Source organism: Oryctolagus cuniculus, chromosome 20 (genome assembly GCF_964237555.1).
Source record: "Oryctolagus cuniculus chromosome 20, mOryCun1.1, whole genome shotgun sequence".
Taxonomy (NCBI): domain Eukaryota; kingdom Metazoa; phylum Chordata; class Mammalia; order Lagomorpha; family Leporidae; genus Oryctolagus; species Oryctolagus cuniculus.
In genome coordinates this window covers 45,349,180-45,471,075 of record NC_091451.1, presented here as the reverse complement: position 1 = coordinate 45,471,075, position 121,896 = coordinate 45,349,180, and the positions used below count along the sequence as shown (strand labels likewise).

Here is a 121,896-nt window from a genome sequence, read left to right as displayed (position 1 = left end):
TCAGAAACCGTGGGATACGGAGTCACGGGCTCTCGGAGACACACAATGGGACGCTAAGCTGAGAAAAAGTGAGCAGTGGACAGCGTGGCCGCCCTGCGTGGCTGCGGATGGGCAGTCACGTGGTCTTCAACCTGACACTGACCTCCGGAGCCCTCCAGGAACACGGCGGAAAAGGGTCAGGGTAATTCCATTAACCAAAAACTCTGTTAAAAACTGAGCCAACTTCACGAAGATAAACAAGTGGTATATTCAAGATAGTTTTAATATTAATTTTTTGTGAATTAGAAATATCACTCTTAAATGATGAAAATTATCAGTGGAGTAACTATTCCCCCAATTGCAGAATTACATTATTTATACATATAATACAGAGTTCATTGCATTGGAAACCACAGTATTAAAATAAAGTCAACACATAAAAAGGGCGCCTGCACAGCGCGAGGGCCGTGAGTCCGTCACACCCAAATGCAAAGTCTTTTTCTATCAGCGCTAAACTATTTTAAGTGCAAACAATTTTTTAAAATCTATGATTGCAGCATCCGTCTTCCTGAATTCACACATTTAGGTCAGAAAGTGACAGCTCCGCACGCGCGCTGGGCTGTCCTGACCACTCAGGTATAAAAAGAAGCAGTGCAAAACCAAACAGGGCCAAGGCCTATCTCTAACCGCAGAACCGCGGGGCCCGCTTGTCTGGGACAGTCTGTGTTACACTGTGTGCACAGGCCTGTACTCCACACATACGTGACATTTAATTACATTGAGTTTTAGGGTAAAAAGCAAGAATACGCCATTTCTTATTTTCACTGCAGCTCCGAAAGCCCGGTCTGAAAGGGAAGCAGGTTCTCCGGCGCGCGGCGCCGGCTCCGCCGCCGTCGCTCCGGCAAGGCCGCGTCCGGGGAGTGTGCGAGCTGCAGCGGGGTCTCTACACTACAGTTCCACCTGGAGAACTGGCCTGGCTTGGGGATGACAATAAGCCCTGCGAACAAAGCAGTTTCCATTAATCCAGCAAGACACTGGGCAGCCCTGCCGCCACAGCTCACCCTGCTGCAGACTCCGGCGTCCACAGGCATCACCCAGAGGCATCGCCGCGGGGCGCCCCCAGCCCTGGAGCCTCAGCACCACGCAGGAGAAAAGGCAGGGCAGCCTGGTGTTGGGGGCAGCCTGGGTCCTCTGGAATTTCACTGGCCCAGGGTGTGGACAGCGCACCCCGCCCCTCGGAGCCAGGGCTGCCCTGCCAAGGACAGCGTCCAGTGGCTTTTTAAAAGGCATTTTCCTCCTGGGCTTCTTGCTTTCTGTGTGGCCACGTGAAGGTGGCAGCCTCTGGCCGTAGCTCTCCGGTGCACAGGGTCCAGGCCGGGGCACGGGGAGTCCCTGAGGCTGGATGTGGGGAGAGAGGGTGGGACCAGGACGATTCAGATGGCTGTGCATCTGTCACAACAGGTGGGACCTGTCCCCTCAGGGCCCGAGCTTAGACAAGCCTAAGGCTCAACCCCTTCCAGAGCCCAGAGCAGTCACACTGTGCGCACTTCTCGCTGGGAGGCACGGGTCGCAGCAGTCTGGTGTCCGTGCCTTAGTGCAGTGGTCAGCACATAAGCTGTCCTGAGAGGGCTTCGACCGGAGTGTGTGCACTGTCCACCGCGGAGCCTGCCGGGGCCGCGACCTGAAATCGACCTGCACCTCGCTGCTTCTCCGGGGGCTTGTGCACACTTCCCACCTCGCAGCTGGACTCTCACCAGGACAAGGCCAGGAAGCAGGCAGCTGCGGTGGGATCTGTGGGAGCTCTTTTTCCTCTGGGACCCATGACAGGCAAAACCGCATCCTGACTTCTGTGGCCTGGAGTCTGTGCACCTGCGCTCCCGCCAAGTCACAGGCCCGGGACGGGGAGGGGAGGCAGCGCGGGCAGCGCGGGCAGCCAGGGCCCCGAGGCGGACGCCCCCTGGGAGGCTCTGCCTTTCCAACCGTCCAGAAGCAGACTCAGATCTACCAAATGAGGAGCCCCTCCTGTTCCCACCAGGGGCAGGAGGTGCTCTGTTTCTCCCTGCGACCCAGCCTGGGGACAGCCAGAGAGGCGCCCCTCCGCCACGGGGCTTCCCGTCACAGGTGGTGGCCGCAGGCTGAGGGGGGGCCCGCTGTCGGGGGCCGGGAGGGAACGCAAGCTGCACCCTGAACAGCTTTTCCAAAGATGAAGTAATTGTAGTATCTCCACCGAACACGTTCCACATCAGCAACAGGAAAGTTACTAAGGTGTCTCTGCAAAGCTTTGCCGAGTAACTGACACGGACAGCGACCCCGACCGGCCCCACCCTGGGGGCTCCGTGGCGCACGTCGTTCGTGACTGCTGTGGTGAACAGCAAGGATCTAAGGCACAGAGGTGGCTTGAAGTCGGGGTGGGGGGGACCTGCTCTAGTGGTGAGCAGCTCCCCTCCCCTGGTCTGCCGGCCCACCCTCAGGGTGGAGGGAACATACCCTCCGGGGACAGCCGGGTGCTGGAGGCCGCCTCATCGCCCACCATCCTGGGGATGTTCAAGGGCCTCTCTGGTCACGTGGCTGTAAAGCAGTAACATGCCAGCTCGCCCTGGACAGGTCTCCTGCAGACAGACGGACAAAGCTCTCATGGGAAGCCCCGGTGCTGGCCGGCCCCGAGGCCCTCCCGGTGCAAGCCGTGTGCCAGGCGCACCCCTGCATTAAGAACCCTGGCCCTGGCTGCGCTTTCCTGAACCGCCAACCCGCGATAATCCCAGCACTCTCGCTGCACAAAAGTCCCAGTGAAAGCGCCAAAGGGCAGCTGGCCAGAGCTGCTGCTGCTGCTGAACTCCGAGGCGCAGAGGGGCCTGGTGCGGGAAGCAGACGGGGTGCGGCCCAAGCTCGGCTGTGCCGCCCGCCCTGCGCTGCCACCCTGGCTCCTGCTGGGCAGCTGGCCGTGCCCTTTCGCTAGCCTGGACACACATGCTCCCCAGGAGGCCCTGGACTTGGCCCAGCGGCGATGTCCTTTCAGCCCCTGGGCAACAGCAGAGGGAAGGGTCCCAGTGCCCCGGGCGCACGGGAAGTGTGCACACTCCTGTGTGAGCCCTCGGCTGGGGGCAGGAGGAACAGACCCCACTGCCTCTTCCTACAGCCCTTCTACCCTGAGTCACTTCCAGGAGGACCCTGTCCATGCTGTCCTCACCGGAAGAATTCGGACACAGGAGGGGAGAGAGGCCTGTGGCTTGGTGGGGGGGGGACCCCACCAATTCAGACGCCACCACTTATTTCCATGGGCAGCGGTACGTGGAAGAATGGTGAGCTACCTGCTTTTGTGAAGGTACAAACTCGTTATTTCTATAAGATCAACATGTTTTTTCTCTAAGCAAAATGAATGCCTTGCTGTCTACCTAGGGATCTGCAGGGCGAGCAAAATACACCCCATCCCCACGGGTCAGGCAGAACCGGGCGCAGAGCGACCTGAACACAATTCAGCATGGGGGGGAGGTGCTGCAGACCACAGGGAAGCTTCTGGAACCCACCCCTGGAGAGGGCTCGGAGGAAGTGACACGTGGGAGCGCCGTGGGCAGCTCAGCGCAGCCCTGTCATCACCTGTGACTTTGAAGGTCTCGGGGATGGGGGCCCGGGCCCTGTGGAGAGGGAGGGACCACAGTCCTCAGCAGACGACAGAGACGGCCTGCTCGGCCGGTGTCTGGGCCAGGGCGGCCGCCACAGCCATCTCAAGCCTCAGGCAAAGCGTTCCCAACTAAAACCACAGCAGCCGCCCAGGCCCAGGAAGAGAGCTCAGCAGAGGCCCGCTGGAGCCCTCTGCCCTCTCCCGCTGCTGGCTGGGGCTGGAGGTCAGCTCCGGTCCTGCCCCCCCGCCTCAGCACAGGTGCGGCCACGGTGCCCGTGACACTCACGGCCATCAGGGAGCTGCTGCTGTGGGGCTCAGAACCGGCCCTAAGAGGTAGCAATTCCGTGGCTTCTAGTTCTGCAAACACGTACAAGCCTCAACGTCACAGCGTTGAAAGCTTTTCTTTTTGGTTCACTGAGACTTTTTAAAGCTCAGATGTGAAAATGATTACTGAGAGTTATCTACATTTACAATTCACTCGCATGTTTATTTAATGTCAATATACAGAGGACAGCCTCAAAAAGTACGTCAGAATACCAAGTACGTAGTGAACCTCTTCAGCTGTGACAGTGACAAGGGAACAGCTAAAACAAAGCAGTGAAACAGAAACATGATCTTAAGTTTATAAAGCAACAACACTGACATTTTTAAAGCTTCATTAATTATTGCAAGAGTTAAAAATTTACCAATATTTCATGTTAGGAAGGCTCTTTATGAAATTTATTCAAGTTAAGATGAAAATTTTAAAAAGGAAATAAATACATGTGGATTTTTCTTTTGATTTCCACTGCAAGTTAATATTCATACAATTTCATACAGTGTTTTTACCTAAGGTAACAGTCTTCAATGAGCTCTGCATATTATGCAGGGGGTTTCTCTTTTACACTTTTAGACTGAGAGACAACAACTCGACTAGGACCCGAGGTGGATGCAGCAGGCGCAGCGTGGGTGAGCAGGGCGCCGGCGCGGCTCCTCGTGAGCCCGGTCCCGAAGGCGACGGGTGAGCGCATGTGCCTTTCAGCGGTCACCAGTCTGGGTCATGACCTGAGGTCCCCATCAGCCCTGGGTGCGGGGCACTCTGGACAGGGAAAGGCCTTGCCAGCTCTGCCCTGTGGCCGCTCCCTGCCGTGGCCCAGGGTAACCCTCAGTGTCTCAGGGCGCCCCGTAGGCCTACACAGGCGTGCAGTCCCGCTGCTGCGGGCTGACCTCAACACCGGGCGCAGCCACTGCCACGAGCCACTTGCTTGCTTCCCTGCATTCCCTGGCGTGGGAGGCCCCTCAGCCAAGCCCTCACCCACAGAAAAGACACATCTTCCCCCGCAGAAGCCTCGGGTGCAGCCTGCTTCCAGCTCTTCTGCAGGAACAGGACGCGGCGCTTGTGTCTACCGCTGGCGGTCAGCTCCCCCCGCTCCTCACACTGAGCTCGCTCAGCAAAGACGGCCTCTCCCAGGCAGGCTGCAAGGGGGCCTCGCACTCAGCTGCAGGTGCGTGGCAGGACTGAGGGTAAATCTAATACTTAAAAAGTCCAGATGCGCCACAGGAGTGGGGTGGGGGGAGGGGCCACAGGAGTGGGGTGGGGGGAGGGGCTGCCTGCTGTGGGGCTGGAAGAAGGCAGAGCTTTGCCCCTCCTGGTACTGGAGCGTCTGAGACCACCATCAGCTGCGCAGTTCCCTCAGTCCCAGGCCCACGGCTCCAAGGACACTTCCGAACTGCTGCAAGATTCAAGCAGCACACAGCTCAGGCTCTGTGCCACCACGTACGCACGTAACGTCAGAGCCCGAATGCTCCAGTATTTTTAAGGTGTCTGCCTGCTCCCTCTTACACAACCCCTCCTTTAGCCTCTCGGGGAGGGCTGGCCTGCCTGCTGGAAATGACCGCGTGGAGCTGGCCTCTGGACCTACCGGAAGGTCTAAAAGTGGCGAGCCGGGGCAGGGCAAGCCGAGGGGCCCCCAGCACCTCGGCCCAGGACGACCGTCAGGCGGTACTGCACTTGACTGCTGTCTGAGCCTTCCAGGTACGCGGCTCAGCACACAACGGCCAAGCAGTGCTGACCAAGGAACGACGGCCTCCTCTTCCAATTGCTGGGTTTTATTTATTCCAAGGCTTAGGTCAGAGAAAGATATTCTCACCCATATTCAATTCTGAGCTGAAAAACTCACAGGGAAGCTCAAAGTTCAGTGAGAAAATTGTGAAGGTGTTCCCCCCGGTTCTCCTGGCAGTCACTGGAGGTGGCGTGGCACTGACTGTACCTCACACATCCGCGGTCAGGAGCCAGCGTGGCTGCCCTGCCCGCCCCACCCCTCCCAGGTCTGTGGGAGCCAGGACTCAGCAGCACATCCAAGCAGGGGCCCGCCCGCCCCTCTCTGCAGGGCCCTCTTCTCTCCGGCTGCCGGGCACCTTAGTTCTGGTCTTGGAGAACACCTTGCACTCTGTCCTCCTGCCTGCAGAAGTGCTCTGCCGGCTGTCAAAGAAAGGAGGCAGCAGTCAGAGGGGCAGAGCGGATGCTGCATGTGGCCCTGCAGGGTCCCAGCCCTCCGCTGGCGCCGAGCCGTGGGGACGGGGACAGCGAGGGGCCCCAGAGAGATCTCTCACACACCAGCATCAACTGGAATAGACTGGACAAACCTCCAGACTGTGACATGATCATGGTTTGTAACCTGGAGGCGGGGGTTGTACGCACCCACATCCTCCCAGCTCCCCCCACCGCCCTGTCCTCACACCCCCGAGATCCCTCCCGAGACAGCAGGGCAGCGGGCGGCTACGGGACAGAAGCCCGCGAGCACCCTGTGGGCTGTGCTGCCCCCACGAGCGCACCCTGAGGAGCGTCACCTTCAGAATGAGGGTCACCAGCAGCGTCCCCGTGACTCTACTTACCTGGGGTCAGCCACCTCCTGTTCAGGTCAAATACAAAGTCCCGAATTTTGAAACTGCATACTCAATGCCTCAGAAGCATTTGAAATATGATTTCTAAAACCATGTAGCTGCCTAGAGCGCACATGCAGTGTTCACTCCTCCTCTCTCCGCCTGACACCCAATCTGGCACCCCAGGTTGAGTCAGTCCACAAAGATGACCATGTCTGCTACCTTCGACCGGTTACCCTTTGGGCCACACTTCGAAGGCGGGCAGGGTAGGACACTGAAGTTCTCCAAGAGGCACCTGGGAGGCCGCAGTGCTCTCCCAAGGCAGCACGCCGGGGGCTAGACCGTGGGGACCGGACCCGCACGACCGGAGGCGCGAAGCTGCTGCTCCGTCTACAGGAGTCAGTCAGTCAGTCACCAGGTCTCTGCATTCACGCTGGAACCAGCACACGCTATTCTATTTGATTACGAAGGTGTGCGGAACAGAAAACAAGCCTAAATGCCCAAGTATGTTAGCAAAGAATTACCATCTTGACAAAAAACACATAGCTCAAGGACCCACCTCACCCACTGTGCAAACTGGGATTCGAAAAGCCCCTCCGCGGCTGACAGCGATCCTGAGGGAACCAGCCCAGTCCTGCAGCACAGCCTCCCGGGGGCAGAGGAGGCCACGCGGCCCCACTCCTGAACGGCCGCAGGCCCCGGGGCCCTGCAGAGGTGCCGGGCAGCATCAGCGTCCCAGGAGTAATGGCAGAGTCACAACTGCCTTCCAGGAAGAGGGGACAGCAAAGCCTGCCCTGCGCGTCCCCTGTGGGGGACTGAACCCAAGCAGGTGCCTGTCGGGCAGCGCTGCCACAGGCTGCAGTCACATGTCTTGCTGAGCCAAACAAAAACAAAACCAAACAAAGCAAAATACAAAGAACCCTCCTCTTCTCTCACTGGGGAAAAAAAAAAGTATGTAAAGTGCATCTGAGGTCAAAGGTCTTGGCTCATGCGGCAAGAGGCACTTCTGACAACAGCTGTTGGCGACCTCAGCCCACAGTTCACTCTCTGTCCAGACTCTGGGTCATGTGAAGACTTTAGTGCACAGAATCTCAATCAAAGTTCTACAAACTGCTTCTTTGAAAAAAGATGTTTATTAAACAATTTTAATTGTCATAAAATGACTAAAATGGGTTTTAAAAATTAAGGCTCTTCTCCTTCTGTGGATTGCCAGAACAATGTAAAAATAATATCAATCAACCCTGAACGCTTTGTCCCTAACGTTAAATTTCATAGACTCCTAAACAGTTTTATGATTAAGATAAAAAAGTGGACTATAAATGGCAACAGCCCCTTGTACTGAACACACACTCTGATCAGGTGTACAATACTCTAATGGAGTAGTTAAGCAAAAGTATTCCAGTTAAAGCATCGATTTTAATTGTAGCATTTTAAAGTCATCGTTTCCCAACACTGTCATGATTTTCCTACACCTGAAATAGTCTGACACAGGAGTGCTGGCCTTGGGACTCTACGCTCCCAAGAGGATGACTGACCTGGCTGGCAACTCGCTTGATTATATTTTTAAATGCTCTCAGGTGAATTATCAAATGATTCGGAATTACATGGCATGCAGTATCCAAAATTATGGCTCTGATGCATTTGGATTTACATCAAGAATCAGAAGTGTCATTCACATTCATTGTACACCCCACCCCCCCTCGAGAAAAAACAGTTACTACCTATTCAAGTCTAGATCCGGTGCAGCATTAAGGATTAAAACTTACCACTTTCCCAGGCCTTCCCCACGTGCAAACAAATCCCTCCTGACAAGCAGTGACTATACAGTCTTCAAGGAAAATCAATACCGTCAGTCTTTCATGCGCTATCTTTTTACAGATCAGTGGCTCTAACAAAGGGACGTCTTCCATTCGAGGACACAGGGGCGTTCCCAGAGTTTTAGCAGGGTCTGTTTTTGTTTTAGTAACTAGATTCAGTTTGTCACTACTCTTGCTAGAAATGTGTCCCATGCTATGGTTTCGCTTGTGATCTTTCTCGTGGTGCCTCTCCTTCCGGTCGTGTAGTGAGAGTGTCGCAAACTTGCTGACCCCAGAAGCAATGGCGCCATCCATGACGCTGCTTTTGCTGCCAGCATTGGAGACTGCTGAGTGGGGAAGGCTGTTGGACCGCGGCAGAGGAGGGGGCATGGAGTTTCCGGGCGTGGTGACACTGTTCCCATTGCTTCCAGCAGGAGGACTTGTGGCATTCATGACATTCGTGTGTGTCCTTGCTCGCGAAAGGGGTTGGTGAGGGAAAAGGATGTCTTCTGTGAGGTCCCACAAGCACAGCTGTGTGTCCTGGCCCACTGAACCAAACCGGTATGTGACACTTACGGGGCGGCTGTCTGTAGAGTTCCGTTTGGACAGCCGGGACTGTGTACTATTTGCTCGATCTCTGCCAAAATGGAGAAGGTCTTGGAAGTCCTCGTCACTGCCACTGAACTCCATAGGGTCACTTTCTTCCACACTAGTGGTATAGGGGTCAAAGGCCACCACACTGACCCAGGACTTGTGCCCATGGCCTCTAGCTATTACTCGGCAGTCTACAAAAGACCAGACTGTCACCAAGTCGTCCTCTCCACCCGTCACAATGTACTTGCCGTCCGGGCTCCAGCACACACACAGCAAGCCCCCAAAGTAGCTTTTCATCGTACCGTGCAGCTCCACCGAGTCAAAGTTGAATACCCGCAGGAACCCGTCCTGGCTCACGCACGCTAAGAACTTGCCATCTGGGGAGAAAGCAAACTCATTGAGGGCCCCCTCGCCCACCGTCCACTTAAGGAGAGGGTTCCTCGTGGATTTGCTCTTGCAAGTGTGCACGGCAAAGCTCTCTCCCTGCTTCAGGAGCTGGTAGTGAGGGCCAGTGGTGCCACAAGTGTGCTCCACGTTATACAAGTACATGTTCCCACTCGAATGAGCCACTAGGAAAAGGCTTTCCGAGCCGGGGACCCACTTGACACAGGTTACTCGTGACTTGTCTATTAGTCTCTGTGAAGACAAAGGAGAACAAGTTATCACAACAGAGAAGTCTGAAAGTCGGCTCTCCACCAAGAAAACGAGTCTGCTTCTCAGTGAGCCGGGAGGAGTCCGTCCAGGCATGCCACATCTACCCTGCGGTCAGCCACGCCGGGAGGGCACCAGGCTCTGGACAGCGTGTGCCTGAACCGCACTTGGCTCAGCCTCTGACCTGACTTCACAGAGGAAGTCGGCCTTCTGGCAGTAGGTGCCTGCTCGTGCCAGACACTGTCCCAGAGCTGGGCTGCACCTCCTCTCTGAATCAGTGGCTTACTGCTCTGGGCCTGGCACCTCTCTACGGTGACCTCAGGCAGTGCGCCATGCCTCCCAACCGGAAAGCTGTGCCTCCCGGGTTTCTCGGCACTCACTGTCACTGCGAGTCAGGTGCACACCGCACCCGCTCCTGCCGCGCCTGCCTGAGGTGGGGTCAGCTCTGGCCAGTGCCAGCAGCATCCGGGGCTCCAGAGCAGCCTTCCCGGGCTCAGCCTCGGCACGTGTACTGGCTGTCCTCTCTTGACCGAGGTGGTGTTTAGACATAACCAGGTGATTAGCTCAAGATTATGCCATCATCACTAGCATTCTACCCTGTGCTCAGTCCTAGTCCACTGTCCTAGTTGTTTCTCTAAAAGGCATTTATCAGCAGTCTTGCCTTTAAAACAAAAGAATGAATGGCAAAAAGTAAAAAAATCCCAAAAGGCACACAGTACCCTTCCTGCTTGTGCCAGGGAGGTCTAGCATGGCTGCTTCCCAGAGGGTCCCTCTCTGGTGGCTTGGATTCAAAGTCACATCAGCAGAAGTCACCCAGAAGTTCCCAAGACTCACAAGTTCAACCTCAGAACAGCGCCTAAGGGAGCCCAGCACTCTCTACAGACTTGCGTTTCAGAGGGGCACAGGGCACACTGGGGGGCCTTGCCTAGAAACACTGCTGCCTTCTGCCCAGCTGGCTTTGTGTCTGCTGTATCTTTTTAAGAATATTACAGAAATTACTTGATTTTCAAAAGCAGGGCTACAAAAGAAGAAATGAATGAGCCACACATACTCACTGCATGAAAACTAGCTCTCGGAGGCTAACCAGCAAGTCCAGGCAGGAAGAACAGGGCCCTAATCCCTGGAAAGCAGGTAAGCTGAGGGGGCTCAGGGTGCTGCAGCAGGACTCAGTGCTCACTGTCACCTAACGGCAGGCCTGGAGCTCTTAAATTAACAGGTACCACCCTTGGGGACACAGCCAACATTTGCATCCTCTGCCTCTTTCCCTTCCTGCCTGGTGACCTACCTATAAAAGGCACCTGACCTATGTCACTGCCAACAACCTAGAAACCCAGCAGGACTCTGGCAGGATCTCTGTAAGAACTGCTCAATCCCTCTGACAAGAGATCAGGGGGTAGTCTACACGGCTTGACCAGGGCTTCTGTGGCTGGGGTTCAGGGCTATGTTGACGGTGGGTTCTGCATGGGAGCTGTCGGGCTGCCCCAGCATGTCTGCTCACACAAACGTGGCTATGCCTGAGGGCACCCACAGCGGCCTTGCCAGGTGGGCCTGCACAAGCTGCCTCACGCTGGGATGCCAGGCTGCTGTCCGTACCCTGGAAGAGGCTCTCTCAACGCCTGCCCCTAACCTCTCACCAGATTCAAATCCAAGATCACTTCACTGTTACTCTCATGGGCACAAAATTTTAAACACATACTTGGGAATGGCGCTGTGGCTCACTCGGTTAATCCTCTGCCTGCGGCGCCGGCATCCCCTATGGGCACTGGGTTCTAGTCCCGGTTGCTCCTCTTCCAGGCCAGCTCTCTGCTGTGGCCTGGGAAGGCAGTGGAGGATGGCCCAGGTGCTTGGGCCCTGCACCCGCACAGGAGACCGGGAGGAGGCACCTGGCTCCTGGCTTCGGGCTGGCGTAGCTCCAGCCATAGTGGCCATTTAGGGGGTGAACCAACGGAAAAGGAAGACTTTTCTCTCTGTCTCTCTCACTGTTAAAAACAAAAAAAAACAAAAAACAAAACAAAAAAAACACACACACACACTCCTCTGCATTTTGGACTCTGTCCCAAGTCCCTGTTAATCAGCTTCCTGGCTCTCTCTAGGTGTCTTCATGGGTACAAAGCCAAACACAGATACAAGCTTATTGAACCTTCTTTTTTCAGACTGTGCAAGTCTCACTTCTGCTTCCTCATTCAGTGACACACCTCGCACATCTGCCTGCTGGGCACAGAGACAGCTCCTCATGCTTTGTCATCTCTGCAGAGATTCAAGAATGTGAACATCCTGTAGACCAACGTCAAAGAGCTGAATAACCCTGTACAAAGGGCAGCTCTCACTCATGAACAGTACACCTGGAGCATAAATCCCCCATGGAAGAGCTGGGTTAAAGGTATGTTTAGTTTTTGAGATACTGCCAAATTGCCTCCCACATAGAATACAATTTGTATTTCCAGCAGGGTTAACAGTGCCTCCTATAGGAAGGTAGATTCAACTATGTTGTTACTTCAAGGAAAAGAGGCTCAGATAGGTCAAAAAGTTGCCTGAAACCCCGTTCTCTCCGTGTTGAGCGTGCACCATATGCCAAGAACCGACACACACCAGTTCAAGCAGACAAGACTTCCTCCACAGAAGGGGGTGTGTCCGAGACATTTATGGAATCTGATGGCAGTAAGTGCTGTGGAGGACAAACCAACCAGGGAGACAAGAGAAAACCAAGTGCCGGGGAAGGGTTTAGTGGTTCCAACCTCAAAGACGATGGCTGGGAAAGGTCTCTTTGGTACTGGGCACAGCTGAGCCAAGACTCCATGGAAGGGTGGCAGAGAGCAGGCTGAGGGGATGTCCGCGAAGCGAGGCAGGAGTGAACCAAGCCCACAGAGACGCAGCAGGGTGCCAGGGGATGGGGACGATGGTGCCAATGGAAACCAGCACCGGTCCCTGGATCCCAAGGTGGGCGACTGTCCTGTCACCACACACAAGTCAGCCAGGTCTGGAGACCAGCTGCCAGAGCCACTCACAAGGCGGCCTCTCGGGAAGAGGGTGCCAGCCAGCCTTGCTTGGCTGCCAAGGTCAGGGTGGGAGGTGCAACTCCACTGATACCCACTGGATTTCAGATGTGATGGGACAGTGCTTGGGTTGGGTCAAACAGAAGAGGAAGAAAGTGTTTTACTCCTTTTTTTCATTTTTTGACAGGCAGAGTAGACAGTGAGAGAGAGAGACAGAGAGAAAGGTCTTCCTTTGCCGTTGGTTTACCCTCCAATGGCCGCCGTGCTGCGGCCGGTGCATCGCGCTGATCTGATGGCAGGAGCCAGGTACTTATCCTGGTCTCCCATGGGGTGCAGGGCCCAAGCACTTGGGCCATCCTCCACTGCACTCCTGGGCCACAGCAGAGAGCTGGCCTGGAAGAGGGGCAACCAGGACAGAATCCGGTGCCCCGACCAGGACTAGAACCCGGTGTGCCGGTGCCGCCAGTGGAGGATTAGCCTATTGAGCCACGGCGCTGGCCCTTTTTCTCACTAAAATCAACACAACAAGCAGGAAAAAATTACTCTGGAGGGGGTCAATACACATTTATAATGCATGTGTAAATTTAAACAAAAATACTAAAACAACTCGAGAACCACAGCAGCTGCTGGAAAAGCCATAGTGCAACCACAGGCAGAGGACAGTGGCCCAAGGTTCTGCGCAGGCCCAGGCCCTGCGGAGATCTGCACTCCCTCAGGAAGTGTCTGGAAAGAGCGATCAGATAGATCTATATATGTAGACTTCCTTCGAAGAAAAACAGCAACAAGCAAACAAACTAAATGCACGCCCACTCTTCTGTACTAGCGCTCCCAGAATGCCGCAAACCAGGGTCCTGCTCTCGCCCACTTTTGGGACCCCGAGGCAGCAGGAGCTGTTCTGGGGAGACACAGTCTACCCTGTCACCACCTGAGGAGTCAGGGCCATCTCCTCCCCAGCCTGCCCTTCAGTCAAGACGTTCTCCAACGCCATGGAGATGGAGCCCTACCTGGTGTGTCTGGCATGTCCTCACACCTGCGAGGGGGCAGAGTTCAGGACAAAGCCACAAGAAGTTCTTGTTAGACTTTATAATCATCAGTCTAGACACTCTTGGAATTCTACAAAGAGGCTAAGGCTGTATTCATGACAGCACAGGAATTACCCCAATATAGTTCTTGTCCACAGATACATGAGCAGGCTATTCAAAGTTCATGAAAAATTCAATTACCTTTAATTCCATTTTTCCACGAGCTTTTGAAGCCCCTCACATAACCACTAGGGACAAGAAATAAACTCCTTGCTGCTCTGGAGTGACTCTCACAGGCAGACGTGGGCAGGAGTGACTCTCCCAGCAGCTCTGGGAAGGTAGGTTCTGTGGTCTGGGTGCTTGTTGGATGAGCTATATGCCGTAATCCTCTCAATAAAGGCCTGTTAGACATTTTCAAGGGCAAAATATGTACAGAATGCTACAAATAGAAACCTCAAATCTACTCTGAAAGATCAGAGAAAGAACAGACTCAAGGGAGCTAAAGACATAATTTCCCAGAAGAGGCCAAAGAGGAGTGGTTATTCCTCCTGTCTTCCCATCTGGAGCAGGCGTAGCTGCAAGGATCTGCAGTGACTGGGGACAGGCCCAGGGAACAGGAAGAGAGCAGAGCTCAACTCCTCAGGGGCCAGACTCCGTGCAGAAGTCGTCTCTAACGCAGGGTGAATCCTCCTTACACAAAAGAACCAAGATCACAAAGGCTGATGGGGAGCACTGGGATTCACAAGGGACGTCTCCCGTCCTCCACGGACTCCATGGAATTCTCCATTGTCTGTTTCTATCTAAAATTTTCATATTCTTTTAACTGATGGGGTAAATCCCATCTTTTTTTTTTTTTTTTAAGTTTATTTTCACCTACTTGAAAGGCAGATGAGAGAGAGAGAGAGAGAATGAATCTTCATCCATCTGCTGGTTCACTCCCCCAAATACCTGCAAAAACAAAGGCTGTGCTAGGCTAACGCCAGGAGCCAGGAATTCCATCCAGGTCCCCATGTGGGTGGCAGGGGCCACTTTCTACTGTCTCTTAGGATGCAGTATCCAAAAACTGGGTCAGAAGTGGAGATGGTGGGACATGAACCAGCACTGCCATCTGGGATGCAGGCGTTTCAGGCAGCAGCTTAACCACTGCACCACATCCACTGCCCACCTTTCAAAATACACTATTCCCAGATTACAGATCTTCATGCACTTCTTTCTCATGTCGATTTCTAGACTTTGTAATTCCATTTCCCTTTTTTTTTTTTTTTGACAGGCAGAGTGGACAGTGACAAAGACCGACAGAGAGAAAGGTCTTCCTTTGCTGTTGGTACACCCTCCAATGGCCACCGCGGCCGGCGCGCTGCGGCCGGCACACCGCGCTGATCCGATGGCAGGAACCAGGTGCTTATCCTGGTCTCCATGGGGTGCAGGACCCAAGCACTTGGGCCATCCTTCACTGCACTCCCTGGCCACAACAGAGAGCTGGCCTGGAAGAGGGGCAACCGGGACAGAATCCGGCGCCCCGACCAGGATTAGAATCCGGTGTGCCGGCGCCGCAAGGCGGAGGATTAGCCTAGTGAGCTGTGGCGCCGGCTGTAATTCCATTTCAACAATCCAAACATTTATTAAACTCTCACCAACCAGAAAAGAGACTAAGGTCAGAATAATTACTACTGGGGATGCATATACCTGTGTGCCCATACATGTAACAGCAGATGACAGAAGTGTTACGGAAAGAAAGACCGTCACAGAGCAGCAAGCGGCCTGATGCTTGCTGCCTTACACAGGGTGATTCTCTGCCTTGATCTTATCTTCCCGTCCTGCTGGGCTCTCACTTCGCAAGGACACCCTTCCTTCCAGCCACAGCCCTCACAGCCCCTGGAAGGCTGCCTCTTGAGGACCTTTACTAAAATGGGCCTGAATGGACCCTCATCAGGTGCTCAGGTGGGTACCGACCTTACCTATTTCCCAACTGAGGACGTAAGAGGAGTGAAGGCCCACCTCTCACTACCACAGAGGGAAGAGCTGGTTTGTGAACCCCCAGGTGCTGGGCTCAAGGTTTTCTGTTCATAGGCCTGGACTGTGAATCTGTGAATTTCACGGACATGAACTGATTGCTGGTGTAGATGCTGGGTGCAGTGGTGAAAACAACCCACATCTCATACAGGAGAGTAAGGGCTCCAGTCCTGGCTCTGCTTCCAACTGCAGCCTCCTGTTACCACAGACCCTGGGAGGCAGCGGCTGACAGCTCAAGTACTTGAGTCCCTGCCATCTACGTGGGACACCCTGACTGACTTCCTGATTCTCGGCATCAGCCTGACTCAGTCCCAGCTGCTGTGGGCACCAGAGGAGTGTACCAACAGATGGAAGATTTCTGTCTCTCTCTGACTCTCAAGGAAGGAACGGAGGGAAGGAAATAACTGATGTTCTAGAATTCCTGCGGAGGCAACAGGATGCAACGCCAGAATCCTGGAGTACAAGCAGGGTTGCACCCCAGTGTTCTCCATTCTCACTACACACGCTCCACCAGACCTTTTCCTCTCATCTCAGGGATGTGACTACTGTTCACAAGGTGACAACTCCCAAATCTTTATCCCTCATTTTGAGGTCCAGATCCATACATCCAACTAGCCAGAAGCCTCTTAAACTTAACAAGTACCAGTGGAAGCTCTGATCTGCGTACCCCCTGCCATTCCATGACACCTGCTCCTCTCCCAGTCTCACTCCATGCAGGAGGTAAAGGCTAAAGACCCAAGATTTACTAATGCATCGCTCTAATTCAGACTAGGCGAAACAACCAGGGTAATATTCACAAACACAAACTGCCTGCCTTGAGCCCCTGCTCCCTTCTATGGGATCCCATAACTCGGGCTGAAAAGCAGTCCCAGATCAGTCCTCAGTGGCCTGGACCCCCACCTCACACCCTCACTGCACACCACCCACTGTGATCTGGCCACACTGTTACGTGATGTGTGGCCACTCACCAAGTTGTTTTCTATAGCTTAAAAGGCTTTCCTTACCTTCCTCCAACTCCTACGCACCCTTCAAGACCCAGATCAATTGTCACTTTCGGAAAGCATTTCTTGAACTTCCCCCGCTTAACTGAACTTAAAAAAAAGTACGATATTTGAAAAATACGAAAGAGCACAGTTAATACATACTCCTGTTACTCTGTTCAGATCGCTCTAATAACACACCCTGCACTCTATCTGTCCATCCTTACTCAACTATGAGGTCCTGGGAACTGAGAGCCAATGTGGCAACCACACATGGTAGGGCTTACCGCCCACAACCAGTGTGAGTTTTTGGAATTAATTTCTGGTACTAACTCTATCACCCACTTGCTACCTGATCTGGACAATTCACTGACCTACTCTGTGGCTATTCCCTGGTCTGTAAGATGGGGACAACTGCCCCTCTTCCTGTACCGCAACCACGTGTCAAAGCACTCTGGGCCTCTACATCTCAGGCCAGTGCAAGCACACCTGCTGACGCTTCAACCACCACTCCTGGCTCTCTACAAAGCCAACTCTGGTGCCCACTGTTTGCTCTGACACCGACTCAACTCTGAGGACAATACGTCTCTGAGGACAATGGCAAGGGCATTTCTTCACAGTGAGGGGCAACCGACTTCAGCCTGAATCTATGAATGTCAACCTGGCATTGAACCACACACATTTTGAATAGCCAGCTTTTCAAATAAAATGTACAAAGAGACTAAGGTAACTCAGGTGGAAGTATGAGGAGGAGCTGCTTTCTAGCCTACAAGTCCCAGGCACACAGGCAGGATGGGTCTGGTGACGCAACCTGAGGGGCCTCATGGTCTGCGTGCCTCTACCCTCCCCCACCAAGACACAAACTCTTTTCGTTGTGTAAGGGCATCTGTGCTATCCTCTCCAGGAGCTCCCTGCACAGCTGGCTCACTGACAGCCTTGCACGTGGTTCCTACCCCTCCTCCTCCAACCACACTCTCCTCCACCTAAACACAAAACTCCACGTGGACTTCAAATCCACAATTTCTGTAAACAGTGCAGAGAAGGCCGTTTGTCTCCACCAACACTTAAAAAGGAAGGAAATCACGCACTTACTTAGAAATCACTTCTTTGGGTGATACTAAGTAAAAATCTAGGTAAACAGTATTTTCTGTTTAAGATTTTCTTTTAGTGGAAAACGGGATTAAATACTTTTTCCCTATAATCTGTCAGTCCAGACAGCAAGTTCTGTTTCCAGGCAGCCCAGATGAAACTAGAAAGGATGGCAGGGTTCAGAAGACTCCATCAAACGCAACGTCAGTGCCAAACAGGAGCACCTTGGATGAACGCTGGAGACCAAATACCACCATGACTGCAAAAATCAGTCTTAACTGAGTTTGACAAGTTTGATATTCTTCCCCAAAAAAGGTTGTTTCTTAAAAACCAGACTCTACGATGTGCTTCTGTTCTACCTTAATGACGTTAAAGCCATGCAACAGTTCAAAACCACTGTTCTTTCTGAACGGGGTCTCATAGAACCCGACCCATGCATATGAGGGCCGAAGTCACAGGAGAGACTAGAATCCAGGGCTTCTCATTCAGGAAACCCGCTTTATCCTTCCCAATCGCAGGGAAGTTGTACTGAGAGAGGAGCAGGAACATCAAATATGTGATGGCGACAGCTGGGGAGAAAAGCCGCTCCAATCACTGTTGCAAATACTAATCCCTTTGGCAAATTCTGTCTGGCGCGTTTAAGTTCTGACATGTTCCTGAACTGATGGCTATCTCAGGTTCCTTCCAGAATGAAACCGAAGAAACTGGAAACCTTAACACATACTACAGCTGGCAAAATCTATGTCATGTGATCCAGTTTTAAGTGCCAGGATTTCTAACTATGCCCAAGGTGATTTTACAGCGAATATTTCCCAGAGTTAGAGAACTGCTGCTTAGTCAAATGCCTGTCGAACCGCGCGTGCACAACCACAAGAAAGCTTCAGCTGCAACCGCAGCAGCCTATAGAAATTGTCAGATTCTTAGTCTGCACGGAATTATTCTGGTGACGTGAACACTGGGAATTCTATAGTTTTAATTAAATTACGAGTATCAAGTTATAATCATTTCTACCTGTTACAGAAGGGTTTTAAATCCCCAGTATGGATACCTGCACACACTCCATAAAAATGCATGGAACAGTCACCCCAAGGGAGAACAGGCAGAGGTCACTACTAATCCACCACATTGAAACTGGGGCTAACACTACACAGGACAGCCGAGCAAATAAAACATGGGCTTAGCTTGAAGCACAAAACAAGGTCCACTATCCTTGGTAAGAATGTATAAATTCTTAAAGGGATTCTTTAACAGCTGAGACAGGGTGCTACTTACTTCCTCATTAAATAGTTTGCTAGTTTCTTTTTTGATTGGGTCTATAAGCTGGACTTGGCCTGCGGAAAAGCCCACTAGGAGAGAGACACTTTCTGCTGTGGCTGTGAGGTGGTTGAAGTCATGACAAGTAGGCTGTGTTCCTTTGTATATCCTTTTATCTATTGGTTTACTCAAGTCAGCAGCCTGGAGGAGAAAGAGAAAAATACATACGGTAAACAGTACATTGACATAGGAGAAATCTAAGTTATACTATTTTATACTCCATTATGATGTTCAATCTTAAAAACAATGTTATTTAAAAAATTTCAGTTATGACTTAACATTTGTCTCACATATTACAAAAACACTTTCACATACCTTAGCCAATTAGATGTTGCTATACTATGTTTATAACTGTTAAAAATCACAGCTTATCTCCTGTGACAAAGACTTCTGGTTTTAGGGGTCGGGGAATCTCAGATACTACATTCGGTATTTTCAGGATGCATTCCAAGCACTTTCCTAACAGAGGAACTCTACACGGAACAGGTCCGCTCTCAGACACGGCTGTGACACCTACACGCCCACGGGTGAGCTACCTGCAGCCCAGTGTTCCAGTGTGGCCGCCAGACCAGCAGCAGCAGAGCAGCACCACCTGGAGACTTGGGAAGCAGATTCTCAAGCCGCACCACAGACCCTGTGTCTCAGAAACTACGGGCTGGGCCCAACAAGCTGCAGTTTAAAAGCCTTCCAGGTGAGTCTGACGACCACTGCTGGGCCAACCGTACACAGGCGGTTCCCTCTCCGGGCCACAATCCCTCTTCTGTGTTAGCTTTCAGGGAACTTCCACTTACTGAGCCTACACTCAAGTGCTTTGCACGCACATTTAATCTTCACAGTAATCTGTCAGTGCAGACAGTATTTCCCCCAATTTACCAGTGAGCAAATACATTTGGAGAAGTTAACTTGGCCACTGTCGGCAATACCTATTTAGTAACTGGCATTTGAAACCCAGTTCTGTTTGCCCATAAAGGGAATGGGGAGAAACACATACCCGCACACCCCAAAGTCAAAAGTAAGTAATTTCTGACTTGGGTTAAAAATAATCTGGGGGGATGGGCACTTGGCGCAGCAGTTACCTTGCTGTTTGGGATACCTGCATCCTGTACTGAAGTACTGGGTTTGAGTCCTGGCTCCACACCTGACCCCCACTTCCTGCGAATGAACACCCTGAGGGGAGCAGGTGATGGCTCAAGTGCTTGGGCCCCTGCCACCCACATGGGAGACTCGAATGAAGCTCCTGGTTCTGGCTTTGGCCTGGCCCAGCTCTAGCTGTTGTGGTCATTTTGAGAGTGAACCAATGGATGGAAGATTCTCTCTCTCTCTGCCCCCTCCCCTCCATCCATGTCTCTTTCTCTGTTGCTCTGCCTTTCAAATAAATAAATCCTTTAAAATGAGTAAATAAAAAATAAAAAAACACATGGCTCTGCAACTTAAAAAATAAAAATTATTTTCAACATGTCCCCTCCTTTGAGCAAGAAAGATTCCCTTCCTCATGACTAATGAACATTTTGGGCTGCTACTGTTAAGTAAGGGGAACCCACCCCCTCCTGCTTGCGTGTGAAGACCACGCGTGGAGACAGTTCCCATCAGTGATTATGCCAAGACATCCTCTCTGCCCTGGGTGCCACGGTGGGGTTCACCCTCTAGTTCTCTATGACCACCCCTCCATGAAGTTCTGAAGATTTCTTTCTTCCAAAGAGGCCTGTGACATTGTGCCAAGTGTTCTAATAGTTGATTTTCAAACAAATATACATACTGAGTAGAAGAAAGGACCTCAAGATTACAAGCATCTCTGAGCAAACTCAAGCCCGGAGCACTTGGCCCAGGGCACAGGAATGAGGTTACACGCCATGCGGACACTCTCCCAGCCTCACCTCAGTCAAAATGGAGATGAGAATCTCTGTTCTACCAACCTCATGGGATTGTCTGGAGGATGAAATAAGAGAATATATACATGAAAGAGCCGTGAAAAGTGTAATATAAAGTATGACACAAAACAAAGGGGCGTCCTGACTTTGGGCCTGGGCAGGGTGAAGGCTGAAGCAGAGGAGCCATGAACCATGCACAGGCTGCCCGCGGCAGTGGCTCCTCCTTGAGCGTAAGGCAGGGAGAGGGGATTCTAGGCTAGCTGAACAACATAAGCAAGACATCTCAGAACAAAGAAGATACCAGGTCATGTAAAAAGGAGCTAAAAACATAAAATACGATACAACTGGCAGCTAGAGCATAAAAATCCAATTTGAAATATGAACGATTAGGCCAACGCCGCAGCTCACTAGGCTAATCCTCCGCCTGTGGTGCCGGCACCCCGGGTTCTAGTCCCGGTCGGGGCACTGGTTCTGTCCCGGTTGCTCCTCTTCTAGTCCAGCTCTCTGCTGTGGCCCGGGAGGGCAGCGGAGGATGGCCCAAGTGCTTGGGCCCTGCACCTGCATGGGAGACCAGGAGAAGCACCTGGCTCTTGGCTTGGATTGGTACTGCGCGCCGGCTGTAGCAGCCATTTGGGAGGTGAACCAACGGAAGGAAGACCTTTCTCTCTCTCTCTCTCTCTCTCTCTCACTGTCTAACTCTGCCTGTCAAAAAAAAAAAAAAAAAAAAAAAAAAAAAAAAAAAAAAGAATATGAACAATTGGTTATGTGATCACTGTACAACTCTTGAGACTTTTTAAAAACAAGTTTGTTTATAGGAATTTTCTACTAAAGAATGTTCCTAAACTTATGCCCTGAATTATAAAAATCAATTCAAAAGCTAACTAGAAAATTTTAAAGAACATTTCAATGCAAATTAAATAAACAAAAAATATACACTATAGAGAAATAAACACCTGGGTTTTTTTCAAGCATTGCTAACATTTTGAGTTAAATGTTCAGATCCTTACAACAGCTACATTAGCCTGACTCCTTGGTATCTTATTTTACATCCTTGACCCCAACATGGAACATGCCTGAAGAGATGTTGTGTTCTTTTTTTTTTTTTTAAAGATTTATTTATTTATTTGAAAGGCAGAGTTACAGAGAGGCAGAGGCAGAGAGAAAGAAAGGTCTTCCACCCACTGGTTCATTTTCTAAATGGCTGCGGCAGCAGGAGCTGGGCCCATCCAAAGCCAGGAGCTGGAGCTTCCTCCTGGTCTTCCACGCAGGTACAGGGGCCCAAGGACTTGGGCCATCTTCTACTGCTTTCCCAGGCCATAGCAGAGAGCTGGATCAGAAGTGGAGCAGCCAGAACTCAAACTGGTACCCAAATGGGATGCCAGCACTGCAGGCAGTGGCATTACCTACCATGCCACAGTGCCTGGCCCCAAGATGTCAAGTATTTTAAATGACAATTGGAATATTATTTTTACCCTTAAACTGGGTAAACATTCCAAAAAATCTTCCTTACTAATTTGCTTAGCAAACTTTCTCCCCAGATCCCTGCTCTCCCAGTGTACCAGGCCATGAGCAGTTTGCAAGCTGCAAACATGCTTGTGTGTAGGACAGAAATTGAGAATAAGAATTTAGGAACTTTTATAGCAATGAAAAATTCTAAATCTATTGAACCTAATAATAACAAAGTTAAGAGTTTGTGGTTTTTTTTTTTTTTTTCAGTTTCCCTTATTAGTAATCCTTTCTTATATTCCAAAAGCAAATCCAAACAGAGTAGAAATTTTAAAATACTGGTTCTTCAACACAACTATGAGTAGCACTGTCTTAGAAGACACAAAAGCACACCTGGGGGCCAGTGTTGTGGTTTAGTGAGTTAAACGGTTACCTGCAGTGCCAGCACCCTATATGGGTACCAGTTCAAATCCCAGCTGCTCCACTTCTGATCCAGCTCCTTGTTAACATGCCTGAGAGAGCAGATGAGGATGGCCCAAGTCCTTGGGCCACTGCATCCATGTAGGAGACCTGGATGAAGCTCTTGGCTTTGGCGTGGCCCAGACTTTGGCTATGGCAGCCATCTGGGGAGTGAACCAGCCAATGGAAGATCTCTCCCTCTCTGTTTTTTTTTTTTTTTTTTTGGACAGGCAGAGTTAGACAGTGAGAAAGAGAGAGAGACAGACAGAGAGAAAGGTCTTCCTTTTTCCATTGGTTCACCCCACAAATGGCCGCTACTGCCGGCGCGCTGCTCCGATCTGAAAACAGGAGCCAGATGCTTCTCCTGGTCTCCCGTGGGGTGCAGGGCCCAAGCACTTGGGCCATCCTCCATTGCCTTCCCGGGCCACTGCAGAGAGCTGGACTGGAAGAGGAGCAACCGGGACTAGAACCCGGGGTGCCGGCACCGCAGGCGGAGGATTAGCCAAGTGAGCCACGGCACCGGCCCTCCCTCTCTGTTCGTTCCCCTCTCTTTGTAATTCTACCTTTCAAATAAATAAATAAATAAACCTTAAAAAATAATAAGAGAAGCTGACATGGCCCAAAGATCAGTTAGGTTCCCTCCTAGCAATCCTCCCTCCCCAGTCCTACCACGGCCCTGAACACACCCAGAAGCACAGAAATCCAGCCAGGCAACATATCACCTCCATCAGGTGAGGCTAACTGAGAGGCCTGAGGTGACCGTGAGGGCCACATCCATAAAAACTGTATTTTTTTTTTTTTTTGACAGGCAGAGTGGACAGTGAGAGAGAGAGACAGAGAGAAAGGTCTTCCTTTGCCGTTGGTTCACCCTCCAATGGCCGCCGCGGCCAGCGCGATGCGGCCGGCGCACCGCGCTGATCCGATGGCAGGAGCCAGGAGCCAGGTGCTTTTCCTGGTCTCCCATGGGGTGCAGGGCCCAAGCACCTGGGCCATCCTCCACTGCACTCCCGGGCCACAGCAGAGGGCTGGCCTGGAAGAGGGGCAACCGGGACAGAATCCGGCGCCCCAACCGGGACTAGAACCCGGTGTGCCGGCGCCGCTAGGCGGAGGATTAGCCTAGTGAGCCGCGGCGCCGGCCTAAAAACTGTATTTTCAAAAACCCACGGACACCACCAGCCGTGCCTGAGCTTCTGGGGTCCCACCAGTCCCACACAGAGAAAAGTCAGGCTTTCCTTTCAACCAGAATCATCCTTTCTCACTCCTTTGGTCCTCTTTCCTCTACAGCCCATCACTAAGTTCCTCCTCCATGCACTGATGGCAGACGAGACTGCCAACATGTAGTCTGAGTTCACACAACTCTCTAGTAGCATTTCCAACTATGTGCCCCATGGAGGCAGATGGCTCCCAGTTAAGAGAAAGTCTGGTGGACGGAGAAGGAGCCCAGACTCTGGGTCCAGGCAAACACAGGTTCAAAACCTGCCTTCCCTCTAGGTACCCAGGTGGGCTTGGGCAAGGGGCTTTTTCCTCACTGTGCTTCAGGGAATAGTCTCTCACCCCCCTCCCCGGCAGAGCACTGGTGAGGGCTGCAGATGATGGATGGAAAGCACAGTGCGTACAGAGTTACACAAATGGCAGCTATGGTTATTAATTTATTCTAGTCACAGCCAACCTCTGATCCAAATGCTTCTGTGGCTTCCTAATTTGCAGCATATCAACCAAAGTATCAAGGAGGACCTAGTCTCCCAGCTCTCCACAGCGCTGTCCATCCTCCCCAGCGGCAATACCAACTTCAGTCTATTTAACACTTCCTGTGCACCTGGCCTACCCCAGGAACTTGACAATCATCACCCCACTTCATCTCATCCTTCCAAGTAGATACATCTTAACCACATTTCACAGATGAGGACAACGGGAAGGAGTCCAGGTCAGGAGCCTGCTCTCCCCCACCCCGCTCCCTCCGCACCACGCAGCCTCGCCTTGGTCCAGGCACACTGTCCTTTTTTCTTCACTGCGTCACTCTCTAGGCCGGGGGATCTCTGTCTCCTTTCTGAGTAATCTCACCCATACATTCAAGCCCCACAACCTCCAGCAAGTATTTTCCCAACTGCCATTCTTTGTGCTGGCTCCTTTATCTCGACTGTCAAGCATGGCACTCATTCTACAATGTTTAGTACTTAATCACTTACATGATTTTAGAGTTGTTTTATGTCCATTATCAGCAATTAATAGTAAAGTAACAACAAAAAGTCCTTTAAGCAGAAGTTTTTGTTAACCGGTTATCACTGTACTGTTCTACAAAATTAGCTTTTTCTCTTCAGCTTTCTAGTGGATTTTGCATACTTTGGAACTTTAAAAATGCTTTGTATCCTACTAATTGCCAATTATATAATCTTAAACAATATATTTTATTTATTTATTTGAGAGGCAGAGAGACAGCATGCTCCTAACTGCTGGTACACTCCCCCAGTCCCACAGTGGCTGGGGCTGGGATGGGCCATGCAGAAGTCCAGAGCCAGGAAATCAATCCAAGACTTTTTTTTTTTTTTTTTTTTTTGGATAGGCAGAGTGGACAGTGAGAGAGAGACAGAGAGAAAGGTCTTCCTTTTGCCGTTGGTTCACCCTCCAATGGCCGCCGCGGCCAGCGCACCGCGCTGATCGGGAGGCAGGAGCCAGGTTTTTCTCCTGGTCTCCCATGGGGTGCAGGGCCCAAGCACTTGGGCCATCCTCCACTGTACTCCCAGGCCACAGTAGAGAGCTGGCCTGGAAGAGGGGCAACCGGGACAGAATCCGGCGCCCCGACCGGGATTAGAATCCAGTGTGCCAGCGCTGCAAGGCGGAGGATTAGACTAGTGAGCCTCGGTGCCAGCCAAATCCAAGACTTCTACGTGATCCAAGACTTCTACATGGGTGGCAGTGGCAGTGGCAGGAACCCAATTACTTTAGCCATCACCACTGCCTCCCAAGGTACCCACTGGCAAGAAGCTGGAGTCAGGAATAGAACCCAGGCTCTCTAGGGCTGTGGGTATCTTAACCACCAAGTCAAACTCCTATCCTTAAACATGAATTTATGGCAAAATCAACTAATTAAAAATCTTACCAATTTTTAACAATTAGATTACATGTGGTTTCCAGCCTCAGCAGAGTATCCAGCATGTCACAGGTGCTCAATATTAGTTGAATGAAGCAAACCATGGCTGTTCCTGAGGTTTGTCACTGGCAAGATCCACTTTTATCATTATGGTCATGAGTTTATAGGTAAGGAGTCACTGATTACAAAAACTTGCCAGTGGTTCATCCTGCTTATTAGGTTCTCAATTTAATAGAAAAAGTTAAACGATGGTTTAGAAAGCTGTATAACACAAACAGAACTGGTTCGCAAAACCTCAATCAATAAGTAAACATTTTTAAATGTCATGCTTTATTTTTCTTGGATTTCTGACCTTAAAATCCCTAAAATTCTCATGATGAATACTGTTAAAACAGCGAGTTAGCGAGGTTGGTTTAGCATGGCACTGATAGGACTCTAGGTCTTGATCTTTCCAGCACCACACAATCTGCCAAAGAAACCCTCCAGCTCACACGCCCTCACCCCCAGCTTCACCTGTGGACCCTGCCCCACAGGAATGCAGAGGAAGAGCGTGAGATGAGAGGGCAGTCCCGCTCCCAAGGTTCAGTGGGGCTCAGCAGGGCGTCCGGAAGCCTGTAGGTCCCAGGCAACAGCCATGCCATATCACATGGGCCTGTGCCAAGCTCTCTTTGTTGGGAGCCTGCTACCTGATACTCCTGAATGCCCAGAAGCATCTGTGGAATGAAAAATATTTCAAGCCTATTTTGAAACATAAATGTCAAATCATGATTTTAGACAAGATTTTAAATAAATGTACTAGGGGGAGTGGTGGACTTTATGTTCACCTTCCCCATGCCATAAACCCCATCTGAGCAACACTGCAGACAGAAAAGAGTAAAACGTCCTTTTGCTGGCATACTCAACAGCTGCTGGAGCTCATCTCTCTACACCTGAAATCACTCTCACGACCCTCCGGAGTCCACTACCCCATATTCAGCACCCCAGTCCTTGCCCCACCTTTACTCCTGTCCATTCAGGTCCCCCTTAAATGGTACCCCCTGCCCGGATCTGGACTGACCTCCCCCCTAGTTGGAGCCCAGTCTAGCTCAGCCTCCCTGACCTTGCACCAGTCTCCTTCCACCCATTTCTACCCACGTCCAAGTCATCCCACACGTGCTGCCAGATTCATCATCAGGAAGCCACTGGTCTGTGAGGCAAGCAGCTCAACGCTCAGGATTCGTTCCCAGTGTGGGCTCACACTGCTGCCCCTCACACAGGCTCCCTCCACAGGAGCCTGGCTGCCACCTTTGCCAACACACACTGTGCATGGCCTTTCCTTGCAGTCTTCTCTTTGCCTATCAAACTGTCCAACCCCCAACATCCACACATCTGCTCACCACAGCACAAACGTCACTCCCCTGCCCAACCTCACCCATCTATGAGCGATAGTCTTCCACTCGCACTTCACTGAGTGTCTGCCACAGCCACGTGAATTAGCTGGAATATGGTAACTATCTTCCATACATTGTCCAAGTTTAGCTCCTTTTTAAAACCAAGAACCAAGTCAGGAGCTGCTGAGTCACCAACAGCCCGAACAGATTACTCAAAAATAGGTGGAGCAGTACTGGTGGCATCAAAGGTCGCCCAGATGCCGTTCTGAAAATCAGCAGAGAACTGAAGCAGCTCCCCACTCTCACTCCTCCTGAACACATCTCAGACAACCACAACAGGAGTGACCAAGGGACTACTTCCCAGGCCACAAAGGATCACTTATCTGAAAAGAAAAGTAACAAAGGGGGCCTACGTTTAAACTGGACATTCTAGGGTGGAGGTTTAGCCTAGTGGTTAAGGTGCCCACACCCCATACAGAATCTGGGTTCAAGTCCTTACTCTATTTCCTGCTAATGTGACCCTGGGAGGCAGCAATAAAGGACCAAGTATTTGTGTCCTTGCCATCCATGTAACAGACCCAGACAGAGTTCCTGGCTCCCCGCTTCAGCCTGGCCCAGTGCTACCATTTGGGATGTCATCAGTGAAAGGCTGATCTCTCACTGTCTCTACCTTTCAAACAAACAAAACCTGAGATACAAAATAAACTACATTACCAAGATTGTTTCAAAGTTTATCTTGAGGGAAACTTTTAACCCAGGCAGGCTTGGGGCTTCCAGTGCCAGTTAGGGATTAGTTCACACCCATGGCCTGGGGCTGTACCACACCTGTTGAAAACAAGGAAACCCTGTGCCTTCCAAGCAAAAGGCATGAATGATATGGAACACTGACCTCTCAGAACCAAGACAGATTTGTTTGTTGAACAAAGCTCAATGTACAATTTAACCAAAATTTTCTTCAACATAGTAAGAAATAACTAGGTCCAATGACAAAAGACCACAAGGTGGTTTTCAAACATCTTCACTGCCCACACTTGACAGGCAGCAAACAGTTCATGCCAGAAACAACAAGCTGGACAGCATTGCACAGATGCTGATTCTGCAGCCCAACCTGCCTGCTCCTGAAGGAGAAACACCCGCACGTCCTCCTCCTCCAAAACAGCCACACGGCTGTCATGAACGGTAGGCAAAGAGCCCATGGCTTGTTCTGTGATGGCAGAACCTGGTCAGGCAAGGAATCACTTAGCCCAACAGTAACAACCTGTCAGCCAATTGTACAGTTCCAACGTTTCAAGGACAGGAACTTCTTTGCATGCTTTGCCACTCTCCGTGCGACGGCTCAGCCCAGGTATCCTTGAATACCTGCCTTAGGACACCATGCAAAAATGGGGGTGGGGTGTAGGGGGTAACAGAAACCAAAAAAGACCTGCAGCCAAATACAAAATCAAATCTATCGTTCTTTGGCTGCACACAATCCTAACCAACAACTAACTGCCTTCTTGGATGCTTGTATGTGAAAGAAAACATCACGCCCCAGCAAATACTGGCATGTCACTTTACAGCTTACAAAGCACCTTTGCGCTTCAGTTCTTTCAGCCTCCACAATAAACCTGTGCTGTCAGTCTTACTGCCACTCTCACTTTATATACAGGAAACAGACATGCTGTCAAGAGGAACCAAGCAGTAGTCTGCCATCTTAATCCCAACCCGGGGCTCGCTCTTTTGCACTATCAGGGGAAGCTCACGAGATGGCATCTGAGGCAGCACCTGGATCTAAAATTCTACCACTGTGGACTCCATGTTCCTGTGCTTACTGAAGTGGGAGTAAGACAGTCCAGCCCTGCTCAGCTGGGCCCAGATTCCAGATCTACCTTCTCAATGAACACATCTCACTTGACTGTTCCATTAAATTAGAGCACTAGAGGAGTGATTGGTGCAATCGTTTAGGAGGCTACCTGTGCTGCCCACATTCGTATCTGAGTGCCTAGGTTCAAGTCCCCACTCCATGTCTGATCCAGCTTCCTACTAATGTGCACCCTGGGAGGGGGCAGATGATGGCTCAAGTACCTGGGGCCCTACACTCATGTGGGAGACCAGGATGGGGTTCTGGGATCCTGGCTCTGGCCTGACCCAGCCCTGGCTATTGGAACTGTCTGAGGAGTTAACAAGTAGATGAAGGATCCTTCTCTGTCTGTTTTTCAAATATAGTGAAAATAAGCAAATAATTTGAACAAAATAAAATATGCCAACATATGTAAAGTCGCCAGCATAATGTCTGGCACTTGAGAAAAGTTAGTTCCTCTTCTGAACACAGAAGGACTTGATGCTTATCTTACAGGCTTTGAAAATTCTCATTCATTAATACCTTCAAAGAAACATAAATGAAGACAATCAGGAATATTTTTTCTGCCCTGAATTTCCTGGAGAAAGACAACAGCAGAAGTCAAGTTTCAGCATGTTTTCCTTCCAACATAATTTTCCAAAACAAACAGTAATTTCCTTGCCTTAGTTTCCATGTTTCCTCCATTCTCACAAATACACACTTTTGTAGGCACAGCCCACACTTGTCTGGCAACACAGACCGCATCCCCTTTACTAAGCCCACAGAACTGGGGTCACCTGCTGGCTCTCTCCAATGGCCTCTCACCCTGGAATGAGCGCCTTCCCCCCACATTTCAGAGTGCCTCTGGCATGCACAGCAGCAGAGGCGGAGCAGAGAACTACACGGAGGAGACGACAGGACAGCGCGTCACCACCGGCCTTTCAGAACAGGGGCAAATACTGCGATGCAAGACGTGTGGAGGGTTACCTTTATGTCCCCTGCAAGTGGGAAAGGGGCACAGCCACAAACCGGTACAAGGTGCAATGCTGAAGCTTGGCTTCTCAGAGGCCCACACCAGCGCCTTCCTCCACAACTGCTTTGACCGTGAGTGGCTGCGCGGGGAGGCCGACGTGATGCAACAGCATCTCCTCCCTTGGCCCAGCACTGTTGGTCAAGGCATCCACTACAACTAACAAGCTCCTGTTGCTAGCACATGTCATTTTTTCTCAAGGCAGCCTGTCACTTAGAAATCGTTAGCTATGTCAAGTCTGCTACTCCTCCCTCAGAGCAGGTTTCAGGAATGTACTCGGCAAGATGCTGACCCTGCTCAGGACAGCTCAGCTTCACAAGGCGAGGCACCAGGCTGTCACGGAGCTTCACTCAGGCTAATGAAATACTGATTTCTTCATTAAGAAGAACTATGAATAAACATTAGGTGAATTCAATTTGCACACATCCTAACACCAGACCTCATCACATTAAAATGCTGACATATTCAAATGACCTATTTTTTATTAAACTCCTCTGTTAAATATGCATAGAAATATGCATTCCTATTCCAAAGGGAATACCAACATCTCAAATGGAGAAAAAGGAAAGATGCTTTCCATTCTGCAAAAGACACTCCCTGCAAATTCTTAGAAAATAATTTTTAAAGTTCCTACTGAAAACAGCAGGGGAAGGGAAATTCCATGTCCTCCTGAGAGTGCGAGACAACGCTGGTAAAGACCGCTACAGAGCAGGGGCGGCTCCTATAGCTGCCTATCACTACACTGTGGTTCTCTGCCCTGTGAACAATCTGTGGACTTATTATATTTGGCAGGGCACGTAAATGATTCTTAGATTTTCCTATTCAAGTTGCTGAGTAACAGAAGCAGTAATCTGCAGAGCAGCTCTCATTCTAAGTGAAAAATGTGCCAAATCCACACCAGGCTTCAACCTTCCAACATTCTTCACCCTACACAGAAAGCAAGGCTCAGGAAGATCTGGGGATGTGCTCAAGGAACGCACTTCCAACCACATCAAGTTGTCACTTTCTTTTCAATCATCCAACTCCAGTTGGAATAATGAACTACTGAATGTTAACATGAAATTTCAAATGACCCAGTATACTGCTGTGTTTTCAAACAGGAAGAAGAAAGCTAGTGTCAGAGAATATTAAACGTATCTTACACATTAATGGAGATCAGCTACTAAAACAAGTGGCCAAAATCTGGCCTCTGTAACTCCCTCTCTAATCCAGCCAGGCATCAGCTGAAGGAAGCAGCTCAAATCAAAGAGGACCACAAGGGTCTGATGATTCTAAAGACTGCTGTGAGGAGAAGCCTAGCTCTCCCCTAGGCACTTGCACTCATGGATATTTGTCACATAAATCGATCTCACCAACTAGTCTAAATTTTTTAGGGCATAAATCTTCTAAGCCACCTCAGAAACAGGCACACAAACAGGTCTGATTTTTTTTTTTCCAGATTAGCAAAAGCCTGTTTTAGACACTTTAGTTATCAGGCCCTGGCAGATCTCTAGTAACCAAATAGGAAGCAGCTGCAAAATGCGGACTGGGAAGGCCGCACCTGTGACTGCCTGGCTGTCACGGGGTAACAAGAACAGTCTTCGGCCGGCGCCGCGGCTCACTAGGCTAATCCTACGCTTGCGGCGCCAGCACACTGGGTTCTAGTCCCGGTCAGGGCGCCGGATTCTGTCCCGGTTGCCCCTCTTCCAGGCCAGCTCTCTGCTGTGACCCAGGAGTGCATTGGAGGGCCCAAGTGCTTGGGCCCTGCACCCCATGGGAGACCAGGAGAGGCACCTGGCTCCTGGCTTCGGATCAGTGTGGTGCGCCGGCCGCAGCGGCCATTGGAGGGTGAACCAACGGCAAAGGAAGACCTTTCTCTGTCTCTCTCGCCCTTCAGAAAGGGCAATTTGGCAACACACAGAAATACTTTTTTTTTTTTAGTTTTTAAAATTAGTTTCAATTATATTTTAATTCTTACCAATCATACTGTTTTACTTTCTTTCAAACATTTATTTATTTATTTGAAAGGCAGAGTTACAGAGAGAGAGAGAGAGAGAGAGAGAGTGTGTGTGTCTTCCATCTGCTGGTTCACTCTCCAGATGGCTGCAACAGCCAGAGCTAAGACGATCCGAAGCCAGGAGCCAGGAGCTTCTACCAGGTCTCCCATGTGAATGCAGGCGCCCAAGGACTTGGGCCATCTTCTGCTGCTTTCCCAGGCAGAGAGCTGGATTGGAAGTGGAGCAGCCAGAACTTGAACTGGTACCCATTTGGGATGCCGGCACTGTAGGCAGTGGCTTTAACTGCTACACCACGGCATCAGCTCCTTAATTTATTTTCTTTAAGATTTATTTGAAGGCTGGGCCAGGGCTCACTAGGCTAATCCTCAGCCTATGGCACCGGCACCCAGGTTCCAGTCCCAGTTGGGGCACTGGATTCTGTCCCGGTTGCTCCTCTTCCAGTCCAGCTCTCTGCTGTGGCCCAGGAAGGCAGGGGAGGATGCCCAAGTGCTTGGGCCCTGCATCCGCATGGGAGACCAGGAGGAAGCACCTGGCTCCTGGCTTCAGATTGGTGCAGTGCACCAGCCGTAGCAGCCATTTGGGGGGTGAACCAATGGAAGGAAGACCTTTCTCTCTGTCTCTCTGTCTCTCTCTCACTAACTCTGTAAAAAAAAAAAAAAAAAAAAAAAAAAAAAAAAAAAAAAAAAAAAAAGAAGAAGAAGAAGAAGAAGATTTGAAAGGCAGAGAGAGATAGAGAAAAATATCTTTCATCCGCAAATGGCTGCAAAGGCTGGAGTTGGGCTGATCTGAAGCCAGGAGCCAAGAGCTTTTCCTGGGTCTCCCACGTGAATGCAGGCTCTCAAGGACTTGGGCCACCTTCCACTGCTTTCCCAGGCGCATTAGCAGGGAGCTGGATCAGAAATGGAGCACCAGGGTCTCGAATCATATGGAATATGGAATATTTTCCAAGTGTGTAAACTATTGTAATAGCCAAACTAGCCCAACCCAAATGTTTTCCTACAAGAGGTAAGATAAACAATAGGTCATACACATAACACTACTCATGGAATGCATGCACTGGAAAAACATGGGTGAACATCCAAAACTAATCTTGAGTGAAAGAAGTCACATACAAAAGAAATATATGCTAAGTAATCCTATTTATATGAAGTTCAAAAATAACGACAACTAACTTGTGATGTTGTAAGTGAAGTCAATGGTTACTCTTGTAGGGCGAGGGGAATGGGCCACAGGGGAGGTTTCTGGAGTGGTCAGGAATGTTGCTCCTGGCTCTGTGGTTGACCCAGATCTACACTTAAATTTTAGTGGTATGCTTTCAAAATTAGTTAGCAAAAATATACACAAAATAATCAACATTTATATTCTATATATTTAAAAAAAAAAACAAAATATTATGTGGCCATTTAAGATGAAGATGTTTATAAGTACAAAAATGTTATTTTATTAAGTGAAAAAATATAAAATAATAAATAGGATTCTAGGGGCAGACCTTGAGGTGTGGGGGATTGAACTGCCTTTTAGGATGTCTACATCCTGTATCAGAGTGCCAGAACAAGTCCCAGCTACACTGCTTCTGATCCAGCTCCCTGTAAATGTACTTGGAAAGGAAGTGGATGATGGCCTAAGTACTTGGGTCCTTGCCACTTACATGGAAGACCAAGACGGAGTTCTGGGCTACTGTCTTGGCCCAGCTCCGGCTAATGTGGCCATCTGAGGAATAAACAAGTGGATAGAAGGGTGTGTGTGTGTGTGTCCCTCTCTCTGTCACTCTGCCTTTCAAATAAATAATTAAAAAAAAAAAAAAAAAGGAATTCTGGCCGGCGCCGCGGCTCACTAGGCTAATCCTCCGCCTGTGGCACCGGCACCCCGGGGTTCTAGTCCGGGTCAGGGCACCAGATTCTGTCCCGGTTGCCCCTCTTCCAGGCCAGCTCTCTGCTGTGGCCAGGGAGTGCAGTGGAGGATGGCCCAAGTGCTTGGGCCCTGCACCCCATGGGAGACCAGGAGAAGCACCTGGCTCCTGGCTTTGGATCAGCGCGGTGCGCCGGCCGCGGCAGCCATTGGAGGGTGAACCAATGGCAAAGGAAGACCTTTCTCTCTGTCTCTCCAGCCGTTGTGGCCAACTGGTGAGTGAACCATCGGATGGAAGACCTACCTCTCTCTTTCTCTGCCTTTTCTCTCTCTGTGTAACCCTTCCTTCCTTCCTTTTTCTTTCTTTCTGACAGGCAGAGTGGATAGTGAGAGAGAGACAGAGAAAGGTCTTCCTTTTGCCGTTGGTTCACCCTCCAATGGCCGCCACGGCCAGCGCGCTGTGGCCGGCGCACCGCGCTAATCCGAAGCCAGGAGCCAGGTGCTTCTCCTGGTCTCCCATGGGGTGCAGGGCCCAAGCACTTGGGCCATCCTCCACTGCACTCCCGGGCTACAGCAGAGAGCTGGCCTGGAAGAGGGGCAACCGGGACAGAATCCGGCGCCCCGACTGGGACTAGAACCCGGTGTGCCGGCACCGCAAGGCGGAGGATTAGCCTAGTGAGCTGTGGCGCCGGCACCGCGGCGCCGGCATAACTCTTTCAAATAAAAAAATAAATCTTAAAAAAAAAAAAAAAGAGGCAAATGCATGAGTAGCAATTATTTATCACCAGCAGGTGATGATATATTTTGAACAGGCCAAATTCTAACTTTCACACCAATCAGGGCTATTGGAGTCTATATTCATGTTTCCTGTCATCAGTGATGTCACTCAAGGAGATGAGAAAGGCCAGAAAAATTCTTTCAAGAAACTAATTGTTCAGGGGACAGCTAAGGACAACATGGCTGGTCCTATTGTTTTATTCTTCAACAGTTCACTGTGTGCTCCTAATTTGCTATAGTGGCAAATAAAGATAAGTTTTTCAGAACCCTCTTTGAAATCCAATCTGTTCTCAGTTCACATCCCTATATTTCCACTAATGTAGATCTAAAACAAGAAAATTTTCTCACAAGAACTGAGCTGAGAATTTACAATCCATTTTATGTTCTTCTAGAGATTCTAGTAAAATTGTGTTCCAAATTATCCTTAATCTAGACGAGACAGCTAAAAGGGTTACATGGTGGAATTTGTTTTCAGGTAATCAGTAGTACTTTAGCATTTGAAAGTTAAAATTTTGAAGACCTGAAAAAAAAAAAAATACTAGGCTAAACGGGGAAGGCACTATATCTGGTCTCAATGAGGGAAAGCACTGTATTTAAAATGTAGGTTAGCAGGCCAACTCAGAACTGAGTAAGACACTCCACACTGAAGACTAAAAATGCCCCAGTCTAAAAGTTAACACTTGTCAGCCAATGCACATTTACAAAGCTATTCACAAGAAGCAGATTAAAGAAACAATCTATGTCCCTGTGTGGCTACTTCTGTAATTATCCACAAATACCGGGCAGAGGCTGTGGCACAGGAGCAGCTGCTGGGGTGCCTGCCAGCGTCCCATATCCACGTCCTGTCTCCGCGTCCCATCTAGCTTCCTGTGAATGCGCCCCGGGAAGCAGCTACCCATGGAGGAGACTAGGATTGAGTCCTCAGTTCCTGGTTTAGCGTGGCTCAGCCTGGCTGTTGTGGGCATTTGGAGAGTAAACAGCAGGTGAAAGATCTCTTTCTCTCTTATTCTGCTTTTCCAATTTAAAAAAGGCTTTATGGGGTCTGGTGTTGTCATGTAGTGGGCCAGCCACTGCCTCAGCTCACATCGCATATGGGCGCTGGTTTATGTCCCTGTGGCATCACTTTCCATCCAGCTCCCTGCTAATGCATCTGGAAAAGCAGCACAAGATGGCCCAAGCGTGTGGGTCAGTCCCCACCACCCACGGGGGAGACCCAAATGAAGCTGTTGGCTCCTGGCTTCAGCCAACAGACCATTCCAGCCTTTTGGGGAATGAACCAGCAGATGGAAGATCTCTCTCTGTGTGTCTCCTTCTCTCTGACTTTTTCAAATAAATATTTTTAAAATACTAGATATTATCACTATTAAGTAACATGAATTTACATCAGCTAAATTCACTCAAATGAAGAACTACGAGCATTTTGTTCCTTTTAAGGCATTTTAAAAATAAATTAAATTTTCTATTTACCTGCCTTTCCAGAAATACATATAAATATGAGGTGGGTATTTTTATGTGAGAAGGGGGGAAGGTCAAAGTCAAGACAGCAAAATTGCTTTTTCCAACCAATTGAGATTTTACTAAAAATGATACAGCATTAGTTTTTTTTTTTTTTTTTTTTTTGTTTTTGTTTTTGTTTTTTTTGACAGGCAGAGTAGACAGTGAGAGAGAGAGAGACAGAGAGAAAGGTCTTCCTTTGCCGTTGGTTCACCCTCCAATGGCCGCCGCGGCCAGCGCACCACGCTGATCCAATGGCAGGAGCCAGACCAGGTACTTCTCCTGGTCTCCCATGGGGTGCAGGGCCCAAGCACTTGGGCCATCCTCCACTGCACTCCCGGGCCACAGCAGAGAGCTGGCCTGGAAGAGGGGCAACCGGGACAGAATCTGGCACCCTGACCGGGACTAGAACCTGGTGTGCCAGCGCCGCTAGGTGGAAGATTAGCCTAGTGAGCCGCGGCGCCGGCCGATTTTATTTATTTGAAAGACAGAGTTACAGAGACAGAGACAGAGACAGAGAGAGAGAGAGATCTTTCAGCAGCTGGTTCACTCCCCAAATGGCTGCAACTACCAGGGCTGGGCCAAGCCGAAGCCAGGAGCCAGGAGCTTCTTCCAGGTTTCCTATGTGGGTGCAGGAACCCAAGTACTTGGGCCATCTTCCACCGTCCTCCCAGGTACATCAGCAGGAAGCTGTATCGGAAATGGAACAGCTGGGAATTGAACTGGTGCCCATATGGGATGCTGGCACTGCAGGTGGCCACATGCCAGCCTCAGAACTTTTTTTTTTTTTAAGATTTATTATTTTACTTGAAAGAGTTACCAAGAGAGGAGAGACAGACATCTTCCATCCACTAGTTCACTCCCCAGATGGCTGCAACAGATAGGGCCAGGCAAGGCCAACGCTAAGGAGCCAGGAACTTCTTCTGGGTCTCTCATGTGGGTGCAGGGGTCCAAGCTCCTGGCTCCTGGCTTTGGATCAGTGTAGCTCCAGCCATTGTGGCCATCTGGGGAGTAAACCAGCGGATAGAAGAGTCCCCTCTCTCTCTCTGCTTCTCTGTAACTCTGCTTTTCAAATAAATAAATAAAACCTAAAAAAAAAAAAAAAAAAAGCTACAGGGTTGCTGCTTAGTGGATGAGGCTAAGCATACGATGGGAGAAACCTAGACATGTAGGTATCAACAGCCATTTGTTGCATGAGCACATGACAGCCACACACTCAGTTATTCTCTGGAAGTATGGGTTCACAGAAAAAGCAAAGCAGGTGCTAGAAAGAGCATAGGCTCTGGGATCTGAGAGACCCAGCTGCAACCTGGCAGAGCTTCTGCAGTCTCACACGGCCACTGGCCACTGTGCAGCCATGGCAAGTCGCCGCAGTCCTCAGAGGCTCCCCTTTCCCGTCTATAAATAATATGGGAAACACCACTTCCTCTCTGCCAAGTGTCTGGGAGGTCCTATGAGACGACACATTTGAAAGCCTGGTCAAAACCAAGAGCCCAGAAAGTCTTCCAGACAGGTGGCAGGGATGCAAGCACTGGGCCATCTGCTGCCTTCTCAGGCCCCCTGGTGCCTCAGCAAGAGGCTGGGTCGAAAGCAGAGTATCCAGGACTTGAAACGGCACTTCGATATGGAATGCAGAGAATCCAAGCAGCGAGTGGCTTAGCCTGCTACACCACATACCTGCCTCCAAAATTTGCTTTTTAAAGGGAGCAAAGAAAATACAAGGATAATTTTAAAAGTTTGTGAAAAATTAAATGATGATTTAAGTACAAAAATATCAGAAATTCAGGCACACGAGAGTCTTCAATACATTCACCTGGTGTATATTATGAAAAAGTATGCATGAAATTCAAACATTTGCACCATGAACTTTAAAAAAAAAAAAAAGATTTATTTATTTATTTGAAAGGCAGAGTTACAAAGAGACAGACAGCACGAGGGGCTCTTCCATCCTGATTCCCTCCTCAAATGGCTGCCAACAGCTGGAACTGGGCCAATCCAAAGCCAGGAGCCAGGAGCTTCTTCTGGTGCTTCCATGTGAGTACAAGGGCCCAAGGACTTGGGTCATCTTCAACTGTTTTCCCAGGCCATTGCAAAGAGCTGGATTGGAACCGGAGCAGCAGGAATGTGAACTGTTGCCCATATGGGATGCCGGCACTGCGGGTGGCAGCTTCGCCCACTACACCACAGCACTGGTCCCATCATGAACTTTTTGAAGTACCCTTATAGCTGATTCTGGGTTTAACTACAGGCTGTCACAATTAACGCTGGTTAATTTTGAAGAGAAAAAGAGGGCTATTTGGGGTACATGGCACGAGAGAACTTTTACTGCATGTCCTTTGAATTTTGAACCACGTGAATGCATTACTATTTAAAAATTAAGACCGGGGCCGGTGCTGTGGCATAGCGGGTAAAGCCGCCGCCTGAGGTGCCAGCATCCCATATGGGCGCCAGTTCGAGTTCCGGCTGCTCCAATTCTGATCCAGCTCTCTGCTGTGGCCTGGGAAAACACTGGAGGACGGACCAAGTCCTTGGGCCCCAGCATCCACTTAGGAGATCCAGAAGAAGCTCCTGGCTTCAGATCGGTGCAGCTCCGGCCGTTGCAGCCAGCTGGGGAGTGAACAGTGAATGGAAGACCTCTCTCTCTCTTGGTGTGCCTCTCCTTCTTCTCTCTGTGTAACTCTTTCAGGTAAAATAAATAAATCTTTTTTTTTAAAAAAAGGAAATATTGACAGGTATTTGACAGAACTGAATAAAATGCAATAAATAAATAGAATAAAAATTAAGATCTACAAGAAGTCCTAATACCTACGTCCTAAATCAGACTTTCCAAGTTACTTGTGATAGTTCCTATCCAAGCAACAATATTAATTGAACTCTGCTATATGCACCAGGCATCATTTCAAACTCTGAGATCTGAGCAATTAAGATGGATAAATCCCTCATCGTATAGCATTTAGAAGGAACATAGCCGTTAAACAAGTAATCAGACCAATCAGTCAGGAAAATAGAGCACAGTGACAGGTGGTAAGGTGACGGCAATGGCTTTCTGGGGAGGGGTACCAAATGCAAAGGAGCCAGCCTGTGGGAAAGACCTCGCAAGAGAGATGAGACTGCACACCCCTCACAGGCAGAGGGAGAGCACTCCTTCAAGGACTAGAATGGAGGCAGGAAGGGGGTGCGGGCAGCAAATCACACTGGGGATTAGAAGGGTGAAATACTGGTCCTTGGTAAGGAATTTAGATCTTTTTCTAAGTGATAAGAAAAAACTTTTGAGAGTTTTAAGGAGTAGGGAGATACGATCTGACCTACACGGTCTCACAGATCTCTCTGGCTGCCATCAGAACAGACTATAGGCCGCAGGACAGAGGCAGGGCCCAGCTAGAAAGCACTCCAATCAGCCTGGCGGCAGAGGACTTTCTCCAACTACAGTGGTGACTGCGGAGGTTATCAGATTCTAGGTGCTTTAAGGCAGAGCCAACAGAGCTTGGGCCCCAGCATCCCAGCTACTACGGGATCTGGAAGATGAACTAGTGAACAGAAAACCTCTCCAGGCCAGTGCACAGTGGGTTAAGTCATGGCCTGCAGTGCCAGCATCTCATATGGGCACAGATTCAAGTCCTGGCTGCTCTACTTCTGATCCAGCTCCTAGCTTATAAGCGCCTAGGAAAGCAGAAGATGGCCTAAGTGCTCGGGCCCCTACACCCATGTGGGAGACCCAAAAGAAGCTCCTGTCTCCTGGCTTCAACTTGGTCCAGCCCTGGATTTTTTTTTTTTTTTTTTTTTAAGATTTTCTTTATTTATTTGAGAGGCTGTTACAGACAGAGGGAGAGACAGAAAGAGGGGTCTTCCATCCACTGGTTTACTTCCCAAATGTCTGCAATGGCCAGAGCTGAGCTGACCCCAAGCCAGGAGCCAAGAGCTTCTTCCGGGTCTCCCACATGGGTGCAGGGACCTCAAGCACTAGGATAATCCTCTACTGCTTTCCCAGGCCATAGCAGAGATCTGGATCAGAAGAGGAGCAGCTGAAACTAGAACCGGCACCCATATGGGATGCCAACGCTGTAGGCAGAGGATTAACCTACTGCGCCACAGCGCTGGTCCCAAGCCCTGGGTTTGTTGTGGCCATTTGGTGAGTGAACCAGTGGATGGAAGACCTGTCTCTCTCTCTCTCTCCATTTCACCTTCTTTCTGTAACACATTTATCAGAAACTGATAAATAAGGCAGTCATAAAAATTGTAATGACAGACAACATGAACAGTATCACAAGCTTGATCAAATACATAGGTCATCCTGAACCCAACAAATGAAAAACATATATTCTTTTTTTTTTTTTTTTTTTTTTTTTTTGACAGGAGGAGTGCACAGTGAGAGAAGCAGACACAGAGAAAGGTCTTCCTTTGCCGTTGGTTCACCCTCCAATGGCCGCCGCAGCCGGCGCACTGCAGCCAGCGCACTACGCTGATCTGAAGCCAGGAGCCAGGTGCTTCTCCTGGTCTCCCATGGGGTGCAGGGCCCAAGTACTTGAGCCATCCTCCACTGCACTCCCGGGCCACAGCAGAGAGCTGGCCTGGAAGAGGGGCAACCGGGACAGAATCCGGTGCCCCGACCGGGACTAGAACCCGGTGTACCAGCGCCACAGGTGGAGGATTAGCCTACTGAGCTGCGGTGCCGGCCAAAAAATATATATTCTTCTAAAAATACACAGAGCATTTTAAGTCACAAAGTCTTACTACATTTCAATAGCAGATACCATAAAAATATAGTCTTTGGGCCAGCACTGGGGCACAGTGAGTTAAGCCCTGGCTTGCAATGCTGGAATCCCATTTCAAAGTACCTGTTTGAGTCCTGGCTGCCCTGCTTCCAGTCGAGATCCCTGGTAACAAGCCTGGAAAAACAGCGGGAAGATGGCCCAGGTATTTGGGCCCCTGTCACCCATATGAGACACAAAATTCTGGGCTCCTGGCTTTGGCCTGGACCAGCTCCTGCCATTGCAGCCATCTGGGGAGTGAATCAACAGATGGAAGATGCTGCCTAACACAGCACAGTGCGCTGGCACCCCTACAGTAGACCACACCCTGCAGAGGAAGAGAGCCACAGCTCCCACGGGGGATGGCCACCCCCATGAGTGCAGACAGACAGTCCAGAGACAAAAGGCGGAAGAGCAAGAGAAGGAACTGACAAAAGTCATTATCAAAGATGTATGGAGTCCGCAACGTGGTGCAGTGGGTTAAGCCACTGGCCTGCAGTGCCGGCATCCCATATAGACGCAAGTTTGAGTCTCGGCTGCTCCACTTCTGGTCCAGCTCCCCGCTAATGGCCTGGGAAAGTGAAGGATGGCCCAAGTGCTTGGGCCCCTGATCCCATGTGGGAGATCTGGATGAAGTTCCTGGCTTTGGCCTGGCCCTGTCCAAGACACTGTGGACATTTGGGGAGTGAACCAGTGGATGCAAGATCTTCTCTCTCTCTCTCTCTGCAACTCTGCCTTTCAAATAAATAAATGACACCTTCCAAAAAAAAGGAAGATGTACAGCTGGCAATGACAGAGAGCCTTGCTGAACATATGCAGTACATTTTAATGGCCATAACAAACTGACTTGTGCTTTTTCATGAATACCCACTGGACTAATTTACCGCACAACATAATTTTTACTTTGGGGTGGAGAAAAGCATAAACAAACAATTTTAGGAACAAAAGAGAAATATAACTTAAGATACGAGGCAGACAGTGGAAGTGAGAAAAGCAAAGAGAACAGCACTGAGTCATTAAGGTAGAACAGAAGGAACCAGCAAAGGAGGTGAAGCAGTGAGTGACCGGAGAGATGAGCCAGAAAGGTAGAAGGCAGGTCGGATTAAGGGGTCACGACAGGAGTGGAGTCTGGCACGACGGTTAAGACGCTGTTTGGGATGCTGCATCCCATATCAGAGTGCCTGCGTTTGAGTCCAACTCCACTTTCATTTGAGCTTGCTGCTAACGTGTACCCTGGGAGGCAGCAGATGATGGCTCAAGTACTCGGATCCCTACCACCTATGTGAGAAACCTGGATGGAGTTACCAGTTCCTGGCTTTGGTCTGCTCAGCCAAGCTGCTGCAGGTATTTGGGGAGTGAACCAGCAGATGGAAAATATCTGTGTCTCTCTCTGCCTCTCAAATAATAATGATAAGTAAAAAACAACAACAAATTGTAAAGATGCCAAGCAATATTTCTTTTTGTTAAAAAAAATATTTATTTTATTTATTTGAAAGACAAGAGTTACAGAGAGAGGTAGAGCCAGAGAGAAAGGTCTTCCATCTGCTGGTTCACTTCCCAGATGGCCACAATGGCTGGAGCTGCGCCGATCTGAAGCCAGGAGCCAGGAGCTTCTTCCGGGTATCCCACATGGGTGTAAGGGCCCAAGGACTTGGGCCATCTTCTACTGCTATCCAAGGCCATAAGCAGAGAGCTGGATCGAAAGAGGAGTAGCCGGGACTAGAACCGGAGCCCATATGGGATGCCGGCGCTTCAGGCCAGGGCTTACTGCACCACAGCACTGGCCCCCAACCAAACAGTATTTCAATAAAGACAATTGATCACATCGAAATGCTGCTGAGAGGTCAAGGAAGCTGTGGGATGGTGGTATCCATTGGATCTGGTGACATAAAGTTTAACAACCAGTCCTGAGAATCACGGCACTTGGAGTCGTGGTCATATTGTAGAAGGACAACTGTTCCTATCTGCATTCACGAGTGTGGAGCTGAAAACACTCCAGCAATGAGAAGTCTCAGAGTGGCACTGTAGGAGAGCAAGTGGACCAGGCGACCAACGCTGTGGCACAGCGGAATACGCTGCTGCTTGCAGCGCCGGCATCCCATATGGGTGTTGGTTTGAGTCCTGGCTACTCCACTTCCAATCCAGCCATTTGGAGAGTGATCCAGCAGATAGAAGATCTCCCTCTGTGGTTCTCCTTCTCTCTATCTGTAACTCTGCCTTTCAAATAAATAAATAAATCTTTAAAAAAAAAATGAACAAAGGAAGTAAACAGTTCAAAGAAGATACAGGGGCTGGGGGCCAGTGCTGTATCACAGCGGGTAAAGCTGCCTCTTGTGCTGCCGGCGTCCCATATTGGGGCTGGTTCGAGTCCCGGCTGCTCCATTTCCAGTCCAGCTCTCTGCTATGGCCTGGGAAAGCAGTAGAGGATGTCCCAGGTGCTTGGACCCCTGTAGCCACATGAAAGACCCAGAAGAAGCTCCTGGCTTCGGATTGGCGCAGCTCCGGACGTTGCAGCCAAATGGGGAGTGAACCAGCAAATGGCGGACCTATCTCTCTCTCCCTCTCTTTTTTAAAGAAAAGAAAACACAGGGGCTGGCATCGTAGCGCAGCAGGTTAATCCTCTGCCTGTGATGTATGCATCCCAAATGAGCACCTGTTTGAGTCCCAGCTGCTCTATTTCCAATCCAGCTCCCTACTAATGCATCTGGGAAAACAGTGAAAGATGGCACCAGTGCCTGAGCCCCTGCTACCTGTGTGGGAGACCTAGAAGAACCCCAGGCTCCTGGTTTTTCCCTGGCTCATCTCTAGCCGTTTGGGGAATAATGAACCAGTAGATAGAGGATGCCTATCTCTGTCTCTCCCTCTAACTCTGCCTTTCAAATAAATAAATAAATAAATAAATAAATAAATCTTTTAAAAAACAAAGAAATACATCTTGTTCTTAAATATACAGAATGATGCTCACCCTCACTCATCATCAGGGACAAACAAAACTTGCACTAATATCTCATATTTCAGAACAGATGCAAAAATCTGACAACACACTGTTGGCAACGTGGTACTACTGCAGGTCCTCTCATGTTTGTGGAAGTACAATAGTACAAACCCTATGGAGGGCAAGTTGGCAATATCTATCAAAAACACACACAATTGCCCTTTGACCCAGAAGCACCTCCCAGGGAAATTTACCCTATAGAAACACACCTGCCTCCGTACAAAGGTTATTCACTCTAGCATCAGTTAAAATTTTTTTTCAAGTCACAAATAATCAGGCGTCAAGTGGTTATATAAGCTAAGGTAGGTCCACAGCATGGAGTACAAAGCAATTACAGGCATAAAGAAATTCTCTTTTAGAATATGAAAGACCCTGTGTATATATATATATATATCTAAATACAACTTCATATATCTCATTAGGAAGAAAAACCAATACAAAACACCACAAATTTTATGTTCCCTTAATTCCTTCAACTTCCTATTCAAATAACATCTAATTGTAACAGAAGGTTGAGTCAAAAACAAATAAAATGATTATCAAATGTTGGAACCATGTAAATGTTTTTTACATAATTAAAATACAAAATAAAAAAATCAATCTCTCATGCTCTAAAATTAGATTATGGTAATAGTTGAACAACTCTGTAAATTGACTAAAGATCACTGGAACTCTACACTTAATACAGATGGCAAGAAGGAAAACAACTTGGGTTAAGTTTAAAAGGCAGTGAAAGAGAAAACTAGCAAAAACAATGCCCCCCAACTTCAGTGTGTACACAAATGACCTGGGGATCCTCTTGGAACGCAGAATTTAGTTTAATAATTCTCGAGTGGGACCGGTATTCCTCATTTCCAACAAGCTCCTTGCTGCTGGTGCTTTATGGACCACACTCTGAGGACTGAGACAACTTCAACAGTGAGCAGAGCTCTGCTCTCAGAACTAGGTGAGGGGCCGGTGCTGTAGCAAAGTGGGTAAAGTCGCCACCTGCAGTGCCAGCATCCCAAATGGATGCCGGTTCTAGTCCCGGCTGTTCCACTTCTGATCCAGCTTTCTGCTGTGGCCTGGAAAAGCAGTAGAAGATGGCCCAGGTCCTTGGGCCTCTGCACCCACATGGGAGGCCCAGAAGAAGCTCCTGGCTCCTGGCTCCTGATCAGTACAGCTCCAGCCATTGCAGTCAATTGGGGAGTGAAGCAGCAGATGGAAGACCTACCTCTCTCTTTCTCTGCCTCTCCTTCTCTCTGTGTTTAACTCTGACTTTCAAATAAATAAATAAATCTTAAAAAGAAGTAGTAGTAGGTGAGACATTAGGCAGGCAGCGCTGGGGTTGTAAAGCCACCACCTGCAACACCTGCATCCAATAGGGGTACCAATTTGAGTCCTGGATGCTCTACTTCTTATCCAGCTCCTTGTTAATATGTCCGGGAAAAGCAGCACAAGATGGGCCAAGTGCTTGGGCCCTTGCACCCCTGTGGGAGACCCAGAAGAAAAAACTGGCTCCTGGCTTCCATGCAACCCAGCCCCAGCCACTGAGGCCATTTGGAGAGTGAGCTAGTTGATGAAGATCGCTCTATCTCTCCCTCTCTCTGTAACTGTGCCTTTCAAATAATAATAATAATAAAAAAGTGTAATGTGGCAATGAACCCATGGAGAGAGAGTAAGGGTCAAAAGGGTCTCCCTCTTTTAGATGAGGAAAATAACATGACTGTAGGGAGAGAGAATTTGAGGGTGTAGGAGAGAGGGAAGGGAGAGAGGCAAAGTGAGATGCAATTATTAGGCTAGGAGGGGAGGTGGCCTCAGGAAGAACAGCCAGTGCTTCCGTAACTAAGGAGGTGAGGCAGAGTCCACCAGCGCTGATGCTAGAAACAGAGGTGATATGAGCACAGGAATTTGTAGTTCTCTTCTGACTGCCTTCATGTTCCCAGTGAAATAAAAAGTCAAGTCATCAACTAAGAGTAAGGCACGCCAGGGAAGGAGATTGCTGAAGGCTTAAGGACAGAGATGTTAAATTGTTTAGAAAGATGGAGAGTCAGTACGGTGGGCCTCCTAGTGGGTGCCACCCAACCCTTTAAGGGGCATGGTCATGGATTTAAAGGAAGGCCAGTCAGCACAGCTGTGCGAGGGGCTTCAGCCACACCCAGCAGTGCAAGTGCAGATGTGCAGCAGCAAAAGATTTGGATTAGCAAGTGCTGGGACGCAGGTGTGTGGTTGCCAGGGCATGAGGATGAGGGGGATACCACAGAAAGTGACAATGAGGCAGGAGCTAGAGATGGCTGAGAAAGGGAGGGAAGTGATATCTCACAAGGTAATGCACTCTGATGACCTGAGTCCCAAAGGCAGCTGATTTACTAATGCAGCACATTGTCTAATACTACCAAAAGAAAAAAACTACAAAAAATGTTTTTGGGGGCCAGCACTATGGCGTGGCGGGTAAAGCTGTCACCTGCAGTGCCAACATCCCATATGGGTGCTGGTTTGAGTGCTGGCTGTTCACTTACGATCCAGCTCTCTGCTGTGGCCTGAGAAAGCAGTGGAAGATGGCCCAAGTCCTTGGGGCCCTGCACCCGTGTGGGAGACCCGGAAGAAGCTCCCAGCTCCTGGCTTCGGATCGGCGCAGCTTCAGCTGTTGTGACCATTTGGTGAGTAAACCAGCGGATGGAAGAGCCCTCTCTCTCTGCCTCTGCCTCTTGTAACTCTGGCTTTCAAATAAATAAGCAAAATCTTTTTTAAAAAAAATCATATTGGGGTCGGTGTTGTGGCACAGCAGGTTGAACTGCAGTGGCGACCCCAGCATTGCAGCTTCAGTCCTGGCTACTCCACTGCCAGTCCCACTCTCTGCTGATGTACTTGGGAAAACAGCAGCCACACGACAGACCTGGGTCAAGCTCCAGGCTCCTGGCTTCGGCCAAGCACAGCCCCATATATTGTGGTCATCTCGGGAGTGAACTAGTGGATGGAAGATCTCTCTCCATAACTCTCTCAAAACAATAAATAAATCCTTTAAAAAAAAAAAAGGCAAAAAACAATGAAAAGCAGGTACTAGATAAATCTTCACACAACGAGTGGGTGTGAAACCATCGCATCTCCTTGGGTGCATGATAATCTCTTCAAAGTCAGGGCCCGTGTCTTATACTTCTGTGATGTCCCATAGCCTGGTACTATGCTTTTCTCTCTGTCACTCAGTCTCCAATATTTATTAAATAAAACATTAAGGCGAGCCAGGGCCTCCTGAGCAGAGGTAAGGTGAGCAGAGCGAGCACCCACACACTTCTGCAGAGCAGAACAGCAGCAAACACAAAGATGCGCCAGATGGGAAGCAACTAGGCAAAGCGCGGCAGGTGACAGCAGTAAGCCACAAGGCGGTGCAGCGTTACCCTGTTCCTGGGAACCAAAGCCAGGCACGCACACAGGAGGCACAGGTGTCTTAACTGGCATCTTACTGCTAAACACCCGCCCAATTCTTATTTTTATTTAAACATAAAAAACTTATAAAGTCCCTCCTCATGAATGATTGCTTCTTTCTTTTTCTCTACTCCTACAAGTATAGCAAAGACTGAATTACCATACTTCTAGTACAATATATTTACTTTTCAAAAAATCCAAGGGAGGTATATGGTGCAGTGGTTAAGATACAGCTGGCGCTCTGGTGCAGTGGGTTAATCCTCCGCCTGCGGTGCTGGCAACCCATATGGGTGCTGGTTCAAGTCCTGGCTGTTCCACTTTTGATTGAGCTCTCTGCTATGGCCTGAGAAAGCAATAGAAGATAGCCAAAGCACTTGGGCCCTTGCACCCACGTGGGAGACATGGAAGAAGCTCCTGGTTCCTGGCTTTGGATCAGCTCAGCTCCAGCTACTGCAGGCATTTGGGGAGTGAACCCGCAGATGGAAGACCTTTCTCTGTCTCTGCCTCTCACTGTCTGTAACTCTACCTCTCAAATAAATAAATAAAATCTTAAAAAAGAAGAAAAATAACAACACTGTTTGGGACTCCTACATTTTAGATCACAGTGCCTGGGTTCTGATTCCAGCTTCCTGCTAATGCCCACCCTGAGAGGCAGCAGGCGATGGCTCAAGTCCCTGGGTCCCTGCCACCCACATGGGAGACCTGGCTGGAGTTCCAGGCTGCTGGCTTTGACCTAGCCCAGCTCTGGCTGTTACAGACATTTGGAGAGTAAAGCAGTGAACAGAAGATCTCTGTCACTCTCTCTGCCTTTCAAATAAAGTGAAAATAAATAAAAATTTTAAACACTAAAAATAAATCCTTATTACAAAATAGAATTGACGAAGTATTACCCAATTTACCTATTGGTAGAGAAGCTGTGACATTAATAAAAATGCTAAAAGAGCAATTGCCAAATGAAGTTCAATCAGAAATTAAGATAAAGCATTTCTGAAGCTAGAAATAAGAAGGCAACAAGTTTGAAAAGTTTCAACAATTGATCTATACACATTTCAGGGCAAATCATCCATTTGAGACACAATATTCTCTTCTTTTTATGCAAAGAAATCCTCCCCTGGCCCTTTACTCCTTCATTCCACTGGCTATTAATCACTTAAGCCAAAGCCACACGTAGAGGACATGCCTTCTACTTTAAATCACATTGTCAACGCAAAAACACAAACTTTTTAAAGACAGGTAGTGTCTTTTTAAAAAGAGTATTAATTTATTTGAAAGGCAGAAGGACAGAGTGCACATCCACTAGTTTACTCTCCAAAGGCCTGAAACAGCCAAGGCTAGGAATCCAACCTAAGTCTCCCACGTGGGTGGCAGGGACCCAGGTACTTGAGTCATCACCTGCTGTCCCCCAGGGTGGACCTTAGCAGGAAGCTGGAATCAAGAGCAGAGCTGGGACTTGAACCCACATACTCTGACATGGGATATAGACACAACAAGTAGCTTCCCACCACTTGCACCAAACACCTGCCTCAGTAAATGTTTCTAATTCGCTTTTTTTTTTTTTTTTTTGACAGGCAGGGTTAGACAGTGAGAGAGAGAGACAGAGAAAAAGGTCTTCCTTCTGTTGGTTCACCCCCTAAATGGCTGCTACGGCTGGCGCGCCGCGCCAATCCAAAGCCAGGAGACAGGTGCTTCCTCCTGGTCTCCCATGCAGGTGCAGGGCCCAAGCACTTGGGCCATTCTCCACTGCCTTCCTGGGCCACAGCAGAAAGCTGGACTGGAAGAGGAGCAACCAGGACAGAATCCGGTGCCCCAACTGGGACTAGAACCCAGGGTGCTGGTGCCGCAGGCGGAGGATTAGCCTAGTGAGCCACGGTGCCGGCCTCTAATTCACTTTCACATCACTTGTGATAGATAATAGTGCCTTGGACACAAAAGTACTTCAAACCGTCCATGGAAAAATAGAATTAAAAGATAAGGGGCCGGGGCCAGTGCTGTGGCATAGCAGGTAAAGCCGCTGCCTGCCTTGCCGGCATCCCATATGGATGCCAGTTCTAGTCCTGGCTGTTCCACTTCCAATCCAGCTCTATGCTATGGCCTGGGAAAGCAGTATAAGTCCTTGGGCCCCTGCACCTGTATGGGAGACCCAGAAGAAGCTCCTGGCTCCTGGCTTCAGATCGGCACAGCTCTGGCGATTCTGGCCATCTGGGAGTGAACCAGCAGATGGAAGACCTCTTTCTCTCTGCCTCTCTGTAACTCTGCCTTTCAAAAAAATAAATAAATCTTTTTTTAAAAAAAAGATAAATTTTCTGGGCCAGTGTTGTGGCATAGTGGGCAAAGCCACTGAGGGCAGTTCCAGAATCCCATATTGGCTTCTGCCTTCAGATCTGCCAGGCTCCAGCCAATTAGGCCATATGGGGAGTGAACCAGCGGATGGAAGACCTCTCTCTTTCTGCCTTGCCTCTCTGTAACTCTGCCTTTCAAATGAGTAAATAAATATTAAAAAATAAATAAATAAAAGAATTCAATCCAGGTCTCCTACACAGGTGACAGGGGCCCAAGTACTTGGGCCATTAGCTACTGCCTTTCCAGGAGCATTAGCAGGAAGCTGGATCAGAAGTGAAACAGCTGGGACTTAACACAGTACTGTGATATGTGATGGGAGCATCCTAGGTGGTGGCTTAACCCGCTGTGCCACAGTGCTTTCCCCTCTCCACTCTCCCTACTTCCAGAAACGGTTTCCACTGGTTTAACTCTGAATGCCTGCAACAAAACTTGGCTGGATCCAAAGCCAGGAGTCAGGAATTGAATCCAGGTGGCCATGTAGCTGGCAGGGAACCAATTACTTGAGCTGTCACTGCTGCCTCCCAGGGTCTGCATCAGCAGGGGTCAGGAAAGGAGCCAAGTCTGGATGTTTTAACCACAGAGCCAACTGCCCACCCTCCATGAAATTTTTTTTTTTTTTTTTTTTTTTTTTGACAGGCAGAGTGGATAGTGAGAGAGACAGACAGAGAGAAAGGTCTTCCTTTGCCGCTGGTTCACCCTCCAATGGCCGCCACAGCCAGTGCGCTGCGGCCGGCGCACCGCGCTGATCCGATGGCAGGAGCCAGGTTCTTATCCTGGTCTCCCATGGGGTGCAGGGCCCAAGCACTTGGGCCATCCTCCACTGCACTCCCTGGCCACAGCAGAGAGCTGGCCTGGAAGAGGGGCAACCGGGACAGAATCCAGTGCCCCGACCGGGACTAGAAGCCGGTGTGCCGGCGCCGCAAGGCAGAGGATTAGCCTAGTGAGCCGCGGCGCCAGCACCTCCATGAAATTTTAAGACCTTTCATATGAGTTACCAATAAATGCTTGATGAATGAGAATGTATTTATTTATTTATTGATTGATTGACAGGCAGAGTGGACAGTGAGAGAGAAACAGAGAGAAAGGTCTTCCTTTGCCGTTGGTTCACCCTCCAATGGCCGCCGCGGCCGGCGCACCACGCTGATCCGATGGTAGGAGCCAGGTATTTATCCTGGTCTCCCATGGGGTACAGGGCCCAAGCACTTGGGCCATCCTCTACTGCACTCCCGGGCCACAGCAGAGAGCTGGCCTGGAAGAGGGGCAACCGGGACAGAATCCGGCGCCCCGACGGGGACTAGAACCCGGTGTGCCAGCACAGCAAGGCGGAGGATTGGCCTAGTGAGCCGCGGCGCCGGCCAAATGTCCTGAAAATTAAAACTGGTTACATTTACCAATTAAGGCTGTTACTGCTTTTAATGCCTTCTCCTGAATTACCAAACAGGGCCATATTTTGTATTTCTATACCAACAAAAAGCAAATAAAATTATTCTCTAAGATAGCAAATAGCAGACTGTAAAAATCTTTACATTTATTATTTTTAAAGATTTATTTATTTATTTGAAGGCAGAGTCACATAGAGGCAGAGGCAGAGAGAGAGAGAAAGAGAGAGAGAGAAAGGTCTTCCATCTGCTGGTTCACTCCCCAATTTGCTGCAACAGCTGGAGCTGCGCCGATTCGAAGCCAGGAGCCAGGAGCTTCTTCTGGGTCTCCCACACAGGTGCAGGGGCCCAAGGACTTGGGCCATCTATTGTTTTCCCAGGCCATAGCATAGAGCTGGATTGGAAGCGAAACAGCTGGGACTCAGACCAGTGCCCATTTGAGATACTGGCACTGCAGGTGGTGGCTTTACCTGCTACGCCACAGCACCAGCTCCCTCCTAAAAACAAAGTCCTTTAGCCGGCAGCCAAACTAGTCAGTGATACAATCTTCCATGCTTTGACTCTTTTTTTTTTTTTTTTTTTTTTTTTTTTTTTTTTTTTTGACAGGCAGAGTGGACAGTGAGAGAGAGAGACAGGTGAGAAAGGTCTTCCTTTGCCGTTGGTTCACCCTCCAATGGCCGCCGTGGCCGGCGCACCGCGCTGATCCGATGGCAGGAGCCAGGAGCCAGGTGCTTTTCCTGGTCTCCCATGGGGTGCAGGGCCCAAGCACTTGGGCCATCCTCCACTGTACTCCCTGGCCACAGCAGAGGGCTGGCCTGGAAGAGGGGCAACCGGGACAGAATCCGGCACCCCAACCGGGACTAGAACCCGGTGTGCCGGCGCCGCTAGGCGGAGGATTAGCCTAGTGAGCCGCGGCGCCGGCCCATGCTTTGACTCTTGCTTGTTTTCTACCAAAGCACAGTATCACTTAATTCACTAGACTAACTCAGTGATGAGTGCAAGAGACAATTCTTCAAGGGCAGAGACCTTGTCTACAACCAGCATCTAGAAGAGCACTTCATATCTGATCACACATTCCATAAATATGTGCGGAAAGAATATTCACGACTGTCTTACAGATTTCACTGACATGGGTGCTTCGTACTACTGTTCATTCACATCTACAAGACTCTTTCAGAATCTCATCACCACCCTCCTTCAAGATCAAGAGAAGCAAGGCAGATGTAGGAAAGTAGCTCTGCTTTAAAAGACAGAGTAAGATGTTACTTCTCAGGGCCAGCACTGTGGTGCTGAGTTAAAGCGCCGCCCACAGAGCTGGCATTCCGTATGAGCACTGCAAGTCCCAGCTGCTCTACTTCCAACCCAGCTCCCTGCTGATGTACCTGGGAAAGCAGCAGAAGACGGCTCAAGGGGCCGGTGCATTGGCGCAGCGGGTAAACGCCCTGGCCTGAAGTGCCGGCATCCCATATGGGTGCCAGTTTTAGTCCCAGCTGCTCCTCTTCCAGTCCAGCTCTCTGCTGTGGCCTGGGATAGCAGTGGAAGATGGCCCAAGTCCTGCACCGGCGTGGGAGACCCGGAAGAAGCTCCTGGCTCCGGATCGGCACAGCTCCGGCCGTTGCGGCCATCTGTGGAGTGAACCAACAGATGGAAGACCTTTCTCTCTGTAACTCTGTCTCAAATAAATAAATAAATCTTAAAAAAAAAAAAAAAAGGATTAAGGTGTTTTTCTCTCCAGTATGTGAATCTAAAGTAAAATAAATAAATCTTATCAATATTTCTGAAGTCAGTAAGTAGCCCTTAATGGAAAAGAAACACAGGTTTACGTCATTTAGCAATCCCATGTATATAGTAAATTAAGCACAAGATTTCCAAAGTAAATCTGATATAAAAATCTTGAAGACCTGTAGGCCCCTTCTAAATGATCATCAGGGAGCAGGGAGAATTACAATGGGGAGAAGGGTGTGAACTTGACCTCTGACGCAGTCGAGTATCTAACACTAGTCTGTGGGGGAACCCTAAAAGGCATCCAGCTGATCCCCATACAAAGCAGGAATTCCTCCAGCATCACCGAAAGGTGGCCCTGCCATTTTTGACAGAGACAAACATTTTCCCTCAATAGAAAGCTCATTCTTTCCCAACTCAACCCATTCCCTTCCTGTGTAATTCTGGCCCTAAAAATGTTTCCCCTTTTATCTACTCATCTTCTGACCTTTAACTTCATGTCAGCATGGCAAGTATAAAGTTTTTCTGGTCTAGAATTCGGAAATCACAGTATTTCCCATCTTGCTTTCCCTAACACCCCACCCCTCCAATTTGAATTCAAGTAGGCAACAAATCCAAGACATAAACATATTCCCCCAACAGAAAAATTACTTTAATTTCATTAAAAAGTTATTGAGATGGACCCAGCATTGCACTGTAGCAGGTAAAGCCACCTGTGACACCAGAATCCCTAACTCTTGTATTTTTTTAATCATTTTTTTAAAGGGGAGACAGAGAGAAAGGTCTTCCTTCCAACGGTCCACTCCCCAAATGGCTGCCACGCCCGGAACTACACCAATCCAAAGCCAGGATCCAGGAGCTTCTTCCCGGTTTCCCATACGGGTGCAGGGGCCCAAAGACTTGGCCATCTTCTGCTGCTTTCCCAGGCCATAGCAGAGAGCTGGATTGGAAGAGGAGCAGCAGGGACTAGAACCGGTGCCCATAGGAGATGCCAGCACCAAGGCGGAGGATTAACCAAGCGAGCCACAGCGCTGGTCCTCTCTCACCCTTTTAAATAAATAAACAAAATCCTAGGAAAAAAATATTGCGCACAAAATCATACAATCTTTAGCACTGAAAAGGTCTTAGGACCATCTAAATACAAGAGCTCTTCAAAGTTTGTGAAAAATGAAATTAAAAGACATGTTTATTTTAGTTCAAGAAATAGAAATCCATGCATACTTTTTCCATAAAATGCAGTTTCTATGAACTTTTTAAAGACTCTCACCTACTGTAGGAATTGTTTCAGTAACAACTCTAGGCAGTACATTTCTGGCCTGGAATCTTCAGATAGAATGTTAGAGGATAAGCTCCTTTGGCTTAGATATTAAGCAATTCTGAGCACAGACATTTCTATAAAAAGTGTTTGTTAGTCAGTACATGGATCCCATAGGTAACGTGATTTCATAACACTAGGTTCAAAGCAATCTGTGGGGGCTGGTGCTGTGGTGGAACAGGTAAAGCCGCCACCTGTAGTTGCAGGTATCCCATGTGGGCGACGGTTCGAGTCTCGGCTGTTCCACTTCCAATCCAGCTCTCTCCTGTGGCCTGGGAAAGCAGTAGAAGACAGCCCAAGTCCTTGGGCCCCTGCACCCGCGTGGGAAGATCCAGAGGAAGCTCCTGGCTTCAGATCAGTACAGCTCTGGCCACTGCAGCCAACTGGGGAGTGAACCAGTGGATGGAAGATCTCTCTCTCTCTCTGGGCAACTCTGACTTTCAAATAAATAAATAAATAATTTTTTTAAAGAAGTAATCTGTGCCATTTGGTTATTTTCCAATACTACTTCTCTTTTTTTTAAGATTTTATTTATTTATTTGAGAGCTAGAGTTACAGACAGTGAGAGGGAGAGACAGAGAGAGAGAGGTCTTCCATCCGTTGGTTCACTCCCCAAACGGCCACAATGGCCGGAGCTGAGTTGATCGGAAGCCAGGAGCCAGAAGCCTCTTTCAGGCGTGGGTGCAGGGGCCCAAGCACTTGGGCCATCTTCCACTGCTGTCCCTGGCCATTAGCAGAGAGCTGGATCAAAGAGGAACAGCCGGGACTAGAATAGGCACGTATATGGGATGCCAGTGCCGCAGGCAGAGGATTAACCTACTTCACCACGGCTCCAGCCCTACTTCATTGTCCCTTGCTACACAATTTCCCAACTTTAAGAAAGCTAAATTTGGGCCAGCGCTGTGGCTCACTTGGCTAATCCTCCGCCTGCGGCACCAGCACCCCAGGTTCTAGTCCCAGTTGGGGCACCAGATTCTGTCCTGGTTGCTCCTCTTCCAGTCCAGCTCTCTGCTGTGGCCCGGGAAGGCAGCGGAGGATGGCCCAAGTGCTTGGGTCCCTGCACCCGCATGGGAGACCGAGAGGAAGTACCCGGCTCCTGGCTTCGGATCTGCGTAGCGCTGGCCGTAGCGGCCATTAGAGGAGTGAACCAAAGGAAGGAAGACCTTTCTATCTGGCTCTCTCTCTCACTGTCTAACTCTGCCTGGCAAAAAAAAAATAATAATAATAAATAAATAAAAAACAAAGAAAGCTAAATCTGTTATCTACCAACAGTAGTTCTAAATGATTTAAAAAGATACAAGCAACTGAGGCTGGCATGGTGTAGCAGGTATGGCTGCTGCCTGTGACATCTGCCACCTGCAACATTAGCATCCCAAACAGGCAGGAGCTAGTTGGAGAACCCTCCAGCTCCACTTCCGATCCAGCTCTCTGTTGATCTGCTGGGAAAGCAACGGAGGATGGCTCAAGTGCTTAGGTCCTGTATCCACGCAGGAGATCCAGAAGCAGCTTTGGGCTCCTGGATTCAGCCTGGTCCAGCCTCAGCCATTGTAGCCATTTGGGAAGTGAACCAGTAGATGGAAGATCTCCCTCCAACCCCCACCCATCTCTTCCTCTCTCTGTGTAACTCTTTCAAATAAATAAATACATCTTTAATTTAAAAAAAAAAATGAGCTACTAAAAACCACCCACGTTACTTTTGTGCTCAAAATTGAAAAGGCTTTTTAGCTTCTGAATATCTTTCTAAAGTTTGGGAGAGATGGTTTTATTTAATCATTCACTCAACACATGTAAGGGCTCAACTCCACTGAGCACTGGGAAAGCAGACAGCAGGAAAGACACCGTCCTTATTTTAAGAGGGCTTTGTGTGTGTGTGTGGGGGGGGGGGGGGGGGGTGCTGTGGTGCAATGGTTAAAACCCTGGCCTGCAGCACTGGCATCCCACTGGGTCCTGGCTCCTGGCTTCAGATTGGCTCAGCTCAGGCAGTTGTGGCCATTTGGGGAGTAAACCAGGGGATGGAAGACACACCTCTCTCTCTCTCTATCTTTCAAATAAATAAAATCTTTACCAAAAGAGAAAGAGAGAGAACTATTTTAAAAAAAAAAGGGGTGGGCACTTTGTGGGGCTGACACTGTGGCATAGCAGGTAAAGCTGCCACCTGCAGTGCAGGTATCCCATCTGGGTGCTAGTTTGAGTCCCAGCCGTTCCACTTATGATCCAGCTCTCTGCTATGGCCTGGGAAAGCAGTAGAAGTTGGCCCACGTCCTCTGCGTGGGAGGCCTGGAAGAAGCTCCTGGCTTCCGATCCGCCCAGCTCTGGCCGTTTGGGGAGTGAACCAATGGATGGAAGACCTCTTTCTCTCTGCCTCTGTGTAACTCTGCCTTTTGAATAAATAAATCTTTTTTTTTTTTTTAAGAAAAGAGGGCTTTGTTTATAGAAGAGATAGATTATCACACAGAGAATTTACAAATTGGGAAAAGTGCTAGGAAAGCAAAGTACAGGCTGCTCTGAGAACTTGTAAAAGGGGAAAACTGACCTATCTTGGGAATTCAAAGAAGGATTTGCTGAAGAAGTGATGGTTAAGCTGAAATCTGAAAGGGGAACATTCCCATTTATGTAAAAACAGATCTCCATAAAATGAGATTGTTCCTATAAACCCAGCTACCTTTAGCATCTCTATCCAAAAACAGGCGTGGGGAATCTTTTCTTCTGCCAAAGGCCATGTGGATATTTATAACAGCATTCACAGGCCACACTAAAATAATCAACTTAAAACTTAGCCTGCCATGGGGAGGGTGTTGTGGCACAACTGGTTAAGCTCCCACCTCCAGCACTGGCACAGGATCACTGGTTTGAGTCCCTGTTGCTCTGCTCCGCACTCAGCTCCCTGCTGATGTGCCTGGGAAGGCAGCAGAGGATGGCCCAACGACTGGGTTCCTACACCCATGCGAGAAGCCCCAGTTGCTATGACAATCTGGGGAGTGAATCAGCAGATAGAAAATATTTCTCTCTCTGTAACTCTACCTTTCAAATAAATAAATAAATCCTAAAAAGGAGAGGAGAGGAGAGGAGAGGAGAGGAGAGGAGAGGAGAGGAAAAGGAAAAGGAAAAGGAAAAGGAAAAGGAAAAGGAAAAGGAAAAGGAAAAGGAAAAGGAAAAGGAAAAGGAAAAGGAAGAAAGGAGAAAGAAATCAGCCTGCTACAGATCCCCTGGCCCTTGGGTCCCGCCTGCGGTCGCCCTGGCAGGCCCAGACCCAGTGATTTGGCAGACGCTTTCATCCACCGCCCAGGACTGCCACGACGATGCAGTGAAATAAAGTGCGGCAAAACGCTGAGGTAAATTTTGAAGTGCTTTGCTTATCAGGTATCTCTGTGACCAAAAAGCGAGATCCGTTTCTTCCTTTTTTTTTTTTTTTAATTTTTTTTAAAATTTATTTATTTATTTTTTGACAGGCAGAGTGGACAGTGAGAGAGACAGACAGAGAGAAAGGTCTTCCTTTGCCGTTGGTTCACCCTCCAATGGCCACCGCGGCCGGCGCGCTGCGGCCGGCGCACCGCGCTGATCTGATGGCAGGAGCCAGGAGCCAGGTACTTCTCCTGGTCTCCCATGGGGTGCAGGGCCCAAGCACCTGGGCCATCCTCCACTGCACTCCCGGGCCACAGCAGTGAGCTGGCCTGGAAGAGGGGCAACCGGGACAGAATCCGGCGCCCTGACCGGGACTAGAACCCGGTGTGCTGGCGCCGCAAGGCGGAGGATTAGCCTAGTGAGCCGCGGCGCCAGCCACTGTTTCTTCCTTATAATCAGTTGAGGCGCCAGCATTGTGGTGGAGTGGGTTAGGCTGCTGCCTGTGATGACAGCATCCCATGAGCGCTGGTTCTAGTCCCGGCTGCTCTACTTCCAATCCAGCTCCCTGTTAATGCACCTGGTTAATCAGTGGACCATTGTCCAAATGTCTGGGCCCCTGCCACCCATGTGGGAGACGCAGATGGAATTCCAGGCTCCTGGCTTCAGCCTGTATCAGCCCCAGTTGTTGCAATCACTCTGGAAGTGAAGCGGCGGGTCGAAGATTGGTCGATCTCTCTCTCCGTAACTCTGCCTTTCAAATAAAACAATCTTAAAAACAAAACAAAACCTCAGTGTACTTCATTTTCCTTACTATGGGAAAAAAAATTATGATACAACTTTGCATCCCCTCAAAAGCCTTAGTTTTCTCTGAAAAAGGTGAAACTACTTAAACTCTAATGTCTGTTCTAGTTCTCGACAAGCCCTATCAACATCCTAACAGTGCTACAGGCAGGGGCTCGGCGTAGCAGCTGAGATGCCAGCTGGGGTGTGGCATCCAGCACTGGAGCTGCTGCACCTGAAGCCCAGTCCCATCCCAACCCCAGCTCTCTGCCTCGCAGATACTGGAAGGCAGCTCCCTGTCACAGACACGGGAGGCCTGGATTTTGTTCCCAGCCCAGGCTGTTGCAGGCATTTGGGGAGTACACCAGCAGATGGGGAGTTTTCTGTCTCTCTAACAAATCAGACAAATAAATGGGACAATACTGTATTCTTCAGGGTAGGTGTCAGACTACTCCCTCATCTATGCCTTCTCCCCAGGACTCCATGCTTCTTTTTTGTTTTTGTTTTTGTTTTTTTGACAGGCAGAGTAGATAGTGAGAGAGAGAGACAGAGAGAAAGGTCTTCCTTTGCCGCTGGTTCACCCTCCAATGGCTGTTGTGACCGGCGCACCGCGCTGATCTGATGGCAGGAGCCAGGTACTTATCCTGGTCTCCCATGGGGTGCAGGGCCCAAGCACTTGGGCCATCCTCCACTGCACTCCCGGGCCACAGCATATATCAGCATATAGTGCACAGCTCAAGATTTAAGTTCTTTAAAGATCCATTTTCCATTCACCTTCCATGTGGATTTAAGTTACATTTACTCATCCAAATTAGACCTTCTGAAGGATCCCAATAATTGTTATAAAATTATATACCTTGAAGAAAATAACTTAAAAAGTTGAAATGGCCAACTGTCAAAAATACATTTATGACTATTAACTCTCAAAAATAAATTTTGGCTTTCTAATTAAGAATAAATTATTTGGGCCAGTGCTGTGGCAATGTGGGCTAATCTGACACCTGCAGTGCAAGCATCCCATTTGGGTGCCAAGTTCAAGCCGTTCCATTTCCGATCCACTCCTGCCAACGCACCTGGGAAAGAGCAGAAGATGGCCCAAGATCTCCCCTGAGCACATGCGGGAGATCCAGACACAGCTCCTGGCTCTGGTCTGGCCCTGCCCTGGCCATTAGGGTCATTTGGGTAGTGGACCAGCAGATGGAGGACTTCCTTCTCTCTCTGCCTCTGCCTCTCTCCCTCTATGTAACTCTGCTTTTCAAATAAACAAACAACTCTTTAAAAAATGAATTATTTGGGGCCGGTGCTGTGGTGTAGAGGGTAAAGTTGCCGCCTACTGTGTTGGCATCCCATGTGAGTGCCGGTTCTAGTCCTGGCTGCTCCATTTCCAATCCAGCTCTGGCCTGGAAAAGCAGTAGAAGATGGCCCAAGTCCTTGGGCCCCTGCACCCATGTGGGAGACTGGGAAGAAGCTCCTGGCTCCTGCCTTCAGAGTGGTGCAGCTCCAGCCATTGCGGCCATCTCGGGAGTGAATCAGTGGATGAACGACCTCTCTTTCTCTCTCTCTCTCTGCCTCTGTCTCTCTGTAACTCTGCCTTTCAAATAAATAAATAAATCTTGAAAAAAAAAATGAATTATTTGTTGTATTTAAAAATTGGAAATTGGCCGGCGCTGCGGCTCACTAGGCTAATCCTCCGCCTTGCGGCGCCAGCACACCGGCTTCTAGTCCCGGTCGGGGCGCCGGATTCTGTCCTGGTTGCCCCTCTTCCAGGCCAGCTCTCTGCTGTGGCCCGGGAGTGCAGTGGAGGATGGCCCAAGTGCTTGGGCCCTGCACCCCATGGGAGACCAGGATAAATACCTGGCTCCTGCCATCGGATCAGCGCGGTGCGCCGGCCGCAGCAGCCATTGGAGGGTGAACCAGCGGCAAAGGAAGACCTTTCTCTCTGTCTCTCTCTCTCACTGTCCACTCTGCCTGTCAAAAATAAATAAATAAATAAATAAAAATTGGAAATTAGAGTCACAAAATCAATCACTTACATGGAAAACAAAAACTTTAAAATTACAATGGCTAGAAGAGTTGAAATGTCTGCCAAACAATGGAAAAGCATCTGTACGTTACTATCACTTAGGAGTCGGCACAGTGGCGTAGTAGGTTAAGCCTCAGCCTACAGCACCACCATCATTGGTTCAAGTCCCGGCTGCTCCACTTTCCAATCCAACTCCCTGCTGATGGCCTGGGAAAGCAGTGGAAGATGGCCCAAGTGCTTAGACCGCTGCACTCAAGTAGGAAACCGGGAAGAAGCTCCAGACTCCCAGCTTCAGCCTGGCCCAGCCCTGGCCACTGCAGCCATGTGGGGAATGAACCAGCAGATGGAGGACCTCTCTCTCTTTCTCTCTCCCTCTCTTTGTGCTCTCTTTGTCAGTAACTCTTTCAAATAAATAAATAAATTTTTTTTCAAAAAAGTTACTCCCACCTCCCACATAAAAGTAAGAATTTACAAAAAAAAAAAAAAAAAACAGGTAAAGTGCTCAAACTATGCATATGAGGGCAACTTATGTATTTCAGATTTGTCTGGGGTTTTGTATTAGAAGTTACTAAAAATAACTTGTTTAAAATAATTCCTTTGAAGCTTTGAAAAGCTCTCTTAGTTTCACCCTTCAGTGAAGAGTGTCCCAATTTAAAAAAGGAGCACTAATATAACGATAATTTCAGGTGTGAAGACCTGTTATTATGGTGCCATCCAGGGATACCAGATCCAGATAAGGTTTGCCATTAAAATCCTTCATCAATACTAATCTTTCAAAGAAATTTCTTTTCAAATAATGTCTGCACTAGCACTGCTAGTGTCAATGAACTTGGTTTTAAGCACATCGCCCTTTCATATAAATACAGCTGTTAATAACCTAAAATCCTTAATTTATCTCCAGAGAAAGCACTGATCCTTGCAGTCCTAGCATGGATGTCAAGATGGCAGCTTCCTGTTGGACATCACTCTTCACGCCTGTTTAACTATAGCTTACATCTGCTAGTGTTTCAGGGCTCTCGAGCTCATTGCAGTGAGCTTATTATTAATTATAACACACACACACTGCAATAGTTCCTTTTTAAAGAGGGGCAGTAGAAACTAAGTAACTTACCAAGGTCACCCGACAAGCTAAGTTGGTGACAATGTTGAGAACAGGAGGAAAACTTGGGCTACCACACCTCAGACTTCCGGCCGAAAGCGGAGGGGGACCGCATACCCCACCGTCAAACCCAGCAGTGCACTAGCAAAGGCTCGCCCCAAGGGAAGGGACAACCTGCTCCATTTAGACAGGGCTGTCAGCTTCCCAGCCCCGGTAAGCAGGAAGAAACACGACCCTGGGTCCGGGTCTGTGAAATCACAGGGCCCGTCCGCTCGTGCCTGTGGCAGGCGCCGTTTCCACACTCACTGCACGTGTACAAACGGTGCTTTACCACGGTCTCCTCGCCCCGCCAGGAGCCAAGTCGAAGGCCACCTCTCAGGGAGGACAGTTACTCACACAGAGAAAGAAAAGCCCTCGCAAATCGCTGCTCTTAAAGAGATCGCTGTAAAGGAAGATCACAGACTCCAGAGTCCCTGCTGAGCCGCCCCAGGAGACGGGTCCTTCACAGCAGCTTTCAGGCACCTCCCTGCCCGTGCGGGACACAGTCCGACTTGTTGGACCAGGCTAATCCGGGCAGGCTCACACAGAGCCCCGCTGCACCAGCTCCGGCCACCGAGAACACCGATTCCAGCCCGCAACCGCGGCGCTCGGCCCAGCCCACCCCACGAGGGGCAGGACGACCCCTCCCCAGCAATCGGCCGGGAGGCCGCCCGGGGCGGGGCGGTGACAGCCGAGCTCCGCGGACGTTTTTGGAAACGGCGGTCGGGAAGTGTCAGTGCGGCCGCAGGTGGAGCAGCCCTGCGTGCCCAGAAGGTCCTTTCCGACCCGCTCCAGGCTGACAGACCCCTCCCCGAGCCCCGGCGGGACTCCCACCCCTCCGGGGAAGCCAGGCGGGCGGGCCGGCCACCTCGCCCCGCAGGCCCGCTCCTGGCCGTGTCAGCGCCCGGCGGACCCCGCCGGAGCCGAGGCGGCCGGCTCCCAGGCCTCCCAGCCGGAACCCCGCACGCCCGGCGCCGGCCCCCGGCCCCCACGCCCTCGGAGCGCCGACGCCACCACCCTGCCCACTCCCGAGCCCCCTTTCCTCGGGAGTCCCTCAGCGGAGTTGCCGGCCCACTCCAAAGTAAGAGCGACGGCCACCCCTGCCGGTCACCCCGGCCCCGCTGTCACCGCCCTGCCCCCGGCCTCCGCCCACGCCGCCGGCGGGCCCCGGTGACGCCCGGGTCGGTACCTTGCGGACCCCCTTGTAGATATAGAAGTAGAGCTCCCGGCCCACATTGAAGCAGAGGCGGTCGCCGTTGCCAGACTGGTCGTTGAGGTTTACGAAGGAGACGCGCACAGGGTTGGATCCCTGCGAGTTGAAGGGCACCCGGTTGGGCCGGCTGTACTCCGAGTGCGGCAGCAGCTTGTACAGACCTTCCCGGGTGGTGAATTGGGTCTTAATCTCGTTCATCTCCTTCCCTCCTCCCTCCGTCGCCATCTTGGAAAGCAGCGTTCATCCTGCCCTAAGTGCCCGGATCACGCCCACCGCGCAGGCGCCGTCCCCGGCGTTCGCTCTCCTCCCCCCGCCTCTCCCCTCTGGCCCCGCCCACCCGCGGGCCAGCCCCACGGAGGCGGGCCGAGGGGACGGGGCGGGCTTGTTTACGGCCCGACTGCGCACGCGCGCTGCCCCGGCGGCTCCACGCGGCGGGGCGTGCGCCGGCTCCTCCCCCGGGCGTCGTCTCGCGGCGCCGCGGCTGCGTCCTGGGGTCGCGGGCTCGGGGTGCCGAGGCGCTGGCGGGGCTGCGGGTGCCGCGGGAGCGCCGGTAAGGGAGAGCCGCGGCGGGAGTGAGTGAGGGCGGCCTCCTCGGCTGCTTCCGGCCCTGCGGCGCTGAGGGGAGGGCGCCGCGCCCCGAGGGGTCGGCTCGTGAGGAAGCCGCGGGCGGCGGGGGTGGCGCTCTCGCCGCGGGCTGGGGGCTGTCCCGCCCCGCGGGCCCGGAGGACCCTCGCGACCGGCCCGTGCCGCGGCCCGGAGCCCCTGCGGCGGAGTCGTGCGGGGGAGGACGGTGTGTGTGGACTGGCCGTCTGAGGCGTGAGGCGCGCGGGGCAGCGCGGGGAGCCGGATCATTCCTGTTGCTTCGTAGCTGCTTAGGCGCCCTCAACGAGATGAGCGGAATTGAGTTTAGAAATGCCCCACGCGGACCCGCGAAGTCCAGGTGTGCGAGGGTCGCGGTGACCGCGGACAGCCGCTGGCGTGCGCTAACGCGCTTCTAGGGTGACGTTCTGATGGCATTCCGGGGCAGAGCCAGTGCTTGCCGCACCGAGAATGACCAGTTCCTGCGTGCTGACGTCGTCGGGGGGTCACCAAGGAAGGGGGTTCCCCCTGGGGGGGAGTCAGAGCCGCCAGCCGGGGTTCACCCTGGGGAGGGGGGAGTCAGAGCCGCCAGCCGGGGTTCACCCTGGGGAGGGGGTAGTGTCAGAGCCGCCAGCCGGGGTTCACCCTGGGGAGGGGGGAGTCAGAGCCGCCAGCCGGGGTTCACCCTGGGGAGGGGGGAGTCAGAGCCGCCAGCCGGGGGTTCACCCTGGGGAGGGGGGAGTCAGAGCCGCCAGCCGGGGTTCACCCTGGGGAGGGGGGAGTCAGAGCCGCCAGCCGGGGGTTCATCCCTGGGGAGGGTGTCAGAGCCGCCAGCCGGGGTTCACCCTGGGGAGGGGGGAGAGGAGTGTCAGAGCCGCCAGCCGGGGTTCACCCCTGGGGAGGGGGGAGTCAGAGCCGCCAGCCGGGGTTCACCCTGGGGAGGGGGAGTCAGAGCCGCCAGCCGGGGTTCACCCTGGGGAGGGGGGAGGGTGTCAGAGCCGCCAGCCGGGGGTTCACCCTGGGGAGGGGGAGGAGTGTCAGAGCCGCCAGCCGGGGTTCACCCCTGGAGAGGGGGAGGAGTGTCAGAGCTGCCAGCCGGGGGTTCACCCTGGGGGGGGGGGTGTCAGAGCCGCCAGCCGGGGTTCACCCTGGGGAGGGGGGTGAGGAGTGTCAGAGCCGCCAGCCCCACCCCACCCCCACCCCCGTGATGGAACAGTGCGGCTGACCTAACCTGCTGAGCCTTTCAAAGCGCTGAAATCCTGCCGGGCTAACAGGTATCTGAAATACTTAAACATTTTTGATAGAATTGTTCTGATGTCTTTTGCCTTTCCCTGAAACTCAGGGCTCAGAACTCTATTTTAAGATGTATTCTGTGCCTAGCATGAGTTTGCCCCAATCTCTGGTAACTGAGTTGTTTTACATAAAAATTGTACACATATAATTGGTCATCTTGAGGGATCATGACATCCTGAATAAAAAAACGCTGTTTCCTAGTTAGCAAGGGGGAGAAGTACAATAACACATTTTTTTTTTTTTTGGTGGGAGAAAAACCTCAGCAAACAAAACAAAAACTTTTTAAATCCTCGATTAACTGCACCATTCTGTTATCCCTAATAGCAGTATAACTAAAGCGTTCTATCAAGGCTTTATTTTATATAGTCAGCATTTTCTGTTGTGATCATAGTAATAGTGGGCTGTTCATTTTTCTCATCCATACAGATGAATAATTTCTGTTTTAGTACTTTTAGTTTCCTCCACACGCATACACACTCAAGGATTCAGTAAAGCCCAAATCTTCGTAGCTGGGTCCATCCTAAAGTTCATTTCTGATTTCCATTTTTTTTTCTTTTCTTTTTTAAAAGATAGATTTGTTTATTTGAAAGTCTGAGTTAGAGAGGAGGAGAGATTCCATTCGCTGGTTCACTCCTCAAATGGCTGCAGCGGCCAGGACTGTGCCACACCAGAGCCAGAAGCCCAGAACTTCTCCAGGTCTCCCACTAGGTGCAGGGGCCCAAGCACATGGACGTCTTCTGCTGCTTTCCAGGTGCATTGTCTGGGAGCTGGATTGGGAGCAGAGCAATCAAGCCAGGATGCCAGCACTTCAGGTTTAGCTTAACCCGCTGCCCCATGGCACTGGCCCCTGATTTTCATTTTCAACCCGGATGTTTTTAAATGAAGCTGCACTTCAAATTCATCAGTCTCTAAACTTATCAGTTCCTTTTCCATTTCAAACTTGAATCATTATAGTAATTTCATAAGTATTTCCTTAATGTCCATTTGTTCTCTCAACTACCAAATCAGTTCTCTTAAAACAGTGCTTTAGACATTACATTCTCTGGTCCAAAAACATTTCATGACTTGTAGTATCTGCATTTTTTTTTAATTTATTTATTTATTTTTTTGAAAGTTATAGAAAGAGGGAGAGACAGAGCCTCTGTTCACTGGTTCACTCCACAAATGGCTACAACAACTGGGGCTGGGCCAGGCTGAAGCCAGGAGCTTTATCCAGATCTCTGATGTGGGTGACAGGAACTCAAGCACTTGGCCCATCTTCTGCTTTCCCAGGTGCATTAGCGGGAAGCTGAATTGGAAGTGGAGCAGCTGGGACTGAAACTGGCTCCCATATGGGATGCCAGCATCGCAGGTGGCAGCTTAACCGGCTCTGCCACAGCACTGGCCCCAGTATCTGTGTTTTTTAAGTCATGCACCAGCAGCCTGTACTTTAAAGGTTGCCTAAATCTTTATTCTAGTCATACTGTTCTGCTATCACTCTTAACTTTGTGACTTTGTCCCTTCTTCCTTTTTTCCTTCATAGCTTAGTTTTTTGTTTTTTGATTTTTTTTTTAGTTTTATTGCACAGAGGCAAACAGATCTCTATCAGCTGGTTTGCTCCCCAGATACCCGTAACAACCTGAAACACAGTCCTGGCTTGCCACATGGGCAGCAGGGATCCAAGTACTTGACCCATCTTCTGCTGCCTCCCAGAGTCCAAATTACAAGGAAGCTGGAATCAGCAGAGCTAGGACTTGAACCAGGCACTCTGATACAGGATGCAAGGATCTCACGCAGCAACTTAATGCACCAAATTCCACCCCAGAAAGTGACATTTCATCAAAAACTTCAAAGAAGTAAGGAAGTATGCCATTGGAAAAGCTAAGAAAAGAATAGACCAAGGAGGGGCTGGCACTGTGGCGTAGTGGGTTAAGCCGCCGCCTACAGTGCTGGCATCCTATGTGGGCGCTGTTCGAGTCCTAGCTGCTCTACTTCCTTTCCAGCTCTCTGCTATGGCCTGGGAAAGCAGTAGAAGATGGCCCAAATCATGGGCCCCTGCATCCATGTGGGAGACCCAGAAGAAGCTCCTGGCTCCTGGCTTTGGATCAGTGTAGCTCCGGCTGTTGCAGATGGAAGACCTCTCTCTCTCTCTGCCTCTCCTTCTCTCTCTGTGTAACTCTTTCAAATAAATAAATAAATATTAAAAAAAAAAAAAAAGAGAGAGAGAGATTAATGAATCTTAGACATACTCTGAAGATAAAGCCACTAGGATTTGCCAGCAGACTGGATGTGGCTTTTGGGACAAATGAGAAAGTCAGAAATAATGTAGACATAAGCAGCTAGAGGATGGAAAAGCCATTAACTCAGATAACGGAGGCTGGGGATGGTCGAGAATTCAGCTTGAACACACTGGATATGAAGTATCAGGCATTCGGAGGAAATGTCCAGGAGGCTGTTGGAGAAGCAAGTCTCGAGAGTTCAGAGCTGCTGACGGGTATTTGGCACTCATCAGCAGATAGGTGGTATTTAAGGCCTGGTTGCTGTCAGCCGAAGAGTGAGTGAGGATAAGAAGCAGGACTGAGGACTGGACACTGGGGCAGTCCAAGAGCCTGGCCAGAAGAGTAGGACGATTTACTGATAACCTGAAGCATCCTGCTTTTTTTTTTTTTTTAATTTTTTTGCAACAATATGGATATTTCAGGCCAAAATTACCTTTTTCAGATTCAAAGTAATCCAGTAAGATACTCAAAACTTTTAACTTTGAGGAAAGTTTTGCTACAGTAACCCTGAGAAAGAAAATAGGCATAAATGGGTATCCTTAAGAACCACATTTGAAATACTTGCTGACTCAGTAAGTAAAGTAACCAATTTTAGATTTATCTTGTTGGACAAGCTTATTCTATTATTACAGATCTATTTATTGTACAACCATTATGGGATTTGAAAAGAAATTTGGAAGACATTATATAATATACTGTCCCTAATATAGCATTCCTACTTTGTACAATGTTAAAATTGATACACCATTGGGATTGCTAATTTTTTTTTTTTTTTCAGATTTATCTGTTTGAAAGGCAGAGTAGTAGAACACAGAGAAAAAAACAGATCTTCTGTCTGCTGATTCACTCCCTAGATGACCAGGCCAAAGACAGGAACCTGGAACTCCGTTCAGGTCTCCCACATATGTGGCAGGAGCCCAAGCACTTGAACCATCGTCTGTTGCTTTCCCAGGTGCATTAGCAGGGAGTTGGATTGGAAATGAAACAGCTGGGACTTCAACTGGCACTCTAGGATTCCAGCATTGCAGGCAGTGGTTTAACCTGCTGTATCAGTTATGTTTTGTTTTGTTTTTGGCAGGCACAGTTAGAAAGAGACAGAGAGAAAGGTCTTCCTTTTCCATAGGTTCACCCCCCAAATTGCCACTACAGCCAGCGCACTGCAGCTGGCGCGCTGCACCAATCCGAAGCCAGGAGCCAGATGCTTCCTCCTGGTTTCCCATGGGGGTGCAGGGCCCAAGCACTTGGGCCATCTTCCACTGCCTTCCCAGGCCACAGCAGAGAGCTGGACTGGAAGAGGAGCAACCGGGACAGAATCGGCGCCCCGACCGGGACTAGAACCCGGGGTGCCGGCACCGCAGACGGAGGATTAGCCAAGTAAGCCTTGGCACCAGCAGTTATGTTTTTAAATACAAATTCATGTTGTGCAAAGTATCTTATTTCTATAATCTTTTAAATATTTATTTTATTTATTTATTTGAAAGGAATAGTTAGAGGTCTTCCATATGCTGGTTCACTCCCCAAATGGCAGCAATGGCTAGAGCTGGGCTGATCCAAAGCCAGGAGCCAGGAGCTTCTTCCAGGTCTCCCATATGTATTCAGGGGCCCAAGCACTTGGGCCATCCTCTGCTGCCTTCCCAGGCACACTAGCAGGGAGCTGGACTGGAAGTGGAGCATTTGGCACTCAAACCGGTGCCCGCATGGGATGCTGGCACTGTAGGTGGTGGCTTTACCTACTATGGCTCAGCACTTGCCCATTCTGTAATCATATTAAGTGGATGCTGCACTTTTAATACCTCACATGTATCTTGAAATATAAATGCTTTTATAGAGTCTTGGAGATCTTCAAAGTCAGCACATTTAGTAAGCCCCTACTCTGTCTGTGGTCATTGTGCTAAGAACTTCCATGTACTTTCATTTTCATAATACAACCTTCCAACAAAGGTCCATTATCCCTTTCTTACAGAGGAGATAACTAAGAATGAAACGAATGAGTGGCCGGCGCTGTGGCTCACTTGGTTAATCCTCTGTGGTGCCAGCATCCCATATGGGCGCTGGGTTCTAGTCCCAGTTGCTCCTCTTCCAGTCCAGCTCTCTGCTGTGGCCTGGGAGGGCAGCGGAGGATGGCCCAAGTGCTTGTACCCACATGGGAGACCGGGAGGAAGTACCTGGCTCCTGGCTTTGGATCAGCGCAGCGCCGGCCGTGGCAGCCATTTGGGGAATGAACCAACAGAAGGAAGACCTTTCTGTCTCTCTCTCACTGTCTATCACTCTACCTGTCAAAAAAAAAAAAAAAAAAAAAAAAAAAAAAAGAAACTAATGAAGTGACTTATTCAAGTTACTATTCTAGAGCTAGGGATGAGGAGAAACAATTTGAATTTGGGCCTCAAAAGAGAAATATATTAGAGTAAATATATTAAAAGTCTCATGTTCTACTGACTGAGTTAGCTGGGCATCTAAAATGTGTTTATTTAAGCTAAACTTGAAGTATTAAGAATAGCAATTTAGGGGCCGGCGCTGTGGCGTAGCAGGTAGAGCTGCCACCTGCAGTGCTGGCATCCTAATTAAAAAAAAAAAAAAGAATAGCAATTTAAGTTTGAAGCAAACATGTATTTTTTGAAAATTGAAAGATTTTTGAAAACTTAAAATTAGAAAAGTCTGGAGACAGAGCTATGGCATATTGAGTTGATCCTCTGCCTGCAGCACCAGCATCCCATATAGACACTGGTTTGTGTCCAGGCTGCTGCTTGTCCAGCTCTCTGTTTATGGCCTGGGAAAGCCGTGGAGGATGGCCCAAGTGCTTGGGCCCCTGCACCCATGTGGGAGACCTGGAGGAAGCTCCTGGCTCCTGGCTTTGGATAGGCTCAGCTCCATTCGTTGCGGGCTTTTGGGGAGTGAACCAGTGGATGGAGGACCTCTCTCTCTGTCTCCTTGTCTCTCTGTAACTCTTTTTTTTTGTTTGTTTGCTTGTTTGTTTTGACAGGCAGAGTGGATAGTGAGAGAGACAGAGAGAAAGGTCTTCCTTTTCTGTTGGTTCACCCCACAATGGCCGCTGCGGCCGGCGCACTGCGCTGATCCGATGGCAGGAGCCAGGTGCTTCTCCTGGTCTCCCATGCGGGTGCAGAGCCCAAGCACTTGGGCCATCCTCCACTGCCTTCCCAAGCCACAGCAGAGAGCTGGACTGGAAGAGGAGCAACCGGGACAGAATCCGGCGCCCCGACCGGGACTAGAACCCGGGGTGCCAGAGCCACAGGCGGAGGAAAAGTCAGTCCACAGAATGGGAGAAAATACTTGCAAATCATATATCTGATAAACAACTTACATCTAGAGCTAATATTACTCTTGCAACTCAAAAGACAATTTTAAAACAGGCAAAGCCACAACACATATACAATTGGAACAATACAGTGATTGGCATGGCACCCGTCCAAGGATGACATACAAATTGATAAAGCATTCCACATTTTTCTGTGACTAGGATGGCCAGGCAGAGCCCAGGGTACAATCTAGCTGGAGAGGGGTAGACAGGAAAAACAATGAAGACTATTAATGGATATTATTTCTCCAAAGGAGATAAGCAAATGGCCAGTAAGCACGTGAACAGATAGATGTTCAGTATCATTAGCCTTCAGGGACATGGGAGTCAAAACCATAATTAAATGATACTGCTTAGGCCGGTGCCGCGGCTCACTAGGCTAATCCTCCGCCTAGCGGCGCCGGCACACCGGGTTCTAGTCCCGGTTGGGGCGCCGGATTCTGTCCCGGTTGCCCCTCTTCCAGGCCAGCTCTCTGCTGTGGCCCGGGAGTGCAGTGGAGGATGGCCCAGGTGCTTGGGCCCTGCACCCCATGGGAGACCAGGAAAAGCACCTGGCTCCTGGCTCCTGCCATCGGATCAGCGCGGTGCGCCGGCCGCAGCACGCCGGCCGCGGCGGCCATTGGAGGGTGAACCAACGGCAAAGGAAGACCTTTCTCTCTGTCTCTCTCTCTCACTGTCCACTCTGCCTGTCAAAAAAAAAAAAAAAAAAAATGATACTGCTTAGACACTGGGATGAGTATCATCAAAAAAAGTAATAACAAGTGTTGGTGAGGATGTGGAGAAATCTGAACTCATATACTACTGAGGGGAATGAAAAATGGTACAGCCACTTTGGGTAATAGTCTGTTTCTTAAAAAGTTAAACAGTTATCATATGACCCAACAGTGTATACCCAAGAGAAATCGAAATATGTCCACATAAAAACATGCATGGGGGTTAGGTTTGGGGTACAGCAGGTTGAGCCACTGCCTACAGCACCAGCATCCCACACGGCACCAGTTTAAATCTCAGCTGTGCCACTTCTGATCCAGCTCCCTGCTAATGTGCCTGAGAAAGCAGCAGCAGATGGCCCTGGAACTGGTGCTGTGGCGCAGTGGGTTAAAGCCCTTGCCTGAAGTGCTGGCATCCCATTTGGGTGCCGATTCTAGTCCCGGCTGCTTCTCTTCTGATCCAGCTCTCTGCTGTGGCCTGGGAAGGCAGTAGAAGATGGTCCAAGACCTTGGGCCCCTGCACCTGCGTGGGAGACCTGGAAGAAGCTCCTGGTTTTGGATCAACGCAGCTCTGGCCATTGCAGCCATTTGGGGAGTGAACCAGCGGGTGGAAGACCTCTTTCTCTCTGTCTCTACTTCTCACTGTAACTCTGTCTTTTAAATAAGTAAAAATAAATCGTAAAAAAACAAAACAAAACAAAACAAAACAAAAAAAAAACACAGATGGCCCAGATTTGGGACCCTGCACCTATGTGGGAAACCCAGATGGAGTTCCAGGCTGCTGGTTTCAGCCTGGCCCAGCCCCAACCATTGTGGCCATTTGGGGAATGAACCAGTAGATGTAAGATTTTCTTTCTCTCTCTCTCTCTCTCTCTTTCTCTCCCTCACTAACTCTGTGACTGTCATAGAAATAAATCTTAAGGTATACAGGAATGTTTATAGCAACTTTATTCATAATAGCCCAAAATTGGAAACATATCAAATGCCCATCAACTGATAAATATATGAACAAAATGTGGTATAGTCCATACAATGAAATACTCAGCCATAATGAAAAGGAATGAAGTGTAAACAAGAAGTAGATCAGTGGTTACCTGGGGATGGTGAAATAGTAGGAAAAGAGGGTTGACTGCTCATGGGTACAGGGTCTTTTGGGGGATGATAGTTGCATAATTCTGAATCTACTAAAGACCACTGAATTGTAATTTCAGTAATAGATGCCAAGTATATGCTGTTGAAACAAGACCATGGGCCAGCAGTGTGGCACAGCAGGTTAAGCTCCTGCTTGTAACGCCATCATCCCGTATTAGAGTACCTGACTTGAATCCTGGTTGCTCCACTTCCTATCCAGCTCTCTGCTAACGTGCCTGCTGAGGCAGCAGAAGATGGCCCGAGTACTTCTGGATGCCTGCAACCTCTGGGAAAGCACTGGAGTTCTGGCTCCTGGCTTTGCCAGATCTAGACTTGGCTGGCTGTTATGGCCATTGGGGTAGTAAACCAGTGGATGAAAGAGACTCTCATTCTCTCTCTGTGCCTCTTTATATCACACTGCCTTTCAAATAAGAAATTTTTTTAGATTTATTTTATTTATTTGAAAGAGTTACAGAGAGAGAGAGAGAAAGAGGCCTTCCATCTGCTGGTTCACTCCCCAAATGGCCGCAATGGTCGGAGCTGAGCTCATCTGAAGCCAGAAGCTACTTTCTTCTCTACCACCTGGGTGCAGGGGCCCAAGCACTCAGGCCATCCTCTGCTGCTTTCCCAGGTGCATTAGCAGGGAGCTGAATCTGAAGTGGGGCAAGCTGGGACTCAAACTGGTGCACCTGTGGGATGCCAGCACTGTAGACTGGGGCTTTAACCTGCTGTGCCACAGTGCCAGCCCCATCAAATAAGTATTTTTAAAAAATAAAAACAAGAATAAACTATAGTGGTCCACTTTTCAAACAGCTTATCGATGTAAGACATGAGGGGACTTCAAAAAGTTGGGGGGAGGGAGTCGGTGCTGTGGTGCAGCGGGTTAATGCCCTGGCCTGAAGTGCCGGCATCCCATATGGGCGCAGGTTCTAGTCCCGGCTGCTCCTCTTCCAATCCAGCTCTCTGCTATGGCCTGGGAAAGCAGTAGAAGATGGCCCAAGTCCTTGGGCCCCTGCACCCATGTGGGAGACCCGGAAGAAGCTCCTGGCTCCTGGCTTCAGATCAGCACAGCTCCAGCCGTTGTGGAGTGAACCATCGGATGGAAAACATCTCTCTCTCTCTGCCTCTCCTCTTTCTGTGTAACTCTGACTTTCAGATAAATAAATAAATCTTTAAAAAAAAAAGTTGGTGTCGAGTGGGAGGGAAGTTATGCGGGGGGGGGGGGGGGCATTGTAATCCATAAGCTGTGCTTTGGAAATTTATATTCCAAATTTATATTCATTAAAATTTAAAATTTCCAAATTTATAGTCATTAAATAAAAGTTAAAAAAAAAGTTGGTGGAAGTTTTTCATCTTTTTTTTTTTTTTTAATTTTTTGACAGGCAGAGTGGACAGTGAGAGAGACAGAGAGAAAGGTCTTCCTTTGCCATTGGTTCACCCTCCAATGGCCGCCGCGGCCGGCGCACTGTGCTGATCTGATGGCAGGAGCCAGGTGCTTCTCCTGGTCTCCCATGGGGTGCAGGGCCCAAGCACCTGGGCCATCCTCCACTGCACTCCCTGGCCACAGCAGAGAGCTGGCCTGGAAGAGGGGCAACCAGGACAGAATCCAGCGCCCCGACCGGGACTAGAACCCGGTGTGCCGGCGCTGCAAGGCAGGGGATTAGCCTAGTGAGTTGCGGCACCGGCCTCATCTTTTCATTAATTCCATTATTTCATGAACTGATTGAAGCTACCTTATACTTATTATGGTGGTTTAAACTTTACATGATAAATGGAGTACTTAAGTATTTCTTTTGCTTGAAGAAATTACTGAAATACTAAAATACTGAGAAGCAGGAGGGCTTGGGAATCACTACAAAACTTGAATCTTTCTCATTTCTCATGTTCCACCATTAGGCGTGTCTTCATATCTCTGAAATCATTCTCTTCGAAACTGATTTCTACACTGTGCTGCTGGAGAAGTCTCTTCTATCTGTAGGAGGCCCTGCTCCATCAGTGCTTTACCCTTTCTCCTGGGCAAATCCCCACACCATTGCCTCTGCCCACCCAGTACAATCCCGCGGGGCAAGAGGAGTAGCAGCACAAAGGAAGCCGTGATTGGTTCTGCCCAAGAGGTTAGCAGTGACGCTGGTGGTTGTCAACAGAATTGCTCTTTCCAAAAAACACCACTGTCCACTCTCTCCAGTCCCAGCTTTGAAAGATAGCTGTCCCCTACCCCCTCAAATAAATATGACTCTGAGTATTTCTTGCCTTAATTTTCTTAATTTCAGAGACAGTTCCCATTGGCTTCACTCCCTACACACTAGCAACAGCCAAGACTGGGTCCAGTCAAAACCAGCAACACAGTCCATGTCTCCCACATGAATGACAGAAATCCAAATACCCACCTATCATTGCTGCCTCCCAGGGACTGCATTAGCAAGAAGCTGGAATCAGATGCCAGAGGCAGTTATTGAACGCAGGCACCCTGGTGTGGGATCCAGGCATCTTAACCCGTATCAATAGCTAAACCAAACGCTCACTCACTGTGTTGCTGTTGTCTTAGATTGTAGATAGAAGACTGAAATGTGGGTTCCACACCATAGTGATGAAGGAAAAAATAGGCGGAAGATAAAAGGAAGTTGTCACGAGACTTGTCAAAGACACAAAACTAGTTGAACTGAGTGTTTCAGAACTGAATCCAAATGAGGACTTCACTTTTTTTAATTAATTAACAGATAGAATTACAGACAGAGAAAGATCTTCCTTCCATTAGTTCACTCCCCAAATGGCTGCAACAGCCAGAGCTACGCCGATCTGAAGCCAGGAGCCAGGTGCCGCCTCCTGGTCTCCCATGCGGGTGCAGGGGCCAAGCACTTGAGCCATCCTCTACTGCTTTCCCAGGCCACAGCAGAGAGCTGGACTGGAAGAGGAGCAGCCGGGACTAGAACCAGTGCCCATATGGGATGCCAGCACCGCAGGTGGAGGATTAACCTAGTGTGCCACGGCACCAGCCCCGAAGACTTCACTTTTTGTAGGCAGAACTTGTGCTAGCTCTGTCTTTCATTGTTAAGCTCCTCTACTAAGAGGTGAAACAAAAAGCTTATCTAAGCAGCTCAATAAACATTGTGGATTTTGTCTTTGAAGCACTTACAGGAAGGATGTTCCAGCTGGATAGCCTCAGTAACAATTTCTAACTCGTTCTGAGAGCCTTCAACAGGAAATTGAAAAAAGAGGCTGTATGCTGGATATGAAGAAAAAAAGTGTTACTTGTGTGATAGAAGTACTTCTCAGTTACGATCTGGGGTACCTCATCAACATTAGTGGGCTGTTGAGAAGCAGCCAGCAAAGCTGACTGATTGCTTTTCCCCTCCGCTCCCCTCCCCTCCCCTCCCCTCCCCTCCCCTCCCCTCCCCTCCCCTCTCCCCTCCTCTCGCCTCCTCTCCCCTCCTCTCTCCTCTCCTCTCCTCTCCTCTCCTCTCCTCTCCTCTCCTCTCCTCTCCTCTCCTCTTCTTTTTTTCAGATTTATTTATTTATTTGAAAGCCAGAATTACAGAAAGAGAAGGAAAAGCAGAGAGATCTTCCAGCCTCTGGTTCACTCTCCAAATGGCCACAATGTCTGGGACTGGGCCAGGATGAAACCAGGAGTTTCATCTGGGTCTCCCAAGTGTGTGCAGGGCCCCAAATAGTTGAACCATATTCTGCTGCTTTCCTAAGCACGTTAGCACAGAGCTGGATCCGAAGTGGAAGAGCCAGGACTTGAACCAGCATTCATATGCTGGCATCGCACGGTTAGGCAGGTTAACCTAACTGCCACAGTGCTGGCCCCAGAGCTACATACACAGCTGTACAGCAGTAACTGGAGGCCTGTGATGGGAAGGAAGAGAGACTGGTTAATTTAAAAAATCCATTTTAGGGGGCAAGTGTTGTGGCACAGTGAGAGTTAAGCTACAACTTGGGATGCCTTCATTCCATATTAGAATGCCTGGGATCAAGTCGCACCTCTACTTCCAGTCCAGCTTCCTGCGAATGCCCACCCTGGGAGGCAGCAGATGATGGCTCAAATACTTGGAGCCGTGCCTTCCAAGTGTGAGACCCAGATGGAGTTTTCTGGCTCCTGGGTTCAGCCTGGCCCAACCCGGGCTGTTGCAAGCATGTGGGGAATGAAGCAGCAAATGGAAGATCTGTCTCTCTGCCTTTCAAATAAATAAGTAAACTTTATGGGTTTCTCTATAAGAAAAAGTATTGTAGGAAGTATTGCTTGGGAAAATATATAGTTTATAATATTACAAGGATGTCATTGGGACCGATGCTATAGCATAGGTTAAACCTCCTGCAGTGCTGGCATCATATATGGGTGCCAATTCGAGTCCCAGCTGCTCACTTCTGATCCAGCTCCCTGCTAATGTGCCTGGGAAAGCAAGGGAAGATGGCCCAGGTGCTTGGTCCCCTGCACTCCCATGGGAGACCCAGAAGAAGCTCTAGGCTCCTGGCTTCTGATTGGCCCAGCTGCAGCCATTGTGGATATTTTGAGGGTGAACCAGCAGATAGAAGCGCGCGCTCGCTCTCTCTCTCTCTCTCTCTCTCTCTGCCTTTCAAATAAATAAATCTTTATAAAATAAAAAAATATAAGGATGTAGTCAAGGATGGGATCAAGAGAATTCTCTGAAAGTTATTTCATAAAGAGAGTGCCTGTTGTCTACCCTGGAAAACTGGGTATAATTGACAGGATGGGCTATTCTCTTTAGACTAAGAATCCCCTTGAGTATGACTAAGCGCACAGTAAATACTCAACACAAACTGAATTGAATTTCTACGTTTTTTCCTCTTCCCTTTTCCTCATATTTTTGCCTCTTCCTGTGCTATTTCGGTTTCCACATGTCTCCTTACTGATCTCTGATACTTGCAGGGCCTTATATAAGAAAAAGGGTGCAGAACAGAGAGGAGACAGGGTATGCACTTAGACCGAATTTATTCAAAGAAAATAAATCTGCGGAGGGGGGGTCACCAACTGCCAATTGCACACAGACTGAACATGTGGCAGAGGGTCCAGCCCCCAGGGGCTGAGATTTTATGTCTTAGGTGGGCTGGGGCTAAGGGTGGTGGTGAATTTCTCCAGACAGGTTTTTCAAGTTTGGCCCACCAGCCTCCGAACTGGGAAAGAGTTCAGGGGGGTGGGACTGGTGCTGTAGCTTAGCAGGTAAAGCTGCTGCCTGCAGTGCCAGCATCCTATAAGGGCACCAGTTCGACTCCCAGCTGCTCCGCTTCTAATCCTGCTCTCTGCTATGGCCTGGGAAAGCAGTAGAAGGTGGCCCAAGTCCTTGGGCTCCTGCACCCATGTGGGAGACCCAGAAGAAGCTCCAGGCTCTCCTGGCTGTGGGTTGGCCCAGCTCCAGTTTATTGAGTCCATCTAGGGAGTGAACCAGCAGATAAAAGACCTCTCTCTCTCTCTCTCCCCACCCTTCTATAACTCTGCCTTTCAAATAAATCTTTAAAAAAATGCAGGGGTGGGTGGGTGGGAACAATAGGGTGTAGACTGAATTGGAATTCAGGGACAAGGGATAAATTCTGATTTTATCTGTCTTTTGGGGTAATGAGTGAAAATTATTGATGCTCATGTCCTTCTTCCATCAATCCTGACTGAGTAGAAGTAAGGAGATGAGGTGCTGGTTCCTTTCTGGCTATTCCTGCTGATAAGGGACGTGGCTGTGCGGCAAGGATGTATACTTGGGACCGGGTCGATTGAAGAGGGAGAGCAGTTTTGTGTTGCTCCTGAAAGATGGCTTGAGATAATAGTAGTCATTTGTTCCTGCAAGAACCTTTGGAATAAGTTAATTACACATGGTAGATTTAGGAGACTATGATTATGAGGATAAAAGGAGATATTAGGGACACTGCCCATGGTGGAAAGATGGCCAAAACGAGGCAGAGTTAGAATTATTTGGAGAGGCCAGCGCCGCAGCTCAATAAGCTAATCCTCTGCCTTGTGGCGCCGGCACACCGGGTTCTAGTCCCGGTCGGGGCGCCAGATTCTGTCCCGATTGCCCCTCTTCCAGGCCAGCTCTCTGCTGTGGCCCGGGAGTGCAGTGGAGGATGGCCCAAGTGCTTGGGCCCTGCACCCCATGGGAGACCAGGAGAAGCACCTGGCTCCTGCCATCGGATCAGCGCCGTGCGCCGGCCGCAGCGCGCTGGCCGTGGCAGCCATTGGAGGGTGAACCAACAAAAAAGGAAGAGCTTTCTCTCTCTCTCTCTCTCTCTCTCTCTCTCTCACTATCCACTCTGCCTGTCAAAAAAAAAAAAAAAAAATTTGGAAAAATCTGTTGAATTCAGGAATTGTCAGGGACATGAGATGGTTCTGACATTGTGGAGAGTTGCATCAATCTGGTGGTGGGTCCTGTGGGAGTAGACTTACTAGTTTTAATGAAGTGAAATGTACCCGGGGGTGTGTATGTCCCTTGAATTTGGCAGTAGTGGGGGTGGTCTATCACCTGGCCTATTCCATTTTGGCTTTAGAGCAGCTTCATTTTGAGATAAACCCAGGCACCAGGTTGAAAGGTAGGAGTATAGTCGGAAGGTAGAGAGTGATTTGGGCAGATGAATGTGTGCATAGGTCCATAAGTGAGCACGCATTTCAGTAAGAAGAAAGTGAGAGGAGGAGGAATAGCTTCAGAATTTTGTAGGGGAGGAAAGTTAGGTGAAAGAAGAGGCCTTCCATAGAGAATTCCTTTTTTTCTTTTTTCTTTTTTCTTTTTTTTTTTTTTTTTTTTTTGACAGGCAGAGTGGACAGTGAGAGAGAGAGAGAGAGAGAGAAAGGTCTTCCTTTTCCGTTGGTTCACCCTCCAATGGCCGCCGCGGCTGGTGCGCTGCGGCCGGCGCATCACACTGATCCGAAGACAGGAGCCAGGTGCTTTTCCTGGTCTCCCATGCAGGTGCAGGGCCCAAGCATTTGGGCCATCCTCCACTGCACACCCGGGCCATAGCAGAGAGCTGGCCTGGACGAGGGGCAACCAGGACAGAATCCGGCACCCCGACTGGGACTAGAACCCGGTGTGCCAGCGCCGCAAGGCGGAGGATTAGCCTGTTGAGCCACGGCGCCGGCTGAGAATTCCTTTTTTTAAAAAACAAATTTTTAAAAGATTTATTTGAAAGTCAGAATTATACAGAGAGAGAAGGAGCAGCAGAGAGAGAGAGGTCTTCCATCTGCTGGTTCACTCCCCAAATGGCTGCAATGGCCGGAGCTGGGCCGATCCAAAGCCAGGAACTAGGAGCTTCTTCTGGGTCTCCCATGTGGGTGCAGGGGCCCAAGGACTTGGGCCATCTTCTACTGCTCTCCCAGGCCATAGCAGAGAGCTGGATCGGAAGTGGAGCAGCCAGGACTTGAGCTGGTGCCCCTATGGGCTTACCAGCTAAGCCACAGTGCTGGCGTCCATAGAGAATTTCGAACAGGCTAAGTATTAGCAGTTTCTGGGGAAGAGTTTTTTTTTGTTTTTTTTGTTTGTTTGTTTGTTTTTGTTTTTTTGACAGGCAGACAGAGACAGAGAGAAAGGTCTTCCTTCTGTTGGTTCACCCCCTAAATGGCTGCTACGGCTGGCATGTTGCGCCAATCCGAAGCCAGGAGCCAGGTGCTTCCTCCTGGTCTCCCATGCGGGTGCAGGGCCCAAGCACTTGGACCATCCTCCACTGTACTCCCTGGCCACAGAAGAGAGCTGGACTGGAAGAGGAGCAAACGGGACAGAATCCAGTGCCCCAACTGGGACTAGAACCGGGGTGCCGGCGCCACAGGCGGAGGATTAGCCAAGTGAGCCACAGCGCTGGCCAAGAGTTCTACTTCTTAACAGAGCTAAAGGAAAGAGTTTTACCCAGTCTAAGTGGACCTGGGCAGAAAGTTTAGTTAGAGCCTGTTTTAAAATTCCATTCATTTGTTCTACTTTTCCTGAAGAGGGAGGTCGACAGAGAATGTGAAATGCCGGCCGGCGCCGCGGCTCACTAGGCTAATCCTCCGCCTAGCGGCGCCGGCACACCAGGTTCTAGTCCTGGTTGGGGCGCCGGATTCTGTCCCGGTTGCCCCTCTTCCAGGCCAGCTCTCTGCTGTGGCCAGGGAGTGCAGTGGAGGATGGCCCAGGTGCTTGGGCCCTGCACCCCATGGGAGACCAGGAAAAGCACCTGGCTCCTGGCTCCTGCCATCAGATCAGCGCGGTGCTGGCCTTAGCGGCCATTGGAGGGTGAACCAACGGCAAAGGAAGACCTTTCTCTCTGTCTCTCTCTCTCACTATCCACTCTGCCTGTCAAAAAATAAAAAAATAAAAAAAAAAAAAAAAAAAAAAAAGAATGTGAAATGCCATGAGAGAAGAAGACAGGCAGATAACCATTTGAGTAATCTGAGAGGTATACTCTGGTCCGTTATCTGAATGGAAGCCAGTGATCTAAATCTTGCGATAATATCGTTTAAAAGTATATGACGGGCTCTTCTGAGTGCGCCGGCGCGGCTGACTGTACACAATTGGTGACATGAGTGACACAGAAGATGACGATACTCCTCAGCTTTCTTCCCACGCCTTAGCAGCTCTCCAGGAATTTTATGCTGAGCAGAAGCAACAAGCTGACCCAGGTGCACATGATAAATATAACATTGGAATAATAGAAGAGAACTGGCAACTGAGCCAGTTTTGGTATAGTCCGGAAACTGCCCTACGACTCGCACAGGAAGTGATTACAGCTGCTGGAGAAGGTGGCAGAATCGCCTGTGTGAGCGCCCCCAGTGTTTACCAGAAGCTCCGAGAGCTGCACAGAGAAGACTTTTCCATATGCATCTTTGAATATGACAAAAGGTTTGCCATATATGGAGAGGACTTTATCTTCTATGATTACAATAATCCACTGGATCTACCTGAACACATCCCTACACATAGCTTTGACGTCGTGGTGGCGGATCCTCCATATCTTTCTGAGGAGTGTCTCAGGAAGACATCAGAAACCATCAAGTACTTGACCAAGGCCAAGATTTTGCTGTGCACAGGGGCCGTCATGGAAGAACAGGCCACACAGCTCCTGGGGGTGAAGATGTGCAAGTTCATTCCACGGCACACCCGAAACCTGGCAAATGAGTTCCGCTGTTACATGAATTTCGATTCTGGGCTGGACTGCGGCCTCTAACTGGCAGAGTGACACAATACGGTAAAGGCCCCGGGTGACATTTCCACGTCGTTGTATTTTCTCAGTCGATTAAAAAGTTACAACCTCCTCCCTTCCCCTCCAACTTCCCTGGCCTAATTGTCAAAATAAGGGACGCTGCCCCTCATTGTTTCCCTAAGGAGGCATCCCTGGCGCTGGACTGTCTTCTCCGAACTTGAGTTCATGGAATTGGAGTTGGAAGAAATCTGAGAACCTGTCTAATCCACTCTCTTCGTTTAACATAAGAAGTACAGCTTCTTGGCCACCCAGGGCCTCCTGAATTAGACAGGACCTTGGCCTCTGCCTCAGGCCAGAGGTTCCTGTACCAGGGGCTCCTTCTGACTGTCCAGCATCCTGAGACTTGCGAGGGCCCCCAGCCCGCGCCAGCCCCCAGGAGCAGTGCCGAGTCTCCCTGACACCGACGAGTGCATGAGTGCCTTGGGTTTCTCTCTGCTTCCCAGGTCTGTGGGGCTGACGGCCGTGTGGCTCTGAGTCAGCTGAGAAAGTAGAAGCACCACCACCTGTACACCAAATGCCATAGCCAAAAACAGGGGACTGGGCGCAGGCTACATTGTCACTGCTCGGCACGTCCGTACCACGTCCGTACCCCAGAGCGGGCAGAAGGAAGGAACGAGGGTTCGCTGCAGCCTGGGGCATCGGGCCCTGGGAGAAGAGCCATCCCCAGAGATCTTGCATGGAGAATGGATTCGTGGGTGGCAGGGGTCGGGCTGGGGCAGGGCTGACGGGGACGGGTTCTGTGGTGCTGCAATGCCCGTGTCTTGTGTGTGGTGGCTGTTTCACAGATCCACACGCATGACAGCAGTGCCTGCCCAGCTGGCGAGGGCTGCACCAGTGCCGGTTCCCTGCTCTGCCATTCCCTAAGATGCACCCTCAGGCAAAACTGGGCCAAGGGAGCAACAGCCCGTCCTGTAAACACTGGCAATGTCTTGGAAATCTGCAATCATTTTAAAGTAAAATCTTCCTCAGAACTTAATGTCCCAGGGCCTGCTTCGTAGCATGACGTAGCATGATGCTACCTGTGACACCAGCATCCCAATGGGTGCCAGTTGGTGTCCCAGCTGCTCCACTTCCAATGCAGCACCCTGCTAATTCACTAGGGAAAAGCAGCAGAAAATGGCTCAAGTGCTGGGGCCCCTGCACCCATTTTGCAGACCCAGATGAAGCGCCTGGCTCCTGGTTTCAGCCTGGCTCAGACCTGGCCATTGCTGCCATCTGGGGAGTGAACAAGCAGATGTCGGCTCTGTCTGTCTCTCTCTGTGTGTGTCTCTCTCTCTTCCCTCTCTCTTTCAAATAAATAAGTGAATCTTAAAAAAAAAAAAAAAGTATATGACGGTGGCGAAACCTTTTTTGTTAGTAGTAGGGAAAACTTCCACCTACCCTGAGGTGTCCACCGTAAGGAAAAGGTAACATGTTCACCTAACTGGTCAGTTTGCCAGTCCTCCTCTGGGAGCGATCCATGGGCCTTGTGAGTGGGGAATGGGGGTGGCCTAATATTAGAGTTGGGGTTAGCAATTTGACAGATGCTACATGTCTGAGATAAGCTATGCATAGTTTCTTGTATGGTGGGAGTTAGGTGTACATATGATCTCAGAAAGTGAAAAAGAGAGTTTGGGTTTGAGTGATTGAATGGAGGTTTTTTAGGAAGGTAACTTGGAGAGAAGAAAGGAGCATTCGTTTTTCATCTAGAAACCACCATGAGTCCTTCCTTGTTGGAACGGAGAGATTTCTAAGGCTGAATATGCAGGAGGTAAATGAAAGAGAAAAGATGGGATTGTCTCCCTGCGAGCCACTGCTGTGGCTGTCAGATCAGCCTGGTTGTTAACTTCAGATAGGTGGTGTTTATCTTTGGTGGCCTTTGCAGTGAATAATAGCAGGTTCTGTCGACAACTGGGCAGCATCAAGGAGAGCTTTAATCTGCTTGCCATTATTATAAGGGTTCCTCGGGCTGTCATAAAACTCCTTTATTGCCATATCTGGACATTGGAATGGATGATATTATAGGCTTATCGGGAATCTGTGTCTATATTAACTGTCTTTCCTTTGGCTAAGGTTCAGGCTCAAGTCAAGGCTAACAGTTCGGCCACGTGGCAGGTAGTGCCTTGAGGTAGGGGCCTAGCCGCTGTGACCCCACGTGGGGAAGAAGAGTGTCCTCATGGTACCCCTCAGTTCAAGAGAGGGCACTGCCCGTTTTCAGGCTAGAGGAATTGCGTTAGCGCCTGCTGTCACGAGAAGTCCCAGGAAGGTGACAGAAGTGGAAAGTAGCTGAGTTCTTTGGAGATACCCTATAACCTTTTCAGCTAGAAGATTTAAGACTAGTGCTACGTTGGAGACAGGTCTTGGGAGGGGCTCCAGAGGAGAAGATCATGAACATGTTGAAGAAAGATGCTGGGTGAAAGGTTAATAGAGGCCAGATCTGCCTGGAGGGATTCAGGGACAAGGGATGAATTCCAATTTTGTCTCTCTTTTAGGTAATGAGTGAGGATGGCTGAGGCTATGTCCTTGTTCCATCACCTTACACCTGTCACATCTGTGCTTTCACACCTCTGTAGAGGTGGCATTCCCTTTCCCCTCTGTTCATTACAAGGGATATGAAGCTGCTAATCCTTGAAGTCTTTTTTTCTTCTTCTAAGACTTATTGTTTATTTGAAAGAGTGACAGGGAGTGACAGAGGGAAAGTGATCTTCCATCCACTAGTTCACTCCCCAGATGGCTACAACTACCCAGCCAAAACCAACAGCTGCGACTCCAGCTGAGTCTCCCCCATGGGTGGCAGGGGCCCAAGCCCTTCAGCCATCTCTTACTGATTCCCAAGACACATTAGCAGGGTGCTGGGTCAGAAACGGAGCAGCTAGGACTCCCGTGTATGGGATGCCCATGTCACAAGCACCAGTTTTGCCCACTGCACCACAGCGCTGGTCTCTCTGAAGACTTCACTCTGCTTGGGACGCACTTTGTTCATCCCTCAGGTTTCCGCTCAAGGCTGCTTTCTGAGAGAGCCTTTCCTTGATACCCACGTTTCTGCTGTCCCCTTACTCGTCCTGTTGTCCCCTTACTCTTGTCCTGCTGTCCCCTTACTCTCGTCCTGTTGTCCCCTTACTCTCCTGTTGTCCCCTTACTCTCGTCCTGTTGTCCCCTTACTCTCGTCCTGCTGTCACCTTACTCTTGTCCTGTTGTCCCCTTACTCTCCTGTTGTCCCCTTACTCTCGTCCTGTTGTCACCTTACTCTTGTCCTGCTGTCCCCTTACTCTCGTCCTGCTGTCCCCTTACTCTCGTCCTGTTGTCACCTTACTCTTGTCCTGCTGTCCCCTTACTCTCGTCCTGTTGTCCCCTTACTCTCGTCCTGCTGTCACCTTACTCTCGTCCTGCTGTCCCCTTACTCTCGTCCTGCTGTCACCTTACTCTCGTCCTGCTGTCACCTACTCTCGTCCTGCTGTCACCTTACTCTCGTCCTGCTGTCTCTTCCTTTGTAGCACATCACAGTTTCTACAGTTTCTAGTAATGGTCACATTACGCGTACACACACTTGTATGTTAAACAACATCTACCTCCCAAGAAGACCGTAAGCTCTTGGAGAACAGGGATCCTATCTTTGTTGGTCAGCATTTTGTATGTCGGTTGGAGCCTAACATTTACTAGTTTCTCAGTATATACTTGCCCAGTGAATGACTCACCACCTTTGAGAAACATTCTCTAGCTCTTAGCACCCATGTTTTACTACCTAACTTTATTATGACATTTATTACAGCGCTGTGTCATCTCACTAGATTGTTAGCTACACAAGATTGCAGTTCAGGCCTGGAATCATGCTCATTCAGGCTTTCTTTTCTCATACCTTATCCCTGAGGTTAACTGTCTTAGAGTCACATTACTTGTGCATTCAGGTAGCTGTTTCTACCTTCCTAAGGGGTTTCAGCCCCCTGTTTATTTTATGTATTTGGCTTTCAGATACATTTCTGTTTGTTCAATCACTTCTGTAGCCCCAGTTCTTTGCACTTCCCTCTTCCCCAGAAACAACAAAAACAAAACATTGTCCTGTCCTTGGAGAATAATCTTTATTTGGAATCACATTTCAGTTCGGTAAAGTAGAATATTGAATTTACTGAAGAGGTTTTCACAGCACAAGGATCACCAGTGGGATACTTATTATGGTTCTAGTGTGTTGGGATGAGGAAGGATTGTGGATTTTGGGGCAGACATTTGGTATGGTGGCTAAGATAGCTCTTGGGATGCCTACGTTTCATGTAGGAATACCTGGGCGTGAGTCCCAGCCCTGCTTACAATTTCAGCTTCCTGCTAACGCGCATCCTGGAAAGCAGCAGATGATAACTGAAATGTTTGGCTCCCTGCAACTCTTGGGAGATCCAGACTGAGTTCCAGCCTACTTGCTTCAGCCTGGCCCAGTCTCCGCTGTTGCAGAGTAAACCAGCAGAGGGAACATTTCTCTCTGTGTCTGTCTGCCTTTCAAATAAAATGGAGGGGGGGAGGGGCTATGAATTTGGCCATTGAATGATTTTTTTAAAACTGTGTTTCCCAACTAGGACATACTTCATACATAGTTAGAGCTCCATAACTGTTTACTAGATTCAATATGTGTCCTCAAAAAGAGTATTTGACACTTGATCTTAGCCAGAAGACCAAGAAACAATTAAGCAATTGACCTAAGATCACATGACATGGAGGCCAGCACTGTAGCGTAACGAGTAAAGCAGCCACCTGTAGTGCTGAATCCCACATGGGCACCAGTTCAAGTCCTGGCTGCTCCCCTTCCATCCAGTTCTCTGCTATGGCCTGAGAAAGCAGTAGAAGATGGTCCAAGTCCTTGGGACCCTTCACCCATGTGGGAGACCTGGAAGAAGCTCCTGGCTCCTGGCTTTTTTAGATCGACGCAGCTCCGGCCGTTGCAGCCATCTGGGGAGTAAACCAGTGGATGGAAGACCTCCCCCTCCCCACCTCTGCCTCTCTGTAACAACTCTGCCTTTCAATTAAGTAAATAAATCTTTAATATATATATATATATATATATATACACACACACATGACATGAATTCTCTTCATGATCCCATTTGTAAAACTGTTGGAAATGCTAACCAATACAATAGACAAGTTTAACATGAAATTATTATTTGAATAAATGTAAATATAAAAGCCACAAAGTTCCATATAAAGAAATATATCTGTGATCTTGAAATGAGGAAGGCTTTTCTGAATATACCTCAAAATTCAGAGGTAATATTTTTATTTTATATATCACATTGCACAAAACACTTTTTTTTAAAGATTTTATTTATTTATTTGAGTGTTACAGACAGTGAGAGAGACTGACAGAGAGAAAGGTCTTCTTCCGTTGGATCTCTCCCCAAATGGCCGCAACGTCCGGAGCTGCACCAATCCGAAACCAGGAGCTAGGAGCTTCCTCTGGGTCTCCCATGTAGCTGCGGGGGCCCAAGCACTTGGGCCATCCTCCGCTGCCTTCCCGGGCCACAGCAGAGAGCTGGACTGGAAGAGGAGAAGCCGGGTCTAGAAGCGGCACCCATGTGGGAAGCCAGCGCTGCAGGTAGAGGATTACCCCAGTGCTCCCTGGTGCTGGCCCCACAAAACACTTTTAAAAGACAGCAGGGGCTGGCATTGTGGCATGGTGGGTTAAGCCACTGCCTGTCAGGTCCTGGCTGCTCCACTTCCAGTCCAACTCCCTGCTCATGTTCCTGGGAAGGCAGTAGAAGATGGGCTCCTGCACCCACATGGGAGACCCAAGTGAAACTCCTGGCTTCTGGCCCGGCCCAGCCCTGGCCATTACAACCATTGGTGAGTGAAAATTTCTCTCTTCTTTTTCTATGTCCTTCTCTCTGTGTAACTCTGCTTTTCAAAGAAACTAAAAACAAAACAAAACAAAAGGACAACAAACTTGGAAGCAATTAATTAACACAGACAGCAGGGGAATAACATCCATGGTAATAACCCTCTTTTCGCTCAATTGAAAATAATGGGGGGGGGGGGGCAGCACTGTGGCACAATATGTTACGCCTCCGCCTGCGGCTCTGGGCCCATATGAGCGCCACTTCTAGTCCTGGCTGCTCCTCTTCCAGTCCAGCTCTCTGCTGTGGCCTGCAGTGGAAGATGGCCCATGTCCTTGGGCCCCTGCACCCATTTTGGGGAGAAGGAAGAAGCTCCTGGCTCCTGGCTCCTGGCTTCGGATAGGCGCAGCACCAGCTGTTGCAGCCATTTGTGGAGTGAACCAGCAGAAGGAACACCTTTCTCTCGCTCTCTCTCTCTCTCACTGTCTGTAACTCTACCTCTCACATAAATAAAATCTTAAAAAAGAAGAAGGAGGGAGGGAGGAAGGAAGGAAGGATGGATGGATCTGGGGCCAGTGCTGTGGCATAATGGGTAAAGCCGCAGCCTTCAGTGCCGGCATCCCATATGGGTACCTGTTCAAGTCTCAGCTGCTCCACTTCCTATGCAGCTCTCTGCTGTGGCTTGGGAAAGCAGTAGAAGATGGCCCAAGTCCTTGGGCCTCTGCACCTGTGTGGGAGATCTGGATGAAGCTCCTGGCTTCAGATCAGTGCAGTTCCGGCCATTGCAGCCAATTGAGGAATGATCCTCTCTCCCTCTCCCTCTCCCTCTCCCTCTCTCCCTCTCCCCCTCCCCCTCCCCCTCTCTGTATAACTCTGACTTTCAAATAAATAACTAAATAAATCTTTAAAAAAAAAAAACAAGCATAGTCAGTAAGATTCTAAAAGGAGTAAGTTAGGAAGAAAGGGAATGAGTTCTACCAGATATTAAAGGAGGGGTGGAGTGGACTTTAGCCTAGTAGTTAAGATGGCCTGTTAAGACCCTGGCTCTTGACTCCAACTTCCTACTAATGTAGACTCTGGAAGACTGTTGTGATAGCTCAAATGACTGGGCTGCTGCCAGCAACAGTAGAAACCTGGATCTCACTCTCAGTGCCCAGCTTCAGCCCCAGTCCAGCTATGGCCATTGGGCATTTGAGGATGAACCAGTGGATGAGAATTCCTTCTTTATCTGTTTGTCTCTCTGCATCTCAAATAATTTTTTTAAATATTTATTTATTTATTTGAAAGAGTTACACAGAGAGAGGAGAGGCAGAGAAAGAGAGGTCTTCCATCTGCTGGTTCATTCCCCAGTTGACCGCAACTGCCAGAGCTGTGCCTATCCAAAGCTAGGAGGCAGGAGCTTCTTCCTGGTTTCCCATGCAGATACAGGGGCCCAAGGCCTTGGGCCATCTTCTACTGCTCTCCCAGGCCATAGAAGGGAGCTGGATTGGAAGAGGAGCAGCCAGGACTTGAACCAGTGCCCATATGGGATGTCGACACTGCAGGCAGCAGCTTTATCCGCTATGCCACAGCACCAGCCCCTCAAATAAATTTAAAATATATGACAAAACTATAATATAATGTGGTACAAGCACATAAATAGACCAATAGAGCAGAAAAATCAATAAATAAATACAAATACACAGGAATTTTCATGTGATTTTTAAAAATATAGTATTTAGGCCGGCACCGCGGCTCAGTAGGCTAATCCTCCACCTTGCGGCGCCGGCACACCGGGTTCTAGTCCTGGTCAGGGTGCTGGATTCTGTCCTGGTTGCCCCTCTTCCAGGCCAGCTCTCTGCTGTGGCCAGGGAATGCAGTGGAGGATGGCCCAAGTCCTTGGGCCTCTGCACCTGCATGGGAGACCAGAAAGAAGGTCCTGGCTCTGGCTTTGGATCAGCTCAGCTCTGGCCATTGTGATCATTTGGGGAGTGAACCAGCAGATAGAAGACCTCTCTCTCTGTCTTTCAAATAAATTTAAAAAAAGAAAAAGAAAAGGGCAAGTGCGGTAAATAGGAGACGTGATGCTGGAGAAGCCCACAGCAGCTCTAGGAAGATGGAGATCCTGGCACAGCAGCACTACATCCATGGGAAGGGCAAACAGGTCAGACGGGGCAGTCACCAAGTTGCTCACTGTCTTGCCCAAGAACAGGATGCTTGGGTTACTCTGACCCAGATTCTCATCTGCACCATGTACTGATGAATGCCTGCCCTCCCTTTGACCCTCTGCCACCTGAATTAACCAGGACAGTCATTTTACTCCGGGGGAATATTCTCTCACCTACTGAGAGCTGGAGGTAAGCCAAAATGAACCAAGAAGCAGAAAGCACAACAAATCTGTATTATCTCGACACCATTCCTGAGAGCCTGAACCTGACCCCTGCTACTGTACAGCCAAATGTTCCACCCGTGCTGACTCATTTCCCAGTGTGCTTTCTTAACCTTGCTGCACAAGGAATCAGGACTCAGCAGTTAGCCGTCATCAGACTCACAATTCGCTACAATGAAAGGACACAGAGCCATATCAGAGAGAAAAGGCAGTGGGACAGGGTCTGGAGGGAACCAGGCATGACCCAGGAATGCTGTCCAGCAGAGGCACACAGGACACGCTTTACTTCCTCCAGCGTGGATTGTGACAGTGCATGTGAAGTGCAGCCGACCAGGAAGGCTCATTAGTGACTCAGTGCCCAGGGTTTTTACTGGGAGCTGGTCACGTAGCCCCCTGCACCAAGCAAATAGCAAAATTCCAGGCTCCCAGAAGGAAAACAGTATTCAGTGTGAACCACATTGTTTGCTCAGTTTAGCCACAGAAAGACACTGATTTTTTAGAGAATGGCAGGACCTCTCCTAGTCTTGTTCCCAGATGCCAACCAAGGGCCAGTCTCACAAGCGTTCCTTTCTAAAGAGAGCTGTCCTGAGCCTGTTGTGTGAACTACATGCCAGTGTAGTGAAATCACAATAGGCAGTAAGGGAGGGGTCAGCACTGTGGCGTTGTAGGCTGAGCCTCCACCTGCAGTGCCAGCATCCCATATGGGCACCGGTTTATCTCCTGGCTGCTCCTCTTCCAATCTAGCACTCTGTTAATGGCCTGAGAAAGCAGCAAAGGATGACTAGGTGCTTTGGCCCCTGCACCAGGAAACCCAGAAGAAGCTTCTGGCTTCTGGTCGACTCAGCTCCAGCCATTGAGGCCATTTGGGGAATGAACTGACGGATGGAAGACCTTTCTGTCTCTCCCTCTCAAATAAATAAAAAAAATATTTTTTAAAAACTAAGTGAATATGTGGTGATTTTTTTCTACCAAAACCCATTCTCCCCTTCCTCCATGGTAATAGAGTTGTAGTTGGGCACGTGGCTGTATAGTTGGACTGCATTTCACAGTGTAGAGCTAAGTATGGTTATGTGACTGACATCTTGTTAATGAATCCAAGATATGGGTGTTAAGCTACCTCTGGGTCTGAGCCTTTAGATTTGTGTTAGCCATTTGGCACAGTAGTTATGACACTGTATCCCATATCAGAGTACCTTCTCTTCTTCTTATCCACATTCTTGCTACCACACACCCTGGGAGGTGGCAGGGTATGGGTCAAGGGCTTGGGTCCTTGCCACCCATATAGGACACCAGATGAAGTTCTGGACTTCGGGCTTCAGCCCTGATTGTCGCAGACATTTAAGGAGTGAACCAGCAAATAGAAAATATCTCTTTCCTGCTCTTCACTCTTGTTGTCTCTCTCCCTTTCAAATAAAATGAAAATTTTATGAAAAGAGACTATGCACTGTTCTCTTAAAACCTTTACAGTGCCTCTCTCGTAATGTCTTTCTGATTTCTGCTGCCCTGTATCCATAAATGCCAAAGGCAACAGCTGTGACCATGCAGGTGGTGAAATGCTCTCACGACTGTGGAAAACAAAGATGTAAGGAATCAGGTTCTGTGAATGAACACAAGCACTGCCTGTCACCCTGGACCGTTCATGTTGGATTGGCATGTGAGAGTCAAGTAAACTTTTTCTTTTTCTTTTCTTTTCTTTTCTTTTCTTTTCTTTTATTTTATTTTATTTTATTTTGACAGGCAGAGTGGACAGTGAGAGAGAGAGACAGAGAGAAAGGTCTTCCTTTGCCGTTGGTTCACTCTCCAATGGCCGCCGCGGCCGGCGCACTGCGGCCGGCGCACTGCGCCAATCCGGTGGCAGGAGCCAGGAGCCAGGTGCTTTTCCTGGTCTCCCATGGGGTGCAGGGCCCAAGCACCTGGGCCATCCTCCACTGCACTCCCTGGCCACAGCAGAGAGCTGGCCTGGAAGAGGGGCAACCGGGACAGAATCCGGCGCCCCAACCGGGACTAGAACCCGGTGTGCCGGCGCCGCTAGGCGGAGGATTAGCCTAGTGAGCCGCGGCGCCGGCCAACTTTTTCTTTTTAGATTTATTTGAGAGGCAGAGCAGCAGAGGAAGAAGCAGAGGCAGAAAGAGAAATGTCCTGTACCTTGGTTCAGTCCCCAAAAAGATGCAGTGGCCAAGGCTGAGCCAGGCAGAAGCCAAATAAGAGATAGAAGTAAGGTACATACAAATTTAGAAAAGTAGGGGCAAAAGTTTTGACTTTTTTATGGTAGGATCAAATACTTAGAAAATCCATGAGAATTATCTACAAAACTGCTTCTAATATGGGATTTTGGTTACAGGGTATAAGATTATAGAAACTGGAAGCCTTTGTATACACAGATACAGCACTGTGTGGATGTCCTCGTGTGTGCCCCTTCACCGCTGCCCATGGTGCTCCAGAACAAGGTAGCTGGGTCACAGGGCTCAGGTCATCTTCATTTGGCAGAAGCCACCAGGTGGCTGTCCTGACCACCTACACCAGCTGACATATCCACTGGTATCCCTGCCAGTACTTCCTGGGTCCCCAGGGTATCAGCAGGCATGGGTCGGAGCACCACTGCGTGCGGCCTCACCCTCCCGACCCTCTCACAGAGTTCAGGACCGCAGGGCAAACTGGCCGTGTGCTTCGCCGAAATTGTGTGTGGCAGCAGCCCTTCTCTCTGTAAAACAGTTTCTGCCTTCTCTCAGAATCGCTCTCTCATTCCCTAAGCAGTGCATCTGTCCCTTCTTTGTCCCTCGTAAGAACAACCTGAAAGAACATTTTTGTTGTCCTTTGAATTTTGGCACACATGGCACAGTCCTGCTGACAGGGTTCTCCAGATCCATCTCTAGTTATACTTTCCTTCCTCTAGATTTTGTCCATCCTCTCACAAAACTAGGCTACAGTGAGCTCCGGCTGGCACGCTGCTTCCTCTCCCACATTCCTCTTTTCATCTTCATCATGATTAATTTATGATTGTATAATCGAGATTTCTTTTTAAAGAAGCTACATGCTTCATATTAGGTAACAGAACCCAAAGTTCCTGAGTGAATGGTGGCTCTTTGCTGCTCACTGAAAGTAAAAAGCTAATAAAATAATTGGATCAGAAACTGGAATTTTTATATTGCTATGAATATATTGAAAAACTTCAGGAACAAATGGAGTTTAGTGGGCACATACTTTGAACAATCAAGAATCAATGGTTGGGACCAGAGCTGTGGTGTAGTGGGTTAAGCTGCCATCTGCTACACCAGCATCCCATGTGAGTGCCAGTTTAAGTCCCGGCTGCTCCACTTCTGATCCAGCTCCCTGCTGATGTGCCTGGGAAAGCAGGGGAAGATGACCCAAGTGCTTGGGTGCCTACACCCACATGGGAGACCCTGAAGAAGCTCCTGACTCCTGGCTTTGAATTGGCCCAGCTCTGGCCACTGTGACCATTTCGGACAAAACCAGTAGATGGAAGACCTCTCTCTCTCTCTCTCTGTTCCTCCCTCTCTCTAACTATGCCTCTCAAATAAATAAGTAAATCTTTAAAATGAATTAGTGGTTGATTGGGTGTTTTTTTTTCTTTTCCAATTTTTTAAATTTATATAATGGGAACAAGCCAGGAACCAGAAGCTTCTTCCAGGTCTCCCACACGAGTGCAGGGACCCGAGCACTTGGGCCATCAACCACTGCTTTCCCAGGCCGTAAGCAGAGAGCTGGATCGGAAGAGGAGCAGCCAGGACATGAACTACCATCTATATGGGATGCTGGCACCACAGGCAGAAGCTTAACCTACTACGCCTTAGTGCCAGCCCTATATATAGTTCTATGAACATAATATTTACCACCCAACCCTCCTTCCCTTCCTCATTCCCACCCCCCCTCCTCGTTCCTTTCTTATTTTAATTTTTGCAATGACCTACTTTCTTAAAAAAAAAAAAAAAACCTAGTTTAGCAGGAATATATACAACAGCATAAACAATAATTGAATGAAAAAATGACCATGTACAGTAAATTTTGAAGTAATCACAGATCATTAAACTATAGTAGCATAACATTGTTAACCATTGGTTTGACAAAGATATAAAACAGGCCAGCACCGTGGCTCACTTGGCTAATCCTCCACCTGCAGCGCTGGTACCCCGGGTTCTAGTCCCAGTTGGGGCGCCGATTCTGTCCCAGTTGCTCCTCTTCCAGTCCAGCTCTCTGCTGTGGCCCGGGAAGGCAATGGAGGATGGCCCAAGTGCTTGGGCCCTGCACCCGCATGGGAGACCAGGAGGAAACACCTGGCTCCTGGCTTTGGATCTGCGCAGCACGCTGGCCATAGCGGCCACTTTGGGGAGTGAACCAACGGAAGGAAGACCTTTCTCTCTCTCTCTCACTGTCTAATTCTGCCTGTCAAAAAAAAAAAAAAAAAAAGTTTTAAAAAACTATATTTGGTGGGGCCGGCACTGTGGTGTAGCGGGTTAACACCCTGGCCTGAAGTGCTGGCATCCCATATGGGCGCCGGTTCGAGACCCAGCTGCTTCATTTCCAATCCAGCTCTCTGCTATGGCCTGGGAAAGCAGTAGAAGATGGCCCAAGTCCTTGGACCCCTGCACCTGTGTGGGAGACCCGGAGGAAGCTCCTGGCTCCTGGCTTCGGATCGGTGCAGCTTTGGCCATTGCAGCCAATTGGGTTTGAACCAGTGGATGGAAGACCTCTCTCTCTCTCTCTCTCTTCCTCTCTGTAACTCTGCCTTTCAAATAAATAAACCTTTAAAAAAAAAAAAAGAGTATATGCAGCAGTACTGATACAGACCTTTGTCTTAAATTTTAGCTCCCACGTATAAGAGGAGAACAAGTGGTATTTGTCTTTCTGTGTATGGCTAATTTCACTCAATGTGATATCCTCCAGTTATATCCATTTTGCTGCAAATGGTAGAATCTCATCCATTTTTATAGCTGAATTTATCATGGTGTATATATGCCACATTTTTTCTGATGATGGACACCTTGGTAGATTGCAAATTTTGGCAGTTGTGAACCGTACTTCTGTAAACATGATGGTAACCCGTACACATTGGGTGTCCAGGCATCCACTTCACAGAACTCCACCCCCAGCCTGCCTGGACCATTGCAGCTGCTTTCTGATGGTCCACCCGGGCCATACTTGTGAGCCTCAAATCCTGACTCCACCCAGTCACCACGATCTACCTGAAGCACAGATCTCGGCCTGATCAGTCTCTCTTGCACCTACCGTCTGCTCTCCTCACTGGGCCCCAGGCCTTCCTGAACGGCTCTGTGGCTCCTAGCTGGGCCCTGACCATGCCAGCACCTGCCACACTGCTTCTGGCCTTGACACCCTTTCCCGTGCTGTCCCCGTGCCGTTGTCTGAACATGACTGGCTCCCCAGCTCATCAGATATGCAAACCCCAAAGTCTTAGGTTTATGTTGCTGAGAGGGTAGAAACTGAATCCATATACAGCGTCTGAAGGTAAGGCCTTCAGGAAGTGATCGGTGGGGTTAGGTTGTTAGGGTCGAGCCCCCATGAACGAATCCTGGTAGCTTTGTAAGGAGTGCCCACAAGACCACTTGCTTCTTGTCTCTCTGCTTACTGGCTCACAGTGTGATCCACCCCTGCACACGCTCCACCACCCACCACCCTCATCAGACGCCAGACCAGTGGTGCTGCCGGATCTTGGACTATGAACCTCTAAAACCATGAGCCAAAATAAAACTTCCTTTGTCAGTAGCCTGTGTCAGCTGTTGGTCATAGTAACAAACAGCTGCCCAATGTCCCCCTCCAACTGCCATGCCCTTCCACCCTGACACAGGTTGTTCCTTACAGCTCAGCTCAGTCATTTGCCATTGGGAAGTCTTTCTGGTCCTCTCTGCTCCCATAACACTCTTTAAAAAAAAATGTATTTATTTATTTGACAGGCAGAGGCAGAGAGAGAGAGAGGTCTTCCATCTGCTGGTTCACTCCCCAGATGGCTGCAATGACCAGAGCTGAGCTGATCCAGAGCCAGGAGCCAGGAACAACTTCTGGGTCTCCCACATGGGTGCAGGTGCCCAGTGACTTGGCCATCTGCCATAGCAGAGAGCTGGATCAGAGTGGAGCAGCAGGGACTCGAACGGCACCCATATGGGATGCTGGCACTGCAGGCGGAGGCTTTACCTGCTACGCCATGGCGCCACACCCCCACCCCAACCCCCACCCCTGTAACACTCTTGAACCTGATTTTATTGTTGCACTTACATCAGGCCATGCCAGCACCTATTCCTGTGTCTGTTTTCCCAACAGTAAGCTGCTGAGAATGGGAACTGGGTGCTGTGTTGAGTCCCCTGGCTTAGCCAAGTCCCTGGCATATTATAAGCTGAACCAATGCATGTTGAGTGAACGTTGAAGGAAGGAAATCTGGCTCCTAGAAGGAGCATCAGGTATTAGCAGCACCCATTGTTACTCCACCTGCCTTATAAATTATTTCAGAATGTTGAAATATTTTAGGAAAGAACAAGAACTACATTTGCATAAGTCCATTATTTAATTTTTACTCAGTTACACCTCCACCAGCCTCCAAGTTAGTTGAGACAACCTATAAAAATATGTCAGGGGCAAGTGTTTGACCTAGAGGTTATGGTGCTCATGTCCCATGGCAGAGGACCTGGGTTCCATTCCCAGATCTGCTCCTGATAACGTAGACAGCAGTGATGACCCAAGTGGTGGGTTCTGAACCAACATAGGAGACCTGGAATGTGGTCCTGGGCCCTGGCCAGGCTAAACCATTGCTGGCATTTGGGGAGTGAACCAGTTGATACCTATCCATGTCTCTCTCTCCTCCCTCTCTCTCTCCCAAATTCAAAGCAAAAAAACCTTTAACAGACTCCTGCTTGTATGTTACTGCCCAGGACCAGTCACAGGGCCCCCTCTGACTTCTTTAGAAGCTGGGAAAGTAAGTGCACAGGTGGACTTTCCAGGCCTTATACTCCAAGTGTCAATAAAAGGCTGCTGGAAGCGACTGGACAGCCTCCCTGTCTGCCACTGCCGGGGGAAAGCATTTAACATTCATTCATTAAGCTGTTTCTGTTTATGACCCAGGAACCTTACCTCACTAGCGACAGTCCATCTTTTCAAGTTATAAAATACTTGAACATTATTTATGGGGAAAAAATTAATTCTTGAGACCCCCCCCCCAGCAACAGATGGCTCAGAATGCTGAGGGTGCCAGTGCAGTGTGCCACTCAGAACTCCCGTGAGTGCCAGCACCTGGGTGGGTGTTGGGGCACAGCAGGTGAAGACGCCCACATCCCATAGCAGAGTGCTGGTTCCAGTCCTGGACCTCTGCTCCCGAACCAGCATCCTGATAATTTGCCTAGGAATAGTGGCACAAGTACTTGGGTTCCTGTCACCAATATGGGAGACCTGGCCGGAGTTTCTGGCTCCTGGCTTCAGGCTGACCCAGTCTGGGCTGTTGCAGACACTGGGGTAGTAAGCCAGTGGGTGAAAGATTTCGTTGTCTTTTTTTCTCTCCTTTTTTCTCTCCCTTCTCCTCTCCCATGTTGGTCTGCTTTTCAAATGAGTAAACATTAAAAAAAAAAAGCGCCAGAGAAGGGTGCTGGTCCAATTTCTGTCTTATCCTCTTTATGGCCAGGGGATGGGGTCCTGCAATTGGCCCTTCTGGGACAGATACCCACCCTGTGAGGGAAATGAGGTACAAGGATTAGCCACCCTAGCAGAGGCCCTAAGTCAGGATGAGTAAGAAGCAAGCCCTAAAGGAACAGAGGTACTGATGCCACAAGCATCCGTAGGGCAGGGACCAACACTGCACAAGAAAAACAGCAGCCTTCACCACACTGTAGCTGACTCCACCCTCTGAGCTGCCCTCCTCCACTGAGAATGAGATCAGTGGGCGGGAGACCCCATTTGCAAAAGCTGTGGGAAAGTGAGACCCTGCATTGCCTCCTACAGACAGTAGAACTACTCAGGCCTAAACAAGGCTGTGTCCTCACAGCTCTCTGTGAACAGTGACTGCTCCAGGTGTGGAAAAGGCACCATTCCACAGGGGGCCACACTTCATCAGTGGCCATGCCAGCCTGAGACCCATTCGCTCTCCACACAGTCCCCCGGGACCCAAGAAGCAGCTCTTGTGGCCCTTGCACATGCCGTCTTCCTGACAGTGTGGCCTGTAGCAACGTGCTGCGCCACGAGCCAGCTCTTGCCCACGAATTGCTCCTGATCCCTGCTGGTAGTACAGAAACCACACCTGGTTACTGAGGCTTGGTGTACAATACCGACTTTGTGATAGCCAGGAGTGCCGGCCCTCCTGGGAAGCTGTGACCATGATTCTGCATGACATGATGGGTCTCACATCACACAACAGAAGTCATTCAGGATCAACTCCCACTTGGGGGCCTGTGTGCCAGGGATTTCTCTATTTTTCATCTAATTTAATCTCCAAAATAAGCATAGCAATTAGATATTCCCATTGATTGATCAGAAAAATTCTCACAAGTCAAGTAGGGGAGCAAACCCTGAATGTTAACCCAAACTTCTTAGTTCTGGTCTATTTATTTATTTGAAAGGCAGAGTTACAGAGGCAGGGAGAGGAACAGAGAGAGATCTAGCCGCTAGCTCACTCCTCAAATGGCTGCAATGGCAGATCTGAAGCCAGGAGCTTCTTCCAGATCTCCCACATGGGTTCAGGGGCCAAAGGACTCAGGCCATCTGCTGCTTCTTTCCCAGGCACATTAGCAGGGAGCTGGATCAGAAGTGGACCAGCCCGGACTTGAACTGGCAGCCATATGGAGTGTTACTGCAGGCAGCAGCTTTACCCACTATGCCACAGCGCTGGCCCCGGTTTTGAGCTATATCAGTTTCCACAGCTGCCACACCACCAGCCCCTCCTAAGGGACTTTAATTTAAAAGAAAAATTTCTGGCACTCTGGTGCAGTGGGTTAAGCTCCTGCCCACAGTGCCAGCATCCCATATGTGTGCCACTTCTGATCCAGCTCCCTAATGTGCCTGGGAAAGCAGCAGAAAATGGCCCAAGTCCTTGAGCCCCTGCACCCATGTGGGAGACCTGGATGAAGTTCCTGGCCCATCCTCAGCTGATGCAGTCATTTGGGGAGTGTATCAGCAGATGCGTGATCTCTCCGTCACCCTGCCTTTCAAATAAGTGAATAAATTTTGGAGAGAGAGACCATCCATCCACTGGTTCACTCCCCAAATGCCTGTAATAGCCAGAGCTGGGCCAGGCCAAAGCTGGGCTCTCCTGTCCAAGTCTCCAGCATGAGTGGCCAAACCCACATATTTGGGCCATCATCTGCCACCTTCCCAGGCATGATAGCTGGAAGCTGCATCAAAGCAGGCAGGTCTCTAATCAGGCAACCCAGTGTGGAATGCAGGCAGTCCAAGAGGGGGTTGCCTCCCACATGGAGACCCAGATGAAGTCCTATTTCCTGGCTCTGGGCTTAGCCCAGAACTGGCTGTTGTGGCTATTTGGGGGATTAACCAGTAGATGGAAAATCTATCTGTCCCTCTCTGTTGCTCTGCCTTTTAAATAAGCAAATAAATAAATATTTAGGGAAAAAAACCCTAATATACCTCTAAGGTTTACCAGAAACTCTGCTGAAGAGAATGCACAAGATTTGGGGACGGCGCTGTGGTAGAGCAGGTGAAGTCGCTGCCTGCAGTGCTGGCATCCCATACGGGCGCTGGTTTGAGACCTGGCTGCTCCACTTCCAATCCAGCTCTCTGCTGTGGACTGGGAAAGCAGTAGAAAATGGCCCAAGTTCTTGGGAGGCCCAGAAGAAGCTGCTGGCTCCTGGCTTCAGATCAGCTCAGCTCTGGCCATTGCGGCCCCTGGAGAGTAAACCAGCAGATGAAAGACCTCTCTTTCTCTCTCTCTGCCTCTCCTTCTCTCTCTGTGTGACTCTCTTTAAAATAAATAAATAAATATTTTTTTAAAAATGCACAAGATTTTGCACTAGTCACAGCAAGACCTAAAGCTCCATCTGACACTTAGAACCCCAGAGTGCTATCACATGAGCCTACAGCTTGGGAGAGGAAAACTCTGAAATGGGCAGGTTGCTTCAGAAGGGAAGATTGGGGTTGGAGGCAACGCCAGTGGAAGATGGCCCAAGTAGTTGGGCTCTTGCTACCCATGTGGAAGACCCAGATGGAATTCCTAGCTCCTGTCTTCAATCTGGCCCAAACCTGGTGGTTGCGGCCATCTGGGGGCATGAACCAGCAGATGGAAGATCTGTCTATCTCCCCGTCTCTGACACTCTGCCTTTCAAATAAATAAATCTTCAGGGAGGGCAGGTATGATGGGAAGAATCACTATATTCCTAAAGTTGTACTTATGAAATTTGTACTCATTAAATAAATGGTTTCTTTGGGAAAAAAATAAAATAAAAACAAATCTTTAAAAATAACAAAGAAAGGGAGATGGGAGGGCATTAGGCACCGTGGTTAAGATGCCACTTGGGATGTCCATGTCCATATCAGAGTGCCACGGGCAGGTCCCAGCTCCTCCACTTCCAGGCCAGCTCCTCTGAGGCACACCTGGCAGGCAGTGGTTATGGCCCCCACCCATGTGGGAGGCTTCAACTGGGTTGGGCTCTTGGCTTTGGCCTGGCCCAGCCCTGGCTGTTGGCAGCCATTTGGGGAGTGAACATCCATTTCATAAACATTTTGTTTTATTTTTTATTTGGAAGTCGGAGAGACAGAGAGCTCTTGTCTGGTGCTTTGCTCCCCTAATGCCTACAATAGCCAACACTGGATCAGGCCAAAGCCAGGAGCTACAAGCTCTATCGGTGTTTCCCATGTCGGGGGCAGGGACCCTGGTACTTGAGGCATGACTTGCAAACTCCCAGAATGGACCAGCAGGAAGCTGGAACTGGGAGTATTTGTAGAACTCCGTTCCATATGGGATGTAGCATGTGGGCAGTCTTGGCTGCTGCACCAGATGCCTGCCCCGTGTGATCTGCACAAACACACCGTTCCTGTTTCCACTGTGGAGGCACAAACACATTATCTCGAAGAATGAAAAAAGTTGGGGGGAACAGCCCTGGGTTTTGTGCCATGTGTTACTTGTCAGTCCTCCATGTCCTTGTCAGGTGGAATCACAGCTCCTTCAGCTTGAATATTTTGATTCATGAGATGAACTCTGAAATGTGGTGGTAGGTAGACTCACCTATGCCACACTTTTAAATGATACAAAGTTGTCGAAAGGGTTTTGGGGGCCAGTGCTATGGCTTAGTAGCTTAAGCCTCCATCTGTGGCATCCCCTATGGGCACCGGTCCAAGTCCCAGCTGTGTCTCTTCTGATCCAGTTCTGCTGTGGCCTGGGAAAGCAGCAGAAGATGGCCCAAGTGCTTGGGCCCCTGCACCCACATGGGAGACCCGGAAGAAGCTCCTGGCTTTGGATCAGCCTGGCTGCGGCCATTGCTGCCATTTGGGGAGTGAACCAGCAGATGGAAGACTCTCTCTCTCTCCCTCTGTAACTCTGCCTTCAAATAAATAAATACATATTTTTAAAAAGATTTATTTATTTTGAGAGGCAGAGTCACAGAGGGAGAATCTTTCATCTGCTGGTTCACTCCCCAAATGGCAGGAACGGCTAGAGCTGAGCCAATCTGAAGTCAGGAGCCTGGAGCCAGGAGCTGGCACTGCAGGGGGTGGCCCCAATAAATAAAAGCATAAACAAACAAACAAACAAAAAAGGGTTTTGAATGTAGAGGCCACATGCTGTATGCTGCTGCCCAGAGCATGACATTGCCAAGGAGATTAGAACTCCCTGAAACTAGCCGGCGCCGCGGCTCACTAGGCTAATCCTCCGCCTAGCGGGTTCTAGTCCCGGTTGGGGCGCCGGATTCTGTCCCGGTTGCCCCTCTTCCAGGCCAGCTCTCTGCTGTGGCCCGGGAGTGCAGTGGAGGATGGCCCAGGTGCTTGGGCCCTGCACCCACATGGGAGACCAGGAAAAGCACCTGGCTCCTGGCTCCTGCCATCGGATCAGCGCGGTGCGCCGGCCGCAGCGCGCCGGCCGCGCCGGCCATTGGAGGGTGAACCAACGGCAAAAGGAAGACCTTTCTCTCTGTCTCTCTCTCTCTGTCTCTCTCTCACACTGTCCACTCTGCCTGTCAAAAAAAAAAAAAACAAAAACAAAAAACAAAAAAAAAAACAAAAAAAAAAACAAACTCCCTGAACCTGGTACTCGCTGTCTCCACTGGCCGCTGAGCTCTGCACGCAGCACATCACTTGCCTCAGCGTCTTCCAGCAGACGGAAGATCCCTGAGGTGAGACATCTACACGATGTGCGTCTCTGCCAAGTCTGGAACACCACAGGTGTCTGCCAAGTCTGGAACACCACGGGTGTTTGCTAAGTCTGGAACACCAAGGGTGTTTGCTAAGTCTGGAACACCACGGGTGTTTGCGATGTGCGAAGTTTCCAGTAACTTCTTCTTGCTCAGTTCTACTTAACAACGCGCCTTCCCCTAGTTGTAGAGGCAGAATGTAGAATTAAGCACAGATGGATCCTGATCCACCTGTCCCATCCCTACCGCCTCTGTACACCTTGTCCCAGAGTCAGCCGAGAAGCAAAAGAGGGACAAAGAAGCAAATATCCCTTCCCATCCGTTATGCTGATCCGGCTCTTTGCAGGAGGGGTGGGCGATTTCCCAAGGAGGAGTTCTGTGGGCGCGAAGGGGTGTGAGCAGAACGGGGGGAAGGCAAGCCCTTGTAACAGGGCTTGGAGGAGAGTTCAGAGCTGTCGGGATCAAGCATTACAGGGCCAGGAGGCCCAGCCCGAGCACCCACAGCGGGGCCAGCACTGAAAGGGTGACCCATTCATGGCAAGGTGTCCACACCCAGGTATCTGGCCCCTGGCCGACTGGCCGGGTTGGCAGGTGACCCCTGGCTTAAACTAGACAGAAAGGAACTGTCAGCCCCCAGGCCAGCCAAGCAGAGGGACCTGCTCATTCCTCTTCCACTTTCTGTTTCTGAAGCACTTACCCCACCCCTGCCTGGGGGTGTCTGAGGGTAAGAGCACCTCTGGGCACCCAAGGGGCCAGCGGGACCTGTTCTTCCACTGGCAGATCACGAGGCTGTTTGGGTGGATCTGTGTTGGTCAAGACAGAAATGGAGCAGCAGTGGAGGGCAGAGCCATGGCACCCACCCGGCATTGTGCCCACTTCTCTGCAGTCCCCAAGGAGTGCAGGGAGGGCTGGACACAACCCCACTTCTCACCATTCTTTGAATTTTGCTTCTTTTAACCTTCCAGTCTTCTTCCCTTTCAAGTTCGGCCGCATTCCCACCTAATGAAAGGCTGGAAACGTCGCTGTGAACGCTTCAGGGTGAAGCTCTAATGATGGTCATCATTCTCTTTCCTAATTCTGCTCAGGGGAAATAAAACAGTGTGACTCCCAACCACGAAAGCCATTTCCAGCTGGAGACCTGAAACAGCCCTCACTGGCCAGTAGATGGCGCCAAAGGTCAGTCCCTTTCCGCCTTGGGATTCCCAGCACCTGGTGCAGTTCCAACACTGGCCAGCCCTTCACCCTGCACACAGGAGGCCACAATCCCCACCCTGTGCTGCCAGAGGAGGAGGCGGATTTGTAGGATAAAGGCAAGAGAGAGACGGAAACTAATTTCATCCCAGCTGTGGAGGAAGCATCTAGAGCTGGTTTCCAAGTGGGGATCAGCAGACGAGTGTTCCTGGAGGAGAGAAAGGCATTGCAAGAGAAGAGACGGTGGGGCCTGCCGGGTGGCACTGGGGTTGAGCTGCTGCGTGTGATCCGGGGAATCCCATCTCCAGCTTCTCGCTAATGTGCCCTGGAAGGCAGCCAACATGCGGGACCTGGCCCAGCCCTGCTTGTTGTGGGCATTTGAGGGTGAACCAGCAGATGGAAGATACCTCTCTCTGTCACTCTTCCTTTCAAATAAACAAATCTTAATGTATTCTGCTCCCCTTTCCCCAACCAATAAATGTCTGTGTTTAAAAATGAAATAAATAAAGAGGAGTACACACCGGGTTCTGTGTGCTTGCGGCAGAGCTGAGTGGAGAGGGAAGCGTGTGGGGAGGCAGGCCAGCCCAGCAAGGCTCTGGAGCTGCTGTACTGATCTGAATGAATGAAAGGAGGTTGCATCTGGGGGCAATGGGCCCTGTTGTGTGTGCATTTGATGGGTCCTCAGGCTTCCTGCGGGGGCCGGGGTGGGGGGTGGGGGGAGCCGCAGCATACCCAGGAAACAGCGCAGCAGGTGGTTGGAGGGGCAGCCCACCACCCACCACCACCCTCTCCTGCCTGTTCTTCCTCTTTCGTGGCTGTTTCTCTCTGTATTTTCTTAAATGTCCAGGTCACGCTGACGGTGCCTGGAGCACCCAGCTGGGACCCTGTGACGGGTGGGTGTCTGCAGTGTCTCAGGCTGTGGGCAGAGAGCACGTGGGTCCACGCCCCAGCAGAGAGCGGGCAGAGCTGGCATGAGTGGGCAGCTGGGGCCTGGGGCTCCAACGCTCAGGTAGAAGTGCTGGCCCAGTGCTCCAGGAGCCCCGGGAAGTGGGTGGATAAACACAGGAACTGGAACCCATCAATTCAAAAGGAGCTTGGGCTGCCTGGATCTGGGTGGGGCCCTAACCTCCAGAGCAGGGCTGTTTTATAGGAAAACTCCAGCCCCTTAGCAGCTGTCAGGACGAGGGGCTGCAGGAAAGGGGTGAGTCCAGGATGACTCAGAGGTTTGAAGGGGAGCTCAAGGCGGATGAGGGCACTCTGGGAAAGACGGACGTTTACGCTGACATCCAGGAGGACGGGTCGAGGGCCTGCCCGGGCTCATCCCACTTTCTGTTGGCCCATTTCTTGTCTGTCCCGCCCCCGCGAGTGTGAGATCCAGAGATGCTGCCTGAGACTCATCCAGTTCCCCGTGCCTCGCCCGGGGCTGTGCACACTGTCCCCCCCCCCCCCCCCCGTCTCCCTGTGCCTCACCCGGGGCTGTGCACACTGCCCCCCCACCCCACCCCCGGTCTCCCTGTGCCTCGCCCGGGGCTGTGCACACTGCCCCCCCACCCCACCCCCGGTCTCCCTGTGCCTCACCCGGGGCTGTGCACACTGCCCCCCCACCCCACCCCCGGTCTCCCTGTGCCTCGCCCGGGGCTGTGCACACTGCCCCCCCCCACCCCCGGTCTCCCTGTGCCTCGCCCGGGGCTGTGCACACTGTCCCCCCCATCTCCCTGTGCCTCACCTGGGGCTGTGCACACTGCCCCCCCCCCCCGTCTCCCTGTGCCTCACCTGGGGCTGTGCACACTGCCCCCCCCCCCCGTCTCCCTGTGCCTCACCCGGGGCTGTGCACACTGTCCCCCCCCGTCTCCCTGTGCCTCACCTGGGGCTGTGCACACTGCCCCCCCCCGTCTCCCTGTGCCTCGCCCGGGGCTGTGCACACTGTCCCCCCCATCTCCCTGTGCCTCACCCGGGGCTGTGCACACTGTCCCCCCCCCCCGTCTCCCTGTGCCTCACCCAGGGCTGTGCACACTGCCCCCCCCGTCTCCCTGTGCCTCACCCGGGGCTGTGCACACTGTCCCCCCCCGTCTCCCTGTGCCTCACCCGGGGCTGTGCACACTGTCCCCCCCCGTCTCCCTGTGCCTCACCCGGGGCTGTGCACACTGTCCCCCCCCCCGTCTCCCTGTGCCTCACCCGGGGCTGTGCACACTGTCCCCCCCCCGTCTCCCTGTGCCTCACCCGGGGCTGTGCACACTGTCCCCCCCCCCGTCTCCCTGTGCCTCACCCGGGGCTGTGCACACTGTCCCCCCCCCCCGTCTCCCTGTGCCTCACCTGGGGCTGTGCACACTGCCCCCCCCCACCCCCGGTCTCCCTGTGCCTCGCCCGGGGCTGTGCACACTGTCCCCCCCATCTCCCTGTGCCTCACCTGGGGCTGTGCACACTGCCCCCCCCCGTCTCCCTGTGCCTCACCTGGGGCTGTGCACACTGCCCCCCCCCGTCTCCCTGTGCCTCACCTGGGGCTGTGCACACTGCCCCCCCGTCTCCCTGTGCCTCACCCAGGGCTGTGCACACTGCCCCCCCCCCGTCTCCCTGTGCCTCGCCCGGGGCTGTGCACACTGTCCCCCCCCCCGTCTCCCTGTGCCTCACCTGGGGCTGTGCACACTGTCCCCCCCCCCCCCGTCTCCCTGTGCCTCACCCGGGGCTGTGCACACTGTTCCCCCCCACCCCCGTCTCCCTGTGCCTCACCTGGGGCTGTGCACACTGTCCCCCCCCCCGTCTCCCTGTGCCTCACCTGGGGCTGTGCACACTGTCCACCCCCCCCCCCCGTCTCCCTGTGCCTCACCTGGGGCTGTGCACACTGCCCCCCCCCCCGTCTCCCTGTGCCTCACCCGGGGCTGTGCACACTGTTCCCCCCCACCCCCGTCTCCCTGTGCCTCACCTGGGGCTGTGCACACTGTTCCCCCCCCGTCTCCCTGTGCCTCACCTGGGGCTGTGCACACTGTCCACCCCCCCCCCCGTCTCCCTGTGCCTCACCTGGGGCTGTGCACACTGCCCCCCCCCCCCCGGTCTCCCTGTGCCTCACCTGGGGCTGTGCACACTGTCCCTGTCTGAGAGCAGGCTTCCAGCATACAGAGGCCAAGGGGAGGATGGGGTGGGAGGGCGGGTCCCGCCACCCCTCCCCACAGACACACTGGATGCTCAGAACCCTCCAGGCTGGACCCCACTCCCCTCCCCCCTTCAGCTAGTGAAACTGCACCCTCGGGCTGTCACTGTGTCACTGTGTCCCTGTCCAGCTCCCTCTCCAGGTCATCCCTTCCGCGCGTCCCCAGCATCCTGCTTCCTGTTCGCTCTCCAAGTGGGTGCTGCTGGCCAGGTTCCCCACCCACCCGGGAACCCCAAGAGTCCACCTGTGAGCTTGCCCGGCTCTGCTGCCCCTTCGCCACCCACGAGCGTGAGGTGTGGATTCCTGCGCCAGGCTCACCGGCCCCATCCCGCGCACACTGTGGTCAGAGCGGACAGAGTTCTGACTGGGGCTCCAGGGAGTCCCTCTGATGCCTGGTACTCGTCTCCAGGCCACGTTCTGAGTCCTTGGCCCTGCGGACTGCTTAATTTGGCCTCTGCTGGCCTCTTCTGCTGCACTGGCCAGCCGCTGCCCCACAGGGCTGTCCCCACCCCACCCACCCACCCTGCTGAGGGCATTGTCCATTCTCCCCCTCACCTCTCACTTCTCCCACTGCCCTAGGTAACCCCTAGCATTCCTTCTGGGTTTCGCCCAGGCCCTCAGGCCCTTCACAAACACTGTTCCGCCTCCGGGATGCCCTTCCCCACACTCCCCCAGCAGCTAACACCTGCCCCGCCCGGCAGTCAGGGAGCCTCCGGGGCCCCTCTGACGTGTCAGTTACAAATCCGCGTCTCTGTGGCATTGGCTTCATGTCTCCACCATGAGGACAAGGACCTGATTTCTTCTTTTTTCTTTTTAAAGATTTGTTTATTTATTTGAAAGGCAGAATTACAGAGAGGGAAACACAGACAGAGGTCTTCTATCTGCTGGTTCACTTCCCAAATGACCCCAACAGCCAGGGCTGGGTCAGGCTGAAGCCAGAAGCCAGGAGCTTCTTTCAGATGTACCACATGGGTCCAGGGGCCAAGAACTTCTCTGTTGCTTTCCCAGGCATGCTAGCAGGGAGCTGGATCAGAAGTGGAGCAGCTGGGACTCAAACTAGCACCCTTAAGTGATGCCAGCTTTGCAGGCTATGACTCAACCTGCCACACAGGCCCCAAGGCTCACTGAGCAAGAAGACACTGTGGGGCTGGAGCTGTGGCACAGCGGGTTAAGTCGCCCCTTGCCATACCAGCACCCCGTATCAGAGCGCTGGCCCGTGTCCTGGCTGCTGTTTCCAATCCAGCTTGCTGCTAATGCACCTGGGAAAGCGGCAGAAGATGGCTCAAGTACTTGGGGCCCTGGCACCCACATGGGAGACCCAGATGGGGCTCCGGGCTCCTTCCTGGCTTCAGCCTGATCTAGCCTTGGCTGTTGCAGCCACTTGGGGGACGAACCAGCAGATGGAAGATCCCTTTCTGTTTCTGGTTCTCCCCCTCTCTCTCATTCTACCTTTGAAATAAAACTGTGTTTTTCTGTTAGAATGGCCTTTTCCCAGCCACACTTGGCGTTGGTGACAGCGGGAGAAAAGGAGACGGAATGTCTGCTGGGCTCCCCTCTGGTGGCAGCCCCTGGGGAGTGGAGAAGGTGACCGTCCCCAAGTAGGGCCCTGAGGATGGGTCAGCACTGGCCAGGGGCACAGCAGTTTGGCAGCCAGTTTTCACTGCACAGCCTGGTTTGCTCTGGGAATCCACTGTAGGACCAGCACTAAAGTACACACAGCCAGACGTACAAACAGTAGAAATACAGCCGGAAACACACGCAGCCAGAAACAGGCCCTCCCTCTGGCTCCACCTCCCCTGGGGCTTCCTCGAAGTCCTCCCTCGCCATCTCAGGCACAGAGGCAGACAGGTGCAGGACAGGGTCACAGTGGCTGGTTCTGGGCTGCTCTGTGGTCTGTCTGCTCGCCTGCCCAGGGCACCTGTCCCCACTGTCCATCGAGAGAACACGCACACGTGCGACTCTGGTGTGCTCAGGGCCTGCCCGGTGCTGGGGGCTTCCCTGGGGTCAGTCACGCAGCCCACGCTTCCCGTAAGGGGAGAGGCCTCCAGCACAGAGGCCGGGCAGCTTGCTCAGAGCCACACAGCCCGTGCCTGGCAGGGTCTGGACTCAGACCGCTTCTAGAACCGTGCTCTACCTGATGTCCTCTTTCTTTGAAAGACCTTTTCTTTCCAAAGTATGTACCACCAGGCTTCCCCATAGAACAACTTGATTACGAACATTTCGCCAAAGTTTCGGTTAAACTTTAAAAAACCAGCTTAACGAGGTCAGTTACACGCGATGACCTGCACGTGGGAAGTATGACGGGCTGCGTCTGCCGCGTCGCTGCACAAGGCTGTGCTCCGCTTGGGCTCCACGGTTTCCTCGCGGCCCTTGCTGGCCCCTCCTGTCTGCTCCTGAAAGCCCCGCCCCCACAGGCATCCCGCCCCCGTCTGCTTTTTAAATATTTTTAGATTTATTAATTTTCATTTTGTGGGCCGGCCTTGTGGTACAGCAAGTTCAGCTGCCACTTGCCACTGCAGCATCTGGCGTCGGAGTGCCAGTTTGAATCCTGCTGCTCCGCGTCTGATCCAGCTCCCTGCCACTACACCTGGGAAAGCAGTGGAAGATGACCCAAGAGCTGGGACCCCAACATGGGACACCCAGATGAAGTTCAGCCTTGGCTGCTGTGACCATTTGGGGAGTGAGCCAGCGGATGGAAATGTCTCTCCCTCTGTCTCAGTCTCCCTTTCCAAAAAAAAAAAAAAAAAAAAAGGTTTCCAATGGAGGAGGAAACTGGTCAGATTCACCAGACAGCAAGGTCCCTCTGGGAGCAGGCCTTGTGGCTCAGCAGCAGGCCAGGCCATAACGGAGTGCCTGCTCCAGTCCTAGCTACGGCACTGCTGATCCGTCTTCCTGCTACACACCATGGGAGGCAACAGACGGTGACCCATGTGCTTGGATGGAGTTCGGGCCCCTGACTTCGGCCTGGCCCAGCCCTGGCTGTTGGGACATGCAGGGAGTGAGCCGGCAGATGAAAGGTCTCTCTGTCTTCCCCCTCTGCTGCTCTTTTAAGTAGATGAGAATAAACACTTAAAAAAAGTCGCTTTGGGACAGTTCAACAAATATTTAGGAGGGTGAAGCTGCAGGGCCTAGTGTTGTATTAGAAATACAGTAGTGAGGACTGGAGCAGGAGGCGGCGGCTACATGGGCAGGAAGTGAAGTGAGTGGGAGCACCGTGAGCGTGGGTCACACTCCCAGCATTCTGAGGTCCCCGCGGTGACAGGGAGTCTGACCTGGCAGGAAGGCAGCGCGGGGAGGGGTTCCCAGGAGTCTGTGAGCAGAAGGCCCTGGGACTCAAGTAGCAAAAAGGAAAGGGAATGGTGTTCCAGGCGCAGGGAACAGTGTGTGTTTCCTCGTGGGGAGGGTTCATGAAGAGACTGCCAGCCACACGCACAGGGCACAGGGCACTGAGGGCCACCAGGCAACCTGCAGGGCCTCACAGGCCTGGCTAAGCTCTGGCAAGCCGGCTAGGATCAGGGAGCATGGGGGGGGGGGGGGCGGCAGGGCAGACCTGTCTGCTTAGAGCTCAGGTGGGCTGGAGGTCTCCCAGGTGAGCTGATGGTTGTGTGGTTGGGGTGGGGTGGGGGGAATGGGGCAAGCGGATTCCTGAAGTGTTCACAGGCAGCCAGGGGCAGGTGGTGGCAGGGGGCTGGGCCATGGCCAGGGAAGTGGGGGACAGCTGTCGGGGAAAGTGGTTCCCAGTGAGGACAGACCCAGGGGGTGGCCCGGGGCAGGCTGCAGAAGAGGAAGGCCAGACAGTGCCCGACGGACAAAGATGGCAGAGCAGGACCACTGTCTTTTTTTTTTTTTTTTTTTTTTTTAAGGCTTTATTTATTAGGAAGGCAGAGTTAGAAGCAGAGAGGCAGAGGTGGGGGTGGGTTCACTCCCCAAATGGCCGTACCAGCCAGAACTGAGCCGATCTGCAGCCAGGAGCTTCTTCCAGGTCTCCCACGGGGGTGCAGGGTCCAAGCACTTGGGCCACTTTCCACTGCTTTCGCAGGCCACAGCAGAGAGCTGGATCGGAGCTGGAGCAGTGGGGGAACTCGAACCAGCATCCATATGGATGCCGGCACCGCAGGCATGGCTTTACTATGACACAGCACCAGCCCCTACAAGTCTTTTAAGATTCATTTGTGGGGCTGGCACTGTAGTGGGGAAGATTAAGCCGCCGTCTGCAGTGCTGGCATCCTATATGGGCGCCGGTTCTTGTCCCGACTGCTCCTCTTCTACCCAGCTCTCTGCTGTGGCCTGGGAAAGCAGCGGAGGAGGATGGCCCAAGAGCTTGGGCCCCTGCACCCACGTGGGAGACCCAGAGGAAACTCCGGGCTTCTGATCGGCCCAGTTCTGGCTGTTGAGGCCATTTGGGGAGTGAACCAGTAGATGAAAACCTTTTTCTGTCTTCCCCCCAACTCTGCCTCTCAAATAAAATCTTTACAAAGAAAAAAAAAGTTCATTTATTTGGAAGGCAGAGGGGAGACGCGGAGAGACGGACAAGTTGAGAGTGACCTTCCGGCCCCTGGAGCACCCCCCAAATGGCCACAGTGGCCAGGTGGGGGCCAGTCTGAAGCCAGGAGCCAGAGCTCTGTCCTGGGCTCCCACGGGTGGCAGGGGCCATCTGCCGCATCAACAGGAAGCCGGGCGGGAAGCAAAAGCAGCTGGATCCAACCGGCACGCTTATCCGGATGCCGCATCCCAAGCGGCGGTTTAACCCACCAGGCTCCAGGGAGGGCAGCTGGGGACCTGCCCCTGCTCTCCGCGCCTCCCCCTCCACTCCTCTCCTCCCCCGCAGGCTGGGCAAACCTGGGCCAGTCACATTCCTCCCCATTCACTTGTAGGAAACGCACATGAGGGCCGGGACCCGCCCGCGGCTGAAGGGGTCTGTTCCCACCTTTGCGACGCTCTGCACGCTGTGGGCTGCGCTCACGCTCCCAAGCGCTCTCCAACCTTCTCCTGGAAGAGCGGGTTTTCCTAGAGACCACGAGGGAGCGGAGCGGTCAGGTGCCTTTAGGTTGGGAGCGTCCAGCTGTTCCAGAGGGCCAGGCCCGTCGAGGGAGGAAGTGGGCCAACAAAGGGAGAGCTGGACACAAAGGCTCCGAGGGCCGGCGCGCTGAGCCGCGGCGTCCTTCCAGGGCAGACCCCGACGCTGACAGTGAGGACCCTACAGCCTGGATGTGGCTCTTATTTTTTTTCTTTTTTAACATTTATTTGAAAGGTAGGGTGAGAGAGGTCTTCCACCCGGAAGTTCACTCCCCAGATGGCCAGGCTGCAGCGTGAGCCAGGGACTCCACGCGGTCTCCCACGTGGGGAGGGCCCGGCCGCCGCCGCCCCCGCCCCGGGCTCCGAGCGCCCCAGTCCCACTTAGACCTGGCCTGGGGCGGCCCCCGGGGCTCCGGCGCTGCACGCCGCTGCTTCTCCGGAAGCGAAAGGCTACGGGTTTCCCGGAACCCCGGCGGCGGCGGCGGCCGGGCGAGCGTGGTTCAGCACCTGGGCACGGGGAGGCCGTGGCATCGGGGAGCCGGCCCGGGGGGCTTCCGCGGCCCTCGCCCTCCTCACGCCCGGCCTCGGGCCGCACCTCTGCGGAAGCCCAGGCGCCGGAACGCAGCCCTCGACCCGTAACCGCCGCCGCAGGCCCGCAGCACGACTCCAAAACCCAGTCCCCAGACACAGCGGACGACCCGGCCCGGCGACCGAAAGCTGGCAAGGCCTGCACCCCAGGCCGCTGCACCTTGCGCGGGCGACTCGTTGGGAGCGGCCCCGAGCTGTCATAACCCACGGGCCATTTTTTGCACATTTCACACTACAAGGGCAGGGACCTCAGGGCTCGACGCCCCCTCCCCCGCCCCGGCTCGCCCGGCGCCGCGAGGACGCATGCGCACGCGCCCGCGCTCGCGCCCGCGCTTGGCGGGCTTAGGAGCCCGGAAGGCGCCGAGCCCGCGCAGGCGCACAGGGGCCGGCGCGAGGGCGCGCGGCGGCGCGGGCGGGCGGGGGGCGCCCGCCGTTCCCTGCGCGGGGTCGTGCGCGAGCCCGGGGCAGGGGCGGGCCACAGCCAGGGCGCAGGCGCAGGCGCGTGGCCGCGGTGGCGGTTGGGGAGGGTTCTTCCGGAAGGTTCGGGAGGCTTCTCGAAAAGGCGCCGCGCGCTGGGCGGGCCCGCCTCTATATAAGGGCGGCGCGGGGGCGGCGCGCCAGTTGCTCCAGCGTCCCGGTGCTGCTGCGTCGCGGAGGCCGTGCGGTTCTTCAGCCAAGGTGAGGGGGCTGCGGGGGGTCTCAGGCCCGGGGGTGTGCGGGGGCGGCGGCGGGGAGCGGGGGCGGCCGGGGGCCCCCTCGGCCGCGGTGCCCGAGCGGCCGCGGTTCGGCCTCCGCGGCCGGGGCCTGTGGAGCCGCCTCCGGCGGGCCGGGGGCGCCGCGAATGTTCTGGAGAGGCCGCGGGGCGGGGGCGGGGCGGGGGCGCCGGTGCGGGGCTGCGGGGGGTGGCGCCCAGCCCCCGGCCGTGCCGTGCCGGCCGCCATGGCGGGGCCGCGGCCCGCGGAGGGCGGCCGGCGGCGGCGCGGGGCGAGCGGGGCCCGGCCGCGGCGTCCGCCCCGCAGCGCGCACGCTCCCGCGCCTGCCGCAGCTCGAAATGAGGTCATCCCTTTGTGAGGCGCCCGCGCCGGCCTCGGGGCGGGCGGCGGGGGCCGTGCGGCGCCTGATGGGCCTCGTGCCCTTGGCAGATGCCCGAGGAGACCCAGACCCAAGACCAGCCGATGGAGGAGGAGGAGGTGGAGACGTTCGCCTTCCAGGCGGAAATCGCCCAGTTGATGTCCCTCATCATCAACACTTTCTACTCGAACAAAGAGATCTTCCTGCGGGAGCTGATCTCAAACTCGTCGGATGTAAGTGGCGGCGGGGAGGAAGGGGCCCTGGCCTCGGGGGGCGGGGGTGGGAGGGCGCCGGCTGGGTGCTGAGGACTTGGGGTCTTCCAGGCTCTGGACAAGATCCGCTATGAAAGCCTAACCGACCCCAGCAAGCTGGACTCGGGCAAGGAGCTGCACATCAACCTGATTCCCAACAAGCAAGACCGAACCCTGACCATCGTGGACACGGGCATCGGCATGACCAAGGCCGACCTGATCAACAACCTGGGCACCATCGCCAAGTCCGGCACCAAGGCCTTCATGGAGGCGCTGCAGGCTGGCGCCGACATCTCCATGATTGGCCAGTTCGGGGTCGGCTTCTACTCGGCGTACCTGGTGGCTGAGAAGGTGACGGTGATCACCAAGCACAACGACGACGAGCAGTACGCCTGGGAGTCCTCGGCGGGGGGCTCGTTCACTGTGCGGACCGACGCAGGTAGGGGGAGGGGCGCTGGGCGTGCTGGCGAGGGGGCCGGGGCTGGCGGGGCCGGCCTCGCGGGGTTCCGCCGCCGCGTTCGCCCGGGCCGGCCTGGCCTCGCGGGGTTCCGCCGCCTCGTTGGCCCGGGCCGTGCTGGCCTCGCGGGGTTCCGCCGCCCCGTGCGACCCGGCGCGCTGGCTTCCCCGCAGGTGAGCCCATGGGGCGCGGCACGAAGGTGGTGCTGCACCTGAAGGAGGACCAGACGGAGTACCTGGAGGAGCGGCGCATCAAGGAGATCGTGAAGAAGCACTCGCAGTTCATCGGCTACCCCATCACGCTGTTCGTGGAGAAGGAGCGCGACAAGGAGGTGAGTGACGACGAGGCCGAGGAGAAGGAGGACAAGGACAAGGAGGAGGAGGACAAGCAGCCCGACGACAAGCCGGAGATCGAGGACGTGGGCTCGGACGAGGAGGAGGAGGAGAAGAAGGACGGCGACAAGAAGAAGAAGAAGAAGATCAAGGAGAAGTACATCGACCAGGAGGAGCTCAACAAGACGAAGCCCATCTGGACCAGGAACCCCGACGACATCACCAACGAGGAGTACGGGGAGTTCTACAAGAGCCTGACCAACGACTGGGAGGACCACCTGGCCGTGAAGGTGAGCGCCCCGCGCCCGGAGGGTGGCAGCCCGGCCCCGGCGCCGTCGCGGTGGTGGTGGTTGGCACCGGGCCTGTGTGTCGTTGCAGCACTTCTCGGTTGAGGGGCAGCTGGAGTTCAGAGCGCTGCTCTTCGTCCCGAGACGAGCCCCGTTTGACCTGTTTGAAAACCGGAAGAAGAAGAACAACATCAAGTTGTACGTTCGCAGAGTCTTCATCATGGACAACTGTGAGGAGCTGATCCCTGAGTACCTGAGTGAGTAGGAGCGGGAGTGAGCCCAGTGTCGCTGGTGATGCCACCATGTCTCGTCCGTCTGCTGGGGGGGGGGGGGGCGGGGTGTGTGTGTGTGTGTGCTTAGACTGAGGGCGCGGTCTCCGCTACCTCAGATTTCATCAGAGGGGTGGTGGACTCGGAGGACCTCCCGCTGAACATCTCCCGGGAGATGCTGCAGCAGAGCAAGATCCTGAAAGTTATCAGGAAGAACTTGGTCAAAAAGTGTCTGGAGCTCTTCACGGAACTGGCAGAAGACAAAGAGAATTACAAGAAGTTTTATGAGCAGTTCTCCAAAAATATAAAGGTGGGTGCAGACACACCGACGGCTGCCAGCTGGGTCCACACTGCCCCGCGGGGAGTGGTGAACCGAAGCCGTTCTCACAGGCGGGCTCTGTTTCAGCTGGGGATCCACGAGGACTCCCAGAACCGCAAGAAGCTTTCCGAGCTGCTGAGGTACTACACGTCGGCCTCCGGCGACGAGATGGTGTCCCTCAAGGACTACTGCACCAGGATGAAGGAGAACCAGAAGCACATCTACTACATCACAGGTAGCCCGCGCGGCCCGCCGGGCGGGGTCGGGTGCGCAGGGACTGAGCCTGCAGCGAGCCAGCCCGGTCCTGCCCCGCTAGCTTGCCTGCTTCCCCACGTGGAAACGTGACGTGACCCTCCAGGTGAGACCAAGGACCAGGTGGCGAACTCTGCCTTCGTGGAGCGCCTGCGGAAGCACGGCCTGGAGGTGATCTACATGATCGAGCCCATCGACGAGTACTGCGTGCAGCAGCTGAAGGAGTTCGAGGGGAAGACGCTCGTGTCCGTCACCAAGGAGGGCTTGGAGCTGCCGGAGGACGAGGAGGAGAAGAAGAAGCAGGAGGAGAAGAAGACGAAGTTCGAGAACCTCTGCAAGATCATGAAGGACATACTGGAGAAGAAAGTGGAGAAGGTAGGCGCAGACCCAGCCTTGGTCCTGACGCACGCTTGCTGATCATGCTCCGTGTCTGAGGTCTGTTCACTTTCAAGGGAAAACGGGAAACCAGGGCCTGTGCCGGGGGGAGCCCCAGATTGTTCTCAGACCTGGGGGTGCAGTGAAGCCGGGTGGTGAGTAACGCAGGTCTTGGGCCCTCGTCTCTGCTTTGCCTCCAGGTGGTGGTGTCAAACAGATTGGTGACCTCTCCGTGCTGCATCGTCACAAGCACGTACGGCTGGACGGCCAACATGGAGAGGATCATGAAAGCCCAGGCCCTGAGAGACAACTCCACGATGGGCTACATGGCTGCGAAGAAGCACCTAGAGGTCAACCCCGACCACTCCATCATCGAGACCCTGAGGCAGAAGGCGGAGGCGGACAAGAACGACAAGTCCGTGAAGGACCTGGTCATCCTGCTCTACGAGACCGCGCTGCTCTCCTCCGGCTTCAGTCTGGAGGACCCGCAGACACACGCCAACAGGATCTACAGGATGATCAAGCTCGGCCTGGGTGAGCCACGGCCTGTCCTGCGGGGAGGCAGGCTGGGGAGCGTGTGTGGTAGGGAGACTCATGCCACCCCCAGCGCCCTCTTAGCGTGCTTAACAGGCCCGTCCCCCTCCCCCGTAGGCATTGATGAAGACGACCCCACTGCTGACGACACGGCCGCAGCTGTGACGGAGGAGATGCCGCCCCTGGAAGGCGACGACGACACCTCCCGCATGGAGGAAGTGGACTAGCCGTGCAACCCTCGACCTGGGCACCCTCACTCCCTGAGAATATATTTTCAAGGATTTTTTTCTTTATTTTTGTTAACATTTTAAAAAAATCTGTATGGCATGACAACTACTTAAGGGGAAGATAAGATTTCTTTCTACTTCTAAGTGATACTGTGATGTTAGGCACAAGCAGAGTAGTGATGCTTCTCCCACGTGGCTTGTGACAGATGAGGCGACGCTTGCTGTGAGGTGTGTGTAGCCCGTCGTCAGCGTCGTGGTCTGCAGTGTGTAGCTGTCAGCGGATTCCTTAGAGACCAGATCTTGTCACTGAAGTGGTCTGAGCTATGCCTTGGTGTTACGTGGCTTGAGTTCATCTCCTAGGATGTACTTGTTAGCGCCCCTGTAGTTGCCGACCCCGCATGTGCTCTTCCTCTAGAAATAGGCTAACCTGAACCAGCTTGACGGAGGAACTCTCCACGAGGCTTGTTTTCCAAAGAAGTATTGTTAAGGGGAACAAAATTACAAACCTACCTGGGTCTGTTGTGACGTTGTTGGAAAGTCACCGAGGTTTGTGGGTGGACTGTAGTGCCCAAGTCGTTTTTTGCTTTAAAAGGTTGTGACAAATACAGACGCGTTGAAAAATTGTGGTGGAAGCCTTGTTATTTGAGGGGACCTTTATACATGGCAGATGGCTACGTCTTGACCAGGGCAGAGCAGGACCAGGAGGTGTGGGGCACGTGACAAGGGCAGTCCTCTATCTGGGAAACTACAAACACCTCAGGAGTTTTGTCTCAACTGTGATGGTGTTCTGTCCCCTCTGGTGTCCTGGGGTGGGAATGACTCCATGGAAGTGTCATGGAAACTAGGAGACCTGTACTTTTGGCTCTTGGCAGCCATTTGAGAGTGAACCAAAGGGCAGGAAGATTTGAAAGTCCAGATACACATGCTGGTTTACTGCCCAGATGGCCACAATGGTTGGGGCTGGGCCAGATGGAACACCTTTGTGGGTGCAGGGGCCCAAGCACTTGGGACATCTGCTTTCGAAAGTGGGTGGGTAGAGCTGCCGCCTGCAGTGCCCGCATCCCACATGGGTGCGGGTTTGAGTCCCGGCTGCTCCACTTCCAATCCAGCTCTGCTGTGGCCTGGGAAAGCAGAAGATGGCCCACGTGCTTGGGCCGCTGCACCCACGTGGGAGACCTGGAAGAAGCCCCTGGCTTTGGATCGGCTCTGGTCATTTTGAGCTAACAGGTGGAAGGCCCCTCTGCCTGTAACTCAATCTTTATAGAGTGAAGCCGCCAGTCAGAAGCCAGTGCCTGTCGCAGTCCCTGGCTTGACCTACAGCAGGGCAGCACCTGCTCCAAGTTACTGGGAGATTCCTGGTTTCCTGGTCCTCCCGTACCCAGTGCCTTTCTGGTCATCGTGTTTGGTGTCTGAAGTTCTCGGGCTCATTGCCATTATCGATGTCCTAAGCCAACTTTAACTTCAACGCCCATATTCTGTCTGCTGTTTTGTGTAGCTGAATGGTCTTAGCAACGAGGTATGGAAGTAAAATAGGCCAAGGTACCTTGGCTTTTTCCTACTAACGTGAGAAATGTGAGGTTGCGGAGGGCATTGAGGGGCTCAGCAAACAGCGTGATCTCCCGAGTGAGCCTGTTCTGAGTCGGGGACACACTAGTGCACTTGACACTTTAACCCTGTGCTGGTGCTGTGCCACTGGTGGAAGCCCTGCAGCGGGGCTGATGCTGTCCTCTGCCCTGAACGTGGCCCGGCAGCCCTCGCCTGCAGCTTCAAGATCTGTGCTGCGGGCAGGCACCTTCAGCACCGGCATCCCGTGTCCCCTGCGACTCCACTTCCCACCCAGCTCTGCTAGTGGCCTGGCAACAGGAGCGGGAGGACCCACGTGGGAGACCCAGGTGGAGATCCTGGCTTCCGCCTGGCCCAGCGCTGGCTTTTGCAGCCGTGGGTGAAGTGAGCCACAGGATGGAGGATTGTCTCTTTGTGCCTTTCAAAAAAAAGCCATTGGGCCGGCGCCACGGCTCAGTAGGCTAATCCTCTGCCTAGTGGCGCCGGCACACCAGGTTCTAGTCCCGGTTGGGGCGCCGGATTCTGTCCCGGTTGCCCCTCTTCCAGGCCAGCTCTCTGCTGTGGCCAGGGAGTGCAGTGGAGGATGGCCCAGGTGCTTGGGCCCTGCACCCCATGGGAGACCAGGAAAAGCACCTGGCTCCTGGCTCCTGGCTCCTGCCATCGGATCAGCGCAATGAGCCGGCTGCAGCGCACCGGCCGCGGCAGCCATTGGAGGGTGAACCAACGGCAAAGGAAGACCTTTCTCTCTCTCTGTCCACTCTGCCTGTCAAAAAAAAAAAAAAAAAAAAAAACCACACATTGGTGCAGTGCTCTGGTCACTGCTTGGGATGCCCACATCCCACGTGGGAGTGCCTGGGTTCGGGTACATACCGCACTCCCAACCCCATCTGGAGTTCAAGTACAAGCTACGCACCTGCACGTGCACCCGGGAGGCAGCAGATGATGGCTCAAGTACTTGGGTTCCTGCCACCTGTGTGGGAGGCCAGGATTAAGTTGGCCTACCCGCAACTGTTGTGGGTGTTTCTGGAGTGAACCAGCAGGTGAGAGATCTCTACTTCTGTCTCTCAGGCCCTCTGCCTTTCAAATAAACAGGAAATGGAGAAAATGTAAAATTTCATTTTAATAGAAAAATAGAATTAAAAGAATTTTTTAAAGATGTACTTATTTGAGAGGCAGAGCAACAGAGAGGGAGAGACAGAGAACTCTTCTGTCCTCAGATTCACTTCCCAAATGGCTGCAACAGCCAGAGCTGGGCCGATCCGGAGCCAGGAGCCAGGAGCCACTTCTGGGTCTCCCATGTGTGTGCAGGAGCCCAGGCACTTGGGCCGTTTTTTGCTGCTTCCCTAGGCCATTAGCTAAGAGCTGGATCAACCAGCTCTCTGCTGTGGCCTGGGAAAGCAGTAGAAGATGGCTTAAATCCTTGGGCCCCTGCACTGGCCTGGGAGACCTGGAAGAAGCTGCTGGCTCTAGATCGGCCCAGCTCCGACCATTGCGGCCATCTGGGGAGTGAACCAGTGGATGGAAGACCTCTCTATGTCTACCTCTCTCTGTAACTCTGACTTTCAAATAAATCTTTAAAAAGAAAAAAAGAGCTGGATCGGAAGAGAAGCAGCTGGGACATGAAGCGGCACCCATATGGGATGCCGGTGCCAAAGGCGGAGGCTTAACCTCCTACACAGTGCTGGCCCTAATCGTTTGGTTTTTAAGATTTATTTATTTGAAAGGCAGTGTTACAGAGATGGAGGGGCAGAGAGAGACAGACCTTCCATCCCCTGGTTCACTTCTCAGATGGCCACAAAGGCCAGGGCTGGACCAAATCCAAGCCAGGAGCCTTATCTGGGTCTCCTACATGGGTGCAGAGACCAAGGGCTTGGGCCATCCTCCACTGCTTTCCCAGGCATACTAGCAGGGAGCTGGATTGGAAGTGGAGTAGCCGGGATTTGAACTGGCACCCATATGGGAGGCTGGCACTGCAGAGGGTGGCTTTATGTACTCATTTAAAAAAAAAATTTTTTTTTGAAAGGCAGAGGGTTGCAGAGAGAGAGACAGAGAGACAGAGAAGTCTTCCATCCACTGGTTCACTCCCTACCCAGATAAGTTAAAGCCCTGGGCTGAATCATCAGCATCCCATATGGGCGCCGGTTCAAGTCCCGGCTGCTCTACTTCCGCTCCAGCTCTCTGCTGTGGCCTGGGAGAGCAATGGAAGATGGCCCAAGTGCTTGAGCTCCTGCACCCACGTGGGAGACCTAGCAGAAGCTCCTGGTTCCTGGCTTGGGACAGCTGTGGACATTGCAGCCACTGGGGAGTGAACCAGCGGATGGAAGACCTCTCTCTCTGTCTCTAGCTCTCTGTGGTTCTTTCAAATAAATAAAAAGTAAATCTTAAAAAAAAAACTTTCCATTACTCCGGAGAGTCACTCGGCACTCGGGCTGGCACGCCGCAGCCCTGAGCGCTGGTGGAAGCCTCCCATGACCCGGCCCCGGTTTGCACGTCACTCTTCCCACACGCACACCCTGCACACACCGGTTTCCTGGCCCGAGCTCGCAGCAGCTCCTGGTCCTGGTGCGATGGTCGCCGGCTGCAGGCCCGTCTGCCCGCCTGGCCGCTGCCCGTCAGCGCCGCCGTCTGCACCGCGGGCTCTGCACAGAGCAGGCTCCCGATCCACTCGCGGCCTGAATGAATAACCGCACCTCGGCTGATGCTTCTCCTTCCTGTTCACAGAATTTCCCAGAACTCGGGAAGCCCTTGTTCCCTTTTCTAAGCACCCAGGATCTGCTGGCCCCTTTGGAAGTGTGCGTGTGGATCCCCCTCCCACAGGAAGGAAGGAGCTCGGCTTCGCCTCCTTGAAGAACATTCCGGAGCTGCGCCGATCCGGAGCCAGGAGCCAGGAGCTTCCTCCAGGTCTCCCACGCGGGTGCAGGGCCCAAGCACTTGAGCCATCTTCTACTGCTTTCCCAGGCCACAGCAGGGAGCTGCACTGGAAGTGGAGCAGCCGGGACTCGAACCGGCACTCACGGGAGCCGCAGTGTCAACAGCAGCGCCACAGCTCCTGCCTCGCTTCTTACTAAGCACTGTGGGGTGTGTGTGTGTGTGTGTGTGTGTGTTTTCATTGTTGTTGTTTTTTGAGAGCGACAGGCAGGCAGGCAGAGCTCCCCTCCGCCTCTTCACCCTCCAAATGCCCAAAGTGACGGAACTGGGCTGGGCCCCTAACAGGGAGCCGGGGACTCAGCCTGGTCTCGCGTGGGGCTGGCAGGGACCCGGCTGCTTCAGCCTTCGCCTGCTGCCTCCAGGGCCCACAGCAACAAGAAGCAGGGCCTGGCAGTCAGAGCTGACTTGAACCCGAGCACTCCAGGATGAGGCGAGGATAATGTCTTAAAAATTTATTTTCATGGGCCAGCCCTGTGGCATAGTAGGCTAAGCCTCTGCCTGTAGCATCAGGATCCCGTGTGGGTGCCGCTCTGAGTCCCGGCTGCTCCACTTCCCATCCAGCTCCCTGCTGATGCACCTGGCAAAGCAGCCAAAGATGACCCAAGTCCTTGGGCCCCTGCGCCCACGTGAGAGACCGGGTGAAGCTCCAGGCTCCTGGCTTCGGCCTGGCCCAGCCCTGGCCATGGCGGCCATTTGGGGAGAGAACCAGCAGAGGGAAGATCTGTCTGTCTGTTTCTCTCTGTAACTCTGCCTTTCAAATGGAGAAATAAATCTTTAAAAAATAAAATAAAAATTTATTTTCATTTTATTTGAAAGGCATAGAGACAGATCTTCCACCCACTGGGTCACCCTCCAAATGCCTGTGTAGGGGTTGGCCCGGGACAAAGTGAGGCCCTCAGAACTCTGCCCAGGTCCTCACGTGGGTGGCAGGAACTCGGGCACTGGAGCCATTGCTGCTGCCTCCCAGCTGTGCGTGAGCAGGGGGCTGGACTGAAGCAGAAGAGCTAAGGCCCAATCTAGCACTCGGAACACGGGGTGCAAGGGCCACAAACGACGTTTTGACTGCGGCCCAGAAGCCCCCCTCAAGGGATGCGGACGCCTTAGCCGGCACCGGAACCAGGCCACACACTCACACCCACAACGTACAAGTCAGCACTTGGCCAATGGAAGCTTCTGAGCTCGGGGGCTGGTGTGTGGCACAGCCCATTTAGCCGTCACCCTGTGACGCCGGCTTCCATGTGGGTGCTGGTTTGAGTCCCAGCTGTTCCACTTCAGACGCAACTGCCTACTACTGTGCCTGGGAAGCAGAAGATGGCCCAGTACTGAGGCCCCTGCCACCCACGTGGGAGACCCAGGTGGAGCTCCAGGCTCCTGGCCTCAGCCTGGCTCAGCCCCAGCTGTTGCAGGCATTTGGGGAGTGAACCAGTGGAGAAGGAATCTCTTTCTCGTCTTCGTCACTGCCTTGCAAATAACTCTTTAAAAAGGTGACTGAACAACTAACATGATCTGTAGCAGATTTTATTTGCCAATCCTTTAATCATTCATTCCATTTTTTTTTTTAAGATTGATATATTTATTTGAAAGTCAGAGTTACACAAAAAGAAGGAGAGGTGGAGAGAGAGAGAGAGGTCTTCCATCTGCTGGTTCACTCCCCAACTGGCTGCAA

General features: G+C 51.4%; 3 protein-coding genes and 1 pseudogene across 26 annotated transcripts; 3 read left to right on the top strand and 1 right to left on the bottom strand.

The window, feature by feature from the left end:
• Nucleotides 1–244: 244 nt before the first annotated feature.
• Nucleotides 245–62,887, bottom strand: WDR20 (WD repeat domain 20). 18 transcript variants are annotated; one of them, XR_011384979.1, is made up of 5 exons: nt 62,482–62,887; nt 20,787–20,838; nt 18,871–19,053; nt 8,227–9,486; nt 245–976 (listed from the first exon to the last, which is right to left on the bottom strand). XR_011384979.1 is itself a non-coding variant. In XM_008248670.4 (5 exons), exons 1-4 carry the CDS (start codon nt 62,728–62,730, stop codon nt 2,499–2,501), a joined length of 1,782 nt encoding a protein of 593 aa, XP_008246892.1. In that variant the 5' UTR covers nt 62,731–62,887; the 3' UTR covers nt 245–976; nt 2,467–2,498. The 18 variants fall into 18 exon arrangements, 17 of the variants coding, with proteins under 17 accessions (XP_008246892.1, XP_069921508.1, XP_051690855.1 ...); XM_008248670.4 differs by lacking the exon at nt 20,787–20,838 and adding an exon at nt 2,467–2,588; XM_070065407.1 differs by having other exon boundaries at nt 245–6,059; nt 62,482–62,772.
• A 35-nt stretch (nt 62,888–62,922) lies between these two features.
• LOC100338442 (EEF1A lysine methyltransferase 1) lies at nt 62,923–103,134 on the top strand. 7 transcript variants are annotated; one of them, XR_011384982.1, is made up of 4 exons: nt 62,932–63,055; nt 64,334–64,358; nt 102,511–102,601; nt 102,679–103,134. XR_011384982.1 is itself a non-coding variant. In XM_070065419.1 (2 exons), exon 1 carries the CDS (start codon nt 80,277–80,279, stop codon nt 80,919–80,921), a length of 645 nt encoding a protein of 214 aa, XP_069921520.1. In that variant the 5' UTR covers nt 78,684–80,276; the 3' UTR covers nt 80,922–102,601; nt 102,679–103,134. The 7 variants fall into 7 exon arrangements, 1 of the variants encoding a protein (XP_069921520.1); XR_011384983.1 differs by lacking the exon at nt 64,334–64,358 and having other exon boundaries at nt 62,923–63,055; XR_011384984.1 differs by lacking the exons at nt 102,511–102,601; nt 102,679–103,134 and adding an exon at nt 72,749–72,973.
• Nucleotides 70,009–70,100, top strand: LOC127487899 (U6 spliceosomal RNA; annotated as a pseudogene).
• An 8,664-nt stretch (nt 103,135–111,798) lies between the features above and the next one.
• Nucleotides 111,799–116,360, top strand: HSP90AA1 (heat shock protein 90 alpha family class A member 1). Its single transcript, XM_051834811.2, has 10 exons — nt 111,799–112,043; nt 112,508–112,669; nt 112,760–113,126; nt 113,318–113,766; nt 113,855–114,020; nt 114,152–114,342; nt 114,439–114,586; nt 114,710–114,978; nt 115,179–115,512; nt 115,630–116,360. Exons 2-10 carry the CDS (start codon nt 112,508–112,510, stop codon nt 115,737–115,739), a joined length of 2,196 nt encoding a protein of 731 aa, XP_051690771.1. The 5' UTR covers nt 111,799–112,043; the 3' UTR covers nt 115,740–116,360.
• The last annotated feature ends 5,536 nt before the right edge of the window (nt 116,361–121,896 follow it).

Excerpts from the sequence above, each read along its gene's own strand:
- WDR20 (XM_051834893.2), bottom strand. The coding sequence starts at position 62,730 with ATGGCGACGGAGGGAGGAGGGAAGGAGATGAACGAGATTAAGACCCAA. Across the intron at positions 19,054-62,481 it reads TCTACAAGGGGGTCCGCAAG|GCTGCTGACTTGAGTAAACC; the intron begins GTACCGACCCGG and ends TTTCTCCTCCAG. Across the intron at positions 2,589-8,226 it reads GGGGAAGGCCTGGGAAAGTG|GAGACCTGTCCAGGGCGAGC; the intron begins GTAAGTTTTAAT and ends GTCTGTCTGCAG.
- LOC100338442 (XM_070065419.1), top strand. The coding sequence starts at position 80,277 with ATGAGTGACACAGAAGATGACGATACTCCTCAGCTTTCTTCCCACGCC.
- HSP90AA1 (XM_051834811.2), top strand. The coding sequence starts at position 112,508 with ATGCCCGAGGAGACCCAGACCCAAGACCAGCCGATGGAGGAGGAGGAG. Across the intron at positions 112,670-112,759 it reads TGATCTCAAACTCGTCGGAT|GCTCTGGACAAGATCCGCTA; the intron begins GTAAGTGGCGGC and ends GGGGTCTTCCAG. Across the intron at positions 114,979-115,178 it reads TGGAGAAGAAAGTGGAGAAG|GTGGTGGTGTCAAACAGATT; the intron begins GTAGGCGCAGAC and ends CTTTGCCTCCAG.